A 106,260-nucleotide genomic window follows, 5' to 3' on the forward strand; every position below is an offset into this window, starting at 1 on the left:
TCAGTTGGGGTAAAGAAACAATTGTGTTGGGGCAACTACCGTAAATCCTATGCTCTCTTACCTGTGAGTAGGCCCCATTGACCACAGTGGAAATTGCACATAAACGACTGACTTAGTCATTCAAGCATTTCTCTCCCCTTTTATGGTTGGCAATGTCTACCCTTCAATTTGTGCTCCAGACTTAATAGATTAAAACACATCCTTATTTTACGGTTATGTGAGCCTTCTCTGAGTATTTCTTGGAATGCGTTTGTTTTATTAGCATTGTACTCATTGATACTGTTCCATGTCTCTAACGGGAACCACTAGACAGAGGAGAGAACCCTAGATTTGGGATTCAACAATGGAATAGATGGGACATTTATTCAAAACTGTGCCCCAAATCAAAGAGGGTGGGGCATTAAAAAGGAAAGTCCAGGAGGGAACTTTCTTCTGAAGTGCATCTCTTTAATAAATGGTTTCATTTACATTCTAAAGGGTTCCCAGGGAGCAGTTTTATTGAGTGGATGAAATAACAGTATATAGTGATGGAAAATAATGCATCAGATTATCCAGCTGTTTGCTCATTTTGCTTCTCCCCCCCCCGCACCCTCTTTCGAAAAGCCCCCGAGCTTTGAGCTTCTGTGCCTCAGTTGTTGACTTAGTCTGTGTCCCTTTCTAATTAGTTTTCTCCCAATAAAGTTGCTTTTAAGACAAAGACGTAGAATGTGTCTATAAAGAAAAACCCATAAACTAATCAAGCTGTTTCCCTTACAAACTACAAAGAGGTATTTGCATTTTTATTTCTGGGTTAAACTGTTGGCAAGGAGCGCCAATACCGCAGAGGAGAGAAATCATAAACGTTACCTAAATATCCACCCCCGCGATGCCTATAAAAGCGTGGAGTTTTGGACTAACCAACAGATTGGCTGACTGACCTTTTGCAAGTGGCTTTATCCATATCTCTCTCCCTGTCGCTCTGACAGCTCCCATCTGCAACATGGCGCTAATCCACTCTGTCCTAATCTAAATGTCTGCCAGTCTGTCTATTCTAATCCTTTTTAACCTGGATTAATCAGTCAGTTTTGCTGGGGCTATTTGTTCCACGTGGTGTTTTCCTCGTTCTGTCCAAGTAATGATTAGGGACACTTAGGTTCTTTGCACATGTTTCGGACAGTCCTCTAAAGCCAAAGAATATAAAGGCGTGCCCTTTAGCAGCAGTACATATTTATCTTTATATATATATATATATATATATATATATATATATATATATATATATGGCCCCTTCATGGATCAATGCCTTGTCGTGGCGAAGGGGCTTGAATAACTCAGAGAAGCTATGAGCTATGCCATGCAGGGCCACCCAAGATGGACAGGTCATAGTGGAGAGTTTTGACTAAACATGATCCACCTGGAGAAGGAACTGGCAAGCCACTCCAGTATCCCTGCCAAGAAAACTCTATGGACAAAGACAACAGGCATATAAAAGTTATGACGCTGGAAGATGAGCCCCTCAGGTCGGAAGGCGTCCAACATGCTACTGAGGAAGAGCGGAGGACAAGTACAAGTAGATTCAGAGCTGATGAAGCGGCTGGGCCAAAGCCGAAAGGACGCTCAGTTGCGGATATGCCTGGAAGCGAAAGGAAAGTCCGATGCTGTAAAGAAAAATATTGCATAGGAACCTGGAATGTAAGAACCATGAATAGAGGTAAGCTGGATGTGGTCAAAAATGAGATGACAAGAATAAATATCGACATCCTGGGCATCAGTGAACTAAAATGGAAGGGAATGGGTGAATTCAGTTCGGGTGACTATCATATCTACTACTGTGGGCAAGAATCCTGTAGAAGAAATGGAGTGGCCCTCATAGTCAACAAAAGAGTGGCAAAAGCTGTAATGGGATGCAATCTCAAAAATGACAGAATGATCTTGATACGAATCCAAGGCAGACCTTTTAACATCACAGTAATCCAAGTTTATGCACCAACTACCGGTGCTGAAGAAAGTGAAATTGACCAATTCTATGAAGACCTACAACACCTTCTAGAAATGACACCAAAGAAGGATGTTCTTCTCATTACAGGGGATTGGAATGCTAAAGTAGGGAATCAAGAGATAAAAGGAACAACTGGCAAGTTTGGCCTTGGAGTTCAAAATGAAGCAGGGCAAAGGCTAATAGAGTTCTGTCAAGAGAACAAGCTGGTCATCACAAACACTCTCTTCCAACAACACAAGAGACGACTCTACACATGGATATCACCAAATGGGCAGCATCGAAATCAGATTGATTATATTCTCTGCAGCCAAAGATGGAGAAACTCTATACAGTCAGCAAAAACAAGACCTGGAGCTGACTGTAACTCAGATCATCAGCTTCTTATAGCAAAATTCCAGCTTAAACTGAAGAAAGTAGGAAAAACCACTGGGCCAGTAAGATACAATCTGAATCAAATCCCTTATGAATACACAGTGGAAGTGAGGAACAGGTTTAAGGATTTAGATTTGGTGGACAGAGTGCCTGAAGAACTATGGATGGAGGCTCGTAACATTATACAGGAGGCAGCAACGAAAACCATCCCAAGGAAAAGGAAATGCAAGAAGGCAAAATGGCTGTCCAACGAGGCCTTACGAATAGCGGAGAAGAGAAGGCAAGCAAAATGCAAGGGAGATAGGGAAAGATACAGGAAACTGAATGCAGATTTCCAAAAAACAGCAAGGAGAGATAAGAGGGTCTTCTTAAATGAGCAATGCAAAGAAATAGAGGAAAACAATAGAATGGGGAAAACCAGAGATCTGTTCAAGAAAATTGGAGATATGAAAGGAACATTTCGAACAAAGATTACCATAATCAAGGACAAAAGTGGTAAGGACCTAACAGAAGCAGAAGACATCAAGAAGAGGTGGCAAGAATACACAGAGGAATTATACCAGAAAGATATGGAGGTCTCGTACACCCCAGGTAGTGTGGTTGCTGACCTTGAGCCAGACATCTTGGAGAGTGAAGTCAAATGGGCCTTAGAAAGCACTGCTAATAACAAAGCCAGTGGAAGTGATGATATTCCAGCTGAACTATTAAAAATTTTAAAAGATGATGCTGTTAAGGTGCTACACCCAATATGCCAGCAAGTTTGGAAAACTCAGCAATGGCCAGAGGATTGGAGAAGATCAGTCTACATCCCAATTCCAAAGAAGGGCAGTGCCAAAGAATGCTCCAACTACCGCACAATTGCGCTCATTTCACACGCTAGCAAGGTTATGCTTAAAATTCTACAAGGCAGGCTTAGGCAGTATGTGGACCGAGAACTCCCAGAAGTGCAAGCTGGATTTCGAAAGGGCAGAGGAACCAGAGACCAAATAGCAAACATGTGCTGGATTATGGAGAAAGCTAGAGAGTTCCAGAAAAACGTCTACTTCTGCTTCATTGACTATGCAAAAGCCTTTGACTGTGTCGACCACAGCAAACTATGGCAAGTTCTTAAAGAAATGGGAGTGCCTGATCACCTCATCTGTCTCCTGAGAAATCTCTATGTGGGACAAGAAGCTACAGTTAGAACTGGATATGGAACAACTGATTGGTTCAAAATTGGGAAAGGAGTACGACAAGGTTGTATATTGTCTCCCTGCTTATTTAACTTATATGCAGAATTCATCATGCGAAAGGCTGGACTAGATGAATCCCAAGCAGGAATTAAGATTGCCGGAAGAAATATCAACAACCTCAGATATGCAGATGACACAACCTTGATGGCAGAAAGTGAGGAGGAATTAAAGAACCTTTTAATGAGGGTGAAAGAGGAGAGCGCAAAATATGGTCTGAAGCTCAACATCAAAAAAACCAAGATCATGGCCACTGGTCCCATCACCTCCTGGCAAATAGAAGGGGAAGAAATTGAGGCAGTGAGAGATTTTACTTTCTTGGGCTCCTTGATCACTGCAGATGGTGACAGCAGTCACGAAATTAAAAGACGCCTGCTTCTTGGGAGAAAAGCAATGACAAACCTAGACAGCATCTTAAAAAGCAGAGACATCACCTTGCCGACAAAGGTCCGTATAGTTAAAGCTATGGTTTTCCCAGTAGTGATGTATGGAAGTGAGAGCTGGACCATAAAGAAGGCTGATCGCCGAAGAATTGATGCTTTTGAATTATGGTGCTGGAGGAGACTCTTGAGAGTCCCATGGACTGCTAGAAGATCAAACCTATCAATTCTTAAGGAAATCAGCCCTGAGTGCTCCCTGGAAGGACAGATCGTGAAGCTGAGGCTCCAATACTTTGGCCACCTCATGAGAAGAGAAGAATCCTTGGAAAAGACCCTGATGTTGGGAAAGATTGAGGGCACTAGGAGAAGGGGACGACAGAGGACAAGATGGTTGGACAGTGTTCTCGAAGCTACGAACATGAGTTTGACCAAACTACGGGAGGCAGTGCAAGACAGGAGTGCCTGGCGTGCTATGGTCCATGGGGTCACGAAGAGTCGGACACGACTAAACGACTAAACAACAACAACATATATATGGACCCAGGTGGCGCTGTGGTTAAACCACTGAGCCTAGGGCTTGCTGATCAGAAGGTCGGCGGTTCGAATCCCTGTGACGGGGTGAGCTCCCGTTGCTTGGTCCCAGCTCCTGCCAACCTAGCAGTTCGAAAGCACGTCAAAATGCAAGTAGATAAATAGGAACCGCTATAGCGGGAAGGTAAACAGCGTTTCCATGTGCTGCTCTGGTTTGCCAGAAGCAGCTTTGTCATGCTGGCCACATGACCTGGAAGCTATACGCCGGCTCCCTCGGCCAATAATGCGAGATGAGCGCGCAACCCCAGAGTCGGTCACGACTGGACCTAATGGTCAGGGGCCCCTTTACCTTTATAGCAGCACTGCCAACCTAGCAGTTCGAAAGCACGTCAAAGTGCAAGTGGATAAATAGGGACCGCTACAGCGGGAAGGTAAACAGCGTTTCCGTGTGCTGCTCTGGTTTGCCAGAAGCGGCTTTGTCATGTTGGCCACATGACCTGGAAGCTGAACGCCGGCTCCCTCGGCCAATAATGCGAGATGAGCGCGCAACCCCAGAGTCGGTCACAACTGGACCTAATGGTCAGGGGTCCCTTTACCTTTACCTTATACACACACACACACACACACACACACACACACACACACACAGTAAAATGGCTACATACAAATTCAATAAAACAGAACACAAATCACAAAGCAATATGTAGAGTAACAACTGCTATCGTGGATACAGTGGTACCTTGGTTCTCAAACGCCTTGGTACTCAAACGCCTTGTTTCCCAAACGCTGAAAATCCAGAAGTGTTCTGGTTTTCAAACTTTTTTTCAGAAGCCAAACGTCTGATTCGGCTGTTGGCTATTGTTTCTGGGGCGCCTGCACCAATCAGAAGCTGCACCTTGGTTTTTGAACATTTTGGAAGTCAAATGGGCTTCTGGAGCGGATTAAGTTTGGTGCTTTTGTTTTTGCTATTTATTTTGCATTTTTGTGGCTTTTTTGGTTAATTTTTGTGACTGTGTGGAACCTAGTTCAGCTACTGACTGATTGTGTGACTGCGGAAATGAATAAAAGGCCCTCATCCAAATAATGACTTTCACCAGTGCAGGTAAGGAAAAAAAATAATTAAATTTGTTATCATCTACAATACTGTCTTCTTTATTTTATAGTACAGTACATTGACTATTGCTTTCATTTTATGGATCAAAGGTCTCGTTAGATGGTAAAATTCATGTCAAATTGCTGTTTTAGAGGTGTTTTTTTTTTTTTAAAAAAAGTCTGGAACAGATTAATCCGTTTTGCATTGTTTTCTACCGTATGGGAAAGCACACCTACCCCGTTTCTCCTATTTTAAGACATACCCATAAAATAAGCCATAGCAGGATTTTTAAGCATTCAAGGAATATAAGCCATACCCCGAAAATAAGACATAGTGATAGGTGCAGCAGCAATGCCGGCCGCGGCAGGAGGAGGAGGAGGAAAAAAATAAGACACTCCCTGAAAATAAGCCATAGTGGGTTTTTTTGAGGAAAAATAAATATAAGACGGTGTCTTATTTTCGGAGAAACACGGTAGGTTTTGGAATGCTATGGTTTTGGAATGGACTTCCGGAACGGATTAAATTTGAGAACGAAGGTACCACTGTATTTGAAAACCGCACCGCAAAGGCGCTCAGACATTCATTTGAGATAAACTGCAGTACTAAACAAAAGAAACTTCTGAGATCTTTTTATTTTTAGAAAATTAAGCCTTTTCTGAAATGCGTGAAGTTTGAAGAAATGCATGTGTTGTTATATTTTAATGAGATATTTGCACTAGTAATGTCAAGGCTGGACCCTGCCATTAGGCTGGAGGATGCAGGGTGCCTGAGGCTGCAGCAATAGTGAGGTACCATTCAAGCACAGCCAGCTGTCAATTATTTAGTTTATTATTACACTCTCTGTCTTGGGTGGGAGATAGGCACCAACATTTCTTGGTCTGATTGTGAAGTTGTTGTTGTTGGGTTTTATTTTTTTTTAAAGAAAAGGCGAATACTGACAGCCAGTTATATTTTCCGCCCTGGAGCATAAGAGAAAAGCGGAAGTCAGGCAGCCTGAGTTGCTAAATATGTACTTACTCCTCAAAGTGGGCTCAACCCATGACTGTGTGTGTGTGCTCTGAACTGTCTCTGAAGCAACAACTTTTTTACATCTCTCTTCACTCTGTGAAGATCAAATCCCTCCGCAAAGCGTAGCTGCTGTTACTAGTGGTTCTAAACCTACACAGCACAGTGATGCCAGCTCCCAGGGCTGAAATTTCAAGGTGAGAAAAACTCTGTAGATTTCAGGGGCTTTTAAAATACGTATATTACTCACACAGCAGTCCAATGATAGAGAAATAGTCGCCCACCTCTTGCCCTAGGCAATTGGAAGGCATATTTAAACTGCATTGGCCATCGTTACTTTGAGTCATAGATGGATGCATTTGTTTGTTTAATTAGGTCATTAGGTCAGCACTGTTCTCCCTAGTTGCTTTCTTTGAAAACTGCGACCCAGGGCTCTAAATCATGGGGTAGGGACACAGCCTGTAAGTACAGAGCAGGCTCTTGGCATATGGGTGGTTCAGGAGGTGCAGGCCCTTACAGGATTGTGTCATCAGGCATGCCCTGATCTCTTCCTTCACAGGATGGTGGCGGCATAGAGGACAACACTTGCAGGCAGCTAATAAGAAGCAGAGAAACATAGAATTCTATAGTTGGAAGGGACGCCAAGGATCATCTAGTCCAACCCCTGAAATGCAGGAATATGCAGTTGTCCCATATACGGGGATCGAACCTGCAACCTTGCCATTATTAGCACCGCACTCAAATCAGCTGAACTAAAGAAAGGGCTATCCTGGCCAGGGCCGGATTTAGGTTTGATGAGGCCCTAAGCTACTGAAGGTAATGGGGCCCTTTATATGCCCAACTGTCCTTTGTCAACAACAAATTGGCACTGTTTTTTGTGTTGAATACATGCTATATGGTAATTTATGGACCTAATAGGCATCTAAAGCCATTTGCACATGAAGAATGTAGGCACCCTGTATACAGAAATGAGCAAACCAGTGATATTTTAGGGAGCAGGCTAGCAGGCGAGGCCCATGACTTACACCATAGGAGCCTACACAACACAAAACACTGTTGCTGTATGTAGGTTTTATTTTATTTGTTTTTTATCTTATATTTTGGAAATGTACATCTAGGTTTTTATTTTCTTTTAAAAAATTTTGGGGCCCCCAAGAGAGTGGGCCCCTAAGGTATAGCTTGTTTAGCTTATACGTTAATCTGGCGCTGACCCTGGCAGAGGGAGCTGAGCAGACAATACTGCTGTTTGCGGAGCACATATAACCCTTCCAGGCAGGAGCGGTGCTAGGGCTTTTTGCGCCCTAGACAAAACACCTTTTGGCGCCCCCCGGGCGCATGCGTCATGACGCACGCACGCACGCACACCGCTGATGCCCCTGCGTCCCCTCCATTGGCGGGAGGAGCACGGGCCAAGGGGGGAGCTTGGCGCCCTCCCACCTGTGGAGGGGACACTTTGAGCTCCTCAGCGGCGGCAGCAGCAGCACCCATAGCTGAAAGCTTCAGCTGCAGGTGCTGCCGCCGCTTGCTCGCTGTAGCCGCTGGGGAGCTCACAGCATCCCCTCCGTGGGCGGAAGGGCGCTGAGCTCTCCTTTTGGCTCACGCTCCTCCCGCCTGTGGAGGGGATGCTGGGGGGCGAGCGGCGGCAGTGCCCATAGCTGAAGGCTTCGGCTGCGTGCACTTGCCACCACTACCGGCGCGGGGGATTTGCGGGGAAGGCTCGGCAGTGCCCCCTCCATTTTCGCACCCTAGGCAATGGCCTAAATGGACGCACCGGCCCTGCTTCCAGAACATCGGAGGGTGCTGCATCAGGCTAGTTTCATCCCACGATTCCCAGTGCATTTCCCCTTTCTTGCAAAAAAGCCTGATCATTTGGCGAGGCAGGTTTGCCTTGCAAAACACGCCCCCCCCCCAAAAAAAATCAACTGTCACTATATGATGGAGAGCCTTTTCAGACGGGCAGGCTTTTTCCGCAGATGTATCGTGTAACACATCACTGATACAATAGTCCATGAGTTTTATACTGGACTATCCAGGCATCATTTCACTTTTTCAGTTCTGCAATGCTTCCCCAATGTTTTGGGATCGTTGCCATTTGGAGGGGCAGTCTTGTGCCACAGGGCGACAAAAGCAGGAGTGTGTGGGGTGGGAAGCCTGGAATCTTTGTACAGTAGTGGGATAAGTTACAGGATTTCAGCAGAAAGCTGTGATCAGAAACAAAGCAGCATGACCACCACCACCACCGAAATTCTGCAAGCAAAAACAGTGTTGAAAGTGGGATTGCGTATAACTGCCTGGATACCATCACAATACCATAATAATCAGTTGCCTCAGCTTGGCTGAGGAGCATGAAGGGGTGTTGGAGCTGCGATGAAGATGAGGAGGGGTTGCAGAAGCAGATGGGGGTGTGTGGCAGCAGCAACGCAATCTCTTGTGCTGGCTTTTGTACATGATCTTTAGCCTCACATCTTGCACTCATACCTAGACTGTACATTTCAGACAGCTGCTGATGGAGCACTGACTGCTACATCAGATTTCATTGCTTGTTCAAATACATCCTGCTTCATGCTGTGACTTCTCCTCCTCCCAAGGCTTATATGGCGTTGAAATAAGTGTCTTCCTTTATGCCAACTCCTGGATGCAATCTCCATGTGGGTTGTACGTGCTAGAGCACTTGAGCACCCTCCACCATCCACAAACTGCCTCAGTGTTGCTCTGCCAACTCATAATTTAAGTGCCGGCATGTATTTTAGAATCCCGCCTGTCAGGGTTGTTGTGACTACTCTAGAGTAACGACTTTCCACATGCTTGTCTTTTAACAGTCTTTATTGGTGCACTCTATTTACAGTGTAACGAGTTGTTGGGTGCATGTCTGCTCATTCCGATCCAGAATCCGGCACTGCCCCTTTTCGCGATTTTGACCAACGCAACAGCCTCGGGACAGTGAATCTCCTCCCCTTTCTCCTCCTCCGTAATTCCGGTGCAGAGGGAAAAGGTCTACGCGCCGTGCTTTCCCTTTCCCCCCTTTCCGCCTCTCTCTCTTCCCGCCTGTGGAGCAGGGGCTCTCCCATGCTGCCAGAGACCTGGCACTCTCCTCTTCCTGACTAGCCCCTTCAGACCCCGCGCTTTCATGGCTGCTTGGGGAAGAACTGCTCCTGATGAGAGGGGGAGGTTCTCTATACTCTCTCCCCTTTACACCACCCTTAAAGCCCACTCCTCTGTTTCTATTTTCCTACTACGGTATGCTCCTTGCAATATCTGTAAGACACTTGCATATATGAGCTTAGTTAAAAAATGGGAAACATATCTCAAGGCTCTGGAGAAAAATAGTGGAAAACTGCATAAAGGTGAGGTTTTTTTCTCCAGAAAAGGGAGCAAGACACTGTTCTCTGACTACAGTCGTGCAATCCAAATAACATCCAGTTGCAACAGTAAGGTCACACTCATGTGGACAGCAGAGACTTGGCTATCCTAAACTTGCAACCCAAGGATTGTGGAATACGTAGGTAAGGCGGAGCTGGGGAAATCTTTTGTTGCAAAGAATGCCTACTTTGTTTGCTCATCACTCCCCAATCTCCCTACAGTGAAAGGATGGTGGAAACTTGTTTTCCATCATTCAGTCTTCATCCTATCTCTTACCCTGGAAGGCCTGACAAAGAGCGTAGCTGGAATATTGATGGCATGCTATCACAATACAATTCCCCCCCCACTTTCTGCAGTGATTGTACTTGGTTAGAAAGATGCAATAGAGAAAAGTGGCCTTGACACCAATCTCCATCAATTGTCATCTCTGACGTCATGACAGAGACCTGGAGATGCTCTACAATGAGGGCTACAGGGCAAAAGCACTAGTAGTGAAACTTAAAATAGAACTAGGATGTATTCAATACTGTACTGGCTTTTTAAACCCCTACTAGTGCTTTCTTTTAAATTGCTGTTCTTTTAAATTGCTTTCTTTTAAATTGCTGTTTTGTGTATTTCTAGACGCCGAGCAAAAATGTTCCTCTTCAACCAGGCCTTGGGCTGATTAATATTCTATAGTCTTTTAAAGGTGTCTGTGGGAAGGGGGGTATTCTTCTGATGTTTTGTTTTAATTATTTACTTGTTTCTATCCTGTGTTTTATTCTGTGAAATGTCCTGAGATCTTATGGTGGTGGTGGTGGTGGTGGTGTGTGTGTGTGTGTGTGTGTGTGTGTGTGTGTGTGTGTATATATATATATATATATATATATATATATATATATATATATATATATATATATATCTTCCTACTCTGAGCAGGTGCATAGGTATTTATACACATTAAACCTTTAAAATTCCTACATAAAGTATAATAATAATATTTAAGGTCAGCAAATGTTAGCTGTCCTTAGTTATGAAGTTTCACAACAGACCCAATGGAGACTTATGCTTTGGGGGTGGGGGCAGAGGGAGACAACATCCATTTCCATTTGTTTTTTAATACTAATACAGAGTTCCTTTGCGATACTGATTTATTTATTTTTAGATACTGAAATTATCATACAGAGAAATTGCGGAAGAAGAAGAAGAAGAGGAGTTTGGATTTGATATCCCGCTTTATCGCTTCCCCAAAGGAGTTTCAAAGCAGCTAAACCGGTTCCCCAGATTACGAGTCTACCGCTCTTAACCACTACATCACACTGGCTCTCATATAAAGTTCCAAAGTATGTACTCTGCATGCGTTGAGGCTTCGAATGAATGGCTCCTGTCACCTGAAATTGCACTGTGTGCATACAAATGACACACATGACAAACTGTTCACCCAAAAAATAAAATAAAAGTGCTAACAAGTTTCCACTGCAGATGCATAAAGGATTATTTTCACTTAATGGATTTTCCAGGGCAAGAGAAAATCCGGATTTAATGTAAAAAGTAGAGGCTCGCATTTTGATGACGACAGCCTCCTGCAGATGGTGCAAAAACATGTGTGCAAGAGCAGCACCAATTCCATAATAAACCTCCATCTGGAAGCACCTTAATTCAGCTCAGAGGCTACGGTACAAAACCCCTGCAGGGTGCTGTTGTTCTATCACAAAATGCTTACCAATGCCATTTGCCTGATTCTCTCCTTCCCCTACCAAAACTGCTTGGCCTATTGCGCTCACTAAGTTTTCCTAAGCCACCGTTATGTCTGGACTTCCACCTACAACTCTGAAAACATATGTAATATCATTGTAATAATTCCTATATGCGACAAAGAATGTTTGCATCCCTGACCCTGTCCTTGTGGTACCTTCGTAAGAAAAGCCCAAAGGGCTGGGTGCAAATTTCAAGCCCCCTCTTTTCTTCTCAGTTGGAGTATACTGCTTGTCAGTGGCAATGTGACCCCATCCATGTGTCACCGGGGGGGGGGGGCAAAGAAAAGGCCATGCCCATTATAAATCTTGGGTATATACTCATTCCATCTGTGCCCCAATTATACTATTACAAAACCTTTTCCCACTCCTATTGCTTATTAAACACCAATTATTGCCGTTAACACCCCCCCCCCCTTATTTATTTTTATGCACCTGGTGTTTTGTGAGCATATCTGCAATGAATGCCAGACATGTTTAACTGGAATATTTTGGGACTATACCAGGTTTGCGTAGGGTGTGTGTGTAGTAAGGAGGTACTGTGCACTGCAGTTTCAACTACACAAAACGTTTTGAAATTTCAATGGATTAAGAAATGAATGAAAGCAGATGGGTAGAACAAAAGCTAAAATTAATGCAGGCAGTTTTACAGACACTAACATTACTGAGCTCTAGGACTATGATTAGCTCATTACTGTGAGCAGTAGGGAGTGGTAAAAAGCTGTCATAACCACTCTTCTCTTGATAAGGAACCTACATCATTCTTTCTTTCTTTCTTTCTTTCTTTCTTAAATCATGGAACGGTGGACAAATAAAAATATTATCTCCTCTCAACTCTCCTTTCTTACAGGCTAAACATACCCAGCTCCTTCAACTGCTTCTCATAAGGCTTGGTTTCCAGACCCTTGATTATCTTGGTTGCGGACTCACTGTTGAGAAGAGTGAAACAAAAGGGGTAATGAGAACCACCTCACTGTTTGGATAGACCATTTTTTAAACTCACACTGAGGAGCTCCTCATCTGGTTGTGTTGCTGTGCTGCTGGCTTAGTGTGCTATCCAAACCTGAGCTTGTGAATTGTCTCTGCCAGACACACCGTGAGCCCTAGACCCAAGAACAAACCTTGGTTACAAACCATGAGCCCAGGTTCGGTTGACATGCTAAGCCCAAACCATGGGTGCTTTGGTTGTATGTGCTATATTTTGCTTTTTAAAAATAATTATGAGTTATTTTTGAAAATGAAAACCTATATATGGATAATTTATTTTCTTTTAGCTTGCCCTAGAATTCCAAATCCCTTTAAGTTGTTCAAATTGTTAGGCAATTGGGCATATTTTATTGTTTATACCCCACATTGATCAACTAAATTACAGTGGTACCTCTACTTACAAATTTAATGTGTTCCGAACGCACATTTGTAAGTAGAAAAAAATTGTAAGTCGAATCCCATAGGAATGCATTGGGAGAAAAAAATTGTAAGTCGAAGCAACCCTATCTAAAAATTCGTAAGTAGAAAAAATCCTATCTAAACTGCATCCAAGATGGCGGACGGAGCTTCATTCGTAAGTAGAAACAGTTGTAAGTAGAGTTATTCGTAAGTAGAGGTACCACTGTATTATTAGTTTCTTGTGAACAACCCTGAGATCTTTTGAGCAGGCATGTCCAACCGGTCAATCACGATCTACCAGTCGATTGTGGGGCGTCCCTGGTCGATCCTGGTTGATCACGTGACCCTGGTTAATGGCCCCCCCTCCAAAAAAAGCAAAAAAAAAAGCTCAACAACTTTGGGTCTTCCTCCCCACAACCTTGGTCAATCCAATGGGTAGACCACTGCCAGTTTTTTAATAGTGGGGGTAGATTGCATTCTCTTGGGAGTTGGACATGTCTGCTTTAGAGGAAGAGCAGTATAATAATGATGATGATGATGATGATGATGATGATGGCTTAGCTCACAGCAGTCCAGCAGGAGTGCCGTGTCCACAATCAATGTTTGGCTTACCATTACTTGTGAACCAGGTTTATGTGGCTTCAACATTAACCACCCTGCCCCATTTTGCTTAACATCCAGTATAATGAAGAGTTCTGGAGCTTGCTCACTATTTGGGGACCTTTTGGCTGGCCCTCTAAAGGTAATGTGGATTTTGAAAAACACACACACACTCACTGCTTTTTTCCTTAAAAAATATTTAGGGATACTCTCATTTCCCTACTCATATTGAAATACTGCCCCTCAATGAGGCGGTTAGATTAACAAAATGTTTAGGGGTATCTGCATCCCCCCAGAAAAAGCACTGTGTATATATAGTTAATCCACCACCCCCCCCAGTTATTAAATGCACACAAGTCCAAGCTGGGAAACCCTATTTTTCTTTTAATTTAGAAGGAGTGGGGATAAAATTGGTTGTCGTCTCTGCCCTCCTCTAATATAAAAGAGAAAACTCAGCCTCTTCAGTAATGAGGAATTTAGAAAATGTCCACTAGAAGCAAATATAAAAGCAGTGCTATGCAAACCACAACAAAGGGATTCCTTGTCGCTTGCCTTTAATGTTAACCTCCTACCCTTTTCCCGCCTCATGGGCCTGATTTGTCCTGCATGAATGGAATAGGAACTACAGAAGGTGGGAATTGGCCTGAGGTGAGACGGCTATCACAAGAACACCGCCTACCTAATTGGGCCGTGTGGGCGCTTAATAGAGGTGAGCGGGGCGGGGCCGGGAGAAAAACAGCCCTTGCCCTTGAGAAAAAAGGCGCCGCGAGCGTCCCGCTCCAGACGGATAGGCCGAACGCACGGCGCGTCAGGGAGCGGACGCGGTGTCGTCACGCTCAGCTTCACGATGCCAGTACGGCGCAGCCAATCGGGATCGGGAGGGGCGTCAGGCTGGCGGGATTCAAACTGGGAGGCGGTTGCGAACGGTCGCGCGAAGCCGTTGGGTGCCTGGAGAGCGCCTGTCTCTGCGGGCTGAGGGAACAACGCGCGCCGGTTTCGCGAGGGCAGAAGGGCATTTCCTCTCACGCGGACGCCGGCAGGTAACGGGGGTGGGTGGATAGGGGTATCTCTGGTACCAGGCCGTCGGGGCTCTTAGGGGACGCATGGCGTGGAGCGAATATCTTGACAGAAAAGTAGTGAAGTGGCTGGAAAGAGCAGAGCGTGCGTCCTGTAAATAATTGCAATAGCATTATTATTAGTGCAATATTGTCACCATCTACTACTACTGCTACTATTATTATTATTAAATATGTGTAGTTACGAAGATAACTAGCTATCGTGGGGCGAGAAAATGTGGAAGTTTCCAAATTTCTCGCTTCAAGTGAACTTCCGTCATATATTTTACTTATTCTTATATTTTATTTATTCCCCATGAAACCTTCCCGCCGTAGAAAGTATTGAAAAAGGCTGGGGTTTTTTGGGGTGGGTGGGAATGGATTTCCCACCCACCCTTTCTCAGCCCCATTCGCTTCTGAGAAATGATGATGGGAGGCGAGGCTTGAGATTGGTGATTTCTAAAGCGCCTGAAAGCTTGTGCATCTTGATCTAAATCCCCAAAATGTATTTTATATAGTTAAGTTTTTACCTTTCTCTTCTGTACCTTTTATTTCATTGCTATGGCTGGTGGCTGATGCAAATAAAGTTTATTCTGATTCTTGCGCTTCATTTTCTGACCATTCTGGTTTGCTTCGCAAGGATGTTGCCCTAATATGGATTTTGGAATTCTTCTTAATGGGCTGACACCACTATTGGTACCTTTATTTTTTCCTCATAGAAATGACAGAAGTGTCAAATAGTAAGGTTTTTCTTTTATTTATACAGTGCTGTTCAGGTGCATGGTGTTTTATACTCTGCAATGGGCTTCCCTGCCTTGAGGAACTTAAGGTCTAGACTAGTTTTACACAAGGAGGCAACAAGAAGTGTCAGGCCTGTTCTCAGTAGGAAATGAGATCTTAAGGACAGTGCTGAAAGTCTTGGGGGGCGGGGAAATGATGGGTTTCGGGGGGAGGAAATTAAAGGAAATGAGGGAATTGGAAACACGAACACCCCTGTGTTATTCATCTTGATTTCCATGATGAAACAAAGGAAAGAAATGTACAAAATAAACATTAATAAGATATTATGGGAGGAATCTGCAGGCGTTGGGAACAGGTAGGGAGAAAGGGTAGAATCCTTTTAGGAAACAGAACACATCCAGTACCTTCAGATTGTGGCAATGGTTGAGCAAACATCACAGGCAGGTATGTTTTAGGACCCGAAGGCAGAAAGATAGGGTGGGCAGGCCACCCATAGGCTTGAAGATATAGATAGACAAGTGAGTATTTGCTGGATACAAGAGTAAACAGGAGGTCAGTGTAAGGAGAGGCATCATGTGAATCTTGAGTAATGAGAGAGGTGGATTTGGTTCCAGAGTGACAGTGGGCATTCAAAGAGGAGATTGTTATAGCCACAGCTGGAAGTGCATGAATTAAAGTTTTTTGCTGACGGTGGAGGGCCAGATTTTTGCAAATCTCTGCTGAGGGCAGAGAACAAAATTTCTGGTGGACCCCAATGGAGTAGAGGAAAGCTGAGGAAGAACTTCCCTCTGTGAAAAGGTTGAGTGAGCAATAAGGTCAGGACAGAGTTGCAAGAACCAAGAGCATAAAGGTTATCAAGAAAGATCAACTATATAAAATGTAGCAGTGCACTCCAGGACAAAAAGAAGTACTGTTGAGGTCTTTTTATTTGGCAGCAGAATAATCACTGGCCATTTTGGTGAGGGCAGAAGTCAGATTGTATGTGTGTGTTAAGATAAGAGTAGGAAGGTTGAGTAAGGAATAAGTGGGGCGCTTCAGGAGTTCTGAGGAAAGCACAGAAGAAAAACCAGCCACTGGGTCAAGGGATTCTTTACTACAAGATGTACTAATGGCTGCCAGGTTGGATGACTTTAAAATACAATTAGATAAATTCATGAAGCATAAGGCTGTCTGTCAGTGGCTACTAGCTACACTGGCAATGTTCTTCTTTCACTAATAGAGACATTATGGCTTGGAATACCAATTTCTGCCCTAGCTGGTCCTTTGGCCTGATCCAGCTGAGCTCTTTTTATGTTGGTTGTTTCTTTTTTTCCAGACCAGTGAAAATAGTGGCATGCTTGAATGCAGTACAGAAGGAGCCAGTGGAGAATCATAAGTTGATTAGGTGGTGGAGAGGAGGGATAATGACAAGGCAACGACCAACCAGAAGTTGAAATGGGATAGGATCAAGGCTGGTCAACTTGCCAAATATGGGCTGGAATGCATCTCATTCCTGAATGATAAGAACTTCTCCTTCCCTTCCTCTTTTTGCTAAAGTCCTTCCCCTGAGGACAGCAGTCCTGCTTCCAATTATTCCTTCAATAATCTGATAACACCTGCTTCTTTTCTGTGTCTTAGGAGATTCATTCTTTAAGGCCTTCTCATGCTGCTGTCTGAGCCTCCAGGGTGCAGGAATCCAGGAGTGCGGGTATCATGTTGCCTCCTGTATGATTGTGAAACTTTATAACAGTGGCCACGCTTGGGCTTAAGTATGGTTTATAGCCAATGTTATTAGTTTGTGCATGAACTGCCTGTTGGTGAAAGCAGCTCGAGCAATTTCTCCTTCTCCCCAGTCCAGGAGCAGCAAACCATGAAGTATTGGCTTAACGTTGCATCCAAACAAGCACTTGTGGCTGTTTCTCCCAAACATACCACATTTGGGAACTTAGGTGTGTTCTTTGCTTCCCTGGTGATGGTCCCTGTGAGGTAGGTGGGGCTGAGAGACTTCAGAGAAGTGTGACTAGCCCAAGATCACCCAGCAGCTGCATGTGGAGGAGCGGAGACGCAAACCCGGTTCCCCAGATTAGGAGTCTACCGCTCTTAACCACTACACCACACTGGTTAAGAGATTCTCTCCCTTATTTCTGTAGAGCTCAGATTGTTTGTTTATGACCAAATTCTAATTTAAACTCATTGGTCTATGTGACCTCACTGAGCTGTAGAATTTCTAAATCTGGGCATTCCTGAAGATGCCTGTGACTTAGAAGAGGTTGAAATGGAGTCAGCCACTCAACATATGGGAATTGCCTACAACTAATCCTGTACAAGACTGAGCAGCTAGCTTTGACCCACAGTAAGAAGAACATCTATGATTTGCTGCTTTTTCTTGTGCCTTATCTGTGACCTTTCTGAAAACATGGCATTTACAAAAGCTTTCATGGATTTGCAGAAGAAAGATGTTCTGTTGAGTAACTTTGGCTAACACATATGCATGGTGCCTGTAAAAATGCCTTTCCATTCTCATTTCTCTGCAAAAGTTTTTATCCCTGGTTTTTTCTAAATTTGTGGTATTTAAAATAGGTTTCTTCATTGTATTAATAATTTTAAAAAGGAAATCTAAAGGAAATAAGACTATACTGTATAGGCCCGCAGTGTTCCCTATGTGGATTAAATAGTGACTATAATTGGATTTAAAATGACAGTACTACTTTGCTGCTATCCAGTATGTATTTACTTAGGAGTTAGACCCATATGTTCAGCAAATCTTACTTTTGAATAGACAGTTATATATGATTGTGTTGTTGGTAATAATGGGTAATCTTTTAACCTAAGTATTTGGGGAAGGGGGAAAGAATTGCTTTGTACTTCCCCATGCGGCAAGTGGTAGCCTTTTGCAGAATATTCAGACACTGTATTTTCTGCAGTATCTACTTGTATTAAAACATACAAGTAGATATTGGCAAGTTTTGATTGTTAAAGCAGCTTCCATTTACCCCAAGGCAACAGCTATGGCTCCTTGTCAGCAGGACTTATTGCAAGAAATTTGTCTACATTCCTGCTATTTCCACACCAGCCCTCATCCAAGCTAGTAGCCATCAAATACCACAAATGCTCATTTGAGAAAACCTCTTGTAGTCATCAGCACCCATTTAAATGAATATCTTTAGCTATTGCCTTTACTCTAGGCTTTCATACAACTAATTTCTCACTTGACACAATAATCACATCCCCCCTCCCCCTGTTTGCGTGCTGTAATACTGAAAGCTTCAGCCAGTTGTACAAATGCATTTCTCTCATTGGTCCAGATTTATAGCTGGGAGAGAGAAGGTCATATCTGGATTTTCTTGGTCTGGTGTTTTGAGTAGTTCTTATCAGCATTACATCCACCATAGTCAGACTTACAATGAGTGCAGGGTTACTTCAGCCTGCAGATTTGGAGAGCCGTTAATGGTGGTAATTTTGTCTGGAGTGGCAGAAATGGACGAGGGAAAGGAATAAGGTGATAAAAAGAACAGGCAATTTCGTCCAGGGGAAAAAAATGTGACACGGGCATAGAGATTGCCAGCCTTTTTGGCCCATGATCACATACTCATACTAGTTGTTTCTTTTTGTCCCTCTCCCAGATCAATCTCTTCTATCTTGGAAAGACCAAATAAAGGGAGTGAAACAGAAAGCACCCACACATACTCTTTTCCAAAGGACCTGGGTAAAAGTCAGATTCAGCAGAATTAAAATAAATATGCTTGAATTTGCATCATGTGAAGTGTAGTTTGTTAAGGGTGCTCAGAATTGTAGCTCTGAGAGGGGTAAACTACAGTTTCTGGGTTTCTATGGGGGAATATGTATGCTTTAAGTGTGTGGTATGGACATGCCAGTGTTAGAAACGGATAGAAGCTAGGAGACAAGTGGCTTCTGGGACCTGAATTGTGGGTGCCAAAACACAAGGTCTAGTTGCCACGGCGGGGGGGGGGGTCAGCAACACTTTTTATTTATTATTTTGAAAAGCAAGAACTAATACACAATTCACATGACACATTGTTAATATCGCATTGTTAACAGAAATTGTTAATACCGTACATGTTTAGTTTGGTGTTTATAATAAAAATATTGGTACCAAACTTCATTTTTCAAAACACTACTCCAGAGCTTTCCAAACTTTTCATGTTGGTGACACACTTTTTAGACATGCATCATTTTGTGACACAGTGATTCAGTTTTACTAGCAAATCAGAGACGAAACTAACCCCTTTCCGGCCCCCGGGGAGGGGAGCGTAGGGAGCATTTGCGCGATACGCCTACACGCTGCAGCCGACACACTAACGTATCGCAACACACAGTTTGGAAAGCTCTGCTCTACTCTTTATTGTTAAACTCCTTAACATATATACTTCAAGGCTTCTAAGCACATACATTTCCGTAATCCTTGAGTGTCAACCAGGTGCAAAAAATGGCACCCAGACCTCTTGAGGTGCTTGCAAATGGAGAATCTTTAGGCACAAAATGTGCCTGGAGCCGTGCTAATTTTGAACCCTGGGATGTGCCCTCTCTGCTCTGATTCCTGCGATATCCCCCTTCAGTCTAGCTGGTCAATCCATATTCATCCTTCCAGTCTCCCAAATCACACCCCTTTCTCTTCTTCCTTCTTAGTCGCTCAGTTTTCTGTTCAGCTACTTAGCTGCTAAGCTGAGTCTCAAAAGCACAAAGAGCTGAAACAAAGTGAGAAGGAATGCTGCTTCTCCAACTTGCACCAGTTCTTTGTACTTTTCAAGGGTTGGGGTGGGGGGAAGGTGGCCACCTTTCCACCTCTTGCTGAAAGGTGCAGCAAGCAAGGTTGGAATTACTCGGGTTTTGCCCTCAAGGTGACACCAGAATTAAGTTATCTCGAGACACCTTAAAACCCCCATCTAATCCTTGGGCAGATATTACAATTTATTTCCTAATGGTAAGGTATATAGAACGGTAATGTATAGGCATCACCTAAGTCTGAGAGTTTTTCTTATTGCAGAGCACTAGCTATGTGTTAAGTGATTAGAGACTTGGAAGCATTCATCTATAATGGAAAAAAAATAATTGTGGCATTTTGTTTGAGTGGGGCAGAGAGGCAACATTCTTTCAAAAACCTGTTCTTCCTGCAGAGATGAAGACAGGGCTGTTTCTACTTTCCATTTTGTGCTTTCCATAATTTATATTTCAGCTGCTGTCATAAATGGCTAAGATACCAATATTTAGACTCTTGATAAAATAGTTGGCATTCCTGCATGCAGCCTACTAGAGAGGCTAGCCTTTCCTGATGGTTCAAGAGGCTAAAGTGGAATCTGTTACATGTGATTTTGAATAACAGACTTAAAAGGTAAAGGGGCCCCTGACCATCAGGTCCAGTCGTGTCCGACTCTGGGGTTGCGGCGCTCATCTCGCTCTATAGGCCGAGGAAGCCAGCGTTTGTCCGCAGACAGCTTCCGGGTCATGTGGCCAGCATGACAAAGCCGCTTCTGGCAAACAAGAGCAGCACACAGAAACGCCGTTTACCCTCCTGCTGTAGCGGTACTTATTTATCTACTTGCACTTTGACATGCTTTCAAACTGCTAGGTTGGCAGGAGCAGGGACCAAGCAACTGGAGCTCACCCCGTCGCAGGGATTCGAACTGCCGACCTTCTGTTAGGCAAGCCCTAGGCTCTGTGGTTTAACCCACAGCGCCAGCTGTGTCCCTAACTTATTAAACCTCACAATAATTTCATAATTATCTGTCTATGTATTTCTAATAGTACAGTGGGACCTCAACTTACAAATTTAATCCGTTCCGAATGCACACTCGTAGGTCGAAACTTCGTAAGTCGAGTTTCCCATAGGAAAAGCGGTTTCCCATAGGAATGCATTGGAAACGGAAAAAATCGCAAGTCGGGAAAACCGCATCTAAAAATTCGTAAGTCGAGGAAACCGCATCTAGCCATGAACGGGTTTTCCGTTCGGATGTTGAAAAAATCGTAAGCGCACGGCCACCTTTTCTCTTCATAAGTCGAAAACATCGGATGTCAAGTACTTCGTAAATTGAGGTCCTACTGTATAACCAACTCAGTAATTTCTGATATAACTGTAAAAATTTATTATTCCAAAATGAAACCTTCCTCCGGTTGTGAATATTAAGAGGATGCCAGCAAGGTTGAACCTTTCTGTAAAAAAGGATTAAAATAAAGTCCTATTGACTAGTGATTAAAATTGTGATTTAAATCGATTTGATTTAAATCAAATCCACCCTGGACATACATGTCAGATCACAGTTTACTGTTACAAAAAACGAGCCTAGTATCCCTCTGGGTTTACATGTTCTCTCTCTGACAGAGCCACAAGAAATGCCAAAGCTTCCATTATTTATTAACCACATCTTGCTGCATCACCCAAACCTAGACAAACTACTTAATCTTAACTAGGGTTTGTTGAAACAAGCCAATTTCAAATAATAATAATAATAATAATAATAATAATTTATTATTTATACCCCGCCCATCTGGCTGGGTTTCCCTAGCCACTGGGCGGCTTGCAACAGAAAAATGAACTTCAAACTACTCTACTACTTAACACATTACATTACCTTCTCTGCATGATGCTCAGAATCAAAGGCCAAACCTAACCGAAGAGCTTCTGTTTCAACCTAATACTGTAAAAGTAAAACAACTTCAAGTTACAAACTTGGGATATTTAACACTAGCAGCTGGAATCTTGCACTGCTTGGAGATTGGGGTGATGTGCAACAGTATAATACTACAGGTTCATGTATCACTTATTTCTCAATGTAGCTGCAGCTGCAGCAACATGAAGTATTTTAGCACATATGATCCAGCCCCCAGAAGCTTTCAACTGTTAAAATGGGAAAAGGTTTGAGTCTGTTAGGGACCCAGGTGGCGCTGTGGGTTAAACCAGAGTGTAGAGCTTGCTGATCAGAAGGTCGGTGGTTCGAATCCCTACAACGGGGTGAGCTCCTGTTGCTCGTTCCCAGCTCCTGCCCACCTAGCAGTTCAAAAGCACATCAAGTGCAAGTAGATAAATAGGTACTGCTCCGGTGGGAAGGTAAACGGCGTTTCTGTGTGCTGCTCTTGTTTGCCAGAAGCGGCTTTGTCATGCTGGCCACATGACCTGGAAGCTGTACGCCGGCTCCCTCGGCCAATAATGCGAGATGAGCGCCGCAACCCCAGATTCGATCACGACTGGACCTAATGGTCAGGGGTCCTTTTACCTTTTAATAAGTTAACTGTTTATATTTGGACAACTTTTCTGCTGTACTTTATTGGAAGGAGAAAAATAACCATTTCCTTAATAACAATTTAAACAATTTATTTCACTAAAACAATAACATTATACCATATGGATCCAGGTTTGTTAACTGATGTGGTTAAACAATTTTTTAAATAAAATAAAACACCTTAGACTGAGTTTTAGCACACATGAAAAACTTAAAACAAATCGTTATTTCCTGATGAATAGCCTTTGAACTAGAATGTAACTTAAATAGAAAATTATCTTTAGAAAGATTTCCCCCCCCAAAAGCATTTTATTTTAAAAATCCGATTTAATTTTTTTAAAAAAATCTGATTTTTTAAATATATATGTATACGGTCTATTTTAATCATTGGTTTTTATCCATCCTGAACATGTCTGAACCTAGCACAGTGACTGACCCAAGTTCATCTAGTTAGCTTCATAGCTAACTATCTCCTCAGTTCTTATCTAATACCCACTGCACTGGCTTATTTATTGAACTCTGGAGCTGTCAGAAATCACAACTTGTTCTGCAGTCTAACAGTCTACAGCAGGGGTGGCCAACTCCCAAGACACTGCCATCTACCTCATAGAGTTAAAAACTGGCATTGTTTTACCCCCTTTTTTGAGTTCAGGTCAAAGTTGTTTTTTGGGGGGTGCAGGCCAACACTGTTGAACTTTTTTTAGGGGAGCCAAAGTTGTTGAGGTTGTTTGTGGGGAGCCAGTGATTTACCACATACATCAAGTGATCTACCTGTTGGACGTGCCTGGTCTACGGTATATACAGTGGTACCTCGGCTTACAAACTTAATCCGTTCCAGAAGTCCATTCTTAAATCAAAACCGTTCTTAAACCGAGATGTGCTTTCCCTAATGAGGCCTCCCACCGTTCTTAGACCAAGTTAAAAGTTCACAAACCGGCACAGTACTTCCGGTTTTGTGGAGTTCGTAAACCGAATAATTCTTAAACCAGACTGTTCTTAAACCGAGGTACCACTGTACTGTGAAGTCAATGGTTTTCTTCTTTTAAGCAGTGTTAGAAATTAGCCTGGTGTGTTTTGCTACTGGCATAGGTCCAATTGTGCATTTCTTCTTCTTGCATACAGGGACAAGTGAGTTGTTGTAAGAGCAAGCTGCAGTCAAGCAGCGTAGTTAGATCATAGAATTGTAGCATTGGATCCGACCGTCAGGGGTCATCTAATCTGACCCTCTGGTGAATAGACATTTTGTTGAGGCGAATGTAACCTACTGTAGATTTAAGGTGCCATCTGGCACCCAGCTTATATGTCTGACTTTTAAACTCTGCTTTTAAGAGTATTGCTGGAAGCATGTGGGGAGTGAAGATGTGGGGGCAGGGGCATGGCCAGAAATTTCTATAGAAACCTCATTCCATTCAGCCTTTTAGAACATCTGAAATCTTGCAAGCTGAACAGCTACTGTAGCATGCTTGCTCGGTCAGTATGCTTTTTGTAATTTGCACTTAAAACCTTTTTCTGTGGCCTTCTTGCTGTGAAGGTGGTGTTTTGTCTGCAGCAGATGCCAGCAGTATGGTACAATGCATGTGTTGGCCTCTACTTGGTGATAATTTATTAGCCATAGTTCCCATACACATTTCCAGCAGCTACATGGATTGAAGAAGCAATTTCCGCACTGCTGAACTAGCAATTTCTCCTTTAATCACTGCTATGATGTCACAGGCTCTGCTGCTTGAAAAATGAGCTGACCATGTCATGGATTTTAAAAGCAACTTAAAACAGGAACAGTAGCTTACAAAAAAAAATTTTTTTTAACCCCGAGCCTGTCCAGAGTTCTCCCCAAAATACACCTTTTATATTGCTTGTTAAACATTGCACTAATTTTAGGCTTCACTTGAAACATTTCTAATCCTCTAGATTGTTCTGACAGAAAAATCATGATTTGTATTCCAGCCCATTGTGAATTTCAAAGCATCCAGTTTAAATTATTGATTTAAGTCAAATTTTCCATTTTGCAATTCATATATTTTCTGAAGAAGCATTCTTGCTAACTAGTTGTTTGGACAGTGAAAACATTGCTCTTCAGCTAAGCAGTCATTTAATACTAGCTAGGAATATACTTGGGAAAATATGGAAATGCAGCAAAAATGCATTTTGCATATAGACTTAACTGCTTTCACAATTATCCCATTTCTCTTAGCAGTAGATTTCTGTTTGGCTCCCTCTGGACTGATGCCAACCAGCTATTTAAAGATTAAGGCCAGGATCCAAAGACTCATGAAAATTGTTCCATGAGCCTGAGGAGGTTAGGATGTCTTAAAAGTAAGGGGGGGATTTCTTGGGAGTCAGCTGTTCAAAATGGGGGCGGGGGACAAACCATAGGCAGTATAAACTCAATGTGTGAGCAAAAGCAAGTCTTTAGATCCTGGTCTTAATGCCTAGAATGTTCCAAAAGCAAGGAATGATCATGAGTGGAAAAGGACATAGATTTGTAAAAGTAATAAATGTTTGTAGCTTTCCATAAGATTAACACACATAATTTGTTGTCATCCTTAAAATGCTTAATTTACCATATTTTTCCTTGTATAACATGCCCCCGTGTATAAGACACCTCCTATTTTTGGGGACTCAAAATTAAGAAAATTGGGAGATTGCCCCCATGTATAAGACTACCCCCCTTTTTAACATTATTTTTTTAGTCTTATACACGGAAAAGTACGGTAATTTCGGATATTATCTCCAATATTAAATTAAAGGCTATTTTATGTGACTCTTGGAATGTTGTGAATTTAGTTATAAGATATTAGGTTGGGGTTCCGCTGGTGTAATGGGACTTTCATCTCTTCACCCTGCAAGCTCCCCCAACTCTGCTCCAGGGGGTACCTCAACCCCCTGGAGCTGATTGTGAAATTCCTTGCATGCATGGAAGCCTGTACAGTGGACCCTTGGGTTACGTTACCTTTGGGTAGCGTAACCTTCAGGTTGCAAACGTGGCAAACCCGGAAGTGTATACTTCCGGGTTTCGCCGCATGCGCAGAAGTGCTTTGAGCACCGCACACATGCTCAGAAGCGGCGCCTCTTCTTATGAAATTTTTGGGGTGCGCATGGACCCCCGGAATGAATTAAATTCGTATCCGGTGAGTCACTAGTGCCAGCAGAGCTGCAGTGCTGGATATGGCCCATTGAAAGTTAGGCTTCGTTAAATGTTTGTATTTGTGTTTCACTTTAAACCAGTGATACTTAATTTTTAAAAACTGCTCCCAAACCTGCGTTCTCTTCCTTCAGCTCCTTCCTCTATTTTTACATTGTAAGTATTTATTTATTGAATAATACAATCAGAAGAAAACAATCATAGTGTTACAATTTTTACAAAATAAAGTCATAATCAATACAAAATAAAGGAGTACCAATTTTACAGTTTCTTGTCTCTTTTTCACTTTTGTTTTAATCCTAATTCTTATATCAAGTTTGGCCAAAAGATTACTCTCTCTCTTGGTGCTTCCACCAGCACAAAGTTTCCATAACATGCCTTATTCTTCCTATAATTTATTAATTCAAATTCGTACCTTTGACTTCCCGTCGCTATCCGCTGTGTGTCTCAATTGGTTTCTCTATGTACATTCCCTTCTCCTCAATTTCCTATTAATTCTTTTGTACATATTAACGCTAATCATACCCTTTCGTCTGAGTTATTGATGAATACCAATCATTCTATGGCTGCCATAAAGATTTCGTCATTTCTATAATTGTCTTGTAGATATTTTCTAAATTTTTCCCATTTTTCCATAAATTTTTGTTTCGAAATCCCCCTTAATTTATCTGTTAATTGGGCCATATCAAGAAATTCTAGTAGTTTCGTTCGCCATTCTTCAACTGAGGGGGTTTTATCCCCTTTCCAGTTAGCTGCTATCAGCAGGCGCCCTGCCGCTGTTGCGTATAGAAAAATTTCTCTATATTTTACTGGGATGTCCTTTGCCAATATACCTAGGAGGAATGCCTCAGGTCTTTTAACAAAATTAAGTTTCAATATTTTTTTCAATTCCTCATAAATTTTGTTCCATAATTCTTTTACTTTACAACAACCCCACCACATATGCATTAGATCTCCTCTCGTATCCCCACATTTCCAACAAACATCCGACATTTTAGGGTACATTTTTGATAATTTAGATGGTGTGATATACCACCGGTACATCATTTTGTACATATTTTCTTTTATTGCAGATGACACCGTAAACTTCATATTATGGTTCCACAAGTTCTCCCAATCTTTCATCATTATTGTGTGGCCCAGATCTTGTGCCCATTTAATCATAACGTGTTTTACTGCTTCTTCTTGGACTTCCCATTCGAGAAGTAGCTGGTACATTTTGGAAATGATTTTGGTATTATTATTCAAGAGGTCTCTTTCCATTTTAGATTGTTCCGTATTAAATCCCTTCTTTTTATCCTCTTTAAAAGTTTCTCTTAATTGATGGTAATCTAACCAGCTTACTAATTCATGTTTTGTTTCTTCATAACTCTTCATTTCAATCTGTTCATCATTCCACCTCAGCAGTGATCGATAGGTTACCCATCTTTCTTTAGTGATTTTCCTCCTTACAGCTTTGGCCTCGACTGGTGATATCCAAAGTGGGGTTTTTGGCTCTAGTAAGTTTTTATACTTCTCCCACACTTTGTATAGGGAACCACGTATTATATGATTGGAGAAAGCCCTGTGTGATTTAATTTTGTCGTAATACAGATAGGCGTGCCATCCGAATCTTAAATTAAATCCTTCTAGGTCTAATAATTTAGGGTTCTGAAGCACAAACCACTCCTTTAACCACATTAGACACGCTGCTTCATAGTATAACTTCAAGTCGGGGAGTCCAAAGCCTCCCCTTTCTTTGGTATCGATAAGCAGCTTGTGTTTAATTCTCGGCCGTGTGCCTTGCCAGATGAATTTAGAAATTTCATTTTGCCAGTCCTTAATACACCCGGTGTTGCGAATAATGGGGATGTTTTGAAAAAGGAACATGAGCTTCGGCAATACGCTCATTTTAATTACTGAAATTCTCCCCAGGAAAGATAATTTTAATTTACTCCAGATCGCCAAATTTCTTTTAATTTCTTCCCATGTTTTTGTATAGTTGTCCTGATATAAATTTATGTTTTTAGCGGTTAACCAAATTCCTAAATACTTAATTTTTGGAAAAAAATTTAATTGGGTTATTCTTTCAATTTCTAATTTTTCTTCAATAGATAAATTCTTGGCCAGCATTTTGGTTTTTGCACTATTTAATTTAAATCCCGCCACCTTTCCGAATTCGTTTATAATTTCCAAAATCTTGATTGTACTTTCTTTCGGATTTTCCGTCGTAATCATTAAATCATCGGCAAAGGCCCGTAATTTATATGTTCTACTGCCAAGTTTAATTCCTTTTATCTCCTCTTCATTTCTGATTTTACTATTCAATATTTCCATTATCATAATAAAGATTAGGGGAGACAGGGGGCAACCCTGCCTAGTCCCCTTGTTTATTTCGAACTCTTCTGTAATATTGTTATTCTTTTTTTTTAAAAAAATATTTTTATTAATTTTCCAATTAAAACCAATTATATCACATTCAATATTTCAAATTATACACATATATATATCAATCAGACCGAATGTTATGCCAAATCATCTAAAGAATTTTTTATTTGGGTTCCCATGCTTCAAGAAATTGGGAATTCCTCGCAACTGTCCACTGCCGTCTTTTTTCTAAAGTTCAAATCGTCCTTCAAGTTCATAATAATCCAGATCTTCCCCTTACAGTCACAAAGATGTTTTCCACTTTCACGATTGTTTCCCAGCTGCTGATATAAATATCAAACAAAGTCTCACAGATGTTCTTTCTCCTGTGTGAGTTAATCAGTCCAGCCTCCCCATAAATCTTCTTAATGGAGCTCCTGTTGCGTTGAAGCAATTCGAAGTAGCGCCATCTTAAAAAGCTCAAATCACTTTCGCTTTCCTCTCATGGGCATGAAAATTTACGATCATTATAGAATTTACAGCTTTTCCAGGCAGGAGACCCAAACATCAAACCATAGACTCTTGGTAAATTAATGGATCTCCTTGCCCTATAGCTGAACTTAGCTTCAGGTCGCTGCTCCAATTTAAAGTGCGTCACAGCTCATAAATCCTCCGAACGCATTCAGAACTCCTTCCGTCCGACTAGGGGGGGGCTTTTCTCATCGGCAACTCCACATCTTTAAAAAAAATATGCTCAGTAACAACAGTTATAAGGTTCAACTCACACAGTCTTTTGCTTCTCTTTCACTCCAAACAAGCCAGGACATCGCGTCCGGGAAGGTACTTCTGTAATATTGTTATTCAATAATATTCTTGCCTTTTGTTTATTATAAATCGCTTGAATTCCGTTACTGAAAGAATTCCCCAAATCCATTTTCTCCATGATTGCTTTCATAAATTTCCATGAGATTTGGTCGAACGCTTTTTCCGCGTCGACCGCAATTATAATTCCCGGCTTATCTATACATATATCTAAATATTCTATAATATTTATGATGTTCCTGATATTACTTTGCATTAATCGTTTTGGGAGGAAACCCGTCTGGTCCTCATGAATAACCGTTACTAAAATGTTTTTCAGTCTGTCTGCTAAAATCGCGGCAAACAATTTATAATCATTGTTCAGTAACGCAATGGGTCTATAGTTCGATGGTAATGTTGTATCTGCTCCCTGTTTTGGTATAAGGGTTAAGTAACTTTCTCCCCATGTTTCGGGCATTCCCCCCTGCTCTAATATTTTGTTCATGATTTCCTTCAATGGCTCTATAAGGGTTTCTTCCATTTTTTTATAATATATCGCGGGTAATCCATCAGGGCCCGGCGTTTTTCCTGTTTTAGCTTTCTTTATGGCCTGAGAAATTTCAAAAGTGGTGATCCGGGCATTTAACCTTTCGGCTTGTTCCTTAGATATTCTCCCTAAGTTGTTTTGTTCTAAATATTGTTTTATTTCTACATTCGATTCTTTCCCTTCCTTATATAGTTCTTTATAGAAATCAAGGAATATTTTTTCAATTTCTTTAGGGTTAGAAGTATAGATTTCTCCTAACTTCATCTTACTTATAATTTTTCCACTTTGTCTTTGTTTCAGTTGCCAGGCGAGTAATTTGCCTGGCTTATTTGCCTGTTCAAAAATTTTTTGTCTCATCATTTTCAGTTTCCACTGAATTTCTTCATTTAATATCTTCGAATACTGCGTTTGTAATAATTTAATAATTTTTTTAATTTGGTCATTCTCTGGATTTTTATACAATTCTGCCTCGTTCCTACTAATCTCTTCCTGAAGTTTTTGTCTCTTCCTTTCCTTTTCTTTCTTTTGAATTGCGTTTTGTTTAATAAAAAAACCCCTTATCACTGCCTTCCCGGCATCCCAAACCGTTAGGGCAGAGGTCTCCTTGTTTAAATTAATTTGAAAGAATTCTTGAAGGGTCCTTTTAGCTTTAACCACGGTCACATCATCATGTAATAGAGATTCATTTAATCTCCATCTTTTTAGCTTAGGTTGATTTTTCTTTAACCAGATAAGCACCGAACTGTGATCTGATAAAATCCTGGGTTGTATTTCAGCTTCTGCTAGCGCCATTGTTAGTTCTTTAGGGATCCAGATGGCATCGATCCTGCCTGCTGTCTTGTTTGGCTCTGAAAAATATGTATACTCTCTCTCCATCGGATGTTTTGCTCTCCATGCGTCTGTCATGTTCATTATGCCCATGGTTTGAGTAAATACTATCGGTAGTTTAGTTTGTTTAAATCCTTTCCTATTTTTTTTGTATGTTCTATCAATTTCAGGTGTCGTAACCCCATTTAAATCTCCTAACAAAATAATCTTTTCTCCCACGTATTCGATTATCTTTTTCTCCAATTTCTGAAAAAAATCTTTCTGTCTTTTATTGGGTGCGTAAATTCCTACAATAACTATCCTTTCTCCTTGTGTTGAAATTTCTATAATGACAATCCTCCCCCCCCGGATCTCTGAACAATAATTTGGGTTGCAAATAGTCTTTAGCATAAATTACCACACCCTTCTTCTTTTTTGTTTTATCCGCCGAGATAAACTCCTGGCCTAATTTTTTGTTTACTAAGACTCTTGTATGTTTTTCCGTCACATGAGTTTCTTGTAAGCAGATCAGATCAATTTTTTGCTTACTTAACTCATGTTCAATTTTGTTTCTTTTCTTTTTCTCATTTAAGCCGTGTACATTCCAAGTCAGAAATTTGAGATTCATTTTATTTATTTGTTCGGTTTTTTTTATTGTTGTTATTTTTTTCCCCTTTTATTTATTTTATTTTTATTTTCGTCTTTATTGTATCTAAACTAAAAAATACACTATACAAAATACACTTCTAAAAGAAAAGGAAAAGGTCCCGTATGTATATCAATTACCGACAATGAACACCGAGTAACTAACAATTTGTTGATCTTTAAACCACTTTCTAGATTTCTTCTAACTCCTCTGGGTTGTCCGAATCCTCCCCTCCTCCACTTGACCTTCTTACTATTCCCAGTTGCTTCGGGTACTTTCTCCAATATTTAGCCGCGTCATCTGTTTCCACAAATTTCCTCCTTTTACCTTTAAAATAAAAGGAGAAGCCTTCTGGAAACTCCCATCTGTGAGTTATCGCCTTTCCTCTTAGCGCTTCAACATATGGTTTGAATTTCTCTCATTTTTTTAAAAATCTGGTTGGTATGTACTTATGTATGATTATATCATTTTCGTCTATTTTTAGCTTTTTCTTATTTGTTGTTTGTAGGACTTTATCTCTAATATCTAGATTCTTAAATGTTATCAGGCAGTCCCCTGGCCAGTTATTCTCCTTAGCAACATTAGATCTTATTCTGAAGATTCTGTCTATTTGCTGTTCCATTTCCTGTTCGGGAATTTCCAACCATTTAGCTAGTTCTACCGTTACTTTTTGTCCAATTTGCTCGTCAGGCTTCTCCGGTATTGCCCTCAACCTCAGAGTCTTCTCCCTCCTATGCATCTCTATCATAGAGATTGCATCCATTACCGCCTCATAGGTCTCTTTCATTTCAACCATCTCTTTCTTTGCTTTTTCTCCCTCCCTCTTCAATTCTCTGTTGTCATTCTGCAGTTTCCTCACTGACTCCTCTAAATTTATAGTTTTTCCTTTCAGCTCTTGCACTGTTTTCGTGAGTTCTGCATTTTTGCCCCCAAGCTCTTTCACCTTTTCGGTTAGTTCAATTACTATCTTAGCATTCCCATCAATTTTTTCTCCAAAGGAATCCAATTTCTCATTCATATCTTTTTTCATATCTACAAAATCCCTTTTGAGGCTTAAAATTAATTCCTTCACGTCCATATTCATATCCATATCCGCTCCTGAGCCCCTTCTAGCTTGATTATTAACATTTCCCAAAAGGCTAGTGGCAGTGGTAACATTTTTTCCCCCAGCCATTTCTGTTGGGGTTCCTACCGCACCTCACTAATCTTTTAAACAGTGCTTACAATACCTATAGGAGAACAGATTGAAATAAAAAAGGGAAGAGAAAGGAAAGAAGGAGGAAAAAGACTAGAGGGAGTAGGTAATTAACTATACACGTGGTTCGAATCAGTTTAAACAATCTTAACATTTAGAAAGAGGCTTGATTGAAAATTAACTCAAAGGAGTTAACAAGGTTGAACTAACAGTACAGAATAGATGGATGTCTTAGCGTTATTCAGTAAATGCAGTTCAATACCGTTTAGTACGGACAGTTCTTTTCGCCAGTCCCAGGTACATTTTAGAGTCTTAAGTGTTTTTTGCAACTTCCCTAGGGGAACACCCTCCTTCCTCTAAACCAGGCATCCCCAGACTTCGGCCCTCCAGATGTTTTGGACTACAATTCCCATCATCCCTGACCACTGGTCCTCTTAGCTAGGGATCATGGGAGTTGTAGGCCAAAACATCTGGAGGGCCACAGTTTGGGGATGCCTGCTCTAAACCCACATTTTTCTTGATGCCTTTGTCTTGGTTATTCAAATAAATTGTTGAGTACACAGAATGAGGTCTGCTTGTGCAATGGAACACCCTCTCCCCCTATATCTGCTGTAGAGGGTTGCGGGAATCAAAAGAGCAAGTTTAGGGGGCATCCTCAGAGGGAGGCATGTTTCTTTGAATTATACTATTTAGCACAACTTTGAATTATACTATTAATTTCCAACTAACACAATCAACCAGGAACTGGGATGGCTTCTGTAAATCTGGTTCTGTCCCTGGAAAATAGGGATACTCAGAGGGTCTGAACGTATTTGCATCTTTGTGCTTTCCTTATTATCTGTACTACAGTGTAAATACCTTGTGCTCAAGGACCTATTTTGTGCTTATAAAGTTTTGTAAAGCACTTTATTCACTGTGTTAATAAAACAGCACTGCATGGTGTCTCACATTGGGGTTGCAGATGAGAAGGCATGTTGATGTCTTACAGCAAAAGACAGCATCTATAATGTGTTGATTCTTAAATTGCAGACTTAATCTTGCTGGTAAGAATTGCTGTGTCTGGCAGAAGAAAGGGGAATAACGAACCAATTTCTGAATTATTTCAGTTTCTAGGCACAAAGATGGAGACCCCAATGCTGAATTTACGGAATATATTTGACCAACTGATACGCCAAGCAGAAATCTTAAATGAAGGCAATGAATTACGTAAGTTGACATCTTTGTAGATGTTGTGCAAGTGAGGATGCAGAAATCTATAACCTATTCATAGGTTTTTTCCTGCCCTGTTATTCAAGGAGTCTCTTGGATGACTTGGTTGGAGTGAGATTTTTAAAATTTCTTAGAGCAGCCTGTTAATATGTTAAATTGCACTGGAAGCTAGATGATTGGGATAATGCCTTGCTTCTGTAGAAAACTGATCTGCATACCAGCTAGTGGGTTTTGTAGAATTTGGTTTCTAGGCAACTAGGCAGAACATGTGGTTAAAACATTACAGTTCCAGTAGTTACCTTATTTTATCTGTTGCCTTAGGGATGTGATGTTACATTGCCATGTACTATTGCAGGTCTCAAAGAGCCCAAGGGAAGTCTAGTGCTGTGTCACAGAGCAACGACATCCGTAAATAATGGTGGTGGAGGGGGCATTGGTTGGAGGCAGGTTTGTCCAATCTTCTATAGAAGATTGTAGCTTTGCAGGATGGAACATTTATATTCCCTTTAGGGCAGTGCTAAGCAGCTAAAGGAAATTGGCTTTTCCCTTTTAAATCAATATTTGTATAATTATCTAGTTGAATAGAGTTTCTTACCCAGACATCTATAATACCAATCTACATCTACTGAAGCATATTACAGCAGTTATATTTAAATTTTGCTTTTGAACGTCTTTCTGGTGTGCTAATCTGTGACCATAAAATAATCTGTTCTCAAGTTAATTATAGCTGCAGTTCTATCCTTGGGTATGACAACCGTCAGCAAGTTCATATATTTATTTAAGTTGCCTTAGCCATATGTGTATCTTCTAAGACATTATGTCTTCGGTTGTTCTTAACACATTATCTGACTGAGTAGCCCAATATAAATATTTTTATCTTGATAAAGGGGGAAACTGGCTTGATTTGTGATTCTAGCTCTCTTGTGACACCACATTTTGTATGTTTACTCAAAAGGAAGTCTCACTGTGTGTAAGTTGGGAGATCCTGTGCCTACAATCTCTCTGTTCCAAATAATACCAGCACCCCTGTATTGTAAAATAGAAATTATGAGACTTCTGTTGCAGGGATATTTGAGGAAATGCAAGAAAATAGTCCTTTATAAATGAATTCCAATGTGTGTGTCCTTCACAGAGTTTATCCAGCTAGCCAAGAACTTTGAAGAGTTCAGAAGAAAGTGGCAGAAAATGGATCATGAGGTGGCCAGGTACAAAGATCTGCTGATGAAAACAGAAACTGAACGTAGTGCCTTGGATGTGAAGCTGAAACATGCCCGAAATCAAGTGGATGTGGAGATTAAGCGAAGACAGCGAGCTGAAGCCGACTGTGAAAAACTGGTGCATATAACATTTCCTCATTTAGTTTTAATATAGGGTGACAGGCTTAGAGTGCAATCCTATCCAAGTCTACTTAGAATTAAGTCCTATTGAATTCAGCGGGGCTTCCCCCCAGGTGAGCAAGGTTAGGATTGTAACCATGGAACAAAGCATAAAAGGCTTGACTCGGGGTCATCTAGTCCAGCATCCTGTTTTCAATAGTGACTAACTGATTACCTCTGAAAAAACTATCAGTACATAAAGAAGACAGCAGCCCTCCCTCCCTGTGAAAAGTGAGGTTACAGAGATCCAGGCAGAGGGCCTTTTTGGTTGTGGCATCCGCCCTGTGAAACGCCCTCCCGTCAGATGTCAAGGAAATAAACAACTATCTGACTTTTAGAAGACAACTGAAAGCAGCCCTGTTTAGAAGAGTTTTTAATGACTGATATTTTAATGTATTTTTAATATTTTGTTGGAAGCCGCCCAGAGTGGTTGGGAATAATTTATTATTAAAAAGATTCTTTATTCCATCCCTTGGCAGACCAGAATTGTTCATTCTTGGTCTCTTGCAGAAGTCCCTTCCCCTGCTTGCAAAAAGAAGTTCAATATTGTGGAAACTTGTTATTTGCAAATAGAATTGGGCAAATTGCTTTATGGTTCAAAGAAATCTATTTGGAGTACCTTATCTTTTTACATTGGGTAGCAATTTGATCTAGCTAAATCTTTGTGCTGCTGCTTTAAACTAAGCTTATTTGAGAGACAGGTGCAGATCTCTTTATAGATATTAATATGTTGGTAGTGTAGCAGCCTTCTTCAGGGGGCTTTGTGTATTATGGACTGTCATGTAAATGCAAAGCAAGACTATTTTTGATGTTCCTAACTTGCAGGAGCGACAGATCCAGCTGATCAAAGAGCTGCTTATGTGTGATTCATCGGGGAGTATTCAGCTGAGCGAAGAACAGAAATCAGCACTGGCCTTCCTAAACAGGACTCATACTTCTATTGGAGGGAATAAAAGGTCAGCTGCTGAGATATTACCTTGCTGTAGGGTGCCCCTTTGGTGGGCTGGGTTGTAAAGAAGATAGATGTGACAACCTGATTTTATTTCGCTGGGGCTAGGAACATGTTTTCCAGACCCCTGGAAACCTTGCATAGGGCCAGAAAATGTACAGAACAATCCAAACCCTCAGCCCCTCATGCTAGAGGAAACTTGGATGGAGTTGGAAGTGTTTCTCTGCAAGCCCTATCAGTCTCTGTTGCTGGGGAGCTCCACTGTAAGCAGGAAAGTCGCGCCAGCATAGAGCAACTCAATGTGTGCCCACCCAAACATTGAGTGGAGGCCACCATCCCTTCCAACAGCAAGCAGAGGAAATCCCAGTAGTGGCAGCGCTGGCACAGGAATTGCTTGATCCTGCGTGGACCCTGCTGCCGTCACATGGCAGTAGTGGCCCTTGTCCAAACCTCATTGTGCCAGCCTGGGAGTAGGCACAGTAAAGAGCCATTCCTTTTGCCGTGGCCTTTGTGGGGACTGGGACTGGGAGTGTGGCTCTGGCTGCCAGCTGGGAGTTAGGATTTGGCCTTAGATTTGTTCCCACAGAAGAAAATAATTTTAAGACCTCCCTTGTTTAGTCCTAACACAATTTGTTCAATGCACTCACAAATTATGTTAGGAGGACTAAACAGATGTTATCTTAAAATGATTCTCTTCTGTCTAAACAAGTCTAAAGCCAAATCCTAACTTAATTGCATCTAAAACGTCTGTATAGAAGTATCTGAAAAGGTAAGAATCACACCTGTTGCTTCATTCACCTTTGTCTCGGCCCCCACTGGCATGTGGCCCTCAGTAGGTTGCCCACAAAGGAATGCGGCCCTTCGACTTAAAGTGTTTCCCCATCCTTGGCTTAGAAACTACAGTACGTACTTTTCAGAATACCAGGACTCTGCAAATTGTTCCAGGAAACACTGTTTCTTGGCAGAGAATATTTTTTTTGTGTGTGTGTGCATGTACTATTGTTTCAGGTTGTAGCTCCTACTTGTTAAAAGGTTTTTTCTGTGATGTAGCAAAGCTAAGTTGAATGTCAATAATTCTGTCTCTACATAAGTAATTAACCTAAAGGTAGGGATACCAGTTCAGCAATACTTCTTTCAGCAACTGACCTAGTTCTAAACAGCAGTCATATTTCTTGTCTGCCAAAGGTTTTTTATCCGAATCCAGTAGATATTGAAAGGGCTCTTATTTCTTTTTGGTACTATTAAGCATATATTTCTGCTCTGTGCATCAGTAAATGAAATTTAATACTTCAGAGCTGCAAGGAATTGCAGAGGAAGACACTGATTTATAACAGTACTTGAACCAATATTTATATATTAAAGTTGTATGATTTTGCTGAGAATGTTGAGATGCAGCCAATTAGGCCCTCATATCTAAACAGAAAATGACTATTTAGGAAAAGGTAGAAGACATCAGACATACTTAGCTTAATTATAGAGTGATAAAATAATGTAATGTAATTTGAGCATCCCTCATTATGCAGACTCAAACGATAATCCAGGAGATTAGAAAAAAATCCTGAATGTTGATACTACTAATATTAAGCTTCCCTACTTGTCTGTGTTTACAAACTTATGCACTGTGTGCATTCTTTGATAGACGCCACCGTTATTCTTCTTCTGCAACAGATAAAGACACATTTCTGACCAGAGCAAATGATGCCTTGAAGATACAGGTTTTTAAATAACTTGTTCTTCTGGTCAAAGGTTGGAGTGATAGGGGTCATAAACAAAGTGGAATGGTGGAGAGGGAAAGGCATAAGCATGGAAAAACGGGCAAGGGAATGAGTAATACCAATAATTGGCAGCCATGTAGAACATCAATAAAACCATTCCAAAGTTCTGGTTTAATTTCTGAACTTTCAGTAGAGATCCACAAGTTGCTAAGAGAATTCATCTCTGATTTATAAGGGTGGGTGAATTCGAATTATATTTTCTTTTCCTTTTTTAACTGTAAGCTAGGATTCTCAGAATTGAAAATTATGCACCAGATGCATCAGTCATGTATGAGCATGGGTTGCATAGCTCTGCATACTAAAAGAATCCAAATTCTTCAAATAGAATGGATTATACCAGGCATAGGCAACCTTGGCTCTCCAGATGTTTTGGAACTACAACTCCCATGATCCTTAGCTAACAGGGCCAGTGGTCAGGGATCATGGGAGTTGTAGTTCCGAAACATCTGGAGAGCCAAGGTTGCCTATGCCTGAATTACACCAATAACCACATTCCTCTTTCTATTGCAATCTCCTTCCAAGAGCCTGGTTTTTGTTTTTTTGTTTTTTAATTCTTTCGTAAAGATTAAGGGACTGGAGGAGAAGAAAGGATATGGCAGTTAGAGACCCCTGTGCTGTTAAGCACTTCTGAGCCCCACTTATTGTACAGGAGAGTATTAAGAGACGAGCTTAACTTTCTCCATTGAAACCAATGAGATTTAGATGTGCTTAACTGTAGCTGTTAATATTCTTTGCTGCTTATAAAAATAAAAATGTGCAACTCAGTATACTAATTTCTGATATGCCAGATATCATACCCTATGTTTGTATTATATAGGGATGCAGGTGCGTTGTGGTCTAAACCACTGAGCCTCTTGGGCTTGCTGATCAGAAGATCGGTGGTTCAAAACCACGTGACTGGGTGAGGTCTCGTAGCTCTGTCCCAGCTCCTGGCAGCCTAGCAGTTCGAAAGCACGCCAGTGCAAGTAGATAAATAGGTATTGATGTGGCAGGAAGATAAACGGCGTTTCTGTGTGCTTTGGCTTCCATCACGATGTCCTGTTGCACCAGAAGTGGTTTAGTCATGATGGCCACATGACTCGGAAAGCTGTCTGTGGACAGACACCAGCTCCCTCGGCCTGAAAAGCAAGATGAGCGCCACAACCCCATAGTCACCTTTGACTGGACGTAACCATCCAGGGGGTCCTTTACCTGTGTTTGTGCAGCAAAGTTGCATATGTATTGATTACATATAATTAGGAGTGTGCCGAGCTAGACTTCTTTCAGAGTCTGCCTGCCTTCAAATGCTAAGTAATTGAGCTAGTAATCATAAGGCCTTGACAAGGGTGTTATCTGGAAGAATGTTACATGCATATGTGTGATTTTTACCATTTTTTCTTCTTGTATTTAGATTATCTACAATAGATGAATCTGGTTCAATTTTATCAGACATCAGTTTTGACAAGACCGATGAATCGCTGGTAATGTTACCATGATCTGCCTTTCCTTGTGCTCTCCTTGAATGATGTAGAAATAGGACCGTGTGTAAAGAGAAGTGTGCTGATCATGTGAACTGTCTTTGTCTGTTCTTCTGTATTAACCTTTTGCTCCTAGATTCCATTCAGTGCTATACCAAATAGTTTTGCAGTCTAGCAGGTCATAAGATTCATAGATTTAGTAACATAAATTGAGGATAAAATCAAACAAACAGCACATAGAAATTTGCTGCCTTCATAATGCCAATCAGATTCTCTTCTCGTATCTTCAGGAATGGGATTCCACAGTGGTAAAGACTGTCAAACTGAAGAAGAGAGAGAAAAGGGTATGTACTTTTCCCTTTACTGACTTGTAATGGTCTAATGCAAAGTGGGTTTGTGTGTGTTCATGTTCACACAGGTTTCAATTCTCCATTGGTATCCATATGCATATTCATTACTTCACTTAGGTGTCTTGGTATCAAGTGGCAATACAAATGGTCAAACTGGCAAATATTTTCTAAACTCCTTGAGAACTTTTAAAGTGTACATCAATATACATATGCAATAATTTGTTCTTTCTTTTAACACACATGATGGATAGATTTCCTAGTCAAGTGTGTGCTTCCCTTATGTCAGCAATACAAACACCCTTTCCAGGCTGGCATAATCTAGAGAGCCACTTAAATTTCAAGATGTATTCCGTCTAAGCTGCTTGTTTCAAACCTGGAATTTTCTTTTGAAATGCTTGTACAAGGGTGAGATCAAGCAGGACAGATCTAAAGACGGTTTCATGACATCAAAGTAGAAGTTACAATTTCCATCTCATTTTGGCTTGCAGGATAGCACAGCTGAAACTTTGTTTCATGTATACTAATGGGGGTGGGGGTGGAATCCTAAAGCAGTTTGTGTCTTTTCTTCCTTCCCATTCAATTCTCTTCACTTTCATCTGGTTACTAGGTGAGATATGCATGAAGTGTATCTTCTCAGCATATCTCAAGCAGGAAAGGGCACTTCAGAAAGGTTTACTTAAAATTCTACGCAGATCATTTCAAGAATATCACATCTCTTGTAAATACAAATATGTGGCATCATTTAGTGTCTTGAGTACTCCAATAGAATTCATTTTCTGCTTTCTCAAAAATTCTGTAGTGTTTTGGCCCAAACATGGTATTGTATTTTTTTCTTTACAGCGCTCATCCAGACAGTTCATTGAAGGCCCACCAGGTCCTTTAAAGAAAACTCGTTCCATTGGTTCTACCGTGGACCAGGTATGCAACTTTATACAACTTTATACAACTTTTCTTTTGACAGAAGTGCCTGTGGATTTGGGATAGGTGGAGTGGTCCTTAGTATTATACATTACTTTAGGACGTAACATGTACCACTCAGAGTGCAATGTAAATGATATGACTGCTTCTCCATACCCAAAATAAAAGGTGGAGAAATGCTGTTGACCCTGATCAGGTGGCAAATCTCCAACTCTGTGCTATAGTACTAATTCATTGCACAGTGGGAATGATCAGCACAATTGGCATCTCAACATCTATACAGAGTGTATCAAATATTGTGTAGGTCAACACCTACTTTTTATGAACTCACGGTTCAAGTCTTAATATAGAGTCCTATCTGATATTGCAGCTATTTGGCTATTTACATTGTCATTTATTGTATTGTATTCTGTTTTCCCTGCAGAAAAGCTCTGAGTGGCTTATGTGGTGCTCTGAATAGTTTCCCAGACAATAGTCCACACTCGCTTAACATCAGAATAGTGCAGCATTGTGTACTCCCAGATAGATCATTCAGTGGATGTACCTTTCAATGGCACATTTTGTGAATGACTTATGTATTCTGTTCTTGGAAAATCCTGTAAATGATAAAAGATCAGATGCAAGAAGGTTGCTTGTCAAGATGCTAGTCATATGTAGGAGCCATCCATGCACTACCATGCCTGGGCATATTTTCCTTTTATCTGGTTGGAGCAGGATATAGCAGTAATATAAAGTGCCCAGCTACAACCTAGCGGCCATCTCCTCAATTTCACTGTGGATACCTTTATTTTGAAGCCAAGATTTCTGTATGCCGAGTAGGTGCTCAAGGCCGCACCATTAACATGGATAACAGGTTTCATATGCTTGGGCAGAGATTCTTGTATATGACCCTTAGGTGCATCATGCACCTGTTAATCTCTTGGCTGTCTCATTTCAGGGAAATGAATCAATAGTTGCAAAAACGACTCTCACAGTGCCTAATGATGGAGGCCCAATTGAAGCAGTCGCCACTATTGAAACTGTACCTTGCTATAATCCAAACCGTAGAAAGGCAGGTAAGTGCCTGCTTTCAGATTATTACTTGCATTTCAAATTTAATACTGTGACTTCCCTGTAACCACAGCCGTTAATCCATTTTGCAACCAGAAGGTTGCTGATACAAGTGAGAGTCATTTTCTGTGACTAAGCACTGCAGAGGATACTGTTGACTGCTGAAGTTCAACAGGAAATGGCAGCACATATTTGAATTATGTTTCAAATCTGTTATGAATAAACTAAGAGCATACTTTCCTCTGTCACCCTTATACTGCATAGTTTTATTCCATTTCGTATTTCATAATATAGAGGAGGGGGAAACACTGCTGAAACATTTTATCTGTTCTGCTTAAATCCATCCCACACATCTGTTTCTATTTCTACTGTAAGAAGGATTAAGGAGGTACACTGAAAGCTGACCGCCAAATATCCTTCCCTCTCAAGCCTGAGCTTCTGTGATGGGGAAAGGATCTAAATGTAACCCTTGTGTGTGTTTAAAGTGAAATCGTCATTATTTTAATACGAAAAATAGGAAAGATGAGACAAGATTGGATATCTTGAAACTTCTTTCTAGTTGCATTAGCTTGCAACTAGAGTAGTGGTAGCTTTTGTGAGAAATGGTATATTTACCCGCTTCTAAATTGGGGGTCCCAATGCTCTCCCTGAAACCTATTTCAAAGGCAGAATTTGTAAAATGACTGTGACTTGTCTCCTCCCAAGCCATTCTACAACCTTGGAACAGTGATTCAAGCCTGGGAAGCAGGAAGCAGGAAAACAAATCTGAAACAGATGGATCTAGCACTCCTGGGAGCACTGGGATGAGGCTACATGAATTTGTATCAAAAACGGTGAGCAAGCAGGCAATTATCAGCCTGTGTGAATTCCTCTTTTGTTATTTTGAGCAGGTTTATTAGTGCTGGACAGGGTACCAGTTTGTGGACCCTTTTCAAAATGTTGACTTTGTCTTTTTCAAAGCCCAATATATTTTGAACCCAGAATACTTGACAAAACACCTCTTTAGGTGTAAACCTCTCCCCTTCTCCCTGGGGTTCCTGGGAACCTGAGTACCATCTTTTGAGGTAAGCAGGGCATCTGCGTTGGTACCCTTTAGCACAATGCAAACATATTTAATCAATTGTTGCTGTAATCTTTTAAGATACCAAACATACAGTAAAATCATGGTTTAGCTTACTGAGCCCAGCCCAGGGATGCATGCTTAGGGAGACATTAGCAAATTCTGTTTTACATCTCGTAAGCAGAGTAGAGAAACTGTTTTAAATATGGCTTGCCCACGAAGCCCGCAAGTGCAATGAGACTATTGTGTTGTGCAAAGCAGCCCCCTTGCTGCGGCATCATAACTGGCAGTGTACCCACTTATCTGCCCAGAGTGGCTCATATGTCAAGCTCACTGAGTCAGAAGTTGAATTCAAAGCCTTCTTGCTCATGAAGGCATTTGACTGACAGACTCATTTTGCTGCTGTGGTTTGCACTTGCTGTTTTTAACTGTAATTATATTAGGTTTTTCTAGATTGACTTTTATGTCTGTTTTGGTGATTACGGTAGCAGTTTTGAGAGCCTCTCTAGCTGACTGGTGGGATTAAAATATTCAAATGAATAAACTACTGATTTGGATAAGGGTCCTTATCTGGACTAAATATATTTCAGTGCTTCAGATCAAGCTGTTCCTTACACGTGTAGTCTCTCTCCAGGTTATTAAACCCGAGTCGTGTGTTCCATGTGGCAAGCGGATAAAGTTTGGGAAAGTGTCCTTGAAGTGCAGAGACTGTCGGGTAGTGACACACCCAGAATGTCGAGATCGCTGCCCCTTGCCCTGCATCCCTACCTTGGCAGGAACCCCTGTCAGAATTGGAGAGGTATGCTTCCGTATGTGCAGTATCTTCAGTGGCCTACTACTGAAAAGTTTTCTGTTGGAGCTAAAGAACAAAATGGCTTTTTTAAAAATTTATATTTATTCATCACTTCTTACACAAAGAGTATCCCAAAGTGACTTGCAGCATAAAAGGCATTAAAGCTCTATATTAAAGCAAAATACTTAAACATGCTTCTCCAAGAACATTTTTAAACTTACAAATCTTGCTCAACCTATTGAAAGAATACACAATTCACCACCCACCCCATTAACAGTCAAAAGCCTGGCTAAACAGAAGTAACAGTCAAATCTCGGTTGTCGAACATAATCCATTCCGAAAGACTGTTTTACTTCCGAAACGTTTGACAACCGAAAATTGAAAGCGGAAGCCTCAGCATTTACTTCCAGGTTTTCGGTGTTCAGGAACCGAAACGTACGATAACAGAGGTGTTCGGGAACAGAGGTTTGACTGTATTTTAACTTGGCACCTAAAGGCAAAGATGATCCTCAAGGTCCCTTCCAACTCTACGATTCTGTGATGGTGCTGGGCTTACTTTCCTGAGAAGAGCGTTCCACAAATGAGAAGTCACTGCTTAGAATGCTTGTTTTTTATGTTACCACCCTCTGCACTTCCCTTGGAGGGACACAGAGAAGGGCTCTGATGATGAATGCAGTGCCTGAGTAGATTGAGCTGGGGAGATGTGGACCTTGAAGTGTTGGGCTCCTCGACTGCATAAGGAATGAGATTTAAGTGAGTGAAACAGCTGTGAAAATACCTTTGGGGTCCATTGTGCTGAAAGCAGTTCTAAGAAGAACATTTGCTTTACAAGGGCTGTTTGAAATGATACATCTGCTTACTGAACTTTTCAGTACAGTTGTATCTTGGATCCCGAATGCCCTGGAACTCGGCCGTTTTGGCTCCCGGACACCACAAATCTGGAAGTGATTGTTCCGGTTTGTGAATGTTCTTTTGGAACCCGAACGTCCGATGGGGCTTCCGGGGCTTCTGATTGTGGCTGCAGGAACTTCCTGCAACCAATCAGAAGCCACAATCTGGTTTTTGAACATTTTGGAAGTCGAACAGACTTCCGGAACGGATTCTATTCGACTTCCAAGGTATGACTGTAGTTGATATAGAATAGGCATGTTTTCTGGCCAGTGATTTAAAGAAAGTCTTAAGCTGTATGCTTCCTATTAGTATCTTTAGGATTATGTACAAACATAAGGTTTCCATGCTGCTTAGGGGTGCTTGTAAAGTGAAAAATGAGCAGAACAAAATAACTGCTAACAATGTCTGCCACCTTTTTCCTAAGGGAACCAGGAGTTAACAGCTGCTCAGTTAGATCTTATCATTTTTATGCATGCCTAGGGTTTTTCAGATTGGGACATGGGTGGCACTGTGGGTTAAACCACAGAGCCTAGGGCTTGCCGATCAGAAGGTCGGCGGTTCGAATCCCTGCAACGGAGTGAGCTCCCGTTGCTCGGTCCCAGCTCCTGCCAACCTAGCAGTTCGAAAGCACGTCAAAGTGCAAGTAGATAAATAGGTACCGCTACGGCGGGAAGGTAAACAGTGTTTCCGTGTGCTGCTCTGGTTAGCCAGAAGCTGCTTTGTCATGCTGGCAACATGACCTGGAAGCTGTACACCAGCTCCTTCGGCCAATAACGCGAGATGAGCGCTGCAACCCCAGAGTCGATCACGACTGGACCTAATGGTCAGGGGTCCCTTTACCTTTACTATGGTTTTTCAGAAAGGTCTTGGGGGTGTTATTTTTAGATTATGCAATTTTAAGTAATGTGGAAAAGAGAATGTGATGTCTCTGTGGTAGAATCTTTGTTATACCTGTGCTAATTACAAGCACACATCCTGCACACCAGCCAGAAAATGTATGAAGTTTCTCCAAGCATTTCTAGTGTCTCCACCACTAATGAGTTCACGGGTTTATACTCATATCTCTTCATATTTGTACTATGATCTATAACAGAATTTGATAGCAGGATTTACTCTTGAGATTTTGATTGTGGCACTTGGTTTCAAAAATCAGTTTAAAGCAATTTTGCTCCCTATTTTCCTGGAGTGCAGTTATGAGCTGTTTTTCATCAAGGATTCTGTAGGTAGGTTATGGTCAAGTTGTCTGTTGGAAGACCTGAAACCTGTGCCTTTGTCCTCTTAAAGAATCTTCTGTGAGACTTCTAGCGAGTCGGGTATGGATGGAAAATCACTGTGTTCCCCTTTTTCAGGGAGCTCTAATGGATTTTGTATCTCTGACGCCTCCCATGATCCCCTCCATCATAGTTCACTGTGTGAATGAGATTGAGCAGCGAGGGCTGCATGAGGTAAGAACTTGACAAGTGTGCATCTTGTTTATGCTATTTGGAATGAAGAGAATTAATATGCTGACTACCTTTTGGAGCCCTATGAGAGTCTGCAGCCCTTGAAATAAAAAAAATGCTGTTATTAAGATCATACCCATAAGCACTAGGAGGTGGGGTCCACCAAAGCTAGAAACTTTGAACATAGGTTAACATACTGTTCTTTCAACAGACAGGCCTCTACCGAATTTCTGGTTGTGATCGTACAGTGAAAGATTTGAAGGAAAAGTTCCTTCGAGGGAAGACTGTGCCCCTCCTTAGCAAGGTGGAAGATATCCATGCTGTGTGTGGTCTCCTTAAAGACTTCCTCCGCAACCTGAAGGAGCCTCTCCTCACCTTCCGTCTCAACAGGGCTTTTATGGAGGCAGCAGGTAGGAATTATGGCTGTCCCAAGTGATATGGGCATTTCTTCAATGGGCAAGCTTACAAAACACTGGCTCCCTGTCTTTCATCATATGGAGTCATTCCCTATCACAAGGAAGATAACTATTTGATTCTCTGCTGTTGCACCAGGGACAAACAGAAATATTTTTTTATAGCTGATATTGATGGTTGGATAGTGGAACTCTTAGAACTGGTTTTTTGAGAGTGAGTAACAGGCACAAATGAATTATTTGCCCAAATGTAATGCCACTCTGGACTTATTTGATTGCAATATTTTCCCCAAACAGCAACTGCTGTGACCTGGTACTTTTCACTCCTAGCCTAGCTGACACAAACATCCTCCTACACACCAATTCCCATCTCTTGTTTCACTTGCCTTCTGTTTTTTGATAACCTCCTACTTGTCTGACTGAAAATCCAGTAGGAAAACCTCCTACTTGTCTGACTGAAAATCTATTTTAAATAACAGGCCCTTAAGACTATAACAATAAGGACATAATTACATTATTAGAAGCCTCTTTTCTTACCAACGGTGTTATGTCACCCAAACGGATGATACCCATTTTTCAAATAAGCTCTTCCCTCTCATTTTAGTGTGCTAATTCTTCTCCATTTGTTTTCTTCTCCATTTTATTGTGTGTAATGAAAAACCTTAATACAATACTAATAGGAAAGCAATAGACTATGTTGCAGGGAGCACTTTTATATCTGCTCTGTTGCAAGTTACCTTTTTTAAAAAAATTCCCCAACAGAAACCCCAGTATTGCAGCAAGTCTTCAAATATAAGTTGATGGGTTCATTTGGCTCCTAGCACAGTTCAGCGCATATAAACTAGGCTGGACCTATGCATGCTACCCTCGTTGGGATAGTGTCATAGAGTAGTTTGATTCCCCTAATAATTTTCCCATGCATCATGTTGAGCACCAGGCGACAAAGAGCAGATAGGTTTTTCTGTCTCATTTGTCTTTGTTCTGTAGATGTTAAGGTAGTCGGGAAAATTCCAATTGAGTTGCCTATTTCAATAAATCTTCCCTTTCCCAATATTGAGATGGGACATTCTACTGACTTGATAGCCTAAAACCTTAAGTGATGGTAACTCCTGTTGCTCTGTATTTAATAACACATGAGACACAACACAACTTGTGTCCTGTCTCTTAATGAAACCCTACTGATATGTTGAAAGCTGTCATGGAAATGCTATTTGTTTTGTTTTGTTTTGTTTTGTTTTGTTTAAAGAAATAGTTGATGAAGACAATAGTGTGGCAGCCATGTATCAAACAGTTGGGGAGCTCCCGCAGGCTAACCGAGACACTCTGGCTTTCCTTATGATACACCTCCAGAGGTGAGTCCAGTTGGGATATAGATTCTGGAAGAGTTAGTGTAGAAAAAATGGTATAATTCTGTTGGCGTGGGGGAATGAGTTAATAAATGAATCCAATGGGCTTATGAACCAAGAAGAATGGCAGTTTCGCTTTACACAAATGCTCTGTCTCTTTGTCTAGAGTGGCTCAAAGTCCAGATACAAAAATGGATGTCTCCAACTTGTCCAAGGTCTTTGGACCTACAATTGTTGGTCATGCTGTGCCAGATCCTGAACCCATGACACTACTCCAGGATACAAAAAGGCAACCCAAGGTAGGTCAGCAGTGGCAGAATGTGAACATTTAGCAGCCAAAATATATCAATTGCCTTGCTGGTATTTGTCTATGCTATTCTGAAACAGAGGTGAGTCACATGCCAGTGTGCTTCTGTAGGTGGTAGAGCGGCTGATCTGCTTGCCTGTGGAATATTGGAGTCAGTTCATGATGGTGGAACAGGAAAACATTGAACCAGCACATATCATTGAAAACTCAAATGCCTACTCCACACCCTGCACTCCAGATGTTAAAGGTAATCATGCCCTATTTATATGGCTACCTATTGGGAATTAAAAGGAAATTAAAAGAAAAGTGGTCCTTTCAGCCAACAACCTAGCCTTTTCATTTCTTAGTGCCAGATATTGGTTTTAATAATCATTCAGGCTGTTGCACTAATGTTACCTTTTGCCCATTTAACTCCTGCCGGACAAACAGCGGCTCCCTTGGCCTGAAAAGCGAGATAGGCGCCATACCCCATAGTCACCTTTGACTGGACTTAACTATCCAGGGGTCCTTTACCTTACCTTTTTTACCTTACCGTAAGGGAAATGCATAGCAGCATCATATTGTGCTTTTCCCTGTCTGTTGGCAGCCAGTGCTGAGGAGCAAGTCCCAACACTATCACATTATGCATTTCTGTTGCAGTGCATTGTAGGGGTGGCCAACATGGTGCTTTCCAGATGTTGTTTGGCTACAACTCTCATCCCTGACAGTTGGCCATACGGATGTGAGTTGGAGGCCAATATATGAAAGGCTGGCCGTGCATTAAACAGGGCAGGGTTTGACATGGGGTTGCTATTTTCAGAGACAACACTCTTCTTTTACTTTCTGGGACTGTGTTTGATTAGGAGAACTGGTTACGCTACTTGAATCAGCATAAACTGTGCTTCATTGTTGCAAGAGCTGAAATTCCTCGGCAGAAAACCCATAGCATTGGTGGGCTGTTGGGAACATACAGTATTTCTTAGTGGCAGCCTGAATAATAGGATGGTGTACTTCTGCCTCATTCTTTTCAACCCAGAAAAGGGTGGTTTCACCCCCACATGAACTCGGCAATAGCAACCAGAATGAGAAATGATACCTCTTTAAATGGTTTATTATTAGTTCCTTCAGACTGTTCACAAATACGTCTCTAAGGCTGGAACTACTTTATCTGAGATAAGGTACTGCTGATTAAGAATGCTAACTACGGTGCTAAGCTTTTGTCTTCTTGCTTCAAAGTGAGCATGTTGGGACCACTCACCACTCCAGAGCAACAAATGGTAAAGACCCCTTCAAGCAGTTCGCTCTCCCAGAGGGTCAGGTCTACATTCAGCAAAAACACACCCAAGTAAGTTGGGCCGTTGCTTCCTTGGCCTAGCAGACAAAGCATTTTCTTCCCACGTTAGAAAGGGCTCCAAGACTCTAGCAGTGTCATTGTAACCATCCTTTTAGCTCGGCAATAGTCATAAAGTATTGTTGCTGAGGAGTGCTGTGGCTTGTTTCAAGCACATGTCCGGGTGGTCTGGAATCAGGCAAGACAAGCTGGCAATGAGTAAAACAAAGTGAACAGTTGATCCATGTTTAGAGTGTAATGTTCTGAAAGAACCACCACTTGCCTTCAAGCAAAGTTGACTGCAGTGCTTGAGGCTGCTCATAAGGGAGCGATGGTATTTGGCTTGGGTACGGGTCTTGAACATGAGGCGGGGTACCACAGCTGCTCTCCTGCGCATCTGCCTCTAGCTAGTTTTGCTGTAGCTAGGAAAGGGCAAAGTAGCCCAGTTGCTAGGGAACTGCAATTCACAATCCCATTGGTTCCAACTTCATCAAAGTGGCCAGCCTGGAGGTAATCATGACTCCTGGAGATGGCTGCATACCCCGAAATGTTGGCAACATCAATTGGGTGGGGTTGGTGCGAGAAGGCAATATATTTAAAGAAGATTTTTACCTGTACTAATCTTGTCTTCGGCTGTATATGCTCAAGTACTTTGAAAATCTGCGGAATTTCCATGGGGCATTTTCAGCATTAATGGCATATGTGTTATTTGTTAAGTGCTCAACAAAAGTGAAAATGTGGGTGCAGAAAGTCATTGTTCGCTCAAACATGCTCATCCACCAAAGCAAATGCCAGGAAATTGAAAACCATTTCATGCTGAGTCTTTCCCTTTCTTTTTCCCTAGATTTGCCAGCAAAAGCAAATCTGCAACCAGCATTGGACGCCAGGGTAATTTTTTTGCCTCTCCAATGCTGAAATGAAGCATGGTTCTGTACTGAACATCATCCTGCGGTCCGATTATGAACAGCTGCAATAAAATCCGAAATTGTTCCTTCGCTTGTTCTCAGCAACATTGCGTACTAGGATCAACTGTATACCATTTTCAGTTAGAGACTTTATTTTTATTCTGCAGTATATAGTATCTATTACCATATTACATTTATGAGAAACAACTGGCAGACCCCTATTTAAATAGGGAAACTGCAAAAAGTTCTTTTTAAAATGTTTTCTGTAGCTCGGACATTATCTCCCACCTCCATCTCCATTCTTGTTTCAGTTGTGCATTGTGGTTGGAAATGATAAATTTTTGCACCAGCAGTAATCTTCCTTGTTTCAAAGAACTGTAATCCTTGGGGAAATGAGTGCTGTGCATATTGAACTTTCTTGGTTAGTCTCTCTCTATTGAAACCAATGATTTTTAAGTGAATAAACTCAGAAGTTGGTCATGTGAAAAATGGAAACCCAGTGTTCCATAGTGGCATACTTGAGGTTCTGCCTTGTGCACCAGAGGAGGGCACAGAGTAAACAGCAGGATACTGAATTGAGCATCTTAATCTTCACCTGCAACCTTTCAGAAACCTGGCTTGGATTATTTTAACTGCCTAGATTGCTGGTAAAAGCATGTGTTAAGTGTGGAAAGGTTTTGGTCATGTTGTAGCCATAGCAGTCTGGTTTTACCCTTGTATTTATTTTTTTGTAAAATCCTGGGCTTTTAGCAGGGTACTTAATGGATAGAAGATGAACGTGTTGTTTGTGAGATGCAATGGAAGACTCAACCAATTTAGTCCTTCCCACAAAGGTTTGTCTTACCAATACTTGTAAACACATCACTGATTTTGCAAGAGTATCTCATTTTGTGTTGTGGCCTGTCAAAAAAAGGTAAATTGTATCTTAACACGACCCATATTGTTTTACGGGGTATTGAATTGTATTTCCATAAAGTGTGTCAGTTTTCAAGTTAATGTTTGCAATGCTCAGTGTTGCCCCCAAATGTAGCAGCATTGCCAGCCAGCCCATCAGATTAATAGTTTTGTACTTTCCTGTTTGCACATAAGATTTTAACCATGGTTTAGCACAAGCAAAGCACCCAAGAAAAACTGTGGGCTCCTGTGCTCCTCCTCCTGGGTGGGCAGGAGAAACACTTTGCTAGCGTTTACTTTCATTTTCCAGAATCATGGCTTGTTGTATACGATTGTAGCAGAAAACAAATTCTGTTCAGTTTCTAAACAAATAAACTTCAAGCCATGGGTTTTGAAGCTGGCTTGTTTAACTAACCAGTTTCTTTTGAACCACAATCTCTGCCTTGTATGTAACAAGCCATGGTTCTTTAAAAGTGAATGTAAACACCATCAAAGTCCTTCTGGCTTTATGACATAAGCACTAATCTAAACCAAACCATGGTTTAGCATTATGTCAACCAACCCATAGATTCTCGATGGCTATTGTCGTACCACCATGTTCAGAGCACTGGAAGATGGGAATAAAGGGAAGAACACCTGCAATTCCTGTAACTGATTGAAAAAGGCTTGATTAGGAAAATCTCATTTTTCCAGTCTATGTTTGTTGCTGTTCAGTGCAAACTGTCCTTTATCATTAAAACAACTAGACAAGTCACTTGAGTTAATGCAGTTATTTTTTGTTATGTGGAACCTTCTCAATAACTTTTTAATGACAGCTAGAAATATTAAAACTCCTAGATCATCTTGCTCTGTTTCTGGAATGACATGTCAAAATAAGGTTAGCTTATAAGCTACATTCCCCTATCTTTCCTTCAAAGTGTTCTCTGCTTCCTATAACAGATGGATATCTGCTCTGTGTTCTGTTGCTCAGAATGTTAATGGAAGTGGAACCCATTTTTAAGCCATCAACATTTAAACCAAAGAACAAGGATCAACAGGAAGCTGGCAGAAATAAATGGCCTGTTTTTGCAATGAAAAGGGAAAAAAATAGTCCCCATAGGATCTGCTGTTGGATGCTTACTAATTTGCTCAAATACTGCCTATAGTTTGGGTGGGTGAGAGATCCTAGTTTGCAGGTTAACTCTAAATTAGACTTAAAAAACAAACAAAATTGATCCCTTGAAACTAGGCACAAGGGCAACAGAAGGGGATATCACATTCAGTAGAAGTGCAAAGTAATGCATGTTCAGCCAGAAACCTTGAACTTCTCATACAAATGCATTCTCCTTGGTAGTTATAGTTATTTTGAGGTTAACAGTAGAAAACAACTATGCTGTAGCAGGGGAAAGGTGATAGAAAAAAAAGTAAATAAACTGTGTTGCAACCACAGTTAAAAATAACTAGGCGTACTCCCCTGTTTAGGGAGGCTTTTAATGTTTAATAGATTATTTTATTTTTCTGTTGGAAGCTGCCCAGAGTGGCTGGGGAAACCCAGCCAGAAGGGTGGGGTATAAATAAATAATAATAATAATAATTTTTTATTATCTCCCACACAAACATTGTATCCTGGGAGGTAAAAGTGCAACTAAAATGACTTTGGGGTTCAATCCACTTTTGCAATGAAGTTCAGATCTCTTGAGTACAAACAAGATATAAGAGACAGTAAAGAGGTATATTTTAAACAAGAACTTCTGGCACTTAAAATGGGCTTGAATTACAGTTTCGGGTCAATCATAGTTTACTTCAAAGATGTAGCTTATGGAATTTATTGTCACAAAATATGGAGATAGCCAGTAACTTTTTAAAAGTAGGTTTATGAAGGGAAGAGTAATCAAGTGCTGCAAGTCCCTATTGATAAATTCAGTCTTGATCAGAAGAAATAAACTGCCCATGCTTCTCATGTCGCTGCTTGAATTTCACAGGCTTATATGGCTATGGTTGGAGACTTAATGATGCTAGACTCCATAGAAATTTGGTGGGTGGCGCTGTGGGCTAAACCACTGACCCTAGGGCTTGCCAATCGGAAGGTCAGCGATTCGAATCCCCCCGACGGGGTGAGCTCCCGTTGCTTGGTCCCTGCTCCTGCCAACCTAGCAGTTCGAAAGCATGTCAAAAGTGCAAGTAGATAAATAGGTACCGCTACAGCAGGAAGGTAAACGGTGTTTCCATGTGCTGCTCTGGTTCGCCAGAAGCGGCTTTGTCATGCTGGCCACATGACCTGGAAGCTGTACGCTGGCTCCCTCGGCCAATAGAGCGAGATGAGCGCTGCAACCCCAGAGTCAGTCACAACTGGACCTAATGGTCAGTGGTCCCTTTACCTAAATTTTTATTGCTGGCGGTTCTGCTTTCTAGCTCCACCTTGTGTACAGTAAGAGCAGATAGCAGCATATTTCAGGAAGAACATTACACAGACCCAAAACCCAGCAGCAATGAAAACAAATCCAGTTTCTTCCAATCCTACTTCCTCAGAAGATATTTTACCCTCACAGCTGGAGATTCCTTCAGTTAATTGCACTAGTTTACAGCCCTTTTAAAATGGGGGGTGGGGGGGAGTACTGGGTTGTTTTTATTTTAATTATATATTTTGTGGTTTTATATTTTGATTTTGTTCTGTGAACTGCCTCGAGACCTCCAGGTATAGGGCGGTATATAAATCCAATTAATAATAAAACAGCAAGGACTGTATACTAAAATGTAGCAAGGCTGAGTGAGAAACAAGTCTTAAAATTTTCAGTCTGAAAAGACTGCTGCAGATTTCAAGGGGTAGAGGGCAATACCTAATACTCTGTAGTTGCTGGAACAAACTAATTACCAGCAGTACAGCTTTATCAAAGCCGGAGGTTTTATAAGGGTGGCTTTACATAAAAATACAAAAGGGAATGTTGACTTTTCTACAAAGTTGGACACTGGCAGAATGGCTCTGCCATAGCTGGTGTGTTATCTGCTGCTAACCCAGCTTTGGCAGGTTATATTCATACTTCCTTCTACAAAAGGTGATCTTACTGGCTATGATCTCTTTTCTCCGTACACTGGATTATTGGGATTAACGCCTCAGGCAGCTAGGCAAGGGGCACCCACTTACCAAGAAGAGAGCAAAGCCTTCCAGCTACTTTATGTAATTGAAGCTAAAAGACCAGCACTGCCTTCTAATCTCAGATTAAGTGTTTTATGCCAGACATTTCTGTTCCAGGGCAACGAGGGAAATGCTACTGATGTAACGATAACTAACAGACTACTCTGCGTGCTGAATCACTGGCACTTGTTCCCCGAGGAAGGGCGCGTATGAAACAACTGCTCCAAGGGGTAGCGTTCACTGGTCCCCTTAGCAATTTGGGCCTCTAGGTTATTGGATGACAGTTCCCATCATCCCCGACTACAGACCATCCTGGTGGGGACTGGGTCTCCAACATCTGGAAGGCCAGATGTTAAGCCACCCAGGTCAGTGGCTGCCTCTGCATGACAAGCAATTTGCGTATACCACCTTACAGCACAAGTGGAGCTTTCACCACATAAAACATGAGCTTTCGTTAAGCCAGTGGTTTTCAACCAGTGTGCCGTTGCATCCTGCAGCTGTTCATTGCAGCGGTCATGGCTACAAGCTCCCCAGGCAATCAATCAAGCTTTATTACGGTCATATACCAGCTATTAAAAATAAAAATGCTTTACAAGGCTATGGGGGTTGTCATTCAGGGTGGATATAAGAGTCTATACAGTGGTACCTCGGTTTATGAACACAATTGGTTCCGGAAGTCTGTTCATAAACTGAAGCGTTCATAAACTGAAGCGAACTTTCCCATTGAAAGTAATGGAAAATGGATTAATCTGTTCCAGACGGTCCACGGGGTACTTAAACTGAAGCGTTCATAAACTGAAGCAAACTTTCCCATTGAAAATAATGGAAAGTGGATTAATCCATTCCAGATGGGTCCGTGGAGTACTTAAACTGAAGCGTTCATAAACTGAAGCATGGGTGTAATTGGTTCCGGAAGTCTGTTCATAAACTGAAGCGTTCATAAACTGAAGCGAACTTTCCCATTGAAAGTAATGGAAAATGAATTAATCCGTTCCAGATGGGTCCGCAGTGTTCATAAACCGAGGTGTTCATAAACCGAGGTTCCACTTTAAGTTTGAAGGGGCTATGTTTCCAGAGGGCAGGTCCAGCTGGCCTTTCCCCTGGTGCTGCTCAAAGTTCTCAGATTCGTACCCGAGCAAAGCAACTACTTCCCCCACAGTCCAATACCAAGTTTGCTATTCCAATGGCTGTCTTGTTCTGGGGGGAAAGACTGGTCCTGCAGATCTGCATGCAGAATCTGGCTACCGTCCAAGTTAACTTGCTCCTTTCCTAATAGTAGGGCCTTTAGTTTGGCCTTATCTGGGAGGTCGGCCAGGCTCTCCAGAATGGGGGAGATGGTATCTCTGCGTACCTTATCGAACAGAGGACATCTAAAAAAAAAAAAAAGATGTTCAGGGCTGCCTACTTCCCCCAATAGGCAGGAGCAGAGTCTCTGCTCATATGGGATATTTCTGAAGGAGCCTAGCAGCACTGGCGAGGGCAATGGTGAGCTTTGGGCGAACGTGAAGGCTCTTCTTGAGTTTCTGGATTCAAGATAAAAGAGATACGCTGCCGGGGCAGCAACGTATTTCTTGTTTTCAGCTATATTGAAATCCGGGGACCTCATGCTGTCCAGCTGTCTCTCCGTGTCCACAATTCTTTGTCTGACAAGTACCTCTGGGGCTGGCCAGGGGGTGCTGGTTGCCAGGAGCTGAAGTGGCCTCAAAGTAAGCAAGCAACTGGGTTAGGGAGCCCAGGCAGGCAGATGCCACACTGGCCTTGTGCTTGCTGTGTGCAATGCCTGCCTGGGAGCTGAGTGTCCACCGTCAAAGGGGAGCCTTTCCTCCATGCAGGCCTGGTAGTGCCCACAGCTGCCTCTCGAGGTGAGTAAAGTTGCTGGCCTCATGTCCACCTTTGGCCAGTCTCTTGGGCTGCTAAGGCTGGGAGCATCCTCTTCCCAGGCCCGTGGGCATGAGGAGGGACCTCTTTGGGGCAGGGGGCGGCTCAGAAATCGGGAGCGGCTGAGGGAACTCCAGAAGGGAGTGTGTCCGAAAAGGGGTGAGGGGCTGCCGGTTCTGCAGGCAAGGGGTGACACAACTAAGCTCCCGCAGCTCAGAGCACATTTCCCCACAGGGGATCCTTAGAAAGAATGCAAGGAAGCTGTGGACTAAAAAAAGGTTGAAAACTTCTGGTTTAAGCTGTTGCATAAGAACTGCCTGGGAGCTAAACACACGCCATGGCTGTGTACAATTTAAGATGGTCTCCACGCTACAGCTGTATTGTGTTCAATGTCCCAAAGAGGTGACTGGCATTTCTCCGATCACTTCAAGCTGATAGGCCACAGCACAGGAGTCTTCTGCAAGTAAGCCTGAAACGCAGCCTCTTTCCCCCATCTCTTCATGGCTGCTTTTTCGAGGATTGGAATGCCACTGATGAAATTGAGCAAGAACCACACCAGCAGCGGTGAGGTGACGCTGAAGTATTGCCAGCCACGTAGTACTGGGGTGGCGGACACAAAAAGTCCTGTCCACAGCAAGATCTCGCCCAGGTAGTTGGGGTGACGACTGTAAGCCCATAGGCCACTCTGGATAAACTTCCCCTAGGGATATTTTAAAATAAAAAGTTTTATTGTGCAGTGTAACTACATAGCTGGTTCCAATTATGAAAGAAATTCACTAGTTGAATATATGTCCAGAATTCAGTTGGCTTATCCAAATCAATACCAGTGAATACCGACATACTAAGCAGGATCTCTTCCCGCCCAGCTACCTTCAGCAACTAATATGCATTGCCAATTCCAAAGCTTGCATCCCTATTAGCAGGACGGCTGTAATCACTAAGCACCAATCTCCCCGTGCTTGATTGGGTTAAGATTTCCAAAGCAAAATTCTGCCTAATGAAGTGTCCTTTTTGTGTGTGAGAACATAGCTTTACCTAATTGGACTCTTAGACATCATACATTAAGGAAAAGGTACTGTATTTCAGTTAGAGATACAAGTATGTTGTCTCTTAGCCCAAGCTTTAATTGGGTGGCTCTGCAAGCTATTATTAAAGTAAGAACAGTAAAGAAGTTGGAACCATGTCTACCTTTAGAGTTACAGTGGTACCTCGGTTTATGAACACAATTGGTTCCGGAAGTCTGTTCATAAACTGAAGCGTTCATAAACTGAAGCGAACTTTCCCATTGAAAGTAATGGAAAGTGGATTAATCCGTTCCAGACGGTCCGCGGAGTAACCGTTCATAAACTGAAGCGAACTTTTCCATTGAAAGTAATGGAAAGTGGATTAATCCGTTCCAGACGGGTCCGCGAAGTACTTAAACGGAAGCGTTCATAAACTGAAACATGGGTGTAATTGGTTCCGGAAGTCTGTTCATAAACTGAAGCGTTCATAAACTGAAGTGAACTTTCCCATTAAAAGTAATGGAAAGTGAATTAATCCGTTCCAGATGGGTCCGCGGCGTTCATAAACCGAGGTTCCACTGTATTTTCCTCTTGTTTGGTCTGTGTCTTTGATTCTTGCTTTGCCAGAAAAGCTAGCTTTTGATTGGTTTAAATGCTTCGCACTAATAAAATCATGTAACATCTAGGTAAACTAGGAAATCATGTTACATCGCCAGTTGAGTTGTACATCTAGTCTGTTATGCATGCGAGGTCAATTCCTCCATCCACAATCAAGTCATGGATGGCAGCGGTCTTACAAATCATTGACCTGGCATTGCATAACAGCACCTTAAGGTCATGTGGGGCACCCTTGTTGATACCTGTATCCTTCTGCTCAGGGCCAGACCTGCAGGCAGGGATAGTCTTCAGAGAACGACTAAATGTGCCTCGATGTAATGACATGGTCTAGTCCTGGTGTACAAACTCCTCCTGCCTGTGAGCACTGAGATCCTGTGTCCTATTGCATCTCCCCCTATAGTCAAGGGCTCCCTAAAGCCAAGGATAATGTAGCAGAGAACCTCACAGCCATTACTCACAGCGTTATCAGGGTTGCTTCTGAAATGCCACTTCTGTTGGTCAGCTATAGCCTCTGTAACAAAGCCCAGGGCCCAAATGCTCCATCCAAAATAGTCCCAGAATCCAAGAGGTTTCTGGTGTTTCTCCAGGTTCAGCAACAGAGTGGGAAGCAATGTCACAAACACCCATATACCTGTCAAAACATGAAGCCAGGATAGATTAGGCTGCATACATTTGCAAAAAAAAAACAGGACAGACAAGACTGCGCACTTACTTGGGAGCAAGTTCCCTCTTACTCCTGAGCAGAATTGTGCTGTAGGCCTGTAACTTAGCAGCTGCGCCCAGAAATATTATTTATTGAATTTATATACCACCCTATACCCGGAGTTCTCAGGGCGGTTCATAAAACAAAATTGAAATATAAAACCACAAAATATATAATCAAAATAAAAACAACAACCCAATAACCCCCCCCCCCCAAATCCCCACATTTTAAAAGGGCATAGGATGTCAATCAACTCAACTCAACCAAAGGCCTGGTTAAAAAGGAACGCTTTTGCCTGGCACCTAAAAATGTATACCGGTAATTTTCTTCCTCTTAAAATGTCATCACATTCCACCTTAAAGTCCAAAGTCCCATTATTTTAGCAAAGGCCTGGTTTGTGTATGATCAAGTGCATCCTGTGTCTTCTGATATGTTCTGTAAGCTAAATTCTGCGATATGAATAAATGCCACTGCTTGGAAACAGGTTCCCCCCACCCCACCCCTCTTCAGCTAACCAACTGGAAGGTGCTTCCCAGAACATTAAGGCACACTAGACCCATCGATTGACGCAAGTCCTGCTCAGTTCTGGCTTCTGATTGTTAAAGACAAGCACCACTAAGAGAAACGGCAATTAGGGTGAAGGTAAAAGATGTGAAGCACTGAAAGTCAGCAGCAGGGAAATGAAAAGACATTGTACATTAATAGCCCGCCCAAGCAAAAGTGACTTCCACTGCATAAGGAAAAGGCACAGAGGGAGCCTGATGGATCTTGATGGGAAGAACATTCCAGAGCTAAACAAAAAACATCTTGCATTCACCCAGTGGCTATCCTGAGGTGGCCTCGGAATTTGATCTGAATTCCCAGGAAGGTCCATATTACAGCAAGCAGCCCCTAACAAAGGTTACTGGACCTAAGCCATTCATATAATAATAATAATTTATTTACATGCCACCTGTTATGTACTGAGCTGAATCCTAGAACAATAGGATTCAGAATCAGCGGGAGCTACCCAATCCAACTCCAGGTGGAAGTGAATCCGCAACCTGATTGGCCTGCTGGAGCAGCCAATCAGGCGGCTGGCAGAAGTGAATCTGCTACCTGATTGGCCTGTAGGAGCAGCCAATCAGGCTGCAGGCAGAAGTCAATCCACAATATAATTGGCCCACAGGTGTAGCCCTGAAGTAGCCAATCACGCAAGGCCCATTGTGTAAATAATGTATATAAGCAGATGGTTTTGGGAAAAGAGGATTCGTCTTCTCTTCTTCTCCTTGATGAATATGAGCTGAATAAAGAGCATGAAATTCACTCTCGACTCCGAGTATATTTCACTGGCGACGAAGGTGGGATCCTGCTGAGCTGACTGCCACCACGCACTGCACCGCAGCACCGCCACCTGCTGCACCGCTGCATCGCACCGTGCATCCAGGCTTCAGCTCCAGGACCCAAGGAACCCAGAATGGCAACCGACAGCAGCTTCTCGCCATTCAAACCAGCATCAGGAGACTGGGAAGGGTACGCCGCCCGTTTCAACTTCCTCCTGCAAGCGAAAGAAGTCACCAACGATGCCATGAAGAGGGCGACATTCTTCAGCGTCTGTGGAGAGGAGACGTTTGAAATCGCCCGGGCTCTCCTTGCACCTAGAGATGTCGCTACCGTCTCTTACAAAACAATAATGGAACGGCTGAAGGAGCACTTTTCACCACAGCCCTCGGTGGTAGCTTGCCGAAATGCCTTCTACGCAAAGCGGCAAGCCCCGGGGGAAACCATAACTGGGTTTGTGACCTCCCTCCGCCAAGCCGCCCGGTTATGCAACTTCTCAGAGTTGGAGAACATGCTTCGTGACCGCCTCGTCGGTGGCCTGAGGGACGAGACGTTGCAACGACGCCTCTACGCCAAAAAAGACCTCACGTTCCAGATTGCTCTGGAGGAAGCCCTGGCAACCGAAGCCGCCGAGAGGTCAACGCAAGAGGCACGACCGGCCCCGCCATCCCAACCGAGGGTCTACCACGAAGACCTCACCGACGAATCCGAATCTGACAGGAAGGAAGTACACCGAGTACAGCGGCGCACTCAAGCAGCACACACACCACAGCAGCCTCGACGAGAAGGAGGGAACTGTGCAAGCTGCGGGGAGAACCACGAGAGGAGGACCTGTCGTTTCCGCAACGCAGAGTGCAGGCAGTGCAGAAAATTGGGACACATCGCCCGGGTGTGTCGGGCTCGACTCACCCGTCGACAAGCATCAGGTGACCGACCCAGGAGCCCCAGGTCACACGGCACCATGCACCAAGGCAACTCGACGGAGATCACGGACTACCAGGTATTCCAGTTGCCCCATCCCAGCACAGAGAAAATTTATATAGAGGTACAGATAGAGGGAGCCCCATGCCGCATGGAGCTGGACACGGGTTCAACTCTATCCATAATCTCGGCCCGAACATTAAGGGAACTGTGCCCTAATGGGGGTCCCAAACTAAGGCCGGCCCCATTCACCCTCCGGGACTTCCAGAAACGTAAGGTCCCTACAATGGGGGTGGGGACCTTCTGGGTGCAATATCGAGGGCGAAAGCAACAATTGGACTTGTTGGTAGTTAAGGGCCCCTACGTTAGCTTACTGGGACTGGCATGGTTTGGACCTCTGGGGCTAGCCGTTACCGGGGTGAACCGCACTAGCTTACAAGTGGACGTGGACGCCATATGCAAAGAGTTTCCAGGGGTTTTCGATGGGGCATTGGGACGATATACAGGACCCCCCATTGCCCTACAGCTAGACCCCGCTGTACGACCCATCAGGCACAAGGCCCGCCGGGTCCCGTTCGCCCTGAAACCCCGCATAGACGAGGAATTGGACCGGCTCGTGGAGCAAGGAGTGCTGGAGCCGGTGCCCAACGCCCCCTGGGAAACTCCAATTGTCACACCCGTCAAGCCTAACGGTTCGGTCCGCATCTGTGCAGACTACAAATGCACCATAAACAAGGCTCTCACGGCCCATGCATACCCAGTGCCAGTGGTCAGCCATGTCCTCGCCACCCTGGCTGGGTCAAAAATCTTTGGCAAACTGGACTTGGCCCAAGCGTATCAACAGTTGCCTGTGGACGAAGCCACAGCAGAGGCTCAGACGATTGTGACGCACAGAGGGGCATTCAGAGTAAAGCGGCTGCAATTTGGCGTTAGCGTGGCACCAGGCATATTCCAGAATCTAATGGACTCCCTCCTTAAAGGGATTCCTGGCGTCACCCCCTTCTTCGATGATGTACTGATCGCCGGGCCCACACCAGAGGAATTTGAGGACCGCCTCCGCTCCGTCCTGCACCGTTTCCAGACGGCGGGCCTCAAGGTGAAGCGGGAAAAGTGTTTACTGGGAGTGCCGCAGGTGGACTTTCTGGGATTTAAGGTGGACGCAGAAGGGGTCCATCCAACCGGTGACAAGGTACGGGCCATTTGTGAGGCCCCAGCGCCCAAGAGCAAGCCCGAACTTCAGTCATTCTTGGGACTATTGAACTTTTACCATGCCTTCCTTCCCCATAAGGCAGCGGTAGCGGAGCCCCTACACAGACTCCTAGATAAAAGGGCCCCTTGGGTGTGGGGCCAGCGACAAAGGGCCGCATTCCAGGCAGTCAAGGACTTGCTCGTCTCGAACTCGGTCTTGGCACACTTCGACGAGAGGCTGCCAGTGGTGCTGGCATGCGACGCCTCTCCCTATGGCATCGGCGCTGTCCTGGGACACCAACTCCCGGATGGAAGAGAGGTGCCGGTGGCATACTTCTCCCAGACGCTTGCTGCAGCCGAACGAAACTACTCACAGATTGACAAGGAGGGTCTGGCAATCGTGAAGGGCGTAAAAAAATTCCATGATTTCTTGTACGGGCGGCCCTTTACCATAGTGACTGACCACAAGCCGTTGCTTGGCCTGTTTGCCCCCGAGAAGCAGACCCCCCAAGTGTTGTCTCCACGTGTCCTCAGGTGGTCAATTTTCCTTGCCGGCTACCAGTATGCACTAATCCACCGCCCTGGGAAGGCGATGGGCCACGCAGACGCACTCAGCAGGCTACCACTACCAGAAACAGGCCCCGACCCAGCGCCTGCGCAAGAGGTTATGACCCTGGAGCTGCTTCCCGACCGACCCATTCAGGCACAAGAAGTTGCGCACCATTCCACAAAAGATAGGGTCATCTCCCGGGTCCTGGACTGGGTGTGGCGAGGATGGCCCAGCAGCAGCCCCGGGCCAGAATTCGCTGGCTACACAAACCGCAAACATGAACTGTCGGCCCACAAGGGGTGCCTGTTATGGGGAAGCAGGGTTGTTGTTCCCCAGCCCCTCTGCAAAAGGGTCCTCACAGCCCTACACGAGACACACCCAGGGGTAGTGAGGATGAAGGCCCTTGCCAGGAGTTATGTGTGGTGGCCGGGGATTGACAGAGAGATAGAGGCCTGGGTCCAACACTGCCAGACCTGCCAAGAATCCCGCCCAGATCCCCCAAGGGCCCCAGTCCAGCCCTGGGAGTCCGCCCGACATCCATGGTCACGCTTGCACGTGGACTTCGCTGGCCCCTTCCAGGGAAAAACATTCTTCATAGTGGTGGATTCCTACACCAAATGGTTGGAGGTCGCACTGGTACCGTCCACTTCTACGGCGGCAGCCATCCGGGTACTACGTAAGCTGTTTGCAACCCACGGGCTCCCTGACACCCTCGTCTCAGACAATGGAACCGCATTCACGTCAGAGGAGTTCCAGACCTTCACAGCGCAGAACGCCATCCGCCACATCCGCTCAGCACCATTCCACCCTGCCACCAATGGCCAAGCGGAGCGCATGGTGCGGACCACCAAGGACAGCCTCCGCCGCATAACACAAGGGGACTGGGAATACCGCCTTGCCGCATTTCTTCTAGCACAGCACAGCACCCCAAGCACAACGACGGGCCGGAGCCCAGCTGAACTACTCATGGGCCGGCGCCTTGCAACTAGACTGGACCGACTTCACCCCGACAGAGCTCAGGATGAGGTAGTGGTGGGGAAAGGCAGGAACCCCCGGACATTTGTGGCCCAGGACCCAGTGTATGCAAAGAATTTTGGGGCAGGCCCAGCATGGGTACCCGCCACAGTCACCAAGGTGACCGGTCCCGTGTCGTACGAGGTACTAACGGAAGGGGGGCAATGTTGGCGCCGCCACTGCGACCAGCTACGGCGACGATTCCCAGGAGGAACCCGGGAGGAGAGCGGGACAGAGGGATCCCAAGGGGACAGCAGGGCAGTGAGGCCTGTAGAGCGAGAGGGGTGGGCAGGGGAAGCAGAAGCAGTAGGCACAGAGGGGCGCCCCGAGGCTGGAAGGACACCGGAACCAGAGTCACAACCTAGTGGTTCAGTGGCGCCAGACCAGACAGCCCCGGCACAGCCAGCAGCCTCGGAACACGAGCCAGAACCAGAACCCCTGACCAAGGAACACCCCAGGCCACAACGCACACGGAGGCGGCCAGCAGACCTTGGGGACTACGAATGCAACTTCCCGGGCAGGACTGGAACTTAGAGGGGAGGGGTGTTATGTACTGAGCTGAATCCTAGAACAATAGGATTCAGAATCAGCGGGAGCTACCCAATCCAACTCCAGGTGGAAGTGAATCCGCAACCTGATTGGCCTGCTGGAGCAGCCAATCAGGCGGCTGGCAGAAGTGAATCTGCTACCTGATTGGCCTGTAGGAGCAGCCAATCAGGCTGCAGGCAGAAGTCAATCCACAATATAATTGGCCCACAGGTGTAGCCCTGAAGTAGCCAATCACGCAAGGCCCATTGTGTAAATAATGTATATAAGCAGATGGTTTTGGGAAAAGAGGATTCGTCTTCTCTTCTTCTCCTTGATGAATATGAGCTGAATAAAGAGCATGAAATTCACTCTCGACTCCGAGTATATTTCACCACCCATCTGACTGGGTTGCCCCAGCCACTCTGTGTGGCTTCCAATGAATTAAAAACACATTAAAAAGCACAGTAAAATGTCAAGCATTAAAAACTTCCCTATACCGGCCTGCCTTCAGATGACTTCTAAAAGTCAGATAGTTGTTTATTTCCTTGACGCCTGACAGGAGGGTGTTCCATGGGGTGGGCGCAACCACCGAGAAGGCCCTCTGCCTGGTTCCCTGTAACCTCATTTATCGCAATGAAGTTAACAGCCAGAAGGCCTTCAGAGCTAGATCTGTGTCTGGGCTGAAAGATGGGAGGTGGAGACACTCCTTCAGGTATACTGGGCCGAGGCTGTTTAAGGCTTTAAAGGACAGCACCAACACTTTGAATTGTGCTCGGAAACGTACTGGGAGCCAATGTAGATCCTTGAGGACCGGTGTTATATTGTCCTGGCAGTTGCTCCCAGTCACCAGTCTAGCAGCCACATTCTGGATTAGTTGTAGTTTCCGACTCACCTTCAAAGGTAGCCCCACGTAGAGCATATTGCAGTAGTCTTGAGGGCTTTCAAGGTTAGTAGAACCACTTCTCTGAGCCCAGAAATAAATCACATGACACACTAAGTGTGTGTAAGTTAACTTGTTCAATGCTTCTGGCCAAATTTCACTGGTGAGGGGATATAGGTTTCAGTTCCAAACTATCTACACCAGGCATGTCAAGCTTGCGGCCCTCCAGATGTTTTGGACTACAATTCCCATCTTCCCCAACCACTGGTTCTGCTAGCTAGGGATCATGGGAGTTGTAGGCCAAAACATCTGGAGGGCCGCAAGTTTGACATGCCTGATCTACACCGTCACCTTGCATTGTCCAGTAAAGAAAGAAAGTGCCTGAGTTTTCTCTGACGCCGTTGAATCGCCTGTCATGCCCCTCCTTCAGGATCCGTAGGAAGAGGAAGAGCCCCAACCTGAGAACAGAGATAATTGAACATATTGGAAATGGTGTTCATCATTACGTGGAAGCAACCAGAGCCTTCCTAGGCCTCGGACAACAGCTGGCAGTGCCTGCAGCTTCGCAACTGCCACATTTTTGGTGACCCTGGTCTTGTGTTTCAACAGCAGCTCAATAAAGCACAAATATAGGAGAAAAAGGCCATTTCTGGCATGGAAATAAGTCATGGGGAAAGCTGTGTGCAACGCATTTAAGAATCAAAAACCTCTACTAAAGAATACTGCTGCAACCTGAACAATGTAAGCAAATCCATCTGATTGTGCGTAATTATTCAGCATTTTTACTGTCACAAAAAATATGTTGCTTCTGGGAGGGATAAGAACCTTTGAAGAAAACTCGAGCCCCGCCACCGCAGCTGAAAATTGTACCGAACAACAACTCTGGTTTTAAATAGGCATTGTCCACACACTGCCAAACATATCTTGACAACTATAGGGGCTAGAAATTTGTTCCTTTTCTGTGATTTTTTAAAAAAGCAACAGAACATGATAGCTAAGATTCTCAGGAAGCCCAACTCCCTACTTGTAGTTCTGTGCTTGTGCAAAATCACAGCATAAATGTAGGATCATAGCTGGAGCTGCAGCCATAGGCTGAAGAGGAAATCAATCGGTAAGAAGTGACTGGATTTTAAAAGCCTTTTTTAAAAAAAAGGCAGTGCTTTGATTTTTACACTCAGTTCCATCAACACTGTTCACCCCAGAACAGCATGCATTGGCAATTCCATCAGGATCTCTTGGCTGCAGGCACACGAGTCGAAGTGATGTATCGTGGAATCGGCTCCAACTCATCACTGCCTCTGAAACAAATGCACAGCTCATTGGAAACTCACCTGAGGCCCCAAATAGTCACCAGCCCTGTCTGGACCTGCTGCCGAAGATGCTGTGTGTTGCCCCATCTGAAGCTCAGGTGCGCCAGCAAGATGAATGTCCCGCTTCCTAGAGAGGCAGAAAGAGCAACATCGGAAATGGGCAAAAGTCACCACAGGGACTCAAATGTGATAACGGGCCTTGCACTTCATAGAATCATAGAATTGTAGAGTTGGAAGGGCATAGTCCAACCTGCTGCAATGCAGGGAGATTTCACCTGACATGGGACTTGAACCCACAACCCTAACATTAACAGTCTTCATGCTCTAACGATTCTCCATCTTTGTCCTGAGCTATCCTCAAGGCCTGTAGTGGGGAAACATTAATAAACTCCTTTAGTAAGAGGATGCTATATTCTCTCCACCCAAGCAGCGGTGACTGAATAACTACTGTTTCATATTCCACTCCATCTAACAGCTATATTACAGATATTAGCAATTTGCAGCTTCTACTTGATCTCTGGCGTGCTTGCTCTATTGAGCTGGCGTCTTAGAAACACGGCGGTGGTCTCTCATTTTGGAATCTGAATGCTACCACTTATATTCTGGCCTCCCCCCCCCCATAGTTGATTATGATGAAAATAATAATAAGAAATGAACATAATTTAAGTGTTTGGGTACAGAGGTTCTCAGTGTTTCTAAGGAGAGGGCTGCCCAGACTTCCCACAACCCTACAATACTATGATCTGGCCTCAGTTACAATAGGCCTCCGACAGAGCTGAACACACTGCGTTTGTGAGCTAAAAGCTTTCCAGTCCTAGGGGGCACCGCCAATTGCTCTGCGGGGCGGCTGAGAAGCTAGCTATTTGTGTGCAAGTGGTATACCATACAGATTAGGCAATGTTCACCCCATACAATGGCTCCAAGTCAGCTAAAACTCCCATCTGCCCTAGCAAGCAGGGCCAGCAATCAAGGATGATGGGACTGTAGTTCGGCAACATGAGGAGGGTGACACGTTCCCGGCTCCAGCTCTGATGACACCTGTTCATACCTTTTAAAGTCAAAGCCGGAAGGGGAAAACTTAGAATCACAGAGTTGGCACGGGCACCAACCCCCCCAATGCAATGCAACTTGTCATTGTACCAACTTCGCCTCTGTGACGTTTACTCCTGGTTATTGGATGTCTCCCTTCAAGGGCGGACTTGGTAATTACGGTGCCCTGAGCGAGGACAAAATTTGGCACTGTAAATATTTATTTGGCGCCCTCTTGCTAGAAGTGCATGGTCTCAATGCACTACGTCACAGTTGTGGCAACTCAACTGCCTGTCTGACTTTGAGTAGCTACCCATATAAATATGAGTATTATTATTATTATCCGCCCCGTCAGCTCGGCACCCTGTGCAGGAGAACCACTCTCACCACTCTAAACCCGGCATTGCTCCCTTCTGCATCAGCTTCTAGCATGCTGCCCTATATATCATATGTTCTAAAAGCCCAAAGGCAGCAGGGACAAAAGGGATTAATTTCCCCCTTGGCTGATGAGACAATATGATCCCTCCCAGCAGCCATACTTATTTTGATCCGTCAGCGAAGGCTTGTTGATGTAGAAACCACTCAGTAGGGTCTGGTGCTTTATAACCTTGGCCAGTGCAATTCTTTGACTTAACCAGGCTTAGAGTCCTTTAAATAACAGTGCCTGGAGCGCAGGTTTAATCAATCTGAGTCAGTGGGTGCAATTCTCAGCATCATTTTTTGCTTCTTGGGGGACCCCTGAGAAATGGGGGGAGGAGGTGCTGATGACAAGGAAGAGTTGAAGGGGCCATAAAGAAAAAGTAACATTTTTTTTGTCCGGAAGATCTTGCTAACTACTTGGTGTTATTTGGGCTGGTCTGAAGAAAGGTGGCTGTGGACTTTATTAACAACCTATCCCCCTTTTGCTTTTTTAAAACTGCGCCTGTGTTAGTTGAAATCCCAAACGGGTCTTCTTGGTAGTGGCGCCTGCCCCATGGAGCACCCTCCCATCCCATGAGATGTCAAGGAAATAAGCAACTATCTGACTTTTAGAAGACGTCAGAAGGCAGCCCTGTTTAGGGAAGTTTTTTAATGACCGATGTCTTACTGTGTTTTAATTTGTTGGAAGCCGGTCAGATGGATGGCATATAAATTAATTATATTTATTATTAGCTACACAGCCTTGATTGCGAAAAAGAAAGGGGGGAGGGAATGAGCGGAATCTGGCAGTTTTGTTCTATTTTTTTCATTTATTAATCCCATCCCGAGGGACTGGAAAGCAAGGTTTCTCGCAGATGAAACCTGCAGATGCGAGAGGAGGGCAGAGCAGCGAAAGGGGAGCTGCAACAGGTCGAAAAAACACGGGGAAGCGCGGCCCCACGAGCCGCCCCACGAGCAGCGCCCAGATCGCTCCCCACGAGGTCCGCCAGCAGATCCCGCGCCGTGATCCATCCCAGGTCGGACCCGGAGCCCTGAAATCCCCGCTCACCAGCCAGGTCGAAGAACTTCTCGGTGCGCAGCGCGGCGGCAGCCACCCACAGGCCCCACTGGAGCGCCAAGTCCACGGACGCCAGCCAGGCGAGAAGGACCAGCGCCATGGCGAGCGGATGTCCCGGAACACAGCGCCGAGAGAACCCTCCGAAGTATCCTAACTGGACGCCGCCAATCGCCGGAGGGCGGCTCCCCGTCGTATCCAATCGGCAATCGGGCGCCGCTCCCATGGAGCGGAGCACGTGGGCGACTGAGATTGCTGTACTCTAGCTCTTGACCGGAGGATTTTATGAGATTAGCAGCCCCGTTCTCGGTCTCCTCCTCCTCTTTATAATGCAGGCGCATTTGTGGCTAGGGTAACTTTTAGTATTTGCAGGAGATCAAGGCAGTGGGTCGATACCAGGGCCGGATTTAGGTGTGATGATCCCCTAAACTACTGAAGGATAATATGGCCCTGAAATGCAGGAGTATGCAGTTGTCTCATATACGGGGATCGAACCTGCAACCTTGCCATTATTAGCACCGCACTCAAATGAGCTAAAGAAAGGGCTATCCTGACCAGGGCCGGGTTTAGGTTTGATGAGGCCCTAAGCTACTGAAGGTAATGGGGCCCTTTATATGCCCAGCTGTCCTTTGTCAACAACAAATTGTCACTGTTTTTTGTGTTGAATACATGCTATATGGTAATTTATGGACCTAATAGGCATCTAAAGCCATTTGCACTTGCAGAATGTAGGCACCCTATATATAGAAATGAGCAAACCAGTGATATTTTAGGGAGCAGGCTAGCAGGTGGGGCCCATTATTTACATCATAGGAGCCTACACAACACAAAACACGGTTGCTGTATGTTGCTTTTATTTTATTTGTTTTTTATCTTATATTTTGGAAATGCACATCCAGTTTTACCCCCCTTTCAATCCCCCCCCCCCCGAGAGTGGGACACTAAGCTATAGCTTGTTTAGTTTATACAAAAATCTGGCACTGCTAGGCTGCATCTACAGAAGTCCATTGTCCCCCTGATCGAGGGAAGTAATAGTACCGGTCGATCAATTGATCATTTCTTGTATTTGACTAAAAGCTGCCTCAAATCCAGCCACAAAACCAGCAAATCCAACTAAGAAAGACCCTGAAATAAGCAACCATTTACTATAAATCAATTTAATGAATCCCTTGCACAGTTTTTTATGTGACTAGCACAAATACTTTTAGCGGCTTTCGTAAATAAGGCTGTTTTTATACCGTATGTGACAAGCGGGTGACAGTCAGATAATTGCACCATTCTATCAAACCACACCTGGAATACTGTGTCCAGTTCTGGGTGCAACAGTTTAAGAAGGAATTAAGTCCATTTCTGAGCACAGTTCAAAGCGGGCATCCCCAAACTGTGGCCCTCCAGATGTTTTGGCCTACAACTCCCATGATCCCTAGCTAACAAGACCAGTGGTCGGGGAAGATGGGAATTGTAGTCCAAAACATCTGGAGGGCCAGAGTTTGGGGATACCTGGTTCAAAGTATTGGTGCTGCCTATTAAAGCCCTAAACGGACTTGGCCCTGTATACCTGAAGAAGTGTCTCCACTCCCATTGTTCAGCCCAAACACTGAGGTCCAGCTCTGAGGGCCTCCTGGTGGTTCCCTCACTGCAAGAAGTGAAGTTACAGGGGACCAGGCAGAGGGCCTTCTTGGCAGTGGCACCCACCCTGTGGAATCTCCCATCAGATGCCAAGGAAATAAACAACTATCTGACTTTTAGAAGAAATCTGAAGGCAGCCCTGTTCAGAAAAGTTTTTAAATGGTTGATGTTTTACTATGTTTTTAATATTTTGTGGGGAGCTGCCCGGAGTGGCTGGGACAACCCAGTCAGATAGGAGGCCAATAATAATAATAGATAAGCTGGAATGTGTGCAGAGGAGGGCGGCCAGGATGATCAAGGGTCTAGAAAGCAAGCCTCATGAGAAATGGCTCAAAGAGCTGGGTATGTTTATCCTGGAAAAGTGGAGATTGGGGAGATATGATGGCCCTTGGGGGTGGGGGTATCTTCCAACTCTACAGTTCTATGAATCTATGGAAGAAATGGCTCTCTCCATGTGTTGATGCAGTACCATAGCTGCCAAGTCTCCCGTATTCCCCGGGAAAACCCCGTTTTTCCAGCTGTTCCGAGCCGAAAAAACGGATTTTTTTTGTTTTTTCCCGGTTTATTCTGGCGCGGCGGCCATTTTGGAACTGGGCGGAGCATGCTCAGAAGCGACTCTTGATGCTGCTTTGCCCAGTTCCAAAGTGGCTGCAGCGCGACTTCTGGTGCGGCTGGGGAGGGGGGCCGGGAAACAGCTTTAGGTAGCATCAGAAGGTAGCCTTGGAAAAATCAGGCCCACCTGTCGATATGAACAGAGACGCCTCTATTCGAGCCACTGGTAGCTCAGCACTTTGTAAGTCTAGATGTGGTTAACTGTGGTTATTCAGTGATGACGGCAATACGCTCTGTACATGGCAAGAGGCTCTCTCCTTGATTATTGCACCACTTTTCCCAGGACTGAGTCCTGGCATTCAAAAGACGTTGGGGATAAAGGCCTTGACTCAAATGCAGATGTGGAATCCATCAATGCCAGGTGCAGTGTTGTAAGTGGTACAGCTCTTTCTCCTCTCTTTATAATTGCCTCAACAATCTCTGTTTAATCTCCACAGCTCATCAATCAGTGGAATGAGATCTGGGGATAAAGCAAGGATATGCACCACCAAATTTGAGCCATTTGTAATAAACCCTCTGCTTGCACTCCGGCCCGGTGTACATAAATCTCTGGGTTTGTGGTGGTGGTTGTTTTTAAAAAGCCCACAAAGACACACAGAAACATGCAGGCTTTCTCGCAAATATCAGGCTTTTAATAAAATCTTGCCCATTAGCTCTGAACAGAAGGGATTTTTGCCATCTGTTGAGCTGCAGACGCAAAGATTGACAAGGTTATTATTGCTGAGACAGAAATATTCGCTCTTTGTCCTTTATCTTTTCTGTATCTTCTAGCCGAGGGGGAAAAAATACAAGGGGTGTTTTATTGCTGAAATACATCTTATTTAATGCTGCTTGCCTCAAATCAGCAGCAATCATGAGAAATTGCAAGGTCAGGAAGAGTGGAAAGCGAGATGAAAAGAGGAATTTATGGCAATGGAAGCTTGTGCTGAAGAGGCGAGGGACTAGACTGTTTGGGCGAGATGTTTATTAAGAGCCCAGCACCTCCAGTGCCCTCAGGATACAAAGGGGAACAGATTTCTGCTGCTTAGAAAGAAAGAAGGCAATAAGATTCCAGCAATTGAAGCTGCTATGGGCTGTTTAAAAGTCCACCATCAAGATATACAGAAGCAACAACAAAGGGACAAACAGAAATTACTCACAGGATGCAGAGGAGCTTGAAAGGGGGAGCAGAAAAGCATGCCAAAGGCTGCCATAATTAGAATTAATCAGACATATTAATTTCATACAAATGATATTAGTAAATTACTGGGTGCCTGAAGAGCACAACTAGAATACTGTGTCCAGTTCTGGGCACCACAATTTAAGAAGGATATTGACGAGCTGGAACGTGTGCAGAGGAGGGCAGCCAAGATGATCATTCCCAGAATTTGCTAATGAAAACCGTGACAATTAAAAAAAATGAAAACAAAACCACAATAAGGTTTTTAGTGTGGGTATGCCCAGGGGCGTAGAAAGGGGGGTGCAGGGGGTGCGGCCCACCCTCGTGTCATCCCTGAGGGGGGTGACAAAATGGCACACCACAGGGGGGGGGTTGGCACTTACCCGAGGCATGCATCCCTCCTGGGAGTGACACAGTGGCTCGGGGCCCTGCGCTGCCCCAAATGGCAGTGTGGGGCTTCCATCCACCAGGCGGACTCTGTGGGAAGCTCGCTATGGCTCCCCCGTGGGCGGATCACCCTTCCCCCGCGACTCCGGATGTCGGAGCAGCTAGCTACGCCCCTGGGTACGCCCTCCTGAGATCATGATTTTGCTATGCTAGTGTCAGGGTCCGTGCTGAGGAGGGCTGCACTGAGGAGGAATGTTCGGAGCTCCCCCCCCCCCCCCCGGATCCTTAATCTTCCCAGGAGCAGAAGGACAGTATAGATTTGGAACAGTGGTTTGCAGAGGGGCATAGTTCAGAAGGCAGAAGCTAGGAAATACTGGATGGGGAACAGCTAGGAGAAGATGCACCGGGAGAGAGAGGGTTAACAGATTCGCTGTCTCTGGAAAGCATCCATCCACTCAGCCCAAGGTCAAGAAGAGCAGATAAGGTGGCAGCGCAGAAAGCACAGTGGTTACAAGCTCAGGTTACAAAACGTGGGTGAGTAGGGAGGAAGTGGGTGGAACCCTTAATTGGGAGCACCGCCATTCCTAGGAAGGGATTCATTGTTCTCTCGCTGTGATCATTAAAGTTTCTAACTGGTAAGAGGACGCCTTTTCCTTTGTTCTGCTTATCTCCTGCCAATGGGGGGGGTGAGGGGGGGAGCCAATTCCCTGAAGCCTGACAGCTAAAGTCTGTCAGCAGGCAGCATTTTGAAAAGTCACATGGGCAAGGAAGGTGCTTTCTCCCACCCAATCCTCTATTTGGAGGTGAGACAAAAGCGAGGCATTCCTAGTCCACAGAGCTGGATCCTGAGCATAAGGTTAGCTGCAGTGTCCATCCCAGTGTGTAAACAAGAAGGCTGAGCCTGTCCCCATTAAGAGACCAACCCACAAGTCTTATCATCACTGTCAATGAGCTTGGGATGGGTGTGGACAGAGTAGGTCTTCAAGGACAGCTTCTTCCGGCGTTCATGCTCTGCTTCTTTCTCAGGATCACGGTCTCCTCTGAGGATGGCAATTCGGTCTGCCGTGCCCCTGGGTTGCGGGCACAAAAGATAGTCATATAGCATCATGGCTACAATGGCACCAGCTAGCGGTCCGATCCAGAAAATCTATGCAGAGAGAAAGAAAGGATGCTTTGGTCAAAGCTAGGGCTAGGACTTTGCCAGCAGCTGCTGCTTGGGTCTAGCTGCAAGGGCCTCGATTTGAAAGATGCTTCTCCAGCAAGGCGCACCCCATCTCTTTCAGAACAGAGGCAAATCTTCTCTTACCCAGTGGTTAGCAAAGTTCCCCATGACCAGAGCTGGGCCAAAGGATCTAGCCGGGTTCATAGAGCAGCCAGTGTAGTAGATCTAGGGAAACACAAAGAGGCAGCTGAGAGGAGGGAAAGAAACAAAAAACATGGCCTCCAACATTTCTCCAATGAAAATAAGGACGTCCTCTTCCATAATAATAACAACAGCAACAAGAACAATAGTGGCAATTTTATTATTTATACCCCGCCCCTCTGACTGGGCTGCCCCAGCCACTTTGGGTGGCTTCCAACATGTATAAAAACATAATAAAACATTAAACTTTTTTTAAAAAAACCTATACAGTACAGGGCTGCCTTCAGATGTCTTCCAAAGGTTGTACAGTCGTACCTTGGAAGTTGAACGGAATCTGTTCCAGAAGTCCGTTCGGCTCCCAAAATGTTCGGAAACCAAGGCACAGCTTCTGATTGGCTGCAGGAAGCACATGCAGCCAATCGGAACCCGCGGAACCCGCGTCGGACGTTTGGATTTCAAAAGAACGTTCAAAAACCGGAAACTCCCTTCCGGGTTTCAATGGTTTGGGAGCTGATTTGTTCGGGAGCCAAGGCGTTCAAGATCCAAGGTACGACTGTATAGTTATTTATCTCCTTGGCTCGGGGATCGCATACCCTCCAACATTTCTCTCATGAAAAAAGGGATGTCCTAAGGGAAAGCAGGACATACCGGGATCAAATCACAAACCAGGATGGCTTCTGTAAATCTGGGACTGACCCTGGCAAATAGGGACACTTGGAGGGTCTGCAAGCAGTTTTCACTGCATGTGACTAGTTGCGCTTTGCTGTGCGGAGAACCTGACGCAGCCAAATTTCCTGTTGCTCATGTCCTCATGAAATATCCTCCAGCATCCAGTACCCATTGCAGCCTAACGCAACCCCAAAAGCAGGCCTGGAACTAGCCAGAACTTCCTCCCAACTGTAATCTTTTCATTTGATTTCATTTCACTTTTAATTTGTACACTGCCTTTCTATATTACTATACACAAGGCGGTATACGGCAACAAAATACACAACAAAGAATGCACACCTTATAATCTGATCTAATACAAAAAGACATCGGATTCTTATCTCATTATGCATGATCAAGCTTTCTTTAGCGCCTCAGCCCTTGCTCCCCCCCCCCCAGGACTAATTGCAGTCATCAGCAGTCGTTAACAGCCATCTATAGGTTTACCACTCCCATCAGCCCATCACCCATTCCCACCCACCCCCACCACCCTCTGTATATATATAAGGGTCTGACACTTCTGTTTCAAGTGTATCTGAAGAAGTGTGCATGCACACGAAAGCTCATACCAAAATAAAAACTTAGTTGGTCTTTAAGGTGCTACTGAAAGAATTTTTTTATTTTACAAAAAGTCATAATAAAACATAACTACTAAAACATGAACTAATGCAATGTGCTCTAGGTAGGGCTACCTTTGAAGGAGACCCGGAAACTACAACTAATCCAGAATGCAGCAGCCAGACTGGTGCCTAGGACCAGCCGCCAAGACCATATAACACCGGTCCTGAAAGACCTACATTGGCTCCCAGTACGTTTCTGAGCACAATTCAAAAAGTGTTGGTGCTGACCTTTAAAGCCCTAAATGGCCTGAAGGAGCGTCTCCACCCCCATCGTTCTGCCCAGACACTGAGGTCCTGCTAGTGGTTCCCTCCCTGCGAGGTTACAGGGAACTAGGTGGAGGGCCTTCGAGTAGTGGTGCCCACCCTATGGAATGCTCTCCCATCAGATGTCAAGGAGATAAAGAACTATCTGTCTTAGACATCTAAAGGCAGTCCTGTTTAGGGAAGTTTTTAATGTCTGATATTTTACCATGTTTTTAATATTTTTTTGGAAGCTGCCCAGAATGGCTGGGGAAACCCAGCCAGATGGGCAGGGTATAAATAAATTATTATTATTATTATTATTATTATTATTATTATTATTATTATTATTACTACTACTACTACTACTTCAAAAATCCATGTAAAATTACATAATTCATGTCATATGGTTCCTCTTGTGCCTGCCATAGCTAGGGCTTTCCTGTTTACTCAGTTTCCCTGATGAGCATGATCGTCAACAGCTATCAGTCCGTCAATCACCCATTTCCACCACCCTTCTGAGTGATACATCCCCCCTTTCCCTACATAAGCGTCTGGGGACTTCTGCTTCAGTGTATCTGAAGAAGTGTGCATGCACACGAAAGCTCATACCAAAATAAAAACTTAGTTGGTCTTTAAGGTGCTGCTGGAAGGAATTTTTTAATTTTGTTTTGACTACGTCAGACCAACTAGAGCATGATTGAAGTCAGTGATTCCCAACTGGTGATCTGCGGACCCCCACATAACCCACCTGGGGGGCCTGTGACACCATTCACACACACACACACACACACACACACACACACACACACACACACACTCAACCCTGTATGCCAAGGTCAGTGTTGATAAGACACCCTGGACTGGAGTTGCCACAAAACACAGCCTAAAATGTGAGATCAAATTGCAAGTTTACAACTGAGGATCTTTGAGGGAAGAGCTAAGCATTTTGATATAAGCGGTTGATGTTCGCAAGAAGGACCCGTGCGTCCCTCTCTCTCTCTCCCTGGTACCCACCCCTATCAGGTGTCCTGCAGTGACTGACAATCCAATGGACAATGCCGGGAAGCCAACGTTGTCCGTCCTGCGGCTGTCGCTGGACGCAAAGACGCAGAGCACCAGCTGGAGAGTGAGGAACATCTCAATGGTCACAGCCTGTCCTGCCGACGTGGTATTCTGGAGCTGGAAAAAGAAGGGGACGTTGGTGAGAAATGTCCCGAATTGCACTTCCCTTTGGAGGCTGAAGGTCTTTTGAGTGGTGGGCTTTTGAGTGGGTCACACCAGCTGCATCGGTTGCGAGGGGCTGACACGGTGAACCCCTTCCACAACGTAGCGCCATCTGCAGTGAGGGCATGGGGTACGGCAGAGGTGTCCAGCTTCCAAGAGACTGCAATCTGCTCCCACTATAAATAAACTGGCAGTGATCTACCCATTGGATTGACCAAGGTTTTTGAGCATTTTGGGGGGGGGATGACCAGGGTTGTTGAGCTTTTTACAGGGAGAGAACAGAGTTGTTAAGCTTTTCTTCTTTTGGTCTATCACTGAAGATCAGGCGATCCACCAGGAATGACCAGGGACAGCCCGTGATCAACCGGTTGGACAGGCCTGGGGTAGAGGAATAGGGCCCAAGGTTTCAAGGAAGTGGCCCTCAAAATCACATTTTGCATTTGGGAAACGTTGCCAAACTTTGAATGTGTGTGAAATGTGCTTGAATGGGAGGAAGGGAAGTCTAACTGTTAGAAATAGGTGGTATCTTAGAGATGGAAGGAACAAGGAAGAGACAGGCCCGACCAGAGAAGAATGGCAAACCGAGTTGAAGGACTAGGCTGACATGGTAAAATTAACTGGGAAGCTCAGAAATCAAGAAGCCAGGAACTTTAAAAAAAGAATGGGGAAAGTTTTTAATTTATATACGAGATCATTGTAAGCAGGTTAAAACAAGGCAGGATTTTAACCACACTTGTAACAGAATGTAGGGATAATTTAGAAAGACAAAAAACTGGAGAAGTATTGATATGCAGTTGAAAATATTATCGAGAGGACCCATGGGGAGTGGGGAGTCAGGAGATTCAGAGTAATCTCGATATTTGGATTCTGTATTGGTTTTTGATGTATGTTTATATTTTTGAAAATCAAATAAAATTTTATTTACAAAAAAAAAGAAAAAGAAATAGGTGGTATATTGACACCACGAATGGGCTAATCGGCCCGTTTTAATTTCTCTCAATTTCTCAATTTCCCAGTCTTAAACTCAGTTCTCCACATTTCTGCATTTATTTATCAAGTCAATAAACAAAAAAAGGACTTAACTAAAAGTAGAAATGATCAGAATATTTGAAATCGAAATGCTTGCTGAGGTCACCTGGATGATATTGTGACTCATTACTCTTCTTGCGGAGAGTGAAGACTTGGCTAAGGTTGAAAGTGGCAGGGCAGCATCTCAATGCATTGGGGAAAAGGAGGAATTTGAGAAGGAAGTGCTGAAAAAGTTTTCAGCAAATCCAAGAAAACTTGCTTTAGTTTAGATTAAATAATAATGTTGATGATGATGAAAAAAGGTGTGTTCTTTGTAATTTTGCAAAATGTACTCGTTAACCGCATGAAAAGTACTCCCCGGTGTTTTTATTTAACTTCCTAGTTTTCAAATGACTGAAGATTTTGACCAATTTTTCTGAGCACTTGAGGTCAAAAGAAAGCAATTCAAAACCACTGTTGTTGAGACGTTTCATTCCAAATCTGCTAGACAGAGCCAGACGGAGGATTATGGTGACAGGTGGGTGTCCTGCCCCCACCCCACCCTCAAATCTTGGCTATGCCCATGGTCACAGAGTACTGCAGTTCTCAGCAAAGAGAATCTGAGTTGAAGTGAATGGAAATTGAACAGGAGTGGGGAATCAGGGAGCCAGGGCAGGGCATGGGAGGGGCCAGGCTTGCCTTGCATAACTGGGCAAGAGGACAAGAGGCGACGCTGGTATTAGTGAGAGCCGAGACAAAAATATACCGGTACCAAAGATTTCGGGGTCAGAGATCACTGGCGGTGAAGTAACCTTCCGACTGGGCCCTCTGTGACTTCTCTGCAAAAACAACAAATCCGAGGCAAGAGAGTTCTGTTTCATTTTAACTTCGCCCAGCATTTAGAATTGCCTCCTCCAGGCAGATTCTGCCGACGGACTGATACCGGTAATTCAGTCTCATAACAGACTTCCAGAAAAACAAGCCAGTGGCTGAGGTTAACCGAAGGGACTTGAGAGAGAGAGAGAGAGAGAAGGCCGTATGATAATTTGAAATGTTTAAAAGTTCCGCTGTTTGATCAGATCGGTTCCAAAGGCTTAAATCTGAGGCACAGTTTAGTAGTATTATCAATTAATTAAATTTGTATAAAATCACGACATAAAATCACAATATAATATGACAACATGAAATCAAATAACAACAACAATTGATTTATATCCGGCCTTTTTCCTTGACAGGGACTCAAGGCGGCTTACAGGAAAAATAAGAACAGCTAAAACATAGGGAAACCATTTTTTAAAAAAATTAATAGAATTAAAACTATTGATCTACGGTCTATTAAGAACATAGATAATTAAAACAAAGACTGTTAAAAGTTGTCAGTTCCCAAAAGTCTTCTGGAATAAGAAAGTCTTTAGCAGCCAATGGAAGGACAACAAGGTGGGAGCTAGTCTAACTTCTCTAGGGTGTTCCAGAGTCTGGGAGCAGCCACCGAGAAGGCCCTGTCCTGCTTCTCTACGGTACCAATTGTGCCTATAAGGGTCGTGGGACCGAGAGAAGTGCCTGCCCCAAAGATCTCACAACCAGGGCAGCTTTGGATGAGGGAATGTGGTCTATCAGATTTTACCAGGGCTCTCTGGCCTCCCCCCAACATAAACCTGCGTTTAATGCAAGGATGCAGTCCCAGAACACACAAAGCAATGGTAAAAGGAGTGTCTCTGAACATGTGTAAAGCACATTTCTCTTACCATTCAGCAACGTCCTCCCCACTACACTGCACATTTCACAGGGGCAGAGACAGCAGTTTGCAGGAGAGGCTATATTTTAGTAGATCTTTTAATTTCCAGATTTTGACACCAGACCTTTCAAGAGTCCCCGTTTTCCAGGGACAGTCCCGGATTTACAGAAGCCTTCCCTGTTTCTGATTGGACCCCGGAATGTCCTGCTTTTCCTTAGGACATCCCTATTTTCATCAGAGAAATGTTGGAGAGTATGATGTCCCTATTTTCATCGGAGAAAAGTTGGAGGGTATGGAGTTATGTGACCAAGGAGATAAGTAACTATACAACCTTTAGAACACACCTGAAGGCAGCCCTATATGGGGATGTTTTTAAAGAAATGTTTAATGTTTTATTATGGTTTTATACATGTTGGAAACTGCCCTGAGTGAATGGGGCAACAGTCACATGGGTGGGGTATAAATATAATAATAATAATAATAATAATAATAATAATAATAATAATAATAATAGTTGTTGTTGTTGTTGTTGTTGTTGTTGTTGTTGTTGTCTTTGTCCATGGAGTTTTCTTGGCAGGGATACTGGAGTAGCTTGCCAGTTCCTTCTGATCGCCGAAGAATTGATGCTTTTGAATTATGGTGCTGGAGGAGACTCTTGAGAGTCCCATGGACTGCAAGAAGATCAAACCTATCCATTCTTAAGGAAATCAACCCTGAGTGCTCACTGGAAGGACAGATCGTGAAGCTGAGGCTCCAATACTTTGACCACCTCATGAGAAGAGAAGAATCATTGGAAAAGACCCTGATGTTGGGAAAGATTGAGGGCACTAGGAGAAGGGGACGACAGAGGATGAGATGGTTGGACAATGTTCCCGAAGCTACGAACATGAGTTTGACCAAACTGCGGGAGGCAGTGCAAGACAGGAGTGCCTGGCGTGCTCTGGTCCATGGGGTCACGAAGAGTCGGACACGACTAAAAACAACAACAATTGCTGTTGTTGTTGAATAGGGTATAAATAATAAAATTATTATTGCTGTTATTATGGAATAGGACGTCCCTATTTTCATTGGAGAAATCTTGGAGGGAATGTGACACTAACCCTATACCTGGTACACACACATCACCATCATCCCCGATCTTAGGAGAATTAAATGTCCAAGAATCTCCCGTCATTCCTAAGCATATTAATAAATGCACACACACGAGCTCTTTCACTGAAACACACCAACAGAGTCTCAAACTGCTGTGCAGGGAATGAGAGACAGTCAATGAAGGGAGCTTCTGCTGTTGCTACCAAGGGGAAAGGATTCTGGCAAAGCAATAATAGCAAAGAAGAAACACAGCTCCTTTCTCCATGGATTTGGCTGCTCAAAGGCACCCAAAGCCCCGCTTTGTGACCCATCAAGTGTCTCCAAAATCTGCAGAAGAAAATACGTACTTCTTTTATTTTAAATTCACAGCAGGGTTGAAAGGGCAGGGGCGTGTGCAGGAATGCCAGAATTCAGCGAAGTTTTCAATTAGATGGACGAAATTCAAATTCAAGCCCATATGAATAACTGCAAAACATAAAGATGTTGCTGTGGCAGCATCCCAAAAAAGGATCGGAAAAGGTAAGCTTTGGTTTTCAAGAAAGATGGAAAACGACTGGGGCAGCCAAATAAATCCAGAGGTCCTTTGGACTCTGTGGTTATATAGTAGTACCTCGGTTTTCGAGCATCTCGGAAGCCAAACGTTTTGGAATGCTTCCGTTTTGGAATGCACCTCAGAAGTCAAATGGCTTCCACTGCGTGTTTTTCAATTTTCTCCATTGAACTTTAAACCATCCCTTTGTGCCTCGGTTTTCGAACGTTTCAAAGGTCAAACATTCTTCCAGAACGGATTACGTTCGAGAACCGAGGTACCACTGTATGTTGTCATTCATCCTACAAAGCACATTTCCTTTGCACACTGCCTGGCAATCATCTTTTGTAGCCTATTCATCATCATCAACAACAACAACAATTATTATTATTATTATTATTATTATTATTATTATTATTATTATACTATTTATACCCCACGCAATCTGACTGGGTTGCCGCAGCCACTCTGTGAGGCTTCCAACATGTATAAAAACATAATAAAACATTAAACATTTTTTTTAAAACTTCCCTATACAGGGCTGCCTTCAGATGTCTTCTAAAGGTTGTAGAGTTACTCATCTCCTTGGCTTGGAGGTCACATAACTCCGTACCCTCCAACATTTCTCCGATGAAAATAGGGATGTCCTAAGGAAAAGCGGGACATTCCAGGATCAGATCAAAAACCGGGACGGTGTCTGTAAATCCGGGATTGTCCCTGGAAAACAGGGGCACTTGGAAGGTCTGAGCTCCCCATCAGTGATCATTGTCGGACTCACCCCATTGACCCCCAGGCTTCCGTGGACCTCACTGGGGGTCAACTCATACAGAAGAGCGGCTCCCACCACGGCTCCGAGGAGCTGAGCGAGGACGTAGGAAGCAGCTCTGCACAGGGAGATGCGAGAGCCCAGCAGGAATGCGGTGGTCACTGCAGGGTTGAGATGGGCGCCACTGACATGGCCCAAGCACTGGGCCAAGGTGCTGATAGCCAGGCCAAAGGCGAGAGAGACCTGCAGGACCGAAGGGGAGGCCAGGGGCCAGGGCAGGGCAGAGCCCAGGCCGACGAACACAAAGACCGTTGTGCCAATGAATTCGGCCAGGAAGGTATGAGTCAAGGCCCTTGAGCACAGTTCCCGCTTCATCGTGGCAGATGTGCAGAAGGCTGCAGGAATCCACGCTTGCCTCTGAGCCCGCAGGCAGGAGAGAGAGCCTGGGAAGCCTTTATATGTCTCCTTGCCCCAGGCAGGATGAACCTGGCCCAGCCTCGTAAGAACCAGGTGGAAAACTTTCAGTGTGTCACCCCAAACACCGCATAGCATGGGAATGAGTCAGGCGGAGGCCTGTCTGAGCCTGTGATGTACCCTCCCATCCACGGGGATTTTTTTTAATAAAACACGGGCTGTCAGCTTCTGAACTTATGTTTCCTGCCAAGGGAAGCCGCTATCCAAAACCCGAAGGGAGCTAATTGTGCCGCACCCGAGTCCCATTTGTCATTTTTTTAATGCAACTGTATCCCATCCGCCCTCCAAGGAAACCAAGAGGAAGTTATCCCGTTTTCCTGCTTCGCTATTTCCTTGTGAAATAGGCTGGGCTGAGAAATTTGCAATCTGCCTCTGGCCATCATCAGTGAGATTCGCGACTGAGATCCTACAGCCGTGATCCTGTGCTCACTTACGTTATAAGATAAAAACGGCTCCTTTTCCCTTATGAGGTATCCAAGAGCCTGTATAGAGTCCTTAAGTGGGTTCCCTATCAGTAGGAGGAAATAACAGAGGCCAACCAGAGTATATTGAGAAGCAAAGCGACTAGTAAGCCTGATCCTTTTTGCAATAGGAAAGTACTGTTACAACAGGGTCCCCACTCCCCACACATAGGAGGGAGGAGAACTCTGAACAATGGTGTGCTATATAAGGGGTCAGCAAAGTTTTTGTGGCTTGGGCCGGTTCCTGAATCCAGGTCACAGGCTCACCCTATATATACACAAATACGCCCTTAAGACAGGATTTGTAAGCAAAAAGACAATGGGAAGGCTTTCTCCATTTGCCTCCCTTGCTGCAGAGGAATATTTGAGGTCAATGGGAAGAGATAAAATGGCTTCAGGATTGCTCTCCCATACTATTTCAGACACATGGTTTATATACTTACTAGTGGTTTTCAGCCCGTTCAATAACGGGCGCTAGAATCCTGGGGTTCGGAGAAGCGCTTGCGCAGCGCGTCTCCGAACCCTGGGACCTGTCCTTGCTGTCGGTGGCAGGGGGACAGGAACGGAGGAGGAGAAAGCGCTGCTTTCTCCTCCTCCGTTCCTCTCCCGCAGCCGCCGACAGGAAGCAGACATCCCAGGGTTCAGAGAAGCGCTTGCGCAGCGCTTCTCCGAACCCTGGGACCTGTCCTTGCTGTCGGCGGCAGGGGGACAGGAACGGAGGAGGAGAAAGCGCTGCTTTCTCCTTCTCCGTTCCTCTCCCGCAGCCGCCGACAGGAAGGACGTGCGCACTCTCCCCCCCGCCTCCTCCAACCGCCGCTCCTCACGGCCAGGGAGGGTTGTGAGGAGGCCTTCGCCGGCCTCCACCCTCGCTTCCCTGACGTGCCCTGCAGTGAGGCGGTGTCCGGCGGGAGCGGCGGTTGGAGGAGGCAGAGTGGGGGGAGAGTGCGCGCGCGCAGTCTCTGCTGTCCAATCCCTGTATCCCTGGGGCACATGCGCAGTGACCCAGGGACACACGGGACAACTGGACACAGGGACAACTTGGACATTATTATATAGGATTATATAGGATGTGCTTGCCTTGTACATTTATGAACATTTAATTTATATTTGAGACCTTAAAAGGTAAAGGACCTCTGACAGTTAAGTCCAGTCGCGAATGACTCTGGGGTTGTGGCGCCGATGTTTGTCCGCAGACAGTTTTTCTGGGTCATGCAGCGCACGGAAATGCTGTTTGCCTTCCCGCCGGAGCGGTACCTATTTATCTACTTGCACTTTGACGTGCTTTCGAACTGCTAGGTTGGCAGGAGCTGGGACCATGCAACGGGAGCTCACCCCGTCGCGGGGATTCAAACCACTGACCTTCTGATCGGCAAGCCTTAGGCTCAGTGGTTTAGACCACAGCACCACCCGTGTCCCTATCTGAGACCTTAGCATTCTTAGAACACTTAAATGGAAGTAAGCCTCCTAGAGTAAAATGGGGCTTGGTCTCCCCAGTCCAATCCACTGTGCCACATCATCCCATCATCCCAATGACATGCATTCTCTCTTATCTAGAGTGCTAAAGGGCTAAGCCAGCAGTGATATGAAATGAATCCTTCTTGCATTTTAAACCGTGCATGCTTTCTTAAAAAGAAGCAGCAGCAAATATCATCCTTGGGACTGGAGGTGGTGCCTCATGCCTGTGATAATTATCAGGGTTGTAGTGGGCCTGGAGGGGGGGGAATTTAACCCTTTCCTCCCCTCCTGCGATCCTGAAACGAAACACGGAGCTGCTATTTGCAGCAGGAGGAAATCCCCAGCGACTGCCAGTTCTCATCCATGCAGGCATATGGCTCACGATCCAGGGACAAAGTGGACTGGGACCTGTATATAACCTGTTTTTACCGGGACCTCCTTAAATCATTAGAAGGTATTGACAGACGTTGGCGGGGAAAACTGAAGCAGAAGAAAGCATGAAAGTAATATGGCACTTTTTAGTAGATGGGAGCTCTGAATTAGCTCTGCCTAGGGCAGTGATGGCGAACCTATGACACGCGTCTCAGACGTGACACGCAGAGCCCTCACTGCTGGCATGCGCCCCATCGGCCCATTCACACTGTTGTTGTTGTCCTGTCCCCCCAATTGTTCTCCCACTCCTCCTACAGCTTGTCTCCACTAGAGCTTGTCTCGCTGTTGCTGGTAGCCAGAGATTGCATTTTTAACCCTTTCTGTGCTGTTTTTTTGGCGCTTTGGCAGACTATGATTGGGTTAACAGCGTTCATTTTTTAACCCGTTCTGTGCTGGGTTTTTTGGCACTTTGGCAGACTATGTCGGTGCTGCGTGTTAGTTCCAACGAATGTATTATTCGTCATTTATTTCTGTTCTCTTCCCCCCCCCAAAAAAGCACAGCGGCTTTGGGGTATCCCCCACAAAAAAGAAGCAAAGCAACTTTTGCACCCCCCCAAAAGAAACCTCCAAAACTTTGGTTAGCAGCTCCCCCAAAAAAGCTCAACAACTCTGAGCACTTTGTGATAAATAAGGGGTTTTTGGTTTGGTTAAATAATTAGTTTTTGGTTTATTAAATACAGTTATATATTACAATTATACATTTTTGTTATTTAAACTATAAATATCGCAAAATTATGGTTTTTTTCTCGAAGTGACACACCACCCGAGTTATGCTTGGTTTTTTGGCGAATTTTGACACACCAAGCTCAAAAGGTTGCCCATCACTGGCCTAGGGAGTAGTTGGGATAATGCCTAGGGATCTGAAACGTTTTAAGGACATTCCCTCCCATCGCACCCATAAGGGCTATTGGTCCTGTTTCCTTTTAGGTAACCACAGGATTCTTCACAATGGGAAGAAGTATGGCGCCACCTATTGGTCAATACACAGCACAGTCCAATGCTCCTCACGGTATGTGCTGCTGATAGGCTGGGAGAAGATTGATGGCAGAAGATCACCCCATGTGTGCGTGTTTGCAGTGGGGTTGTTGATACTGATCAGAGAAGCAGCACTGGGGGGGGGGGGGAGAGGGCATTTACCTTCCACCACCCTCCCTATGAGGCATATGTAAACAGCAATCCCTAAAGCGGCTTATTATCTAAAAATGTGTGTGTTTCTTTTTCGGAAGCATTGTGTGAGAGAAGGGGGATGCTTCTTTTAAGAGGGTGATATTTACCCACATTTAAAAAACAAATAAATTTTATTCAGGTTTATAGAGAAAAATACAAACCTTGATAACCCCCCTTTTTTTAATTCTTCTTTTCTTTACCAAACCAGGACAGTTATCTAGATACAGTGGAACCTCGGTTTTTGAACATAATCTGTTCTGGAAGACCATTCAACTTCTGAAAAGTTTGAAAACCGAGGTGCAAAGGGCGGCCTGCAATTTCAATGGAGAAAATTGAAAAAACCTCAGCGTAAGCCGTTCTACTTCTGAGGCACAGGGCCGGCGCATCCATTAAGGCGAACTAGGCATCTGCCTAGGGCGCCAAAATGGAGGGGCGCTGGCTGGCCTGCCCCCCCCGGGCTGCCTGGGGCTGCCTCCACTGCGCCTGTCACTGTTGAGCGGCTTCAGGCCACTATCCTGAGGCTCGTGCATGCGTCCGGAGAGTGACCTGAAGCTGCTCAACAACAGCTGACAGGCGCAGTGGAGGCGGCCCCAGGCTCGCGCTTCCCACGCGAAGCTCCGGAGGCGCGTGGGGTGCACGAGCCTGGGGCCACCTTGCCATGCCTCTCAGCTGTTTTTTATTTTATTTTCATTTTTATTTTATTTTTTCTACTTGTTCTTTTTTTCTATTTTTTCTATTTTCTATTTTTATTTATTTATTATTAATTGGGGGGGGGGCAGAAGGTGCCTAGGGCACAAAAAACCCTAGCACCGGCCCTGCTGAGGCACGTTCGAAAATGGAAGCAATTTCTTCCGGGTTTTCGACGTTCGAAAACCGAAACGTTCAGCTTCCGAGACGCTTGAAAACCGAGGTGCCACTATACAATAGAAACACAAATGGGGGGGGAAATAAATAGAGATAGAGAAAGAGAAATAGAGAAAGAAAGAAAGAAAGAAAGAAAGAAAGAAAGAAAGAAAGAAAGAAAGAAAGAAAGAAAAGAGATTAAAAGAAAAAGATAGAAAAATAAGATTCAGAAATTAAAGAAATTTCTGAAGTACGGTATATACCCACAATGTTGGTGTTAAGATAATTACATTTAAAATAAAATAAAAAATCTGCCTGATTAACTGGGGACCTCTTTAGTAAATCATAAGTGCATAAATTGATTTATCAACTGAACACAGTCCCAGTGTATGCATCCATGAATCAACCCATAGCAGGTTGCTGTTGGGTATATCCATCATCATCTGCTTATTTGTATCTACAGCATAGCAGCCTGGCCTTTTCATTCAGTGCAAGTATATCCACTTTGTAAATAGCCAAGATGGACTGAACAAAGTCTCCCCCCCAAAGGAAATTATCGCATTTCTCTTCTGTGCACTAGAGCTGTTTGTTTCCACTTGAGCCTGGGGGCAATAGCACAGTCAAGTTGGAACAAAGCCAGATCCAGTTGGTTGGAGGCCCTGGTGCCAGAGACACCCGATTACTCCCAAGATTGAGGGTGCCTGGCACATGTTGTGTGTGTGTGATGTCACACAAAGTTGTGACATCTGGAGGAGGCCGATCTTTCTGGTGGAGCCGGCCTCCAAAGCTGTGATGCCCAATGTGTGTGACGTCATGCGTGCGCCGTGCATGCCAGGCCCCCTCAACATGGAAGGGGCACGGTCCCCTTCTGACAAAATTGAGGGGGCTGAAGATACCTCAGGCCCCTAGAGTTGGTGTGCCTGCCTGGTGCAGTTCCCAAAATAGGGACCCCCTTCTCCAAAAAAGAATGCATGAAGTAAGGTTGTTTTAAATGCCAACCAATTTAACTTTCATGCACTACAAAAATGAATGAATCAATCAATACTCTGAGCACATGCAGTTTCGCAACGCTCAGCAAAACACAACAAAAAACTTTTCAGCAACCCTAATCAAATGGTTGGCTTATTTTACAGAAATAATTTAGAAAGGAGCCTGCACATTTTGCTTTATAACTTTCCTTCCACCAGGACTAGAGGCTTACTATTTTTTATTAAGAAATCTTAGAGTCTGGTCTCTTGCAGGCATGGGCCCTGCTGCAATTGCTCCCAAGAGAGGTTTCAGGCAAAGTGTCCTTCTCTAGCTTTGGAGATGAGAGAGAAGAGTAGCTACCCGGTGCAGTGGATTCACTGATGAAAGCCCCACAGGGTAGGCGCCACTACCAAGAAGGCCCTCTGCCTGGTTCCCTGTAACCTCACTTATCACAGTGAGGGAATCGCCAGAAGGCCCTTGGAGCTGGACCTCAGTTTCCGGGCTGAACAATGGGGGTGGAGATGCTCCTTCAGGTATATTGGGCTGAGGCCATTTAGGGTTTTAAAGGTCAGCAGCACCAACACTTTGAATTGTGCTCAGAAACATACTGGGAGCCAATGTAGGTCTTTCAGGACCGGTGTTATATGGTCTCGGAGGCCACTCCCAGTCACCAGTCTAGCTGCCGCGTTCTGGATTAGTTGTAGTTTCCGGGTCACCCCTCAAAGGTAGCCCCACATATAGCGCATTGCAGTAGTCCAAGCGGGAGATAACTAGAGCATACACCACTCTGGCGAGACAATCTGCAGGCAGGTAGGGTCTCAGCCTGCGTACCAGATGGAGCTGATAGACAGCTGCCCTGGACACAGAATTGACCTGCGCCTCCATGGACAGTTGTGAGTCCAACATGACTCCCAGGCTGCGCACCTGGTCCTTCAGGGGCACAGTTACCCCATTCAGGACCATGGAGTCCTCCACACCTACCTGCCCCCTGTCCCCCCAAAATAGTACTTCTGTCTTGTCAGGATTCAACCTCAATCTGTCAGCTGCCATCCATCCTCCAACCGCCTCCAGACACTCATACAGGCCCTTCAGCACCTTCACTGATTCTGATTTAAAAGAGTTGTAGAACTGGGTATCATCTATAATCAGAAGCCCCTGGTGCCATGGCAAATGATGCAGAAGATGAGCCCGGTGTTGCTGACCATCCTTGGACCAGGCTATTTCCTAACCCTACAGCCCCTTCACTGGAAAACAGGCAAGCAAAGGAAAGTTGTCATGCCAGTTAAAGGGATAGGATGGAGCACAGGGTTGCAGGTTCCTTAGGTCCAGGAGGATGCACATTTGACCTTTGATTGACACCCTGCACAGGTGTGCCCTCCTGGGAAAACAATGGGACTGGCTTTCATCCACATCAGAGCTCTGATCCAGGATTCCATTCCCCTTGCAATCCATTCCCTCCTACCCTTGGCCTTTGTTCCCCAGAGAGCCCATCCCAGGGAGGAACGGTAGTTTCTGGAGTTCGAATCAGTGCAAATCACTGCCTGTCATCCATTCAGCCCATCCCCTGCGAGGAACTTGTTGCCCATGAGGCAGGCAGAAGAGTTCACAGCGGGGGCAGTGGATCAGGCAGGGGCAAAGCTGGCAGGCACCCACACTCTGCTTACCTGAGTACTTGTCCAACTTGCGATGCTTGGAAGTGGGCCCGTTTAATGCACGGCCACAGCAAGTGCTCTGTGGTGTTCTGTTCCCTTTCAAAATGTAGATACCCAATGCCCCCGTGTGATTGCTGATCAATGTGATCCATTGCTACACCCAGCATGCGCAGGTAAGGCTGTCCCAGAGCAATTATTCAGTGCCTGTGTCGTTGTTGTTCGGCTCTGTAATAATAGTGGAACATGTTCCAAATCAGGGGTGAATCTTTGACCATCCAGATGTCGCCGAACTATCATTTTTGACAAAAAGTGGAAAGATTTTATTCATTGAGTTTGCATACTGCCCTATACCCAGAGGTCTCAGGGCGGTTCACAGAAAAGATCACAACATATATAATCAGAATAAAAACAGCAACCCAATAACTAACACACACACACACACACAGAGAGAGAGAGAGAGAGAGAGAGAGAGAGAGAGAGAGAGAGAGAGAGAAAAGAGTCACATTTTCAAAGGGTATAGGACGTCAAACCGATCAACCCAAGGCCTGGTTAAAAAGGAACGTTTTTGCCCGGCGCTTAAAGGTGTATATTGAAGGCGCCAGACGAACTTCCCTGGGGAAAGCATTCCACGGACAGGGAGCCACTGCAGAGAAAGATGGAGCAAGGCATTGAGGTAAGAAGACATAGCGAACCCACTGCTCTTCCCCACTCTCCCTAGCTCTTCCCAAGATTGCTTGACCCTCAAAATAAACAGATATACTCAAAGACACACAACATGCTCATGCCATTGGGCTGAAAGTTTTACATCTCACACAGATGGCTGCTGCACACTCTGGGCCTGTCCACATTTCTCCCACAACTTTAGGTTTGTGTAATCAAAGCGCTCTGCCATCCTGGCACAATGATCCTACTATAATAATAAGACGCCACCTCTACAATCAGACTTTTTGCAGCTTGGAATTTACAGGGAAATGCATTTTAAAAATGGGGAAGGAACAAATGAATTAACTGGAAGCTGTATAAGCACCCAGCAAACAGGATGAATGTTCCTTGCCATGTAACTGCTACGTAAATGAATTGAAATGAAAGCTCAACAATTGGACATCATCTCATAATAATCATAACCCCTGTGTAAATTTTGTGCAAGGTAATCAGACTGAATGCTGTACAAACAGGTCTTCCAGCGAGAACTAACCCCAGAAACTCATGAGGCACACTTCTTCCTTTACGCTGGCAATCTCTGTAAAGGTAAAGTAAAGGGACCCCTGACCATTAGGTCCAGTCGTGACCGACTCTGGGGAATGCCGTTTACCTTCCCTCTGTAGCGGTTCCTATTTATCTACTTGCATTTTGACATGCTTTCGAACTGCTAGGTTGGCAGGAGCTGGGACCAAGCAACGGGAGCTCACCCCGTCACAGGGATTCGAACCGCCGACCTTCTGATCAGCAAGCCCTAGGCTCAGTGGTTTAACCACAGCGCCACCTGGGTCTGTACTTCCCTGTAAATTCAAAGAGAAGAGGGCAGCTGCAGAACTGCTTTATCCCTCTTGCTTTCATAAGGCCAGATTAGATATTCATAAAGTGCTTTGGCGATGATCTGCAAGGGGCATTATCATCAACGCAGATCCCCCGCCGTGAGAATGAGCCGGGAGGCTGAGTGGGGGCAGCTTTTCTCTGAGAGAATCATGCCACATTGATTCTCCAAGGAGGCCATCCTCGGAATATCACGTCCTTAATACAGGGTCTACTGCTGGCCTTCTTATCTCCCCATAAGCTGGGATGTTATTGCTACTTTCTTTGTCACGAATCCCCGCAATTAACACCGAGGGCCTTGTAATGTGCCGTTTAGCCCAGTTTCGCTTTAGTGCTGAACAATGATTTCCACAGTAATTATGCCTTTGAAAGAATGGCAATAATTAAAAAGTATAAATGTAATGAGGCTAGCACGCTGCGATGAGAGGAGAAGGCCAGGAGGGGAGAGCGGCGGGAGAAGTTATTGAAATGAGAACTGCTCATGTCGCTGCTGTTTAGGCTGAGTTAGATGAGAGAGCTGTGTAGAGTAACTTGTAAATACTTTGCTTTGGCTTTGCTCTGCTGTATATAATAAAAGCAACTGGAGCTCAAGCTACTGTTCCCGAAGTTCTGTTCCTGAACCAGTGCACTGGGCTGCAGAGTCTTGCAGGGTGTCCGCTGCGGGAGGATCGGCGTAAGACCCACCAATACTTAATTTGTGGTGCCCAGAATTGGACACAGTATTCCAGCTGGATAGGCCAATTGTGTGACTCAGCGTAAGGCAGTTTCCTGACTTCCTATTCCATGTGTGAAAGCTGACCAGATGGGCACTTGAATCTGACTTTGGTGCTAGCAACAATGGGACAGTGTCCTTTGATGTGTCTGAGGACAGCAGGCCAGTTTCAGGGGCACAGGCCAGGCCATGTGGTGCAAACAACATTCCTCACCCCTCAGTACGTGCCGCCTGAGGTGGCTGCCACATTCTGCCTCATGGCCACTGATTCCCCATCCCTAAGATGAGGCAAAGAAAAAGAATGACCCACGTTTTGTTTAGAATCCATTCAAGAAGCTATGTACACTATACCTTTAAAACACACAAGCTGATTAAGTAAATGGAAAACATAAGGAAGTTAGGATATGGTATAGAATCAAAATGATTAGGAAAAGCCTAGTAAAATTGTATGTGAGAGAGAACCGAATTTAAATGTTTGGAAGTTAATATTTTTTTAATCTGTAATTTTGATTTTGATGTTGTTTTTTCTTTGTTTCTTACCTTTGCCCTTTTTATTTTTTCTTCTTTTGTCTTTTTCTTCTTTTTGTCCTTTTTTATCATTTTTGAAAATTATGTTTGATTATATCTGATTATGTTCAATTATGTTTGATTATGTTACGTTCTACATTATATTATGTTTTGTTGGTTTTAACCTGAAATGAAATAAAGTTATTAAAACACACACACACACACACACACACCCATCCAAGAATTCTGGGAACTGTAGTTTACCACACATGCAGAAGGATTTCACAGCACCCTTAAACTACAGTTCCGAGGCCAGGGTTTTTTTTGGTGGGGGGGGGGGAGATGCGCTTTAATGTATGGTGCAAATGCATCCTTGGCTGTAGCGGCCCCATGTTTTTCTCTTGAAGGCCATCCACAATTACCTCAGTACTCAAGTAAATTGTGAGCAAGCATTATATTCAAAGCCACCCACCTGAATGTAAAAAGCAGGTTTCGGAAGGGGAAAAATACAACTGGGGTGGGGGATGAGGAGAAATGATGAGTGAGAAATGGTTTTGTCTCCTGTTCACAGCCACAGAGAGCGATCCTGCTCTCTTTCTCCCTGGCAACGTTGCAATCGAGGCATGATAGAGATTACGCTGGTGTGAAGACCTTTAAGGAGATACTAGTCTTTGTTTAAAAAACTCGAGGGAGGCCTGCAATTTGTAAAGACGGCAGGGTAGGAAAGAAAGCGAGGCTTGCGAAGATGCGCGGCGTCTCTTCTGGCATGTGTGATCAATGCCGGCATGGAATTGAAATGCCAATACCATTTATTAGAGGGAAGGGATTTCGATAGTTTTGCTTTCACATTGTGATTCTGCAGCTCGCACTGCTCAGCACCGGGCACGATAGGTTAGCAAACAGGACTAATCTCTCCTGTGGTGATCTAAGAGGACCCAAAAGTCAATGGGGGTGTGTGTGCAATTTGTACTCACATGGGGCAGGCTGAAGGGTGGTGGATGTCTTGCGAGAGGAGGGGGGGGGTATGAGAGGAAGCTGCTGGATTTGCATATGCTAATTAATTCACACACTTGCACATGGTGGCTTCTTATCGATTAAATGAATGGTTTGGAAACCACTCAGGTGACAACTGTTTTAAAGGCAAAGTTATCTCTCTCTTCCCCCCCCCCCCCAAGAAACGCTTTAATGAGTTGTTTCTTTGGTTATCGTCTCACCCCACCTTGCATCTTCCCTTCGGTAGCCCACAGAGAGAATTCAAACTATTAACTATTGACAAATCCCTTGCCTCTTAATTAAAGGAAATGTCAGTTATAGATGGCTGGTGTTGTATAATGAAGTAGCTCAGGACGTGAGTGGTGAAATCTCTTGGCTTAAAGTTAAACAATGCTGCCGCCATCGAATCACTAGTGGACCCCTGGCAAGGCAGGATCTAGCAAGGAAACTTTTGAAAACTCATTGACCCGTCCTCCGGAACGCCACAGAACAGGTGTGGGGAACCATTGGCCATCCAAATGTTGCTGGCCTACAACTCCCAGCATTCCTGATCATTGGCCACATTGGCTGGTCCCAATGGGAGTTGTAGTTCAGCAACAATTGGTGGGGCAAAGGGCCGACAAGGAGAACAGGTCGCTCATGGGATCAGAGAAAGAGAGCCACACACTTGGCTAACTTACAGTTAGGCTGCCAGTAACTAACTGCCAGTAACACATTTTTTTTAAAAAAAAACGTTTCAGAAAAATGCATTGTAAACCTCATAGTGGGAAATCACGTTGCCGGAAAATGGAACTCTATAACGGCATCTGGTGTCACAGCTTTATAAAGCATTTAAAATCCTTTCTTTTCTTTTCTTAAAAAAAAGTAGCTGATTCCTCTGTTTCTTTATTAAGGAAGCAGAACAGAGAACATACAGACATCTAAGGCAGGCATTCCCAAACTTTGGCCCTCCAGATGTTTTGGCCTACAACTCCCATGATCCCTAGCTAACAGGACCAGTGGTTGGGGAAGATGGGAATTGTAGTCCAAAACATCTGGAGGGCCGAAGTTTGGAGATGCCTGATCTAAGGGTTGCTCCTGTCTAGCAGAAGCAGTTGTCCGAACTGGCTTGTAACTCCCCCTTCGCTCCCTAGCCCTCTGGGTCAAGCCCCTCCCTCTGTTTACCACAGTTTAGCCCCTCCCAAACTTATTTGGCCTACTGCCCTCTTTTTAGAAATTTATTTTTACTCGGCACCCCCTGGAAATCTACTGTCTTTAAGCAAAGGGGCAGGGCAGCACAGCAGCCCTCCTGCCAATGGCCAAATAGGCAGGCAAGCTACCATCCACTTCCTGGGCCTTGGTGAAGCTGAAAAGGGTTCACGCGAGCCCAGGAAAACCCCTTGCCTCCAGCACAACTGCCGGATCCAGGGGGGGGGCATTGTTGCCATCCCTCAATTCTATGCGCCCCAATTGCACCTGAGGCCACTACTGCAATGGCTTGGACTACTGCCATGCACTCTACATGGGGCTACTTTTGAAGGTGACCCGGAAACTACAACTAAGCCAGAATGCGGCAGCTAGGCTGGTGCCTGGGAGCAGCCGCCGAGAAGACATAACACCGGTCCTGAAAGACCTACCGTGTTTCTCATATTATAAGACATGTCTTATATTTATTTTTTCCTCAAAAAAACACACTATGGCTTATTTTCAAGGGATGTCTTATTTTTTTCCTCCTCCTCCTGCCGCGGCCGGCATTGCTGCTGCTCCTATCACTATGTCTTATTTTCGGGGTATGGCTTATATTCCTTGAATGCTTAAAAATCCTGCTATGGCTTATTTTATGGGGATGCCTTAAAATATGAGAAACAGGGTACTGGTACCTTGGCTCTCAGTATGTTTCCAAGCACAATTCAAAGTGTTGGCGCTGACCTTTAAAGCCCTAAACAGCCTCCGCCCAGTATACCTGAAGGAGCGTCTCCACCCCCATCGTTCAGCCCGGACACTGAGATCCAGCGCCGAGGGCCTTCTGGCAGTTCCCTCGCTGCGAGAAGCCAAGTTACAGGGAACCAGGAAGAGGGCCTTCTCGGTAGTGGCATCCGCCCTGTGGAACACCCTCCCAGCAGATGTCAAGGAAATAAACAACTAACTGACTTTTAGAAGACACCTGAAGGCAGCCCTCTTTAGGGAAGTTTTTAATGTTTGATGTTTTATCACGTTGTTGTTGTTGTTGTTGTTGTTGTTGTTGTTGTTGTTGTTGTTGTTGTTGTTGTTGTTGTTGTGCTCTGAAGCCAACTGAGAGCTCCCCGGTAGGCTCCACCCCGTTTTATGCTTAAAGAGCGGACCCAACCCTTACTTGGTCCGCTCCCCTGGCTATGCCTCCCCAGTCGTGATTGGTTATTTGAACCAAGGGGTCATTTTTGGATGTCACACTTCCCTGTGCTGCTTATGTTGGTATGGAGTTAGGCAGAGTTGTTCAGGCTGCCACTCTGGTCAATGTTTGATCCCTTTTATTTTGAGGAGCTCTGTCTATACTAGGTAGAAAAGCTTATTATAGACGGAGCTCGCTCACATTCTTTGGTTGCTGCTGCTGCTGCTGCTGCCATCATTTAACAAAAGAAACGAAATCTCCGTGGATAGCAGTAACCTTTTCACCGCTGTGATAAAACAAATTTGAACAATGTGCTCTGTGCAATCTACATTTCCACCAGTCTCCTGTCACTGTAATAAAATGCTGCCTGATACAGAAATTTATCTTTCTTTGTGCGTATACACAGGAGTCCGCTTAAGGCATGGGTCGGCAAACTAAGGTCCGCGGGCCAGATCAGGCCCAATCGCCTTCTGGATCTGACCCGCGGACGGTCCGGGGATCGCCATGGGGATCGCCAGCGCGTGCATTCTTTTCCTCTCCTTCCCTGTCCCTCACATGGCAGCAGTGGTGGCGCCTCCTCCCTCCCTCCTTCTGGCTTCTCCCTGCCCTGCCTAGAGGAGGAAGGGGGCTGGGCTTTGTTGAGCCATGGTTGGCTGAGCACCCCTCTTGAGCGGCCACCATTTAAAGCAGCCCCTCTCCAGAGCCAGCCCTTTTGCGCGACGCTCATTGTCGCCCCCCCCCCCCCCGCTGACGCCGCCAGCCCCTGCCATTCACAAGACACAGGCAAGCCTGCCTGGTGCTCTTGCATCATCCCCCCCCCCGCAAAAAATTATAATCCAGCCCACCACAAGGTCTGAGGGACAGCGGACCGGTCCCCTGCAGAAAACATTTGCTGACCCTTAAAGGTAAAGGTTCCTGCCAACCTAGCAGTTCGAAAGCACGTCAAAATGCAAGTAGATAAATAGGAACCGCTACAGCGGGAAGGTAAACGGCGTTTCCATGTGCTGCTCTGGTTTGCCAGAAGCGGCTTTGTCATGCTGGCCACATGACCTGGAAGCTATACGCCGGCTCCCTCGGCCAATAATGCGAGATGAGCGCGCAACCCCAGAGTCGGACACGACTGGACCTAATGGTCAGGGGTCCCTTTACCTTTACCTTTAAAGGTAAAGGTAAAGGGACCCCTGACCGTTAGGTCCAGTTGCGGATGACTCTGGGGTTGCGGCACTCATCTCACTTTACTGGCCGAGGGAGCCGGCATACAGCTTCCGGGTCATGTGGCCAGCATGACTAAGCCGCTTCTGGCAAACCAGAACAGCATGCGGAAACGCCGTTTACCTTCCCGCCGGAACGGTACCTATTTATCTACTTGTACTTTGACGTGCTTTTGAACTACTAGGTTGGCAGGGACCGAGCAACAGGAGCTCACCCCGTCACGGGGATTTGAACCACTGACCTTCTGATCGGCAAGCCCTAGGCTCTGGGGTTTAACTCACAGTGCCACCCACATCCGTTGCTGACCCTTGGCTTAAGGCAAAATGAGAAATGCTGCCCTGGCTTGCCACTGCTGCTGCTGCAAGCCACAAACCTGCTGTTGCCACAACCTGAACGACTCAGTCTACCACAACCAGAGCTGGTGGGAAAGTGTTGCCACCATCACCGCCTATTTCAGGCAAGGTCAGACCGATTTAGGGTGAGATCTCACAGGAAGTAGTGTGAGCTCAGCAAGGTATCGTGCAGTTTCAGGGAAGATCTCGCCCCAAACGGATGCGATCTCATTCGTGCCAGTGCCGCCTTTTCTCCCTGGTGGAAGTGTTAAGGCAGACAGGACATCCTCAGGCAGCAGAAGCTTCCGAGGCGGCACCATAGCTGCCAAGTTATCCCTTTTTTTAAGGGATTTCCCCTTATGCTGAATAGGCTTCCTCGCGAGAAAAGGGAAAACTTGGCAGCTATGGTGCCGCCTCGGAAGCTTCTGCTGCCTGAGGCAGCGGGCTCACCCTGCCTAATGGCTGGGCCGGCCCTACACACACACAAAAGGCTACTGCTTATTCTTAAGTTCATAATAAGCTACACAGGGACGTTTTAAGCATATCTGGCGCCCTGGCGCCGTGGTGCGAAGATCCCTCCAGCGCCCCCCCCCCGGTTTCCAAGCGCGGCCGTCTGGCGGGCCGGCGCCCTGGCGCCCTGCACCACCCAGCCTTGCCGTACGGCCGGCCCTGAAGCTACATCCTGATGGTCTTCAAGAAGCTGTTCACCACTGCCAGACCTCCAGGGTTGACCTGAAGTCTCCAGGCTTCCCTGGGTGTCTCCAGGTGGCAAGGGAGGGCCTAAATCACTAGGTGGGTGAGAGTGCCTTAATTCCTTCTTTGAAGAAAATTATGCATGCAGTTTGCAAGCTTCAGCCTGGCAGTAGCCAGCTACAAATTATTACATAGACTCTTTAGGGCAGCGGTCAGCAAACGTTTTCAGCAGGGGACCAGTCCGCTGTCCCTCAGACCTTGTGGGGGGGCAGACTATATTTTGGGTGGGAAATAAACGAATTCCTATGCCCCAGAAATAACCCAGAGATGCATTTTAAATCAAAGCACACATTCTACTCATGTGAAAACATGCTGATTCCTGGACCGTCCGTGGGGTGCATTTAGAAGGCGATTGGGAATGCCTGCCCTAATGCATTCCTAGGGATCATGGGAGTTGTAGGCCAAAACATCTGGAGGGCCGCAGGTTGGGAATGCCTGCCCTAATGCATTCCTACCTTGTCTAGTAGCCAGAACAACGGGAAGATAGAACTGGTGTGGTAACCTCTCTCAATTTGCCAAAATGGCTGGACAACCCATGAACCACAGGGTAAAAAGTGGTGACCAATGGCCAAGCATCATTTATCTAGGCACCCCCTGCCATGTTAGTGACTAGGAAGGGTTGTTTAAGATGGCTTTGAGTGCCTGGAAGTGGTACATGCTCTAGTTATCTCCTGCTTGGACTACTGCAACACGCTCTACCCGGGGCTACCTTTGAAGGAGACCCGGAAACTACAACTAATCCAGAATGCAGCAGCTAGACTGGTGACTGGGAGAGGCCGCTGAGACCATATAACACCGGTCCTGAAAGACCTACATTGGCTCCCAGTACGTTTCTGAGCACAATTCAAAGTGTTGGTGCTCCTGACCTTTAAAGCCCTAAATGGCCTCGGTCCAGTATACCTGAAGGAGCGTCTCCACCCCCATCGTTCTGCCCAGACACTGAGGTCCAGCTCCGAAGATCTTCTGGCGGTTCCCTCACTGCGAGAAGTGAGGTTACAGGGAACCAGGTAGAGGGCCCGCCCTGTGGAATGCACTCCCATCAGATGTCAAGGAAATAAACAACTATCTGCATAGCTGCCAAGTTATCCCTTTTTTACAGGGATTTTCCCTTATGCTGAATAGGCTTCCTCGCGAGAAAAGTGAAAACTTGGCAGCTATGACTATCTGACTTTTAGAAGACATCTGAAGGCAGCCCTGTTTAGGGAAGTTATTAATGCTTGATGTTTTATCGTGTTTTAATATTCTGTTGGGAGCCGCCCATAACGGCTGGGGAAACCCAGCCAAATAGGCGGGGTATTATTATTATTATTATTATTATTATTATTATTATTATTATTATTAGGATTTGGGGGAGGTGGGAGCAGCCTGTATGTGATGCTGTATCCTTAGTATTCCTTTTTCTGCACCTACTTTCATATGCAGGCAACATTGTACAACTTGGAGGGAAAAGGGGCCTCCATGACCTTCTGAAATGAGAATGCCATGTGCCATCTAACTGGGGCAAGTAAGGGACTGAATAATACAGAGCAGATAATGGGAAATGAATAAAAATTACTTAAAATAAAATAAAATAATACAGAGCAGAATCTGGTTATGTAACCAGCAGGTTTTGCAATGCTCTGTGTAGAAAGAGAGCGAAGTTCCAGATACATTTCATACAGGACAAAGGAACAGCAAAAGAACAGCAAAAGGAGCTGGGCTTCGCTGTTGCATCCTGTCCATGTAGGGAAGCTACCCCAAAGCAGGTTTAGGATCAAGATCACTATCACCACCTGGGTTAGGGCCATAGCTGCCAAGTTTTCCCTTTTCTCGCGATGAAGCCTATTCAGCATAAGGGAAAATCCCTTAAAAAAAGGGATAACTTGGCAGTTATGGTTAGGGCTCTCTGTCAGGGCCTCTCTTTGCTCTCTAACATGTGTTCTAGGCTCTCCAACATATGTTCTAGGTCACTCTGCCATTCCACAGGTTGATTGAAGGCTCCACAATGAGGAAAATGCAACAGGCAACCTGTCTACCACTGCTTATCTTCCCTTGCAATCATTGGTGTGTGGTCAGTAGCCTAGGGGAACTAAATGTCCCCTGGCGTCTCTTTTCCAAAGCCCGGGAAGCTTCTGCCCAGTTTAAGGAGGGAGGTGTGATGCTTGGACAGGGTCCAAAAGCCCTCCTGCCACCTTCCCAAAGCCTGCCCAGTTTTGGGAAGAAGGCAGGAAGGCTCCAACATCCTATCAGAGGCCTGGCACCTCCTTCCCAAAGCCCGGGTTAGGGAGGGAGGCTGCAACTACAACTCCCATCTTCCCTGGTCATTGGCGACAGTTGCTGCAGCTGCTGGGAATTGTTATCCAGCAACATCTGGAGGGCCAGAGGTTCCCACCCCTGCAGGAGAGACACACAAAATCAGAAATGGCTAGGAAGAGTAAGAAACCTTACTTAATACAAACCTGAGAAGGCAGCTGGGAAACGCAACAATCAGCCCGTTTCAAGCAATCCAATAGTTCATTGCACAAAGATCCTGATGCAGCTCATCATGATGACATGTCCAAAACCAATGGAACAAGTTAAGACACGAGTTATTACAGACCCACTATTTTCAGCTGGATTCAGCCACCTTAATCTGGATTGGAGCTCTTAGCAGAGAATTCTCCATGGGAGTGCACCATTGACCAATGCCTTGTCCTTCAGATCAGCCTCCATAGGTTGGAGGAAAATAGGGACACTTTGAGGGTCTGGCATTGGTGTTTCCTGATTACCAGAGCAAGGGCTATTGTGCTAACCTAAAGGAAAAAATAATGGTTGCACAATATGAAATCCAGCTCTCAACAGTTGCCCTGGTGGAAGTTGGTTGTGCAACTGGAAATATCAGGGCTGCAGCAATCTGTTGAGCAACCTCCTATGAGAACCCGTGCTTTCTTCCTGCACCATTTCTTGTGCAAGCCTTAATGCGCTGCTAAGGGACTTCGTAAACTAGCACTTCACTGAAATCCACCCATGATGGTTTCTAACTCCAGTTAAATTAGCCAAAATGTATAAAACGCAGGAAAGCAAGTGTTGGAAATGTAAAACAACAGAAGGGACATTTTTTTCACATGCGGTGGGATTGTAAAATTATAAAGGAATATTGGGAAATGATTTATAATGAAATGAAGATGTTTAAAATAACCTTTGTTAAAAAACCAGAAGCTTTCCTATTAGGTATCACAGGAGTGGATTTACCAAGATCACAAAAGAACTTATTTATGTACTGTATGCAACTACAGCTGCACGGACATTATTAGCCCAACATTGGAAAGAAGAAGGTGTCCCAGCTAAAGAAGATTGGCAACTTAAATTAATGGAATATGCTGAAATGGCAAAACTGACAATGAAACTAAGAGGAAGAGATGACAATGAGTTTAAGGAAGAATGGAAGATGTTTATTTCATATATTCAGAAGCATTGTAATACATTAGCAGGGTTTTAGAAATACTTCTAATTTGATTAGGAATGGATAATAGGTTATACAAATGGATTACAAATTTAACAATGAACATGTGGTATGTTGATTAATAATGGAACCAAGGAAGGGACTAGGGGGAAGTCAATTTGTTTTGTTTTGTTTTTGTTGTTTTTGGAAAATTAATAAAATGTTATCAAAAGGGGGGGGGAGAAACCCACCCATGAAATTGAAAGCACTCATGCACAAAGGTGCACAAATGCGCTCATGGAAACAGCCACCCCACGTAGACACGAATGCCCTCGTGTGGACACAGCATTGTTGAGGAATATTTGGCGGTTGTTGAATCCATCTCCCATAGCTGAGATCATTTGAATGACCTGATTCAGGGGCAGCATCACTCGGACAACTTGATCCAAGCCCTGGGTGGGCAGAGGTTGCTCTGATAACCTCACCATGTAGTTGTTGTTGTTGATGGTGGTGGTGATCATTGAGGTTTGAAGCCAAGACGTGGTCTATCTAGTTCAGGCATCCCCAAACTTCGGCCCTCCAGATGTTTTGGACTACAGTTCCCATCATCCCTGACCACTGGTCCTGTTAGCTAGGGATCATGGGAGTTGTAGGCCAAAACATCTGGAGGGCTGCAGTTTGGGGATGCCTGATCTAGTTCTTCCTATATATCCTTTGCATGGCCCTCTTGCACTCTTTTTAACCTCGGCACTCTAATGACTAGTTTGCTTTCTGCAGGCAACAAGGGGAATAAAAGCCCTAGGGGGAGAAAAATATAATTAATCACTGTAATTATTACTTAATCCATTGGCTCCTCTAATGGCTTTCGTGACTGATAATTAGTCAAAGCAGAACCCCGCGTAATTGCCACGTAACCACTAAACAAATGGCGAAATGGGGGAAGCTGGCTGGCAGCTCCCCAAGAGACACAGGGAACGGCAGGTTGAGGCGCACAGAGAATTATTGCACAACTGTAATTATATGACCCATCTGATTTCGGTGTGTTGTTACAACACAATGCAGAATTTCAGGGCAATTAATTGTTTCCAGCTCCCTCCCCCCCCCCATTTCTGCCAAGACTGAACAATCCTACCTGATCTCACCTTATTCTTGTGTTTTGTTTTTTAAAGATATAGAACGACAAAATAGCAATTCCTTTCCATTATAACTTAGTTCCGTTACAAGACCTTGCTTGGGCTAGCTGCATTTGGACAGGAGCCTAATGCAATTTGTTCTCCCGTGGTATGTTTATTATCAGGACCTGCATACAACGTGCTACAGAATCTAAGTGATATATGAATGCAATTAAGCTCAGATTGGCTGGAGATTCATTTATTTGTCATATTTTTAAACCTCCCTTCTGCCGAGGTTCGCAGGGCGGGCTACAAATCATAATAAAAAACACGGAGTGAAACATCCATCACGAAACCATAGGAATGCAATTATCTTAAAACCAGCAACGGCAGAGCATGAAATCCCATAGGAGTGGGAAGTGCGAACCCTCTTATGAACCTCCAATGTCCTGATGGAACAAAGATGTCTTCAGTAAACGATGAAGAGAGGCCAAGAAGTGGGCAACATATCTCTAATGGGATGGAATCTCCAAGCAGAGAGCCACAACAAGAAGACCCTGCCATGATGAGGCTCAGGAGGCCTCAGTGGTCCAGAGTGCCTTCCATCAGCTTTGGTTGGTGGCCCAGCTACGTCCCTATCTGGACAGGGATAGCCTAACTACTGTTGTCTATGCAAGGTTAGATTACTGCAATGCGTTATACGTAGGGCTATCTCTGAAGACAGTTTGGAAACTTCAGCGAGTGCAGAATTCAGCGGCCAGGTTGCTCACAGGAGCAAGACTGTTTGAACATATTGCACCAATCCTGGTCCGCCTGCACTGGCTACCGATTAGTTTCCGGGCCCAATTCAAAGTGCTGGTTTTGACCTATAAAGTAGGGTTACCAGATGCCCCTGTTTCCCGGGGACAGTCCCCGGATTTGCGAATATGTCCCCGGACAAATTCCATTCCCGGAATGTCCCCAGATTTCATCTAATGTCCCCAGGAAACGCAGCAGCGGCAGCCTCAGCAGCCTGGAGACGTTGGCTCTGGCTGGCTTCAGGAGCTGCTCAGAAGTTCCCATACGATGGTGGTGCAGGGGCTCTAAGACGCAGCTTCCAGGCTGCCTCCACCTTCCCCCAGCAACTAAGCTGGGAAGGGAGGCTTCATGCTGCCTATCAGAGCTTGCTTGCAAGCAGGAGGGGGCAGGGATCTCTCCGTTAGGCAACGGGGAAGCCTCCCTTCCCAGCTGAGGGATCCCCGCCCCCTCCTGCTTGCATGCAAGCAGGAATGGGATTGGGGCTGGGAAGGGAGGCGGCATCGCGCTGCCCGAGCCTCGCCGCCACCGCTCTCGGCCCTCCTTCTCCGCCTTCCATGCCTGACCCACCGCACACTGCTTCCCCACCCCCACCACCAAAGAACCAACAACTCGGGCTCATGGAGAAAGGATATAGAAGCCCCGGAGGAAGGGGAAACGTGGCGGTTGAGGTCAAGGCGGCAGCCACCCCTCTGCCACCGCCATCGCTGCACCATCAACATCCCGAACGTGTAGTATTGTTGTTATTTTATTTTATTTTTCTATCTATTTATTTATTTTGCCCACAGATTCATTGAAAAAAAAATCTGGTAACCTTTACTATAAAGGCTCAGGACAGCAATACTTCAAGGACCACCTATTTCCATATGAACCCACCCGGACCCTGAGATAATCTTCTGAGGCCCTTCTTCGTGTGCCTTCTCCTGGCAACATGAGAATGGGCCTTCTCTGCAGTGGCTCCCCATCTGTGGAATGCTCTCCCCAGGAAAGTTCACCTAGGCGCCAGGCAAAAACGTTCCTTTTTAACCAGGCCTTTGGTTGATCTGATTTACATCCTATGCCCTTTTAAAATGTGGGTTTTTTGTGGGGGGAGCTATTGGGTTGTTGTTTTTGTTTTTATTTTGCATTTTGTGGTTTTATATCTTGATTTTATTCCGTGAACTGCCCTGAGACCCCCAGGTATAGGGCGGTATATAAAATTAAATGAAGAAGAGGAAGAGGAAGAGGAAGAGGAAGAGGAAGAGGAAGAGGAAGAGGAAGAGGAAGAGGAAGAGGAAGAGGAAGAGGAAGAAGAAGAAGAAGAAGAAGAAGAAGAAGAAGTTGTCATTACATCTCTGGCAGGTACAGAAAGAACTGCTCCTTTAAGTACTCAAGTGTTTTACGCACCTCGATGAGCACCTTAAATGCCACCCCGTGGCAAACAGTGCAACTCTTTCAACAGTGGTGTCACATTATCACACCTAGTTCTGTGGCTCAACCATCTGTCGGCAACATTTCGCACCCAACCGTCTTCAAAGGCGAGCACACTGTAGTAGCAGTCTAAATGGGAGGTCGCCAGTGCATGTATTATTGTAGCAAGACTACCCTGGTCCAGGAAAGGGCAGTGGCTGGTGAACCTTCTCCAACTCCTTATCCCACTCATCGCGAAGATCCTGAACATCCACTTTACGATATTCCAATAAATATTTATAAAGACCAAGTACAGACCTGCCGTTCTTTAAATATCCAATTATTCCCTCTAGCAATCTAGGAGATACTGAAGCACTCAAAGCTGACCATCCATAAATAGACACCCAAAGACTGTAAATTTGAAGATATTGCCATTCAGCACTTGCGGATTGGTGGTTTCTTAACAGCGATACTGATACTAATGACAAAATAAAAATAAAAAATACTCCATCCAATCCTATTAACTGGTCTGATGCATAAATACCACTTTCAGTCCGTTTCTCAAACAGGTCTTCCTCTCTGTCTTCAAATCTGGGTTACCCCATAGACTTAATTTAGCATGAACACATAGGTCAAAATATAACTGACGAAGCAATATAATCAATGCCTTTCCAGCTGCTAAAACTGCAGGGGGAAATACTCCTTTCCTTTTTATATACATAGATTCTAGCGCCATCCATCCATAAAGTGATGTACATCATTTCTGTGATCAGGTCTTTGCAGGGGGGGGGGGACACTTACCAATCACTTGTATGAGCAAAAATATATTCCTTATGGTAGAAGGAATATAACCCTAAAGGCTTTCATCTGATGCCGCTGGGCAGGTGTCCCAGACTCTGAGCTTTCAACAATAAAAAAAGGAAAGTATATAGACCTAAGAGAAACTTTTGGGGCAAAATGTTCAAAATCTAAGTGATGTCTGTGAAATGAGAGCGAGTGTGATGTAATCACCTTGTGAATTTTTCCTGATACTGAGCAATGCTCCATGTTGCCTTTAGACAGCAACAACATCAGTGTGCCTGTGCGTGTGTAAAATCAATATTTTTGTGATCCCCACAGTCTTGACTAGCAGGACATAGCTGGCTTGCAATGGTAAGCATGTTGTTGGGGGTGCCTGTCTCTGTAATTTTGTATTATGCCCTGTACCCCATGGCAGCCATTTTGTGTTATGCCCTCTCTCAAAATTCCAAATGTGCCCACTGGTCTAAAAGGTTGGTAACCTTGGTATGAACTAAGATAGCGAATATTAATTCCTCATTTCAATATGGAGAGCTGCATTTTTAAAGAGAGAAAAAATGAGGTGGAGAAGTCCCTCAAATACACTTCTGAAATACCGTGTTAAATTTTTGAAAATATACTTGGGGAATGTATAAAAGAATACCACATAATTTTTCCATGGCAGGATATTCATATTGTGTAGTAACCATACTCCAAATACTAAGCCTAAATAACAGCCACCTTACTAAACTGAGAAATATCTCTGCCATCAATCTGTTTAGATTCAATTTGATCATTCGAGGACCTGAATCATCTCTAGGAACCAAAATACCCATGCTTTCGTTGGCTACTTGTGGCAAACTCTCTCCATACTAAACCTTGACATTTTTCTTCCTCTTCACTCTAACATGGCTGCTTTGACCTTTTGCACCCACAAGGACATCGAGGTCGCTCCATTTGGCCCTTTCACAATGTGAAATGCATTTGGCCGGGGCGTTCCCACAGAGGGACTTAATGGACGTGATTTGTTGCTTTCGCTAAAACAACAGCACGCAAGGGCCTCGTGCCAAAAGCAGAGCTGAATTCTGTGCCAAAGGCTTCAGGCTGTGACCCTATACTCGCTTCCCTGGGAGTGAGTTTCACTGAACTTGGTGCGGCTCACTTCTAAGCCTAATTCAAAATAATCCAAATAGGATTTGGCTATTACAGTGGTACCTCGGGTTAAGAACTTAATTCGTTCCGGAGGTCCGTTCTTAACCTGAAACTGTTCTTAACCTGAGGTACCACTTTAGCTAATGGGGGCCTCCCATCGCCACCGCCACCGCCACCGCCACCACCACCGCGTGATTTCTGTTCCCATCCTGAGGTAAAGTTCTTAACCCTGAGGTACTATTTCTGAGTTAGCGGAGTCTGTAACCTGAAGAGTCTGTACCCCGAGGTACCACTGTACAGTGGTACCTCTACTTACTAATTTAATGCGTTCCAAACGCACATTTGTAAGTAGAAAAAATTTGTAAGTCGAATCCCATAGGAATGCATTGGGAGAAAAAATTCGTAAGTAGAAAAAACCCTATCTAAAAATTTGTAAGTAGAAAAAATCCTATCTAAACCGCATCCAAGATGGCGGACGGAGCTCCATTCGTAAGTAGAAACATTCGTAAGTAGAGTTATTCGTAAGTAGAGGTACCGCTGTATATCCCTGTAGCGTTCCTGCTCACCTGTGGGTGCCCTCCAAG

General features: G+C 44.5%; 2 protein-coding genes across 2 annotated transcripts; one reads left to right on the forward strand and one right to left on the reverse strand.

Moving 5' to 3' along the window:
* Positions 1-14,640: 14,640 nt before the first annotated feature.
* RACGAP1 (Rac GTPase activating protein 1) lies at positions 14,641-51,385 on the forward strand. Its single transcript, XM_035103781.2, has 17 exons — positions 14,641-14,707; positions 33,268-33,367; positions 34,503-34,705; positions 35,572-35,702; positions 38,861-38,930; positions 39,218-39,271; positions 40,118-40,195; positions 41,133-41,250; positions 41,951-42,078; positions 42,940-43,104; positions 45,339-45,434; positions 45,643-45,841; positions 47,091-47,196; positions 47,357-47,489; positions 47,609-47,744; positions 48,713-48,821; positions 49,651-51,385. Exons 2-17 carry the CDS (start codon positions 33,283-33,285, stop codon positions 49,724-49,726), a joined length of 1,887 nt encoding a protein of 628 aa, XP_034959672.2. The 5' UTR covers positions 14,641-14,707; positions 33,268-33,282; the 3' UTR covers positions 49,727-51,385.
* A 6,795-nt stretch (positions 51,386-58,180) lies between these two features.
* On the reverse strand, positions 58,181-81,584 carry LOC118081591 (aquaporin-5-like). Its single transcript, XM_060272026.1, has 6 exons — positions 81,222-81,584; positions 75,870-76,034; positions 73,228-73,308; positions 72,892-73,068; positions 63,837-64,169; positions 58,181-58,872 (listed from the first exon to the last, which is right to left on the reverse strand). Exons 1-5 carry the CDS (start codon positions 81,582-81,584, stop codon positions 63,960-63,962), a joined length of 996 nt encoding a protein of 331 aa, XP_060128009.1. The 3' UTR covers positions 58,181-58,872; positions 63,837-63,959.
* Positions 81,585-106,260: the final 24,676 nt, after the last annotated feature.

This window comes from Zootoca vivipara, chromosome 2 (genome assembly GCF_963506605.1).
Source record: "Zootoca vivipara chromosome 2, rZooViv1.1, whole genome shotgun sequence".
Taxonomy (NCBI): domain Eukaryota; kingdom Metazoa; phylum Chordata; class Lepidosauria; order Squamata; family Lacertidae; genus Zootoca; species Zootoca vivipara.

Coding starts and splice junctions, on each gene's coding strand:
- RACGAP1 (XM_035103781.2), top strand. CDS start 33,283: ATGGAGACCCCAATGCTGAATTTACGGAATATATTTGACCAACTGATA. Junction 35,703..38,860: donor TCTATTGGAGGGAATAAAAG/GTCAGCTGCTGA, acceptor TCTTGTATTTAG/ATTATCTACAATAGATGAAT. Junction 39,272..40,117: donor TGAAGAAGAGAGAGAAAAGG/GTATGTACTTTT, acceptor TTTTCTTTACAG/CGCTCATCCAGACAGTTCAT.
- LOC118081591 (XM_060272026.1), bottom strand. CDS start 81,584: ATGAAGCGGGAACTGTGCTCAAGGGCCTTGACTCATACCTTCCTGGCC. Junction 73,309..75,869: donor CTGCAGGACACCTGATAGGG/GTGGGTACCAGG, acceptor GTGTTTCCCTAG/ATCTACTACACTGGCTGCTC. Junction 73,069..73,227: donor GGAACTTTGCTAACCACTGG/GTAAGAGAAGAT, acceptor CTCTCTGCATAG/ATTTTCTGGATCGGACCGCT.